This window comes from Prionailurus viverrinus, chromosome A3, assembly GCF_022837055.1.
Source record: "Prionailurus viverrinus isolate Anna chromosome A3, UM_Priviv_1.0, whole genome shotgun sequence".
NCBI lineage: Eukaryota > Metazoa > Chordata > Mammalia > Carnivora > Felidae > Prionailurus > Prionailurus viverrinus.
The window spans coordinates 68,053,746-68,175,641 of NC_062563.1; the positions used below are offsets into that span (position 1 = coordinate 68,053,746).

Below are 121,896 nucleotides of genomic sequence, written 5' to 3' on the forward strand. Positions count from 1 at the left end.
GTTTCTGAGATGGCAGTTTATGTTTAAACGATTGAAAATTCCATTATATTACAAGCCAGAAAAATATACTTACAATATTTAATTCTGCCGCTTGGTGGTGTCATGGAAAACTAATAATAATGATTTAAAAGGATTGTTCTGAAAGTTTGCTGGACTTGGCCATTAGCAAATTAAAAAACACATTTTTTTTTTAAAGTTTGTAATCCTCTTATACATTGCAATGGCTAAAAAATTCATATAGACTCAGTCTTTCACTATAAAATCCCAGGTTTACTGGTAGCCGAACAAGAAACCAGGATGGCACAAATAGTTTTTTTAATCATGGAAATTTTCAAGTATCCTAAAATGCCAATATAACTAAGATCTCTGTATCTACTACATAATGTTAGCATCCTGTCATATTTACTTAAAAAAAATTAAAGTTTATGCTCCTTTGTTCTCCTGTTTCATTTCCTTTTCTCTTTTTCTCACTAGAGGTGACCGACCACTATCCAGAATTTGATGTGTATCAGCCCAGTTCTTGTTTTCCTATTTTTCCTACATTTCACGTGTTCATGCACAATACAAATGTTTTCTATTTTTAAACGTATCTTTTCATGTTACAGTATAATGCAATTTGCTAACACAGTATTTGGTCATGTTGACATACAGATTTATACAGACATAAACAGATCTAGGTCATTAGTTTTAACTGCTGTGTAGTAATTCATGACACTTATTTATTCCTCTATCAATTAACATTTTAATATTGCAATAAATGCAATGCCTAGAACAATATCGAATATATACTAGATCCTCCATTAGATCAATGGAGGCAAGCTTTTAATTAAAGAAAAGCGGCAAAAATACCTCACGCAGACTATTTTTTGCTTCAGTTCTCCAGTTATTTGTCGTTATCATCCACCCTATCTGCAGGAATGGCTGGGGTCATTCCCTAAAATTTCCTAATGCCTTTTTACCCAATTCACTGAAAAAGACTCTGATGTGGTGTGATCATGGGGACGGGGTGAGCGGATACAGTGGGTAGAGAGTGTTCACAAAGAAACTTCAATGTCAAAATATAAGCCAATGGTTTGTCTGGGCTGGAACAGGAGAGGGTGGCCGCAGCAAGCGTTTTAAGTCTGGGGGAGGTCTGACAGTTTACAATGCAAAGCATGTCTGGTGCTACCATGTCCGGATAAGGAGATAAAGGAACATAAAGGTCTTTCTCTCCAAGTACGTTCTGAAAGCTATAACCATCAAACGCCACACGGTTGCCATGAGAACCAGCAGGGGGAGGGGGGAGAGAAGATCCGCCAGAATTCTTGATGCACTTAGAATGTTTCTTCTTCCGGTCCTTTGCTCTTGGCAACCACCGCCTCTCTCCTCGGTCCCCCGCCCATTCTGTGGGCTCCCGTCATTCTCTTCCTTTTTTGATTCTTTCCTTCTCCATTCTAGGTCGCCATCTTGGGCCATGCGACAAGATGGCGCCCCCTGGTCGTAGAGGCAGAGCCCTGGCGCGCCAGCGAGCCTGCGCACGCACGTGCTCAGGCGCTGGAGGGTGGGGCGGGGACGCCCAGACGCTGCCCCGCCCCCCAGCAGTCGCCCCGCCCCTGGTCCCCATCCGCCTTCCTCCCACCCGGCGAACCCGGAAGTGGAGGAGGAGGCGCGGCGGCGGTGGCCGAACGGGCAGGCGCTGGCGGAGCCCAACTGGGGAGCGTGTCTGGGTTGGGGGCGGGGGGCGGGGCTGAGCGGCCTGGGCAGCCAGGCCCGGACGGGGCGGGGGAGGCCATGGCCTCCGCAGAGTTGCAGGGGAAGTACCAGAAGCTGGCTCAGGAGTACTCGAAGGTATCCATCGTGGGCGGGGAGTAGGGGGTCCCCGGCCCTGCGGCCTCGGGTTGCCTTGGCAGCTACTCGTCGGGACGGAGGGGAACGGCGAAGGGGACACGCTCGCTTGCCCCTCCTCTCCTCTGGCTTCTCTGTCCACCATTACCATGCCTCCACCTGCAGCTCCCAGGAGATGGGGCCGGGCCGCGTCTCGGTCCGTGTGCGTTTCTGCGGGAAGGAGCAGGAGTTTGATTCTTGCTTCTCACCAAACTAGCGGGCTTGGGACTGGGGTGTCAGATTCCTGGCTTCTGCCTTTGGAGCTAGTCGGGAGGGGAAGGGAAGGGTAAGGACCAACCCCTCCACTGCTGCTTCCTCAATCTTCCCAGCCCAGTGATGGGAAAGATCAAGCTTTCTTCCTTCTCACAGAGATGAGATGAAGATAAAAGAGATTTATGTGTCCCCACTCAATTCGGGAGGGTGAAAAGAGCCATTCGTGTAAACTGTCTCACTGGGGATGGGTGGTTACGAATGTATTCAGTGCATTGGCAAGATGTTGTCTGGAGATGATTTTGAAAGCTTGAGTGCTAGGGCTGTGTCCTTTTCTCTTTCTTTTCCCTCGGTCACCTGGAGTGGGGCAGAGTACCCGGGTGCTCAATACATGCTGAATTAAGCAAACTAGGGACCTGCCCCTTTGTCGTATTTATGGCACCCGTCTTTAAATGATGGAACCCTTTCCTTGGAAAAGGGTGGTGCTGCTTCTAAGGTGTTGCTGCCCTAAGAATATTCTAATGAAGTTATAAAAGAATCTCACATCTTCAGAAATTGATTTAGCATTCATTAAGCTTAGTTTTCTGTGACCTTTTATCATGGGGGCAATGGGAAGACTTAGCCCCCTGTTTACAATTTGGAGAAACGGACGCATTATATCCTTAGGATTTCATTTAACAAATCCTCAGCAAGGTGAAATGAAATATTGTTTGAAAAATAAAAGCTGTGCCTAAACATACACACCTCTTTTCACCATCAAATGGGAGTCTTTTGAGATATGATACTTATTCATTGATGCTACCTCGGGCAAAACTTCTTGCATTTCCATTTGAATTGGTCTTAAGAGCCTGTAGCACAATGTCAGTGATGGCAAGTTTTCAACCTTTGAGGGAATATTTTCTTGTTTGAAAGGGTCAGAAGTTGTTTGAAACATCCATATGATGAAGAAGGTCAGTGAAGAAGGGTACTCAAACTTGGCTCTACTATTTGTGGGTGAAAATGTTTTATGAATATAAAGGGGACTGATTTTCTTCTCCAGGGAGTAAACAATCTCAGAAGACAATTCCAGATGGCAAAAGAGAGTTCTAAAAATGTCTTAAGCAGTGACTGCATTGCCGAAATAATTACATAGCCTCCCCAAAGTATTACGAACTTGGAAGATTTTATTTGTTTGGATATAGATGCTCTTTCATTTAACAGACATTTATTATGTGCTTTCTGTGAATGGCCTGCCATGGTCTGTTGAGTGAGGCAGAGTTCCAGTTTAAGGAGCACCCTTTAATAGGATGTTCCAACATTGTACATCCTTATGATACAGTATGACAAGTGTTGGTTCAGTGGGAGCACAGAAGAGATGGAGGGTAAGGGTTGAAGAAGTTAACTGGGAAGTAGGGAAGAGGGAGGGTTGGTAGCATCCCAGGCAAAGGGAAAGGGCTATGTTTGCAGACACAAAAGCACATTAAGATACATGGCAAGACTGGTGAAATATAGTTGGAGAGTTAATTTGGACCTGATCATAAAGGGTTGTGGATGTTAAATATGTTTGAACTTTATCTTTTGAGTAATGTCAAAGGTTTTTAATCAGGGTAATGATGTTACTTTTAGGAGGGGAACTGGTAACTATGTGGAGGATGAATTGAAAGGGAAATATTGGTGAAAAGAAGACCAGACTGTAGGCTGTTGGAATAGTTTTGAGGAGTGTAATACAGGCTTGAATCAAACTAGTGACTGTTGAGGTGGAGAGGAGGACCTAGATTTAGGAATTATGATTAAAGTACCTTTTCACTTAGCTTTTTTTTAGTGCTTTGTTGGTACATAGCACTAAATTTATGAAGAATGTAGAGTGTAGGAGGCACTCATCGTGGTCTCATTGATTCTGTGGGATGTGGTGAGTGAGGGGAGACTGAGAGTTGACCCTGCTGTTCTGAGGTGAGGGGATATGACTGCTACTGACGGATGCCACTGGCAGGAAGTTGAGGCAGTTTGGAGTAAAGGGGTGTATTAAAGGTTAGATGCAATTATAGAATTTTAAGGTCGGCAGGCACATTAAAGTTCTCTTGTTCACATAGGAGCTTGAGCTGTTGGAGTAACTGCTGAAAATTTCTAGTGGAGATGGACTGGCTAAAAGTCAGGACAATGGCCAGAGCTTATGGAATAGTTCCTATGAAGACAATAGTTGAACTGCAAGAGTTAATCAGGGTGGAACACTTTAGGTAGACTCTTTGGGGAACATGAGTGGGAAGCATGTGAAAGGAGGGGATGCTAAGGAGACTCTAAGGACGTCTGCCAGACTTGAGGTTATTTATCTCCCCAATTAGGCTAGACCATTTTTCATCTTTTTAATTGCAATGTGATGGAAATTTCAGAACGTAAGAGAACAGAGGTTGGTCAAAAGATTGCATGTGTTTTTATTCTCTGTCAATTCTAGTGCCAAGCAATTCCTAGGTAAGATCTATGCCACCTTCAGCTCTGAGCCTGTGGAAGGGGCTTTCTGCCTTTTATTACCTTCTCTGGTGCAGACATTGTGGGCTAATGTTGAAATCCAGTTATGTCTTTTTCCTTATTTAGGATACGAAGACAAAAGATTTCCTCATAAACAGTAGAAGGAGGCTACAAAGCAAGAGAGCAAGCATGATCCCTAAACCAAGGACATTTGCAGAATCTCTTTGTTTTGATTTAATGCAGGTCTCAGCCTGTTTTCCAGGAAGGGGCCCATTTCTTTCTGGGAACTGCGGTCATGTATTTTTCCCTCCCAAGAAGGAAAAAAATGGTCTGAGGAGCTCCCATTAAGGAAACTGAAAGTTTAGTTAGATAAAAGATGGACCATGGGAGGCCAAAGCAGATGAGAATTTCTGAGGCTGATTGCTAAAATATTGAGTGTTAATGGAAAGGGCAGTGAATGTAGAGATTAAGACCCTAGTTGTTTGGGCAATTAGGAGGTTATTGGAGGCTTTTGAAATTTCAGGTTTAATAAAGTTCAGGGGAGGGAAAAGGTGTAGGTAACCGAATTTTAGAGGTTTATGGAGTTAATTGGTAAGAGATACAAGCTACTTCTTTAAGATGTGAGGGAAAGCTAATCAAGGCCTCAGTTACTACATTGTAGATTAAGAATCAAAGATCATTTCTTACATGGTGTCTCTTCCACAGCTTGGTCTGCTGCTGCTTTTTTTTTTTTTTTTTAATGTTTTATTATTTATTTTTGAGAGAGAGACAGTGTGCTAGCAGGGGAGGGGCAGAGAGAGAGGGAGACACAGAATCCGAAGCAGGCTCCAGGCTCCGAACCGTCAACACAGAGCCCTATGTGGGGCTCAAACTCACGAATCATGAGATCATGACCTGAGCTAAAGTCGGATGCTTAACTGACTGAGTCACCCAGGCGCCCCATTCTTCTTTTTTTTTTTTTTTTAAGTTTATTTATTTATTTTGAGAGAGAGATTTAGAGTGTAAGCAGGGGATGGGCAGAGAGAGAGCATGGGAGAGAGAGAATCCCAAGCAGGCTCCACACTGTCAGTGCAGAGCCCAACTCGAGACTTGAACTCATGAGCTGTGAGATCATGACCTGAGCTAAAATCAGGAGTTGGACAATTAACTGAGTGAGCCACCCAGGTGCCCTGGCCTGGTCTGCTTCTGATGCTCAGGTATACCTCATAGAGAAGAGAGGCTTAGAGCACTGAGTCCTGGCTCTGTTGGTTTCAGCCTGCTTTCTTTGTAGGAGCTCCTGTATCCCTGCCTGGCATCATGTTATGTGTATAAGCATGGTTTCAAGTTCTGGTTTCTCAATGTATGTTTCACTCTGGGTTAGTGTCTTTCCAAGTGTGGCCCCAGCATCATCAGCGTCTGGGAATGAGTTAGAATTATAAATTCTCAGGTCCACCTGGGACTTACTGAATCTAAAACTGGTGGTTAAACCCAGCAATCTGTGGGTAAAAACCTGTGCAATGATATTGATGCACACCAAAGTTTGAGAACCATTGCTCAAGGAATGGTATCAGTATTAGCTCTTCCTCAGTTAATCTTTTTGAAGTTCTTTTTGAGGCAGTAAAAACCATTGGGAAAGTCAGACATCCATGATTTCTCTTAACAGTTTACTTTGCAGTTGGTGCTACTTTTAGTTATGAAAGAGATTGCCTTTGGGAGCTTTTTAGATTTACACTCTTAGGAAAGAGCTATTCATATTGGTGAAGGGTCAGTTTTGATTTGGCATGTTTGGTTGGAGCTTGGTGGAACCTGATTAATTGCCCCTTGCTGTAAGAGAAATCAACTCAGGAGCTGGATTAAAAATGAGTATATTTGGATTAAAATCTAGTATCAGTTTTATTTTTTTGTTTTTGTTTTTTGCCCTCATGTGTAGGGTTCACTAGTGAAGTTTGACTGGAAAATAGCATTGTTCAGTGCTATCTAATGGAACTTTCTATAAGAATGAAATGTTCTGTATTTATGCTGTCCAGTAGGGTAACCGCTAGCCATATGGGGCTATTAAACATTTTCAATGTGGCTAGTACAACTAAGAAACAGAATGTTAGGTTTTATTTATTTATTATTACTTTTTTAAGTATTTATTTTGAGGGAGAGAGGTAGAATCCCAAGCAGGCTCTGTGCTGTCAGCTCAGAGCCTGATGTGGAGCTTGATCTCACAAACCATCGTGAGACCTGAGCTAATATTAAGAGTTGGATACCTGAGGGGCGCCTGGGTGGCGCAGTCGGTTAAGCATCCGACTTCAGCCAGGTCACGATCTCGTGGTCCGGGAGTTCGAGCCCCGCGTCGGGCTCTGGGCTGATGGCTCAGAGCCTGGAGCCTGTTTCCAATTCTGTGTCTCCCTCTCTCTCTGCCCCTCCCCCGTTCATGCTCTATCTCTCTCTGTCCCAAAAATAAATAAACGTTGAAAAAAAAAATTTAAAAAAAAAAAAAAAAAAAAAAGAGTTGGATACCTGAGCCACCCAGGTGCCCTGAAAGAGAGAATCATAAGCAGACTCCACACTCAGTGCAGAGCCCAACGTGGTACTCAATCCTGAGACCCTGGGATCGTGACCTAAGCTGAATTCAAGAGTTGGATGCTTAACCAGCTAAGCCACTGAGGTGCCCCTGTTAGATTTTATTTAAATTCAATTAGGCACATGTGGCTTTTGGCCACCCTGTGAGAAAGTGCTAGTTTAACCCCTAGATGAGTGCATCACAAACACAGAATGTCTCTGACTCACCTGAAGACCTTGTTGAACTCCAGATTCTGATTCAGTAGGTCTGGGGCGGGGCCTAAGAATCTGCTCCCAAGTGATGCTATTGTAACTGTCTGCAGACCACATTTTGAATAGTAAGGCCTTAGAAAAGCCAGGGGTGTCTTACTCTTCCTCTTTAGTCCAACTGATTTACTTTTCTAGTCACTGGTGAGGCAGCTAGATCGCAGGATTTAGGGGTGGGATTTGTTCTAATGAGTTTCCTTTCATAGGAGCAGGAGCAGAAGGGTTCCATTTGAGGGCAAGTCTGAGAGAAGAAGGTTTTTTTCCTGCCTCAGTGACAATAACTCCAGCCACCACTACCTGGTATTGTATAGCCTACAGGTATTTTATCCCCTTCCAAGGGGGAAGAACAAGTAAGTAGGTAGACCAAGTGAGATTGCCAGCACTTTGGAATACTTAAAATGTTGGGACTGGAAGGAATTTTAGGGATCATCCAGACCAAAGATTCTGAAGCTGGGATCTGCAGGTGACTTCAGTATTTTGAAGTTTTGAATCCAGGCTTTGGTGAGGCTTAGGGATGGGCTTAGGGTTGTATGTTGCAACATTACATTGTAATGAAGGGCAGCTATATGTTTATTAGTTTGTTTTATAGGGTTGTAAAACATGTAAAATGTCAAAATGTTCCTGGTATGAAATAATTAAGTGATTCTAACACAGGAGATTGTTGAGGATTAGATGAGAAAATGTGTATGTGTGATTCATCTCTCTTTCCCCACAAACTCTTCCAACAGTTTGTTCTTGGACATAGTAAATCCCTAACCTTGGGCCAGGTATCCTATCCCAGATTGTCAAAGTGGCAGGAGAGAGATCATAGTTGACTTACTACCACTTTCTCTCTCTCTCTCTCTAGAGAAATAGCTTTGTGATAAGCTTGACTGAAGCTGGGCTGTTCCAGAACCAGAGTTACATAGAGTAGTCTGCATAGTGGTGTTTAGGGAGTTAGGCTCAGGGCTTTTGAGGATTCTTGGTGTCCAGTAGGACCATATGGTTGAAGTCATTTGGAGAATTGTCAGAGACGTACTGTTAAAATAAGGACAGCTTTATAGATGTATAATGTATTACATTCAAACACCTTTTGTATACAGTATTTAATTTGATTAATTAACTAAAAATTGATGGATTGCCTTCTCTATCAATGGTATTGATCTTTCATTGTAGGCAGGAAATACAGGGAAGCATGCTGTAGTCTACCATGAATGATAGTTTGGTGACACTTGGGAGATGAGTACAGAAGTTAAACATAAATTAGTAAATGTAAAATTTACTACTTTAAAAAGTAAAATTAAAACTGAGCAGTTTAATAAGAGATGTCATTGCCATCTTTTGGCTATGTGGGTTTGAGAGTATTTATTGAGTTCTGTTACCTAGGTAGCACATATCCAAGAGTGTGTTGATACTGCTGCACAAGGAAAATACTACATGATGGAAGTCAATATTAAAGTCATACCTCTTTTTTCTGAACTTCTAGTGCAGGGGTGCCCCAACTTTTTCTGTACAGAGACTAATGGTAACTATATAAGGCTTAGGGCCATACATTTTCTGTTGCAACTACTCGTCCCTGTCATTGTAGCTCAAAAGTAACCCATAGACAATACACAAATGATTGTGTTTCTGTTCCAGTAAAACTTTAAATTAGGTAGCAGGCCAGTATGGCCCACAGGCCTTAGTTTGCCAATCCTTCTTGTAAGGAAGTGAAGTTCTAGTAAGTCCTGCTAGTTATCTTTCATTGAGCCTTTTAAGTTGTAAGCTCTTTGCAGACCACTTCTTTCCACCATATCATTTAGCACAATGCCTTATACCAGGCAAGCTTTCATAAATGTTATCTGTTATCCTTCTGATTCATTCTAGTAATAAGAGTTCTGTTTTGGGGCTCTTGGGTGGCTCAGTCGGTTAAATATCTGACTTTGGCTCATGTTGTGATCTCATGATTTGTGGGTTCGAGCCCCATGTCGGGCTCTGTGCTGACGACTCAGAGCCTGCAGCCTGCTTCAGATTCTGCGTCTCCGTCTCTCTCTGCCCCTGCCCTGCTTGCAGTCCCTCAAAAATAAGTAAACATTAAAAAAAAAAATTTTCTGTTTCCATTTGTGGGGACTTTTAAGATTTAGAAAGTGTTTTCATGTAAGTTTCTTTTTCTGGTTCTCACAACAACGTCAGAAGAAAGAAGATAGGGTAGCTGTATTCACCCATGTTATAGACCATTTAACTGAGATTCAGAATGGTTAAGTGAATTTTTCAAGTTTGTATTGTCTACTGATTGGCAGAGCAAGATTTGGGCCTTCTTTCTGTCGTGGTAGTGAACTGTATCTTTAACTTTCTAAAAATAGAAAAGCTTATTTTTTTAAATCTGCATTTTGCTCAAGCTGTTGAATATCCTGTAGTATTCCTGCTTTTCTTCTTGAATTCTTAGCTAAATTTTCTAATGAGTTTCACATACTCAGTTTAAGATTTAGTATTCAGATATTCCTTTTTTTTTTTTTTTTTGGCGCAGAGAAGGGTCATTTCTGTTCTCAGGAGACAGATCTGAGTTATGTAGAAGCAGATTTTTTTTAAGCGCACAGATAAAATCATCCCATGCGTTCTTTTTCTCAGAGAAAGTCTTCCATTGTCTCCCTACTGTACCGTTAGATTATTAGTCTGTAAACCTTTTGCTTTGGCTACATTGGCCTTGTGTATTTATATCTACATGCTCAGCATTATCCTTGCTGAGAACTTTCTGTTTACTATAGAAGGAGATTTTGTCTTTTAAAACCCTGTAAGTGGTGGTTATATAGAGGTATACATAAGGAAAATTCATTTAGCTGCATAATTCTTGATTGGTTTGCTTTATTTAAAATACAGTTGGGGGCACCCAGGTGGCTCAGTTGGTTAAGCGCCTGACTTCAGCTCAGGTTATGATCTCATGGTCTGTGAGTTCAAGCTCCACATTTGAGTTGTGCTGACAGCTCAGAGCCTGGAGCCTGCCTCAGATTCTGTTTCCCTCTCTCTCTGCCCCTCCCCTGTTTGCACTCTGTCTCTCTCTCAAAAATAAACAAACATTAAAAAAATAAAAAAAAAATAAAACAGTTATACTTCAATTAAAAAAATAAAGCCAAGTCCTACCTCTTCAGAGACTCCCCCAACTTCTCCTGCCTACTTTTCTCATTTATATGTAGCTTTAGAAAATGGTAACCAATATTGTCTAATGGCATCATGATTCTGGAGTAAAAACTGCTGGGGTCTGAATCTCAGCATTGCTACTTAACTTCTCTGTACTTCAGTTTGCTCATCTGTAAAATGGGCATAATTATAGTACCTACTTCATAAGGTTGTAAGGATTAATGAAGTGATACATGTAAAGCATTTAGGACAGTGCCTGGTATATAATGAACTTTCAGATGTTAGCTGCTATTACTGACTTCTGGATTGAGTCTGCTTCTTAGTTGCTTTCATATACTACCTTAGCTGATGCCTTATTGCAGGAGTACCTATTGTGGGTGATGATATTTGCATGACTAATATTAGGCACAGTATCCTGCTGGGCATGTTTAATGCCCTACACTTTGATTTTCTGTAGGGTTTCATAAGTAGTCCGAATGTATGTATTTTACAAATGAATGTGTGCCAGAGGTTCAAGGAAAATGGCATACACAGTACCCTATTATTTATTGTATTACTTTCTATTAGTTTTAATATTAGTTTATTGTATTAATACTTAGTTTATTGTGTTTGTTGTTTTTTTTTTTTTAAAGAAATGACTTGGTTTTATAGAAAGAACCATGTACTGGGTGGAAGTCAAGAGAACTGGATTTTAGTCTCGATTTTGCCACTGATTGGTATTACATCATTGGGCAGCTCAGCCTCTGTGCCTTATCTGAGGAAATGACAGAATGATGATATCTACTATCCTCTTCTGGGAAAATATTTCTATTTTCATATATATGTGGGAAGATAGTTACTCAGTGTAATGATCCTGTGAAGTGATGGTAAATGATTTCCTTGCTATTACTTTATATTAAAAATTAATTATTGCTTCCTCTGTTTTCAGCTTCGGGCTCAGAATCAGGTCCTGAAAAAAGGTGTTGTGGATGAACAAGCGAATTCTGCTGCTTTAAAGGTAAGAAACCTGTTTCATATTTGTACTGTGAGCGTAAGTCATTGTTGGGCGATACTCAATGCAAGGAATTCAGCTGGTTTTCTGGTAAGGTCTCAACAATGGCACTGATTCACTAGGGATAGGAGAAGGTAATATAGTTTTTTGTATTTAACTTTCCTACTTGCTTAGGTAATGAACGTGATGCACTTTGATTTCCTTGCTAAAAAGTATAAAAAAGTATCATTTGACTTTATCTCATGCTTTCCCTTATACCTCATGGCCACTCTTTAGCTAAATTTATCTGAATTAATGGGGCTTCTTATATGTCTTCATCACTAGATAGCACTCTGAGGGGGTCTGTGTCCTATTCACATTTATATGCCCAGCATTCAGCAGATGGTTGTCCCCTAATAAATGGATTTGAAAGTGTGAACCATTTAGTCCATTGATCTTGCTTTTGGGTTGAGGTGTTTCATAGTAATAACCTCTGTAAATCAGGTTACTCTGAGTGATACATTTTATCATCAGCATCTTTGTTCACTGAGGGGAGAAATATAATAGGAGATGAAGGAATTTGTTTCTGCCTCATTCTAGTAGGCATGTCATAAATATTGCTTAGTGATATATATTTTTTAATTTTTTAATGTTTATTTATTTTTGAGAGAGATAGGGAGACAGAGTGCGAGCAGGGGAGGGGCAGAGAGAGAGGGAGACACAGAATCTGAAGCAGGCTCCAGGCTCTGAGCTGTCAGCACAGAGCCTGATATGGGCTTGAACTCACAGATTGCAGGATCATGACCTGAGCCAAAGTTGGATGCTCAACCAACTGAGCCACCCTGGGGCCCCTGATTAGTGATATTTTTAATTGAATAAATTAATTCTAGAATATAGATTTCTTCATGGCCTGTTTCAGTTAAATATACTGTCTATGTCATTCTTCACTCCCTTGCCTGATTTTTAGACAAAAGGTAATTAGGATTCCCTTTACTCTTATTTCTTCCTGGAGTAGCCTCCAACCAGTGACGTATCCTGGGTGGTTCCACGTGGGTAACCCAGAAATATGTACTTTTACTTATAGTGTTGGACCCTACTCTAGAGAATTCTGCCTTGAGAGTGCCCCGTCCTCAGGTGCTGTTGACTTAGTGCTGAGGCAGCTCAGAACACCGTACCCTTACTTCCGAAGCTGTCTGCGCCCAAGCCAAGATTAGTAAGCATGCGCTTTATAGTTAGGATTTGTTAGTCAAGTTATTATTTTGCCTAAATCATTGAAGAAGTGATCATTACCTCTCTTAAAGGTGTTTATTTATTTATTTATTTTAGGTTTTTAAATTTATTTTGAGAGAGAGAGAGTGCAGCAAAGAGAGAGGGAGAAGGAGAGAGAATTCCAAGCAGGATGTGCCCATCAGTAAGGACCCTGATGTGGGGCTCAGACTCATGAACCACGAGATCATGACCTGAGCCGGAGTAAGACGCTTAAATGACTGAGCCACCCAGGCTGCCTCTCTCTTAATGATGTTTAAAACTGGGGAAGATATTTCCTGGAGTGTCTTAATAGCCCACTCTGGCATATGACAGCATCCCATTGCTGGTTGTTTGGTTAACTCTACGATGGTGGCAGTGGTGGCGACATTGGTGATGGTGACTATTGAACTCTCACTGTGTAACAGGCATTGTGCCAAGCACATTACATCTGCTCTGTCAGTTAGTCTTCACGCAACTCTGTGAAGGCAGATAACATTATCATCATCTCCCATTGCAGAAACTAGGGTGTACAGAGAGGTTGAAATAGCTGTCTTTTGAAATTGATGATTGGTTAATGGAGTTGAAGCATTAGTCAGAGGTGATTAATTGTAAGGATGTAAAGAAATAACTGTTTTACTATTCATTGTAGTGGTCATTATAGTTATAGTAAGAATGGCAATTTGCTGGTTTGCTCAATGGGAATATTAGGATGTCTTCTGTTACAGCATGCTTTTGATAATATTGGGTTTGCCTCTTCAGTGAGTTGTTAGATACTGTCAGCATTCCTTGATTTGGATTTCTTTAATTTGAAATATATGATAATTTGGATATGGGCAGGTCTATGTTTACCATTAAACTGCAAGCAAAAATTAAGGGCTTACTGAGTAAGGGGCGCTTGGCTGGATCAGTTAGTAGAGCATACATACAGTCAGGAGTTCCATATCGTGATCATAGGGTCATGAGTTTGAGCCCCACATGGAGCATAGTTTACCTAAAAAAATAATTAAGGGCTTACTAACAATCAATAGAAAAGAAAAATTGTTTCTCTACTTAATGGAAACATTATTCTATCGCTCTGGCTGCTCTCAACATGCAAATAATGTCAGTAGGTTGCAGATACCAGACTTTGGTTTCTAGGTTGCTGTTGCAGTATACTTATATTAGTTTATCATTGAGCTTGACCTCATCTTAGCATTGCAGTGGTTTTTCAGTGAAAGTAATAAACCTACACATCTTGAAATATGCAGTAGTATTTGGTCATCTGTGTTCGATAACCAGTGAACACAAAGTTGTCAGAATGTCATAAGTAAAGTTAGTGAGAATAATATTTTTTTAAAAATAGAGTGAAGCTAAGTATTTCCCTAGCTTTCCATTTTCTTACCCCATTATAGTATAAACAGTTCAGAATGGGCAGCGAAATATATGTTGTTTAAAATACAGATTTTGTTTCTATTTTCACTTAAAACTTTAAAGTAATTGATGTAGGGCAAACAGCATCTAAAAATATTCTCATGTTAGGATAATACTGATTTTTGACCTGAGAAATCACAGTGTCTTGGAAAGACTTCATTTTGGCTGACTTAAATTCAGGACGGATTTATGGGGAAAAAAATGAATGCAAATAAATTGCTTCCCATTCTTACTGAAGGGCGTCATCAGTGAGTATGAAGTTCTCTCTCACATTTCAAGTTTATAAAATTGTAGCCTCAGGCTTTGTGCCTCCTCACTGCCAGACACATATGCAACAACATTATGGAACAACATACAGTTGTAGGTATTTTACTTTAAGTTGATGACTGTCTGTTACTTCAATATATACGCTTTATTTTTATTTTTATTTTTATTTTTTTTTTTTTTTTTTTAAATTTTTTTTTTTTCAACGTTTATTTATTTTTGGGACAGAGAGAGACAGAGCATGAAGGGGGGAGGGGCAGAGAGAGAGGGAGACACAGAATCGGAAACAGGCTCCAGGCTCTGAGCCATCAGCCCAGAGCCTGACGCGGGGCTCGAACTCACGGACCGCGAGATCATGACCTGGCTGAAGTCGGACGCTTAACCGACTGCGCCACCCAGGCGCCCCTATTTTTATTTTTAAATTTACTCGGTTTGGCCAAAAAAAGTGATTTTGTCACCAAATAGCTGAAAACATGGAACCGGCATGATAAACATACAACGTGAATTCCCTACAGCAAGAGGTTTTAATATTTTAGTGAAACAAAAATAATTTCATTATCTCTAAACCTTAAGGTGAAATTATAAGGAATGGTCTGTTTTCACATGGATGTAGGAACAACTGAAAATGAAGGATCAGTCATTGAGAAAACTGCAGCAAGAAATGGACAGTTTGACATTTCGAAATCTGCAGCTTGCCAAGAGGGTAGAACTACTTCAAGATGAATTGGCTGTAAGTGAACCCCGAGGCAAGAAAAACAAGGTAGGTCAAATACAAGCAAGTTAGTGAGACCTTGTCTGCGAGGTACAGACATCTACAGGCCATCTGGGTTTTAACAGAACACCTCATGTCCACTTTCCCTAATTTTCCATTATTATGGCTGGATGTCGGGTCAAGGAAGCAGACATTTGCTGTTTATATATATATTTATGTATATACTGGTCAAATTTACTGCTTTCAGTTACACTAAGTCGCTATTAACTCAAGGTAGGGCAAATCAAATGTGAGACTGTGTTAAAGTGTAACAGCTCATGTGAAAGTAGCAGTCGAAATACTCATTCCTTATGCTTATAAGTTTGCTGCAGATATTTCTTAGTATTTATTCTTAGGAGGCCAATTTAGGATTCTTGTGTGGTTATGTAAAAGTAAACTTTTTCCATTATGGTTTGTGTAGTGAGACAAGATTCTCATTGCCATGAGATGGGTGGTCTGGTACTTTGGAGCACTCTGTGACTAAGAAGTTGCATTTTTTTTGAAGAGTTGGGGCTAGTGATTGAATCTTTAAGTCTTGTGTGTATGTAGAGCGGCACCTGGCAAATGTATGGCTTGAGGCAGTAAGAGTAGAAGGATGGGAGGGAAGAAGAAGGCACACAGCAACTCTGAAGCAGTGTGGTGTGGAGGGAAGGGCACAGGCTTTGGAGTTAAGCCCATGCTTGAATTCTTCATCTGTCATTTTAGTCTTGCAACCTCAGTTTTCTTATCAGCAAAATGGGGATGGTACTCTCAGGTTTGTTGAGTAGTAAATGGGATTCTGTAAAGGTGGCTAGAACTGTTTTTGCCATATGATAGGCAATCAACAGAATTATACGTTAGTACCTTTCCATACACATTTCCTCTACATGAAAGAATTCTCTAGAGTGGTAATTTTCAAATAAATGGAGAACAGAAAGAGTGTAAGCAGCTATCTATTAGAATCACTTGGGAAATTTTGCCAAAATACGCATGCTCTGGAGATTCCTTGGGGAAGGAACAACCATATGTTGGTTGTTCAAACAGCCTCCCCAGGTTGGCGAGATCCCCTCCCAGGGATGTTTTCGCAGAAGTTTGGGTGTAACAATTCTGAATTAATGTTAATTAAAGCTTTCCAACTTGGGAAGCATTGTGACCCAGAATATGTCATTCGGCAGTCTTGCTTTGTGCGGCTCTTGTGTCCCAACATAATGGATATTTAATGTTTTATTTTTAATAAAGCTATTCCATTTTCAAAGGGCTTTCCAGTCATTGGCTCACATTGGATCAGTAAGTAACTTCATTTTAAGTGAGGAGTGAGGGCACAAGAAAGGCAGAGAAGGGTGGTGACTGATGTCTGAACACAGTTTCATTGTTAGGCTATCCCTGGAATAGTCTCAGCTCTTGTATTCCATGAAAACAAATGTTCATTATTGGCTTTCTTAAATAGTGCTATTCTTCTATGTAGAAAAAGTTAATATTAGTAAAAAAGGGAAAGGAAGGTGTTTTTGAGCTTTTTCCCTCCGTTTATTTATAATAGCTTTATTTTATATGGTTTTATATTTTTTTTAAAAATTAGATATTTATGTGAAATTTTGTATGAATTTGTCCTTGTGAATGCTGATTTATTACAATTTCTTAAAGGAGTTTAACAACTCAGACTCATGCAATTATTAAAACTGTCATTTCCCAAACCAAAAGATCAACTCGAAATGATGTTTTGTAGCATGTTTTTATTGCTAGCTTTCTGGGCCTGCTATGTCTCCCAATAGAACCACTCCCGGACTGATCTGCAAAGAATAGTGAACCTTATCTGTTCTTTATTCCCTTTATCTCCTTTTTAAGCTCTTATGCTTGTTTCAATATTTGCAGTTCCTAGGAAAAGTTAAGTGATGGATTGTATACCTTTTGCAGGATTGTTTGAGAATGGTGCACACATAGAAGAGACAAGCTACTAAGGTGATAGAGAATCTATGTACCTTAGGATGTTTCTCTAAAGGATGAAAGTTATGTGGACATAATTTATTCTTTCCATCAGAAAAGTGGAGAATCTTCTTCTCAGTTGAGTCAAGAGCAGAAGAGTGTCTTTGATGAAGATCTACAAAAGAAGATAGAAGAGAATGAACGGTTACATATACAAGTGAGAAAATCTTTCTGTTTTTCCAATGACTTAAAGATGGGTCGTATGATGGGGCGCCTGGTTGGCTCAGTCAGTTGAGCGTCTGACTTTGGCTCAGGTCATGATCTCACGGCCTGTGGGTTCGAGCCCCGCGTCTGATTCTGCGCTGACAGCTCGGAGCCTGGGGCCTGCTTCGGATTCTGCATCTCCCTCTCTCTTTGCCCCTCCCTTACTCACACCCTGTCTCTCTCTCTCTCTCTTTCTCTCTCTCTCTCTCTCTCTCTCTCAAAATAAACATAATTAAAGAAAAAGATGGCTCATATGATCTGGAATGTGGAAAAACCAATGCAGGACAGCACAGAGTGTTTTGTGTATGTATTTTAATGTCTCCTGTGGTTGTTACGTATATATGTCACTGTCATTCATTCGCTTCTTAAATCTCTTTCATATCTTAATCTGATGTGTGCTTTGAAGTACGCATTTATTTAAAGGACAGCAGAATAACTTTATAACTTGACAGTACAGTACTAAGCACTGTTCATTTTAGCTAGAAAATGATGAGATGGATCATTTAGATGAGGGCTTATCAAAAAGAAGTGTTTGTTTTAAGTTATTACCATTTAGTTGGTTTGTATCTGTTCACCTGTTGGTCTGTAAGGTCTGTTAGGGTACACACCATGTCATTTTTTATGCCTTTCTCCACGACACGGTCTCTCTCTGTCATGGCAGGCACTCATATATTTATGGAATGTTGAATAATCAGTGTTTGCCTCCCAACATTCAGCGTATTTTAAGAGTCATACTGTAATATATCCAGCTGTGCCTCCTGAATTTTTTGTGAAATGGTGAGCATAGTGAAATGGTGGAAAATAAATATGCGTTTATTGCGGTCTTTTTGCAAATGTTAACAAAATGAGCTTTTGATCTTATTAAGGAAAGGAGTTTTACCTGTTTTAGGAATAGCAGCTATTTGAATTTGGATTTTTTAATTGTGGAAGTTAGCGTAGCAGAAAAGTTATACCCTGGTCAGTTGAATTCTCTCTGTGTGCCAGAAGTTGTTTGAAAGAAATCCATGAGATTGAGAGGGAGGAGGTATAGGCTTTGGCATGGATCTCCTGTGTTCACATCTCGTTTCTACATTTGACAAGTTATGTAGACCCTTGAAGCTTTGGTTTCCGCAAGTGTAAAGGAGAGATAACAGCACTACCCCTGACCTACTGTGAGGATCTTGTGAGATCATGCCTGTGCGGGGTTTTTTTTTTTTTTTTTTTAATTTTTTTTTTTCAACGTTTTTTGATTTATTTTTGGGACAGAGAGAGACAGAGCATGAACGGGGGAGGGGCAGAGAGAGAGGGAGACACAGAATCGGAAACAGGCTCCAGGCTCTGAGCCATCAGCCCAGAGCCCGACGCGGGGCTCGAACCCACGGACCGCGAGATCGTGACCTGGCTGAAGTCGGACGCTTAACCGACTGCGCCACCCAGGCGCCCCTGTGCGGGTTTTGCATAGTGAGCATATGCAATGGGTGGAAATTGCTCCATGAATAGTCACTGCTGTTATTTTCCTCTTCATTTGTACATATTAGGATATCGTGAAAATATAAAAATGATCTTTTTTGTTCAGTTTTTTGAAGCTGATGAGCAGCACAAGCATGTGGAAGCAGAGCTGAGGAGTCGACTGGCCACCCTGGAGATGGAGGCGGCCCAGCACCAAGCCGTGGTTGATGGCTTGACGCGGAAGTACATGGAAACGATTGAGAAACTGCAGAATGACAAGGCCAAACTAGAAGTAAGCCCCACTGTTGGTGAGAGCACATTAAGAGATAGTCAAGACTCTTGTAAATCTGTGCACTTGACGGAACGCAGAGTTAGTCATTCAAGGGGAGGCGCTTGCCTGCAGTGTCCCCTAAGTGTGCTCTCATCTATAGCCTGAGCCATCTGCTTTTCTTTTTCTTCTAAAATTCAGGTAAAATCTCAGACTCTAGAAAAGGAGGCCAAGGAATGTCGGCTTCGAACAGAAGAATGGTATGTGGAAACGTGAATTCCAAGGGGCCCTGAAGTAAGAATCAGAAGACCTGAGTTTTGGTTTAGCAACTCTTTTCTCTCAATTTTCTCACATTTGAAGTGAGCTGGGAATAGGCCATCTCCGGGGTCCTCCTCAGTTCTGTTCTCTCCGGGGCCTTATGCACTCTCGGTGGAGTGGCTTGTGCATTAGTCCTCAGCCTGTGCAGATGTTTGCTGCCCTGGCCGATCGCGTTCTGGGGCTCCTGTACTGAGGACTGGGTGCTTTCTGTTTCAGACTGCGCTGAAGAGAGAGCCTTCTGATAACCCCAGGGAGGAAAACTGACTCCTTATCACTATGCCAACCTTTTAATGGTACATTTTGAATAAAAGAGAGGTTATATGATCTAATTTGGAGATACCTAAATCTTAAAATTTGATGAAGTGATGGGTGGTAAAAGCATACTCCAGTATTTATTTGATGAATGACATAATATTTTAGGTTTTTACAGAATCAGTCAACGTGTATTTCTTCAATTTAGTTGCATTGGTGGAATTATATGCATGGTTTAGATGTATACCTATACTCATAATTGAATCAAAACCAGAGAAATTATCAGATTTTGAGCCCAAGGGGAAGACGAATCTGATAGAATACTTAAAAAAGAACTTTACTGTAATACTTGAACAAACATTTATGTGCCATAAAGAGAAAATTTGTGATTTTGAAATGGCTCTAAGATTACTTTGCACTTGGGGAAATAAACTGATAAGATTGTATTAGATACTGGGACTATGATAAATTCTGACAGTCTTCAACGTCATTCAACAGAAGTCTCAAGGGCTTCAGAATTGAGGCTTAGTATTTTTCTTATCTTCATCTTTTTTTTTTTTTTTAATTTTTTTTTCAACGTTTATTTATTTTTTTGGGACAGAGAGAGACAGAGCATGAACGGGGGAGGGGCAGAGAGAGAGGGAGACACAGAATCGGAAACAGGCTCCAGGCTCTGAGCCATCAGCCCAGAGCCCGACGCGGGGCTCGAACTCCCGGACCGCGAGATCGTGACCTGGCTGAAGTCGGACACTTAACCGACTGCGCCACCCAGGCGCCCCATCTTATCTTCATCTTTTAATAACTGTCTACCACCAAGCATTTCCCAGTGTCAGGCACAATTCTCTGAAAACCTGATACCAGCTGTTGTGGTAACAAGGAAGTGAGGATCCACTGTCTAACTGGCAATAATGTGGTTTTGTATTTTTTTTTTTCTTTCAGTCAATTACAGTTAAAGAACCTTCATGAAGATTTGTCAGGTAGATTAGAGGAGTCCTTATCAATCATCAGTGAAAAAGTACCTTTTAATGATACAAGTAGGTATTAATGTACAGTTTTTCTTTATGTGCAACTTTGAACCTGTCTATAGTAATGAACTAATTAAAATCATTTTTAATCTATGTGGCAAAAAACTTCATTGGCTCAACACAAGATTGCTTTCTTTTTGTTTTTTTTGATCAGCTTTGGCCCTCATGTTTCATAGGGAGACTGACTCTAAAGTTGGCCTTCTTGGAAAAACCTCAAATCCACATTTTTTAATTGCACATATTTAGCATATCCCAAGGTAAAAACCATCCTACACATAAAATACCTGAAAATTTGTATAAGAAAAGTTGCTCGTGGTGGGGGGAGTGGGGGAAGGGCAGTGGGCGATGGATCTTCTCAGCCTCGTATCTCCTGCTCAGTGATACAGAGCTGAGTTGAGTAAGTCCTGCTTCCTCTTCATCCTGAGAATGGTCTGGTAATTTACATAGCCATATCAAGAAAAATAACTTTTTTAAAAAAAGAAAATCAACTTACATGTATAATAGGTACCAATTTTGTAACATTTAGATAATTAAATCAGAACCTTGAAAACGAAGAATCTATTTTATTTAATTGCTTGGGATTTTGAAGCCTATATTCAATTAAGTACAGATTTCCCTTCTTACAATTACATGATTGAAATTTTTTACTTCCCCTAAATTTTTCTTCTGGAAGAACTAAGAAAAGAGGAAACAAAAGACACCAAAAAACCCCAGCAGTTTGATCTAACACTAAAATCAGCGTATGTCATTATTATATCAGAAACCTAAGGTCCTCTGAAAACAACACCTGTTTCTAGTTTCTACATTAATGTGAATAGTGCTAGCATACTTTGATCCCCTAGACTTGAAATCTTGGTATTTCATTTTCCCTTTAATCCTTGTATCAATTTGTCATCAGGTTCTAATAATTTCCTTCTGGATCTCTTTTTAAAAATTTTTCCAATACTAGTTGTCACCCTACCTACTTTAGATCCTTACCATGTCACTGTGGGTTACTTCTTTGAGTTCTGAAATATTTAGAGATCATTTGCTGAGTGCCTAGGTGGGTAGGGAGCACAAGGGATACAAAAATCTCTAAGAAATCTCAGGGTACCCTGAAGGAACTTGTAGTTCAGAAGGGGAGAGATAATGTATAGAAATGTCTAGAAGTGTCTAGAAATGTATAGAAAAGACTCTTGGGGTTTCCGAGGAAGGACAGATTACTGCTAGAGGGTTGTTTGGGGAAGTCTTTTGGAGGAAGTGTGTTTTGAACTGGGCCTGAGTAGGTTTTTTTTGGGCTGAAATGCAGGAGAACCAGCCAGGGGATTGAGTGGAGTGTAGTATGTGGGACAAAAGGTGCCATCACAGTCTGATGAGCAGTAATTAGTTAAGTGTGACTGGGAGGTGGGGGCAGTTACGGGTGAGTTCTGAAAGGCTGAGAGGGGCCGGACCCAAGGAGTTGGGACGTAATTCACGAGACAGTGGAGGTGTTTAAGCTTTTGAATGTCACAGTGAGATCTGTGGTCTCACAGAGTTGGTCTGGCAAGGGTGTAGACTACCCTGGAATGGGCAAGGGGCCAAGACTACTGTGATGCTAGTCTTGGTGTCCTGTTATGGAGGCTGGGGCCTGAGTTGTCAGGGTGATAGATGCAGGCAGGCAGGGGAGTGTGAAGAAGCAGTGTGGGGGAAAGATGTGGCACTGTTGACAGAAATCAAAGAGGCAGGTGAGAGGCAGGTTTATGGAGGAGGGGGGTGGCGAGCTTAACTTTGTTGTTTAATATTCTGGCAGATCAGCGTATGTCTAGCTGTCTATTGGTGTATGCATTTCTAATAAAAGCCCAGACCTCGGAGAGAGACTGAAGTTGACCCTGGGGGGATGAATGGGCTTTGAGAATGTTGGGAATGAGGGGTATAAAGTGCAGAGAGGCCCGTGTAGTACCCTTGAAGAGCTGTGATCAGGAAGGAGAGAGGCTGGAGTGGAGATGATGGCGAACTGGGGAAATGTGGTGCCATGGGAGGTGGGGAAGGGAGTGTTCAGCCCGGTGGTGCTGGGCAGCAGTTCTAAGTTGTAGCATTGCTGCAGGGAGCTCAGAGAGGGTGATGGACAGTAAAGGTAGGGAGCTCAGAGAGGGTGATGGACAGTAAAGGCAGGGAGCTCAGAGAGGGTGATGGACAGTAAAGGCAGGGAGCTCAGAGAGGGTGATGGACAGTAAAGGCAGCTGCTTTGGTGACTTGGAGAGGAATGTTTTTACACAGGATAGAGGTGGATACCAGACAGCTGGCAGAGGGTTAGAGGTGAATGGGTGCTGAGGAAATAGGCAGACATGAGGAAGACATGCTGTTCTTTGAGCAGGGGGAATGAAGGAGATGGAAAAGGTTGGGAGTAAAAGAGAAGGCGTTGTATGCAGGGGATGGGTAAGGGCAGAGGACTCAGTATGATAGAGGTAAAGGGGAACAAGTTACTATGGGGATAGAGTTTAAAAAGCTGCAACAAATGCTTTTTTTGAAGGTAATTTTGAAGAAGTAGGGAGGAGAGGGGGTGGTTGATGGACGAGGCCGTGAGGAGTCAGAAGGAGCTATTGCTGGGGACCCAGGGGGAGGGTTGGCTGAGGACAGGATATGTGATGCCATGGACTCTGAGGTGGAGGGTAGGGAACATAGGAACCCTTTGGTCTTCGGCCCTGGTCTTCCTGGTGTGTAGGGGGAGGCCATCCCATCCGTGGGGCAGAGGATGAGACAGGGAATGGTGTTTGAGGCTTAAAATGGAAAAGGTTTGGAACAGATGCCTTGGGAAGGGACACAGCAATGAAGTCATGGATTGCAGAGTATCACTGAGGCCCCCTTAAGTTTGGTAAATTAGGTTGTCATGGACCCTGATCTCCTTTCATGTTAGCAAGAGCAGTGTTGGAAATGATGGGCCAGGCTGGGAGGGAAAACAGGCAAGGCCCCCAAGAGAACTGATAGGAAGATAGTCCAGTTGTGGATGGGAGACCAAGCCCTTGGTGGAAATGGGGCTGTAAGAGAGAACTGGATGAGGGGCGCCTGGGTGGCGCAGTCGGTTAAGCGTCCGACTTTGGCCAGGTCACGATCTTGCGGTCCGTGAGTTCGAGCCCCGCGTCAGGCTCTGGGCTGATGGCTCAGAGCCTGGAGCCTGTTTCCGATTCTGTGTCTCCCTCTCTCTCTGCCCCTCCCCCGTTCATGCTCTGTCTCTCTCTGTCCCAAAAATAAATAAACGTTGAAAAAAAAATTAAAAAAAAAAAAAAAAAGAGAACTGGATGAGAGCGGCATAGGGACTTTCTGAGTTGGATTTGGGCACCAGATCTTTCTGATTAAGGACCATGCAGAGGAGGCAGGGTTTGAGTGGCTGTAGAGATTCATAGAGATGGAGGCGGGGATTGAAGTGTGAAGCCAGGTGAAGCTAACAGAGGTTGATAACAGAGTCTGGGATAGAGATGACTATGAGAAAGATGAGGAGACCAACCCAGAAAAGTAAGCATTGAGTTGTTGGGATCAGCAGTAGCAGACCGTGGTAGACTGTCAAATATTGTACTGTCATGAAAACAGTGATATTTTTGGATGATTGGTGTGGCAGCTGTGTGCAGGGTTATTTTAGAAAGGAGCATGACTGAAGATAGCAAGAACATCATGGGCCTAAGTAATCGTGATAGGCCTCAAGTTTTGGAAATATTTCTTAGAAACAGAAACTCAGGGTTTATCTTACAGTTAAAAAAATTTGGGGGTGCTTGGCTGGATAGAGCATATGTCATTTGATCTCAGGGTCATGAGTTCACACCCCACGTTAGGCATACTTAAAAAAAATCAAAAGTTTTACTTTATCTGAGAAACAACTGATTCTATATAAACTCCATTATTCTCTTACACTATGATCATTTACAATTCTTATGTAAAGCTGATTTTGCTGCAGAGCATTTATTTTTCAGTTATGCAGCTTCTCTGTAAATGTAAAATGAATTAACATGCATCCATTTTTGTTTTGTAGAATATAGTCAGTATAACGCTCTGAACGTTCCACTCCACAATAGGAGACATCAGGTAATGATGATGTTTTTACTTTCAGCGATGTGTATGTCAGACTTTTCAGAAATAAGAATTTATCGGTTTGGGCCTCTGTTTAGTGCACTAAACCATGTGTTTAACTTTTGCTTCACTTTGTCATACATTTTTTAAAAAATTGCATAATCTGCTGTTCATTGAATTCATAAATAATACAGATTTTTGTTCTCTTTCATCTGATAACTTTAGAATGGAATTATGGGATGCAATGATTTTGTGAGTCCTACTTTTCTTGTAGGTTGGTGGACTTGTGCTTATATGGTCTAGGTTAAGTGGAGCAGGTCTATTTTCTAAAACTGGTGGCATTCTAATTAGGAGGGAATATTAAAATCCAAGTGGGAGCAAATAAATTTAAATTAAGGAATAATTATACTAGAATTTAAGTGTTTTCTCTAAAAGGGGACTTACTAAAGTTGTTTGAGAATAGTAATTGGAGAGTTGACTTTATATACTTTCCATTTAAAAGCTGAAGATGCGGGACATTGCTGGGCAGGCCCTGGCTTTTGTTCAAGATCTTGTGACGGCTCTACTGAACTTTCACACCTATACAGAACAGAGGATTCAGATTTTTCCTATTGATTCTGCCATTGACACTATATCTCCGTTGAATCAGAAGGTAAAGTTAATTCAGGATACCTTTCTTTGCCCTGAACAAGTAGGAGGACACGTTATTTCTTTTCAGACCACTACTGTGCATCAGCCAACTACCATGGAGGACATGGAAGAAAACTGTAAGTCACAGTCTTTACCCTCAAGATAAAATATGGCAAACATGGAGATTCTTAAGAAATTAAATAGTAGGGGGAAGTGTGGGTGGTAAGATCAGTAAGTGAAGTGAGGTCATCAAGGAGGGAAGATTGCTGTTGGTGGTAGTGTCTGGGAAAGCTTCTTTGGCGATTTGAATGGGCTTTGAAAAATGAGCGGGAATTGAATAGGAGGAGAGAAATAGAATGGGTGTTTTTTTTCCTCCAGAAGAGGATATAAGACATGAGCAAAGTCATGGAGTTAGAAGGCATAATGAAGTGTGTGTGTGGGGGTGGGGTGGGGGGAAGGGAGCAGTGAACAATCTGTTTTGGCAAGAGTGTCAAGTCTTTTAAGTGGAGGAATGGGAGGTCAGGTTGCACAGAAAAAAACATGGCTCCGGACTCTAGAAGGCCCCTGGGCAGGCCAAGGCCCAGACTTTTCACGTCGTATGTAGGATGGAGGACTTCAGTAGTTTTTTGACCGGGATGTGGCATAAGGAAAAGTGCATTTTATTGTTGGAAAAGTTAATTTGCTGACATTTTTCTCTTTCCTTGTTTATACTCTCTGTGTAACTTTCTTCATTGGATATGTTTAAATTAAAAAAAAAAATTTTTTTTTTAATGTTTATTTATTTTTGAGAGAGACTGAGACAGAGTGTGAGTGGGGCAGGGGCAGAGAGAGAGAGAGAGAGAGAGAGAGAGAGAGAGAGAGAGAGAGAGACACACACAGAATCTGAAGAAGGCTCCAGACTCTGAGTTGTCAGCACAGAGCCTGATGCGGGGCTCAAACCCACGAACAGCAAGATATGACCTGAGCCGAAGTCGGACGCTTAACCGACTGAGCCGCCCAGGTGCCCCTGGATATGTTTAAAAGCAAAAAAATATGTGTGGTATAGTTGACCCTTCTTGCTGGGGTATGGAGTGGGTGTGAGACTGCTTCTCTGCTTGATTTTTGGGGTATGTTCAGAGTGTGTGAAGTTTAAACAAGGAATAAGAAGAGGGCTAAGTGTTGTTCCCTTCAGTCCTTTTTTTGGGGGCCTGGCAAATTTTGTTCCTTCCTTTCCTTTTTTCTCCCCAGCTGGTTCTTTTTTTTTTTTTTTTTTTTTTAATGCTTATTTATTTTGAGAGAGAGAGAGAGAGAGAGAGAGAGAGAGAGAGAGAGAGAGAAAATCCTAAGTAGTCTCCATGCTATCAGCACAGAGCCTGCCGCAGGGCTCAAACTCACAAACCATCAGATCATGGCCTGAGCTAATTTAAGAATTAGATGCATAACCACTTAACGAACTGAGCTACCCAAGCCCTCCCACCCCTTCCCGATTCCCTGCCCATCTAGTTCTAATGAAAGGATTTACGATAGTTTGCAGGACCACCTTTTACTGAAAAGGAAAAATAAACAGTGAGTGTATTAGTTAGGTATTGCTGTGTAATAAATTACACTAAAACTTAGTCATTTAAAACGACAAACGTTTATTATCTCACACGCTTTCTGTGGGTAAGGAATCAGGAGAAAATTAGCCTGGTGGGCTTTGGCTTATGATCTTTCATGAGGTCAGTCAAGAGTCAGCTGAGGCTGTATTCATCTAGAAACTTGCCCGGGGTGGGGGATTTGCTTCCCAGGTGGCTCACTCACGTGGCTGGTGAGTTAGTGCTGGTTGTTGGCAGGAAGCCTTGGTTTCTTAATGAGAACACCTCTCCACAGGGCTGCTTGAGTGTCCTTAGGACACAGCAGTTAACTTCCCCTAGAACGAGGGATCCAAGAGAGAGCAAAGTGGAAGCCACAATGCCTATTGTGACTTAGTGTGGGTACTGAGTATCATCACTTCTACCATATCATTTTGGTCACACAGACCAACCCTGAAACAATGTGCTAGGTAGGGCACTACACAAAGCCAAGAATGGCCAAGGCCCAGATCAGTGGGGCTAGCTTGAAGGCTGGCTCCCACAGGGAGGAAATTGAGGGATTTTGCTGTAGATGTGTGCTCTTAAGTGCCCCCATAATGTGGTATTCTGAAATGAATCTGCCCCTCTTCCTACTTGGCTGATTCTTCTTCCTAGCTTGTTTTTTTGTACCATGCAGTGTTTCCAGGGATTGAATAGTGTTTATGTCCATGGATCCTGTAAGTACCTATTAGTGTAGCAAAAGCCTGGATTCTGAAGCCAGACTACTGGGGTCCCAGCCCAGTTCTGCCACTTTCTGTGTCCTCTTGGGCAATTTATTTAACCTCTCTGTGCTTCATTTTCCTGATCTTTAAAACTGAGGATAGAGTACATACCTCATAGGTATATATGTTTGAGGATTAAGTGGATAATACGTGCAGAGTACTAAGAATAGTGCCTGGGACGTAGTATGCACTCACTAATGGTTAGTTCTTGTTATCATTATGTCTTACACATAGGAAACCCTCAGGAGATGCTTGATTTTCATCAGTTTTGATCTGACACCGTATATCTACTGAAGTTCATAAAGAATTAAACTTTGGGTCTTTGAAATATGCTCTTCAGTTTCATTCACTGTGGGAAAAAGCTTTCAGATGACTTGGGTAGGGAAATAGTACTGCAGCATTTTAATGTGGTTATATTTTCTTTTACACTTCTGTAATATCAAAAAATATATTTTACTCATTACTGGTTCTTTGTGCATTATTGGAATTTTATTTTAGCTTGTTGCCGTATTAAGCCCACACAGGGAGAGTCACATTTGTTAGTCTTAACTTCCTGAAGCACTTCATTAACTTTGAAGAATTCATGTATTTCTCAATATCTTACTTTTGGTGTTTTGGCCTGTGAAAGGTTCTATGTGGTTTCCCTAATAAGTCTGTATTATTGAAAGGGATTCAGAAACCACTTGTTAAAAGATGACCAGAGTGTTTAGACTTGTTCATAGAATCATAAAGTAGACATTTAGATGTGTAAGCCTAATGTTCAACTTCACAGGTCTAAAGATTGAAGTCCAGAAAGACTGAGATGCCCAGAGCCATGTATCTATAGTTTAGGGGGGGCCAGTTGAATCACATTTCTGCATAGTGAGATCTTACATTTCTATACTTAGAAATCAACATTTGAGCCATTATACAATACTCATTATACAGTAATTGAGATATTTTGTAGGTGAAAATTAACCTTTTTGCTTTTAAGTTGTCTAAATGCCTGTAGGATGTTTTTCTGAATTGATTCTTCATACTGAATTGTTCTTAAATACTAAACATCAGTGATAGTAATGAAAGTTTTTATATCCTCATGTTGGTGAGAATTGTATTTCTGGACTTTGTTAACTCTGAACATTGTCCACAGTACAAATAAAACTGTGTCCTTAATAGACTTGTTTTTTAAAAAAGGTACAGGGGCACCTAGGTGGCTCAGTTGGTTAAGCGTCCGACTTTGGCTCAGGTCATGATCTCACTGCTTTGTGAGTTAGAGCCCCACATTGGGCTCTGTGCTGACAGCTCAGAGCCTGGAGCCTGCTTCGAATTCCGTGTCTCCCTCTCTCTCTCTGCCCCTCCCTTGTACGTGCGCTCTCTCTCTCTCTCTCTCTCTCAAAATAAATAAACATTAAAATTTTTTTTTAAAGAATGAGATACATAACCTAAAAACCTTTCATACAGTTTTGATTTTCTTTTCTTTTTTTTTAACGGAGACCCCTGTAGAGAAGCAGGTGTTTGGGGAAGGCCTGTTGGTGCTGGTTGTGATGCAGCAGCGTACCCTCTCCATTTCCACCCATGCCTGGTTGTTAATTATGTCTCCCAGGCCCCCTTTCAAGTTCCTCCTTTTGGGATGAGATGGGGACTTGGGGATTGCATTTGGAACTATTAGAGGGGAGCATATCTGTTTTGTAAAAGCCAAATTTCCCAGAAAAATTTCCCAAAAAAGTTTATTGCAACTCAGTTGAGTCCATTTACAAATCTGTTGGTATTTGTTATTTTCCCGTGATGTAACTTCCAATTCTTTCCCTTCTGTATTTAGTTCTCACAGTACCTTCATGAAAATGCGTCCTACGTCCGCCCTCTTGAGGAAGGAATGCTTCATTTATTTGAAAGTATTACTGAGGATACTGTGACTGTCCTGGTAATTTTCTTCTGTGTTTCACTTCTGGAAGTGGAGGCTCTCTTTGTCAAATAACACTATTAACCATGAAATTATTTTTCTCTTCCAGGAGACTACTGTGAAATTGAAAACTTTTTCAGAGCACTTAACCTCTTACATATGTTTTCTTAGGAAGATTCTTCCTTATCAGTTAAAAAGGTACTTAATCCTTGAGGGCAAGGAATTTGGGGAATTGTGGGATGTCACCTGACCTGTGCTGGAATTAATAAAATAGAGACAGGTATCTCTTGTGATCTGCCTGATCTTTCTGCACCATAGCCAATTTGGACTTTTACGAAAAAGGAAAATATGGCTTGAGCAGCATAAACTTATATTTAAGAAAATTTGATTGTTGTGCATCTGTTAGGGTTTTTTTGAGTAGTTCTGTACTGTGGTTACTGCTATAACCACATAACAGTATGAATCCATGTTTTCAGTGATTGTGAATCACACATTTATTGAAATAATTTCAGTTTTATCTTTTTGCTGTAAACAAAACCCCCATTTAGATGGGGGTTATAATAGTTAGCTTCTACGATTGGATCTGTAATCATTAGGTTTCTTCAAGGTGGTATTTTCTTGTTTTTATTATTGGTGATGTTTATAAGTTACAAACTAAAAATTTTGTGTATGTGCTCCACCCCTCGTAGAAGATGTCATTATGTAACCTTAAGTATTCTTTGTTAAGTATTTCTGGAAGGGAAAGTGAAAATAATCTCCGTAACTGGAAATTTGATATTGCCTTGTACATTTTGATATTTTTGGTCTAAAACTAACAAGACCTCCATCTAAATCTTTTCATCCTAAGATTTAGCCTTAAAAAAAAAAGAATACAACTGGAACACAAGAGAAACGAGAACACAGATGTATTATAATATATTGTAGAATAAACTTTAGAAAATATGTAGATAACTCATATGTAAGTAACTCACTTAGAGATTTTGAAAATATACAAGTAATTATGGTTCATAAATCCTTATAAAACTAAAGTAGTAGGTTTTACCTTTTTAAAAATGTATACTTTCATTATTTGAAACATTTAATATGTGTTAAAAGCCATTTTATTTCCTAATTAAATGTTATTTAATTCTTAATTAAAAGTTATTTCAGTAACCAAATTTTATGATTTGTTGGTATGATAGAATTTTAGGAATCAAGGAGTTAGGACTTTAATAATTATGAATTACAGTTTCATTCAGATTCTTACATCTTATGGTTCAGTATAGTTAAAGTTTTTTGAAAATTGATTCTAGAAGTTTAACACTAAATTGAATATACCTTACTGATCTGGCTTATGTTTAAGAGGAATCTGAGAACCACTGCAAAAGTGGTATTTAACTACTTGAAACACTTAGGCATTTTTATTTTACCTTAATTAATTTTTTCACTATTGAGTTTTTAGAAACACTGGATAAGACCTTTCTTGATCTTAGATTCCTATTTTTGGAATGTTGTTCCCTACCCCATCATATATTTATGTTTTTAGGCAACTTTCCATCATTGGTTTCAAAACCACTTTAATTGACAAGATGGCATGTTTTTTAGTTGTAAACGGGCTTAGTATTAAATGAAGCTGTCTGCTATAAAGTAGAAAAAGAGACATGGCAAGGTCGAGGAGGGAGATATGATTATTTTTCCTGTGATAATAACTCTTCTAGCTTTATATAAAAAACATTTTGCTTGATTACCTGAACATTTTATTTTTTAAATTTTTTTAACGTTTATTTATTTTTGAGAGAGACAGAGCACGAACAGGGGAGGGATTACCTGCACATTTTTAAAAAGTACTGTTAAGAATCCACCTGTTTTTTTAACCTTACAAATACATATACTATAAAGGTTTCTTAATGATTGACTGTCTGCTGGTTCCTGGTCAGTTCTCTTTAGGAAGTCAGTCTATGAGATATTTTTCTCCTCAAAATATTTTTGTATTCTTTTTCTTCTCTTTTCTTTTCTTTCTTTTCTTCTCTTTTCTTTTTCCTTCCTTTCCCTTCCTTTTCCTTTTCCTTTTCCTTTTCCTTTCAGCTCTGTGCCCGGTGTGGGGCTTGAACTCATGACCCCAAGATCAAGAATCACATGCTCTATCACCTGAGCCAGCCAGGCACCCCTCCTCAAAATATTTTTTTCCTCAAAATATTTTTAAGAGAAATAATTTTGTGCTGTTCTCAGAATGGAAAGACAATGGACACCTGCCTTTCTTTTTTTTTTTTTTTTATTTCCCATTTAGTCCTCTGTTACTCCTTTGACATTTGCAGCCAACAGGTATGTGTATTACGGTTTAAAAAATGGAACCTTATAAATGAGATAAATTTTTTTTTCTTTTTTGTAAAGTTTTCTCTTTGGATCTAGTTGTTTGAGAATTGAGAGGATTTATTGTAGCTATTTGAAAATCGTTAGGATGCTCACTTTTGAAAAATCTGCTCATTCCTAGTTTAGAAGAAGAATGTGAATCTTCTCTTTGCACATCTGCGTTGAGAGCCAGGAATCTAGAGCTGTCTCAGGACATGAGAAAAATGACAGCTGTGTTTGAGAAGCTGCAGACTTACGTCGGTCTTCTCGCCTTGCCAAGTATGTTTGTTTGTTGCTCATGGTTCAACCTGAAGAACTGAGAGTACAAGAAGCTGGAGAAGGAGATGTTTAGTTTGTTTGAGCAGGAAGAATGCAGAATCTAGAGTCAGAAAAACTTGAACTCAAGTCCCCCAGCCCCTTACACGTATGGTCTTGGGCAACTTGCTTTATCTCTCTGTACCTGTCTTCCCATTTAAAAATGGAGGTAAAATGATTTTTAAGTTAAATTAAGAATGTACAGAATCAGGCATTGAAGACATGCATTAAATATTAATTTCCTTTCTCACCATCTTCTTTTTAAAAAAAAAATTTTTTTTTAATGTTTATTTATTTTTGAGAGACTGAGAGAGAGCACGGGCAGGGGAGGGGCAGAGAGAGAGGGAGACACAGAATCCAAAACAGGCTCCAGACTCTGAGCTGTCAGTACAGAGCCTAACGCGGGGCTCAAACCCATGAACCATGAGATCATGACCTGAGCCGAAGTCGGACACCCAACTGCCTGAGCCACCCAGGCACCCCTCACAATCCTCTTTTTTAAATGCAGAGGGGCAAAGCATAAGAATTTGTAGCAACTTTCCAACAAGTAGAATAGGAGGGGGGGGGAGGTTTAGAAGTAAAAATATCACTTGTTTCCCTTTCGTCTAATTTGAGGAGAATATTTTCAGGTAATTGAATGGATCTCAGTTTAAGCGATGTTTTAAGAATGACATGATTTTTCTGGAACTGTGATTTGTTTTTTTTTGTAACAGCTTTAATGTGATATAATTTACATACCATACAGTTTACCCATTTAAAGTATAACATTCAGTGGTTTTTAGTATATTCACAAATATATGCACCATCATATATCAAAGTTAATTTTAAAATATTTTCATCACTTTAAGCAGAAACCCTGTATACTTTAGCTATCACCTTCTTTTTCCCCTGTTCCACCCCTCCTTGGCTTTAAGCAACTACTAACGTACTTTCTGCTCATAAGTTTGCCTATTCTGAACACTTTGTATAAACAGAATCATATAACATGGTTTTTTGTGACTGCTTTTTTTTCACTCAGTGTAATTTTCTCAAGATTCACCCAACAGGAAGCATGTATCAATAATCTATTCCTTTTTGTTACAGAGTACCCTCCCATTGTAGAGATATACCACATTTTATTTACCTATCAGTTGATGCTTTCTATTGTTTTCCACCTTTTGGCTGTTATGAATAGTGATACTATAGATATTTGTGAACAGTGTTTGAGTGGACTAGCTTTCATTTCTGTTGGGTATATACCTAGGAGTGGAATTGCTGGGTCATATGGTAACGACTATACTTAACTGTTGGAAGAACTGCCATACTGTTTTGCAAGGTGGCTTCCCACCAGCAGGGTTCTGATTTCTCCACATCCTTACCAATACTTGTTATTATCTGGCTTTTTGATTTTAGCCATCCTAGTGTTATTATTCAACTTTCTGAGGTGGTGTCTCATTGCTCTTTTGATTTGTATTTCCCTGATGTCTAATGAGGTCAAGCATCTTTTCATGTCCTTATTGGCCATTTGTGTGTCTTCTTTGGAAATAGATTTATTCAGATCTTTTCTCCATTTTTCAATTAGGTTGTCTTTTTATTATTGAGTTGTAAGTGTTATTTTATTTTTATTATTTTTATAAACAATTTTTTTTTAATTATTTTTTTTTTGAGAGAGAGAGAGCTAGAGAGAGAGCAAGCATGAGCTGGGGAGAGGCAGAGAAGAAGACACAGAATCTGAAGCAGGCTCCAGGCTCTAAACTGTCAGCACGGGGCTTGAACTCATGAACTGCGAGATCATGACCTGAGCTGAAGTTGGACGCTTAACTGACTGAGCCACCCAGGAGCCCTGTTTTTAAAATTTTTTTTTAATGTTCATTAATTTTTGAAAGAAAGAGAGACAGAACATGAATATGGGAGGGGCAGAGAGAGAGGGAGACATAGAATCTGAAGCAGGCTCCAGGCTGAGCTGTCAGCTTAGAGTCCGATGTGGGGCTCAAATCCATAAGCCAAGAGATCATGACCTGAGCCAAAGTCAGATGCGTAATTGATGGAGCCACCCAGGTACCCCTGTAAGTGTTCTTTATATACTCTAGATACAAATTCCTTTTTGGATATATGATTGGTAATATTTTCTTCCATTTTGTGGGCTTTCTTTTCACTTTTTTTATGCTGTCCATTGAAGCACAAAAGTTTTTTAATTTACATGAAATCAATTTATTTTTATTTTATTGTTTGTGCTTTTGGTGTCTAAGAATCCATGGTCAAATATGAGGTCATAAAGACTTACCCCTATGTTTTCTTCTAAGAATTTTATAGTTTTAGCTTTCATGTTTAGGTCCTTGATCCATTTTGAGTTAATTTTTTTATGTGTTGTGAGGTGTATATCTAGTTGTCTCAGCGCCATTTATTGAAAAGACTTTTTTCCCTATTGAATGACCTTGGCACACTTGTTAAGAATCAGTTGATCATAGGTTTATGGATTTAATTCTAGACTCTCAGGTTTATTCCATTAATCTATATATGTGTCAGTCCTATGCCAATACTATACTGTCTTGATGACTGTTGCTTTTGGGTAAGTTTTGAGATCAGGAAGTGAGAGTCCTAGTTTGTTCTTTGTCAAGATTATTTGAGTATTCTTTCTTTTTTTTTATGTTTATTGATTTATTTTGAGAGAGGGGGAGGGAGAGAGAAAGAGAGAATGTGAGTGAGAGTGAAGGAGGAGCAGAGGGAGAGGAAGGGAGAGAATCCCAAGCAGGCTCTGCACTGTCAACGTGGAGTCCAACACAGGTTTTGAACCCACAAACCATGGGATCATGACCTGAGCCGAAACCAAAGAGCTGGAGGAGCGACTGAGCCACCCAGGCACGTCTGTTTGACTATTCTTGTTCCCTTGTAATTTCATGTAAATTTTAGAATCAGCTTGTCAGTTTCTACAAAGAAGTCAGCTGGGATTCTGACAGGGTTTGCACTGAATCTGTAGATCAGTCTGGGGAGTTTTGTGGGTTGAATTGTCTCCCCAAAGTACGTGAAATTCTACTCTGGTATCTGTGTATACAACTTTATTTGGAAATAGGATCTCTGCAGATGTAATCAAGGTAAGATGAGGTCTTACTAGTTTAGGGAGAGCCCTGTCAGTCCAGTGACTACCATCCTTATAAGGAGAGATTTGGAGACATATAGAGACACAGGAGAGACTCAGGGAGGCCATATGAAGACCAAGGCAGGGATTGGGAGTTAATCCTGCCATAAGCCAAGGAACATGTGGGCCAACAGAAGCAGGGAGAGGCAAGGAACTATTCTCTGGAGCCTTCAGAAGAAGTGTGGCCCTGTTAGCACAGCTTTGATTTCAGACTTCTGGCTTCCAGAACTGTAAGAGCGCTGTTTTCTGTGGTTTTAAACCACTCCCTTTGTAGCACTTTGTTACGGCAGCCCTGGGAAACTCACACAGGGAGTATTGCCATCTTAATAATGTTAAGTTTTCTGGTTCATGAACATGCTGTATTTTTGCATCTAGACAGACCTTCTTAAATTTTATTTTGTAGTTTTTCAGAGTAATCACCCTGATTACTTGTTGTTTCTCAGGGGGTTTAGCCATGGGCAGGCCCACAGTCGCCCTGGGTAACAGTGGTTTTGTCAGGACCCTTTCCCAGTTTTGTTCCTTCTTTTTTTTTTTTTTAAATTTTTCTTTAATGTTTAATTTAGAGAGAGAGAGAGAGAGAGGAGGAGGAGCAGAGAGAGAGGGAGGTGCAGAATCCTAAGCAGGCTCCAGGCTCTGAGCTGTCCACACAGAGCCCAACGTGGGGCTTGAGCTCACAAACTGCCAGATCATGACCTGAGCCAAAGCCGGATGCCCAACCAACTGAGCCACCCAGGCGCCCCTGTTCCTTCTTTTTTTAAAAGTTTATTTTGAGAGAGAGAGAGAGAGCGCGCGCACGAGCGCTAGTGGGGGAGGAGCAGAGAGAAGGTGAGAAAGAGAATCCTAAGCAGACTGTGCACTATTGGCATGGAGTGCGATGTGGGGCTCCAGCACAGGGACCGTGAGATCATGAACTGAGCCCATATCAGGAGTCTGATGCTTAGCCCACTGAGACACCCAGGTGCCCCTCCTGTTTTGTTTCTTAATCACGTGAAGGATAAACTCCACTGATTGCTGACTGGCTGCTGTCTTGTTTTCAACAATGCCTTTGGGGCATAAATTGCTTCACAGATGATCCAGTTAAATTTGGGCTTTTTTTTTCTTTTAAGTTTATTTTGTGTGTGTGTGTGTGTGTGTGTGTGTGTGTGTGTGTGTGTGTGTGTGTGAGAGAGAGAGAGAGAGAGAGAGAGCGCGCGCGCACACGCATGAGAGCATCTGCACCTGTGCGCACGGAAGGGGCAGAGAGAGAGGTAGGGAGAATCCCAAGCAGGCTCCATGCTGTGAACTCAGAGGGCCTGTGGAACTGCTCATGCTGTCATGCCAGAAGTGGAGCTCTGATATTTGAATAATGGTGTTTTTAGTGATGTTCAACTAATAATCATGTATAGGGAAAGGAGAAATTGAGAAATGTGTCCTGAAGTTACAAGGTGAAAATTCAACTTTTATTTCAAGAAGAATCATAAAATATGTAATCCTACTTAACAATGTAATTTTGGTTCTTAACCATTAAAAATATTTGTGGATGTGGGTAATGCAGATGAGTTGGATGTATATTTATCACTCTTCTATCTGAATGTGTTTGCAAAGACTTCAGGAGCCATTATTTCCAACATATCACAAGCCATCTTTATTTTCTCTCTTCCCCAGAGTAGAGGAAGCAGGTGAGCTCTCAGGTTTTTAGGGGAAGTCTTCTGGGAAAATGCTTAGGCTTGTGATTTTGGTTTCCTAGGTACAGAGCCAGATGGACTCCTTCGGACGAACTATAGTTCTGTCTTAACAAATGTTGGTGCTGCTCTGCATGGATTTCATGATGTCATGAAAGGTGAGGTTTGGAAAGAACATAAATAAGCTGAAAACCTTCATCTCATTTTCTCAGATCTGCCCAAATGAGATTAAACCAATACCACCAAGGCTAATAGACCCCAGAAAAAGGCTTAGTAGCATTTGGCTTATGTTGAAGTGTGCAGCTCACTGCCTTCTGTTTTTTCCATCTGCTTCATTTCAGAAGGTAAACACAGTGCTGAAGAGAAACCCTTGTGCACAGTACTTTGGCCAAAAATACATTGCACTGATTTAAGGCAGGTGTGTGAATTTTATCAAGCCAGACATGCTATTCAGAGGCATTTAGCAAAATACTTTGCACTTGTTAGAGCCCAAGCGTGAAGGAGTTGAGGAATCCAGGGTTTAAAGTTCCAAGAAAGAATGTACTCACTTTCCACCATCCTGTGCATTTTTAAGTTTAAAGTGCCCATTTTAATTCCCTCCTCTCTCTCTCCCTCTCTGTCTCTGCCCGTCACTCACTTGCACCCACTCTCTCTCTCTCAAAAAAATAAAATGAAATAAAGTACCCATTTTAAGGCCTGTTTTCTTCAGGGGAGACTTAAGGAGTGGAGGTCTGGTTTTAAGCTTTGATTAGTTTTTAATTGCTATGTACAAGGAATATAGTCGGCTGAAGGACATTTCATATGCTGCTTAGCTAACTGTGATCCTGAGTCGACTTTTCAATCTGTGGGTCTGCATGGCTTCTAGGTTTTTTTCTTCTTTTCCCTTTGAAGAGAGTTGGGGTAGGAGAAGGAGGAAAGGGCAGAAGCAATTATTGGAAATAGCCCAGATGAATAATAGCCTAGATTATTCATTGTGGTATTTAGGTAACAATTAGGGACCAATTACTAGTTTCACAGAAAATAATTTTAAAACCTTAAGACTGTTGGAAAGCATGTACAAGATGGGTGTATTCAGGCTCTCTTGTAGGTTGGCATGTAACCTCCAGCACTGGGAATCATTCAGTCTTAGTGTCAGCAGTATTAGCTACACTGTCTTACCGTTCAGTATGGAGAATATACCTTTCTGTGGCTCGTCTCCAATTATAAGGAATTTAAAAAATCACTGTACTTCTAGGGCTAGCCATGGCTGTAGGAATCACAGCTTGAATAGACAGTCTTGGTGGCAGATGACAAGAGTCAGCCCAAACCCAGCAGAACTAGTCTGCTGTGTAGAGGACCTAAGGGCATGGTGCCTTTTTCCTGTGCAGCTTTTGGTTTGGTAAGTTAAAACCTAGCTATGGTCCTCTCTTCTAGGACTTTAGTTAACCCAGAGCTAGGCCATTGAAACCATAGGTAGCTGTTGCTACAGTTTTTGGTTTTAGTTTCTAAATTTTGCTATGCTGATATTATTTGTTCTTGCTAGCAGTTTCTCCAGCATTCCTATAAAGAATGGGTGAGAGCAGTGGAGGGTTGCTATCCAATAAGAGGGGTCTTAAAGCTTCCTTTACATTAAAAAAAAAAATCTCGATTTTATTTATATTTCTATTTTAATTAATCTATAATATACAGAGTTTTATACAGATGCTTTCTTTTTTTAAGATTTTTTTTTTAAGTAATCTCTGGACCCAGCATGGGGCTCCAACCTACAACCCCGAGATCAAGACTCAGATGCTCCATCAACTGAGCCAGCCAGACACCCCTATTCAGATGCTTTTATTCAAACATTATGTAAGATTAAGACACCAAGTGGTCCAAATGTAAGAATGTTACTGTTTGTTATTTGGGACATGAGCTAATGGAACTTATGGATCAGAGGCACCCTCCACCCTGAACCCCCTTAGTTCCTCCACTTGTTTCTGTCCTTGAAAACATAACGTAAAGAGAGAATATTGGGAAACATGAAGGGTGGTTGGCAAGATTATGGGGTCCTGTTACTAGGTTTACAGTTTAAATCTGTCTTTTTACTTAACTTGTAAGACTGGTGGGTATCTCTCATGGAAACTCAGAGTGAATATCAACTGGCATTAACAGAAGAAGCTTTATGTTTCAGAGAACTCTCATTTCAAGCCTCTTCCCTTCCTGCTTTGCCCTGAATAATTGCTTGATCTAAGTTAGAAGGCAGGCAGGTGTCATTATAAAAAGAGAGCTAGAGATATATTAAAATGTCTGTCCTAATGGATTTAAAATAGGAGTGAATTAATCTTTTAACAAGTGAATTCTGAGGGAGAATTGTTATTTTTTTAAAGTTTATTTTATTTTATTTTTTTTGAGAGAGAGAGCGTGAGCACAAAAGGGGAGGGGGGTGGAGAGAATCTCAAGCAGGCTCTGCACTATTAGCTCAGAGCCTGATGTGGGGCTTGAACTCATGAACTGTGAGATCATGACCTGAGCTGAAATCAAGAGTTGGATGCTTAACTGATTGAGCTACCTAGGCTCCCTGAGAATTGTTGATTTTTAGTCTTAGGTCTAAAGCAGGTAGACTCATAGGAAACATAAGAGAAAAATAAATCTCTGGGCTTAGGTTGCATGATTTCTTTGTTCTTTTTGGATTTAAAATTTAATGTCAAGGAACACCCTAAATAATTGAAATATTTCGACTTGATAAAGAGTACACAATTTGATTAGGAGAATTACTGTTGTCAAACTGCAGTGGCACAGGTCCAGTAGAAGCCATGTAAGTATTCATAGTATTATATGACTTTCATTAAGTATCCCAGTCACCTGCTGATCACCTAAGATTACTGCCAGCCAAGTTATATCATAGTTTTGTGTACTTCTAGCAAAATTGTGACCAAACCTTTCTGTGGTGTGTAGAGAGAAAATGTCTGTGTTAGGGGCTAGCAAGTTCAGTATATAAGAGTGTTCAGTGTTCAAATCAAAAAAATTTTTTTAATGTTTATTTTAGAGAGAGAGAGCGAGCGCGTGCATGTGAGCAAGTGGGGGGAGGGGCAGAGAGAGAGGGAGACACAGAATCCGAAGCAGGCTCCAGGTTCCAAGCTCTCAGTACAGAGCCCAGTGCGGGGCTTGAACTTATGAACTGTGAGATCATGACCTGAGCTGAAGTTAATGCCCAACTGACTAAGCCACCTAGGTGCCGCCAGTCGAATTTTTATTCACTTGGGTATCTTATGAATATATAGAGGATAATCATTTATTTTTGAAAACGTAAGTATAATAGTAATATACTAATTAGTTGAGTCTTTTGCTGTGGCAACTGTAATGTAAGGTGTTAACAACAGGGAAAACTGGCTAAAAGGTATACAGAAAAGTCTCTGTAACTTTTCTGTGACTCTAAAACTAAAAGTTTACATATATGTGCATATATGTATATTAAATATATAACTAAAACAATTCCCCAGTTTAAAAATTTTAGTAAAAATAATTCTATTCATAAAACAGTGATTTTGTGTTAAAATACCATGATCATATCAGGTTAAATCTCAAAAACCATTTCTTTCTAGTCTTATTTCTTTTCAATTATCCATAATCTAGGATTAACTAGACTTCTTGATTCTGAATAAATGCAGTTCTCTGCATACACACCTATTATAAGAATTAATTTTCATATTTTGTGATTTCTTTTTAGCTTTGTTGGTAGGGATAATTAGTGCTGTTGTACCTGAAGTATTCTAAAAAATTCAGAGGAGAATGAATTGTAAATACTTTATTATTTAAAAATATAATTACCCTTCCTTATAAATCAGTGTTGTCTTAAGATTCTCCCATTATCCCTTATTTCCAGGACAAAATCATTCTTTCTCAGAGACCCAGAAAACCCCAACCTTAAGTCATTTGGCCGGTTTCACCTACTGCAATTTCTCCTCATGCTTTTTATATTTAAGTCTCTCCTGTGCTTTTCTAACCACAGGCCTTTGTTGTAATATTCTGGGACTGGAGGCAGTAGCACGTGAAGCCATACACTGGAGGATTCAGTCCCAGTTTGGTTGTGAAGATCCTTGTCAGTGTTTGTTAGGGTGTGTACTGGCAGACTGACTAAGGTCCAGTAAGGATTGCAGGAGATTGTGTTGGTCATTCTCTTCCAGCCTCATGGTTAGCTTATATAAGTACAAGATGAATTCTCATTTGTGCCTGCCAGACTATTAAAACAGCGTTTTTAACTGGTAAATACTGGTCAGGGTCATTTACTCAACACTAGAATAAGAGCAAACACTCGAAAGAGGGAGAATCAGACCCTTAAGCTGGTGACTATAATAGAGACATCAGGATGGTGTTAAGAGACCCTCACTTGGCTCTATTCTTTCCACATGGATTTGTGACCTAGTTGATACTCAGGACAATCCCGATATATTTGGGACCATTTTTTGGTCATATTTACTGTGTAAATCTCTAAAAGCAGATATGAGAGTGAACGGGCTGGTTATCTGTATGCAACTTGTGTATGGATGGTAATAGTTTTCATTTGATTGCTTTTATAGATATTTCTAAACATTACAATCAGAAAGCTACAATAGAGCATGAACTTCCAACAGCAACACAGAAGCTCATTACAACTAATGACTGTATCCTGTCCTCAGTAGTAGCATTAACAAATGGAGCAGGAAAGGTAAGTTTTCTCTGGTTTATATTGACATTAAATTTAATTCTTAAGTAAGCTCCTTTTTTTTCCTTCCTTAAATGACATAGGAAAATTAATCTGTAAAAGAAGTTTGGAATATCAGACTTTTTTGTAAAATAAAGTTGTCTCCCTTTTCCTTCTCACTGCCCAGTATTTAAAGCAATAGGAGAGTGACTAGCATTCGTGATGAGTAAGTAGATCACTCACAGTTTATTTTTTAGTGAGATATTTGGTGATCAGTATACATCTTTGTATATATCAAATGTCTGCTGTATAGAAATTGGGAAATTACATAAAAAGAAAAACGAACCAATAAAACCTTCATTAATATTTTGGTTTTTTTCCTTCCTGGTTTTTTGTTTTTTGATAACACTTGTCCTAATGCTACCTCTGTGGTTTTGTTTCTTAACAAGAACTTTTAAGGTGACTTTGAACCTATGTCTTTTCATTGAACCATTAATATTAGATAATAATTATTTGGGTCATTAAGCACTTAATTATTATGATAAACTGGCCAAAATGCATTTTCTCTAAAAATTCTGTCTTGGATATTCTGGCTTCAGCAGCTGTCACATTGTCAGTATGTGTTCATGTGGCTGTCATCAGCACCTTTACTGATTCATATTTCTCTGGGAACTACCCATATATGTGTAACCAAAAGGACTGTATTCAGAACTATCTTAGCCCATTTGTTTCTGTGGATGCAACCTAATTTCTCAAGGAAATGTTAATTTCTGCCTGTGTTTATATACCATTATTTTTCTGACAGGTTACCCATAACAGGAACACATTTTTTTCAGGTAATTAAGTTAACCAGAAGTGATCATCGATCATATTACATGTTCAGTGTCCTCTTTCTCATCTTTCCCCGACTCAGACTGGTCTTTGTGACACTTTGCAGTGCTTGGGGCCATAATTAGAGGGTGTTATCTTTGGGTTCTGTCAGCGCACAGATCTGTGCCTCCAGGGTTCCTCAGCCAGAAGACCATCCCAGCTGTACCCTCTTGATCGCTTGCATCTACAGGCATGCTGAAGCTTTCTGAAGATAATTCTGACCTTGATTTAATTAAGAAAAATTCTGGAAGAAGAGAATGTTAGCACTTTAGAGGCGTTTCTGCAGTTTCTAACTTTTATGAAAATTCTGAAATATTAAATACCTTTATATAAGCTAATTTTAGATTTGCTTTACCTGAAACCTTAAAATGTCTCAAGGGAAGGTATCTGATTGTGAAAAATTGTGCAATTTTTATAAGTTTTTTTTAAAGTTTATTTATTATGAGAGAGAGAGACGGAAAGAGAGAGACAGGGGGAGGGAGAGAGAGCGATAGAGGATCCCAAGCAGGCCCCGCACTGTCAGTGTAGAGCCCGACGCAGGGCATGAACTAAAAAACCACGAGATCATGACCTGAGCCAAAATCAAGAGTCAGACGCTTAACCAACTGAGCCACCCAGGCACCCCTAAAAATGGTTTTTAACTGAAGTAAGTATCTGAACTAATGTTAGTTGGTAGCAGCTTAATATCTAGCTAATGTGATTTGATTAAACTAAATTTTATGGTATATAATTTTTAAAAGCCCAGTAGGAAAATGTAACATATGCATATTGAAGAACATTTAGAAAATGTACAAATACTAGAAAGAGGAAAGAATGTAAACCTCACCATATATTGCTATGACCTAAAATGCAAATCCTGGATATATGATTATCCATGTCATTTACAAGGAATGTAAAGCTCAAGACTTTTAGAATCCTTTATTTTCTTGAATACTACCTAGTGTAGAATTTCATTTGACATAGTAAAATACTAATGAAAAATAAAATCTTTCAGACCATTAGTGATTGCTTGCTTACTTTCTGGCCAATTTTTGCCAAGGTGTAGGATACTTTGTTCCATAAGTCACTTCTTATTTATCAAAATAGGATATTCTTTAATGTATCCAGCACTTTAATTTTTTTGGCTAATAACCTTCTCAGACATTTTTATTTATATCACCATTTCATACAACACTATAAATTCAAAGTCATGGCTCAGTCATGGGTCTTCGTGCCTGCTTCCACAGTCTTTATTATATTTGTAGATCATAAATTGAGATTTACAGAATTAAATTTAAGTAGAATTATCATATTCAAGATGCTGTGTCCTGTCTCATGTTCAATTGGAAACATTCAAAGTTAAAATACAAATGGAATATATAAATCCAAACATGCATATTTTGAGACTAGTGGCAGAAATTAATGAGGTAAATGGCCCATGAACATCATCCCCAGAATAAACCCGAATCAGTCTTGGTTTTCAGAAAGAATAGAAATTGTCTAGGTTAAGACATGTCAGAAGTCTGGTCTCAATCTTTATACTGGTATTGTCTTTCTATTACAAATCATTGCCCTAGGAATTCTTCCCAAGTAAATAAATGTGGGCTTTTGGCAGGTGTTGAAATTTCATTTCCATTCCGGCACCTTTAACTTTGCTTCGAAAACTATTAGGTCTATATTTTAGATACATGATTGGAAAACAAAATCTATTTTCTTGTCACACTTGATTTAGATTGCATCTTTCTTCAGCAACAATGTGGACTACTTCATTGCTTCTCTGAGCTACGGGCCTAAGGCAGCGAGTGGCTTCATTAGTCCTCTTTCAGCTGAGTGCATGCTGCAATACAAGAAAAAAGCTGCCGCCTATATGAAGGCTCTGAGAAAGGTTTGTGAGCTCCTGTTAAATTAACCTCAGAGGAAAAATCAGGAATCATTCCAGAGAAGGGCAAGAGTTTTTCCACATTTCGTTTTGTTTAGATTTTACACAGTTGGGGGCACAGGTGGTTGGTGAGTATTGGGGGAGGTCTTTGGGGAGGAGAAGGTGACAGAGACCCAAACCTCAATTAATGTGTGATCTATGCATAGGCCATGTTGAACTCATGTCCCCAAATGTCTAGAATGAGGCAGCCAGGCAGCCAATAAATATCAAACTTCAGAAATCTCAAACTTGTAGAAATAGAAAAAAATTGAAATACATTTATAATTTTTTCCTGAATATAAGAATACAAGGTCATTGCCAGCAGAAATCAGAAGGTGTAACAGTGCATAAAGAAGAAGAAAATTACGCACCAATTCCCACCCCCCAGAGGTAGCTACCCTTAATTTTGTTGGAGTATATCTGTATCCAAAAAACTTTAGTGCATGTGTGTACACACTCACACAAGGAAACACATACATGTATGTGCTATAAAAAGCAAAGTGTATCTGGATACATACCCTTCTATTTCATTTTACTTTTTTATTTCAATTTTTTATTTAAATTCTAGTTAGGATATATGGTAAAATTGGTTTCAGGTGTAGAATTTAGTGATTCATCACTTATATTTAACACCCAGTGCTCATCACAAGTGCCCTCCTTAATGTCCTAACCCTAACCCAATTAGCCCATCCCCTGCCTACCTCCCCTCATCACTTCTCAGTTCTCTGTAGTTGAAGAGTGTCTTATAGTTTGCCTCCCTCTCTCTCTCTCTCTTTTTTCCCCCTTCTCCTATGTTCATCTGTTTTGTTTCTTAAATTTCACATATGAGTGAAATCATATGGTATTTGTCTTTCTCTCACTGGCTTATTTTGCTTAGCAGAATATGTTCTTGCTCAATCTGCATTGTTGGAATGGCAAGATTTCATTCTTTTGGATGGCTGATAGTCCATTGACATACACTGTTTTAGAATATTGTTTTTGTGGATATAAAAACTGTGATTTTTAATACATCAAATAATACTTTCTATAAGTATAAATTGTTATCATTTTAATACCTCTATAGTATTAAATCTATAGTATTTCATTCTGTGTGTGATAATTTAATTCACTAATCCATTGCTCATGGATATTTAGGTTGTTTCCTATTTTTCACTGTTATATGCGGAGAAACAGTAGATATTCTTGCACATGCAACTCTAATTTTGTGCATTTTTTACCTTTTTCCTCCTTATTTTTTTTTACTTTTAGGTACAAATAATGCCTAAACATATTCTTATATTACATTAGAACATTACATGTATAGTCCCTAATTCCACTCTCTCTCCAGAGGTCACTATAGCTATCAGTTTGGTGTATAACCTTCCAGAATCTTGAAGCATTTATATGCATCTGTATAAACTTATAGACAATATACAATGTATAGAATTTTTCTGTTTTCAACCGAAATGCCTGTTTCATTGTGCAACTTGATTTTTTCTTTTTTTAAACTTTTTAAGTTTCATTTATTTATTTTAAATGTTTTATTTATTTTGAGAAAGAGTGTGAGTGGGGGAGGGACAGAGAGAGAGAGGGAGAGAGAGAATCCCAAGCAGGCTGTGTACTGTTAGAGCAGAGCCCATTGTGGGGCTCACTCTCACAAACTGAACCGTGAGATCCATGACCTGAGTTGAAAGCAAGAGTTGGACACTTAACCAACTGAGCCACCCAGGTGCCTTGATTTTTTTCATTTAAAGTGTCTTAGATGTGCCTGACTGGCTCAGTTTGAAGCGTGGGAGATTCTTGATCTCAGGGTCATGAGTTTGAGCCCCACATTGTGTATACAGATTATTTTAAAAAATTAATTAATTAAAAAAATGTTTTATTAGGTGTATAGAATTGTTGAATCACCATATTGTACATCTGAAACTAACATTGTTCTTCAACTATGTATTTAAAAAAATGTTTTTTAATGTTTTATTTATTTTTAAGAGAGAGAGAGAGCGTGCATGAGCAAGTGGGGGGAGGCGCAGAGGGAGAGGGAGACCCAGAATCAGAAGCATGCTCCAGGCTCTGAGCTGTCAGCACAGAGCCCGATGCAGGGCTCGAACTCACAAACTGTGAGATCATGACCTGAGCCGAAGTCGGATGCTTAACCAACTGAGCCACCCAGGCGCCTGCATCAACTATACTTAAAAAAAATGAAGAAACAAAGAAAAATTAAAAACAAATAAAATGTTTTAGAGACCTGTCTGTATCATTACATATGGTGGCTACTATATTCTTTTTAAATACAGCATAGAATCTTACAATATGTATGTTTTGTGGCTCATTTAGATATTCCTTATTGGTGGGCATTTAGGTTCATTCCAGTTTTTTACTGTTACAATAATACTGTAAGTGATAGCTTTGTAAATGCCTCCTTGGGCACATGTGTGGAATATTGAGTAGTGGAATGTTCTGAATCATGTGGCTTGCACATTTTACATTTTAATATGTGTTGCAAATTGTCCTTAAGAGTAGCTGTACTGTTTTATGTTTCTAGCATTGTATAAGGCTACCAGTCTCTCTTTGTGTAATTATTTTAATTATGTCTTTAAGATTAATTTCCCAAAATGGAATTGCTGGTTCAAAGCCTGTGAATCTTTCAAATTTTGACACATTTTTCCAGACTACACTTCAGGAAGATTGTCTATTTATAGTTTATCAGCAGAAGTATAAATTTAACCCATAAATTTAATATTAATTAGACAAGAAGCTTCTTATTTTAATTTGCATTTCTTTGCTTATTGAAGTAGTATGTCTTTTCATAAAGTTATTGTTTGTATTTATTCTGTCAATTCTCTGTTCATCGTTGATCTATTTTTAGATAAATGTTCCTAATTAGGGTTGAAAGAGCTCCCTATATAGTAAGAACTTTAATCCTGTGCCTGTGTTAGAAGTATTTTTTCTCCAGTTTGCTGTAGTATTTTTTCAAAATAGAAGTTTTAATTTTTATATCTTTAAACCAATCTTTTTCTTTATGGTGGTGATTCTTGGCCAGGGGTACTTTTCAAGATTACAGAAATGATCACCTACATTTTCTTCCATTACTTTCATGGTCTAAATTTTTAGATTGAATTCTTTAATCCATCTTGGAGTCATTCTGATAGAGGTATGAAAAAGGGATCTAAATAGTTATTTTTCTAGATTATTACCTGGTTATCCTTGTGGCTTTTATCCAGTCTGTCCTTTCTCTATTGACTTAAAAAAAAAAACCCAGCATTTATCACATAATATGTTTTTGTGTATGCTTTTGTCTGTTTCTAGATATTCTGTTCTCTTCCTTTATCTGTCTATTCATGTGTTTGTTTTGGAAAGTTTTATTGGGGGGTTTAATTGACAAAAAAAAAAACTGCATATATTTCAAGCATACAATTTGATAGGTTTTGACATATGTTTACATCCTTAAAAGCACAGTCAAGACAATGCCCCTTAGTGATCTTTATTTCTGCCTCTCTGACAATCTGCTTTAAAAAAAAAAAAAGTTGAGATGTCATTGACATACAATATTATATTAGTTACAGGTGTACAACATAGTGATTCAACACTTATATACATTACAGAGTGATCACCAAGATAAGTGTAGCTACCATCTGTCACCATACAAAGTTGTTACTTACTATTTATACTCCTATGCTGTGCATCCTGTGCTGTATCTTATTTATTTTATAACTGGAAGTTTGCATCTTTTAATCCCCTTTCTCTATTTTGCCCATGCTCTCACCCCCCACCCCTCCCCAATCTGGCAACCACCTGATTGATTTCTGTATCTGAGTCTGTTTCTGTTTTTTTTTTTTTTCTTTAATTTGTTTTGTAGATTTCACATAGAAGTGAAATCATATGGTATTTGGTATAGGTCCATATGCTTTTAGTTAGTGTAGATTATAACTGGAATGACAAGTCCCTCTTCATTATTTTTCTTTAAAAAAGGTCCCTGTGACATCATTAAAAGGAAATAGTGAATGTTGGCATATGTCTGAATTTATTGTTGAACCCCATTTAACATTCTTTCTGTGTACATAGGATTCAGGAATGATATGATCTTTTCCTTTAATTCTTCTGCTGCCTTTTCCATAGCCCCTCTTGGAGTCTGTGCCTTACGAAGAAGCTCTGGCAAACCGCCGGGTCCTTCTCAGCTCTACTGAAAGTCGAGAAGGCCTTGCACAACAGGTATGGTGCCTCATGCTACTTGTTAAAGGAGCATAAATGTTAAATCCCCTGGAGAAGGCTTTTAACACAGAACAATATAAAAGACTTCATAAGTGAACATGTAAAATTAATTGTTTAACATGTGCTAAAATGCACCATAAGCATAATTCATTGAAGAACATTTGTTGATACTCTATTTTTATTTTATTATTTTTTAATGTTTTTATTTATTTTTGAGACCAAGAGAGAGCAGGAGCAGGGGAGGGGCGGAGAGAGAGGGAGACACAAAATCCGAAGCAGACTTCAGGCTCTGAGCTGTCAGCACTGAGCCACCCAGGCGCCCCTGTTGATACTCTAAATAAGTCATCTTGATTCAGTTGGTGTTATAATTGCCACTCAGGTAATATCAACACACTTTGGCCATGGTGATTCTTTCTTTCTCTAGGCACTAGATTTAAAAGTCTGAACTAATAAGGCAAAAAAGGGGGAGGAGCTTGAGACTCCATGAGTTATTTATTTCTTAAATGATCAGGAACAAAAAATTTCCAATATTCAGTTAGTTGGTTAATTGAATTTGGGGGCTAGGTGGAGGTGGGAGGGAAGTTGGTACACACTGACACTGGTTTAGCTTTTGTCAGAGACGTACTTCAACAGCAGGCTTGCGTAAAGTTTTGGAAATACTTATTTTAAAGAGAGTGCAAATAGATTCACCTGACACATCCTTTTGTCTGCTGTCCTTTTGTCTTTTTGACATTAAATGAGCTAGGATGTTGGAAGTAAACATTTAATCCAGAGAGTCATTCCTAAAAAACAAAATTCTTGGGACAAAAATAAAATGTTGAATACTTTAAAAGTTGATTTTCAATTTCAATTTTCTTTTTACTTTATGTAAGGAAAGTAAGGCTTAAAGAAATTAAGCAGCTTTTACCCAAGGTAGCTAGTAAGTGGGAGAACTGTCTGGTTTCAGAGCTGTTGCAGCACTGCCCCCCCCTCCCCCATTGACCAGCTGTAGGCTAGTCTGATAAGCACTCTGGGTGTGACTTCCTGTCTCTCTGAAAAGAGTGAGTCTAAGATCTGCCTTCCAGGGCCTTGTAAGGATTAACTGAGCCAATGGGAGGCAGTGTAATATAGTGAAAAGAATCAGACTTGTGAGCCAGACAGCCAGACACATGGGATCCAAATCCTGGCTCTGCCATTTGCTAGCTTAGCAGGTGGTTCAGCTGCTGGGAGCTTTAGTTCTCCTCTTTGGGAAATGAGAATTGAAGGACTGTGAGGCTTTAATGGGATCCTGGCAGGAAAGTACCATGAACAGTGTCTGCTGCATGGTAATTGCTCAACCATGATAGCCGGTAAAGCATTTGGAATTCACTGTAAGATTGTTTTTATTTTCATGTAATTCTCAAGCTTTCATTTGCCCTGAGAATTAATATACTTAGACTTCTTGTTGAATGGAGTATAACATAATTTAAAAAATATATACAAATTATTAATGTATAGTTAATCCTTGAACAGCAAGAGGGCTGGGGCATTGATCCCCTTGCACAGTTGAAAATTCGTGTAAACTTTTGACTCCCCCAAAACTTAATTGCTAATTACCTATTGTTGACTGGAAGCCTTACTGATAACATAAATATCCGATGTACACATATTTTGTGTATTTTATGTATCATATACTGTATTCTTATAATAAAGTAAGCTAGAGAAAAGATGTTATTAAAATCATAAGGAAGAGAAAATACTTTTACAATATTGTATGTATTTATTGAAAAAAATCCACATATAAGTGGATCCATGTAGTTCAAACCCATGTTGTTCAAGGGCCGACTGTGTATCCCAGTGAATTTTCACAAGCAAACATACTGATGTAACTAGCATCTCAGTAAAAATTTTTAAAAAGAACACTTCTGTATGTAAAGTATTCCTTTAAGAAAAAAAATACTAGGAGTTCAGCAGCCTTCCTCATGCCCCTTTCTTGCCTTCCTCCTTGCCCCCAAAGAAAACCATCATCTTGTGTTCTAACACAATAGATTAGTGAAGAGTTCAGTAAACGAAACTTTTCATTCATTGAGATTATATAATATATATTCTTTCAGGTCTGCCTTCTCTCATTCAACATTATATTTGTAATATTCATCCGTGTTATGTGTAATTGTAATCTGTCCATTTTCATTGTTGTTTAGTATTCTACTGGGTGAATATGCATTATTCTTTTTGATTGCCTATGAATATTTGGGTAGTTGCAGGTGTTTGGCTATCATAGTGCTATTGTGAACATCCTTACCTATGTCTTCTGGTAAATGTGCATCGGGTTACATACATAGAAATAGAATTGTTGGGTCATATAGGATATGATGTCTTCAGCTTTAAAGATCCAGCCAAACAGTTTTTCAAAGTGTTTGTCCCAAATTCCAGTCCTGCTAGCACTATCTGGTAGTTCCAGTTGCTCCACAAACATGCCCACCTTTGTGTTTTCTTCTTTTTTAAAAATTTTTTTAAATGTTTTATTTATTTTTGAAAGAGAGAGAGACAGAGTATGAGCAGGGGAGGGGCAGAGAGAGAGGGAGACACAGAATCCGAAGCAGGCTCCAGGCTCTGAGCTGTCAGCACAGAGTCTGACAACAGTGCTTGAACTTGTGAACCGCGGGATTGACCTGAGCCGAAGTCGGACACTTAACTGATTGAGCCACCCAGGTGCCCCTGTATTTTCTGTCCTTTAATTTTAGTCATTTGGGTGGTTTCAAATTGCTTTGCTTTGATAATGGTGACATTGAATACCTTCTTTTTTATGTTTTTAGTCTTGTTCAGTGCCTATTCAAGTCTTTTTCCCCCCCTATTTTTCTATTGGGTTGTCTTTTTCTTACTGATTTGTAGAAGTTCTTTATATATTCTACATGTTTAGTCTTCTGTTGGATACATGCTTTGCAGATGTCTTCCATTTTGTGACTTTCCTTTTCACTCTCTTAATGATATCTTTCTTTTTTTAAAATTTTTTTATTGTTTATTATTTTTGAGAGAGAGAGAGAGACTGAGAGCAAGCAGGGGAGGGGCAGAGAGAGAGAGGGAGACAGAACTAGAAGCAGACTCCAAGCTCTGAGCGCTCAGGACAGAGCCCGACGCGGGGCTTGAACTCACAGACCACAAGATCATGACCTGATCTGTAGTCGGCCACCCAACCAACTGAGCCACCCAGGTGCCCTGATGATATCTTTCGATGAGTAAAGATTTTTAATTTTACTGTCATCCAATTTTTCAGTTTCTGGTTGTGCTTTGTGAATCTTGTTTAACAATATTTCCTTTTCTCTGTGTAACGTTCAGGCTTTTTAAATTTTATTTCTGGGAGGCAGTTTGGGTTGATGTGCTGTGAAGCCTGTCTTTAGCCACTAAGTTTTGTCTGCATCATCCTCTAAGGTGCAGAACTCTATTGCTTTTCAAGGTTCAGCAAAGTCTGGAAAAGATTTCTAAACTGGAGCAGGAAAAAGAGCATTGGATGTTGGAAGCACAGTTAGCCAAAATCAAGCTGGAGAAAGAAAACCAGCGAATTGCAGATAAGCTGAAGAGTACAAGCATCGGGCAGGGGGTTGGGCCAGCCCAGGAAAATCCCACTGGGGTGAATGCAGGGGGCCAGGAAGAAGCCTCAACCAAGGCTGTGCTGGAGCCTATTCACAGCACCAGTCTGGTAAGTGTCTCCTCCTCCTCCTCCACTCCTCCCCTCCCCCTCCCCCGCCCCCTCTTTCTTCTTCTTTAACGATAATTGGTAAGGCCTTAACCTAGTGTTTGCTGTTAACCATCTAAATTACATGTCAGTGTAAAACAGGTATTATCCATGTGTTCTAGAAAAAGCAAGGGGTAATCAGGATGGCTCCTTGAAAAAGCTATTTCATTAAATTTCCTTTGATTTTCCATGACACTTCCCCATGGTAAAGGCTGTATTCCTGGAAAAGATCAAGTAAGTCAAATTTAAGGTGATTCTGTTTTTCTATAGGTTATGTTTCTGACCAAGGGCTTGAATGTCTAACTTTCCATAGAAATGACCCCAAATACCATTAAAATTTTTTTTTAAATGTTTATTTATTTGAGAGAGAGAGAGAGAGAGAGAGAGAGAGAGAGAGAGAGACAGACACAGAATGCGAAACAGGCTCCAGGCTCTGAGCTGTCAGTGCAGAGCCCTGTGCGGGGCTCAAACTCACAAACCGTGAAATTGTGACCTGAGCGAAGTCAGACGCTTAACTGACTGAGCCACCCAGGCACCCTACAAATACCATTTTAAACCAATTTATGGTTCTTAGACAGTATAAAGCTTTACAACATATATGTAATACAGAAGCTCATCAGGTTAGTTATATTCCATGAGGCAGTATACTGCCAAGTTATCTTACAACCTTATATTTCTTGCCTTATATTTAACTGCAGTGATTCAGAAGGTGAAGAAACATCTGTCTATATTGGAGCTATTAATTACTTCAGGTAACTTCAAAGTTATGTCAAGAAAAATTTTCTAATTATAATATTCTGCCCACTGTAAGAAAAAGTTAGAAAATCTAGGAAAGGAGAAATCAGAGGGGGATAAAACCCTTATAATTAGAAATATGGCTTATTAGGTACATTTTTACAAGCCTTTCTTGAAGATCTTGAGGTGAGCCATGGTGCTTTCGTGAGACCTGTCCTAAGCACTTGATTTTACCCTTCCTGTAGCTCACTGATGCAATGGATGAGCAAGGCATGGTCCTTCTTAGATTTACCTCACATCTGATTCAGGGCATCCCTGATAGTAAAGCATACAAACCAGCTTTTATTTTCAAGATGTATATAGGCTCCATTTCATTTTAACAGTGTCAGAAACTCAGTTTATTATTATTTTTCCTAGATGTGATACTGGTATTATGATTATTTAGGAGAATATCTTAATTTTTGGAGATAAACACCAAAGTACTTAGGTATGCTAGTATATGCAATTTACTTTCAGATTGTTCAGAAAAAAAATACATATATGTATATATGTATACGTATATATACATGTATATATCTGTATACACACACACACACACAGATAAATAAAACAAATGTAGCAAAATGTTAATTATTAAATGTAGATGGTGGATATACAGACATTTCTTAAACTTTTTATCCCCAACTTCCTGTGTGTTTGAAAATTTTCATAGTAAAATATGGGGAGCAAAAAAGGATTAAAATTTTTAGAAAAGCAAAAACACATAAAACCACACTTCTCAGAGTTGTGACTTGCGTGGACACCATGCTCACAGGATGATCCTGTAGAGTGACCCTCTGATCACAGGTCTGAATCCCAGACATGAGTCCTGCACATTGCCTCTGGCTAGGAGAAGCTGACTGCTTAGAGGGTACATTCAACACACATAGCTGAATGTTGACATCTGTTCAGGGACCACCTGGGAAAGCACCTCCCCCTACTCATCTTTGGATTTCCCTTCAGAGTCTGTCTCATTGATCCGGTCACACGGTTCTCCCTCTTGGTCTGATTTCTTGTTTCTCTCCTGTCTCTTTCTCCTTTCCTATACCTGTTCCTTTGCTCGTCTCACACTTGCACTAAGCAGTAGAGTTGGTGGTGGAGGGAGTAACTGTTGGACCAGACTAGACCGGGAAGAGTGCTGATACAACAGTAGTGATTGTAGTGATCATGGGCCGGCCACAGTGCTGAGGACTTTTAGTATGTTACCTCAGTCAGTCCTCATACAGATCCTATGAGATTGTACATACTATCATGTCTCTGTTTTGTAAATGAGACTGGGGGGCAGAGAGGTGAAAAAACTCAGCTGAAGTCATACACTTGGTAAGTGATGGAACTAGGATGGAACCCAAGGTATCTGGGACCATGGCCTTGTGATCTGATTGGTGTCAGAAAATAGATCAGCTGACATCAATTCATCTGTTTACTGCTTGCCTTTCTGAAGTGCTGGGAGTTGGCAACACTGGTGTATTTGAGTCATTAATGTCGGTTGCTGAAAATTGAGGACTGTCTTTTTATTTGATTCTTCCATATGTAAGTGAGAAGGACTTCCCAGGGATGTGGGAAACGTTTAGTACTGAGCACTCTTGGGGCATGAGTGATGATGACTTTATTTGTGCTTGAGATTGGAAGTCAGTGTTATTTTAAGTAGTCTGTCCAGTTAGCATCTCTGTACATGGCCTTGATTTCTTTTGTTCGCAGATTTCTGTCTGCATCTCGCAAGGGTCTCTTTCCTCCCACCCACCTTATAAGGTGTTATCAGAATAATTTTCCTAGAGTATATTACTGATTATGCACTCTCTCGCTTTAGACTTCTGGTAGCTCTGTTATCTATAGAATATAATCCACTCATTTGTTCAAGGTGTGTGGATACCTTTTCCAGACTACCTGTCTAGCCCTGTCTTCTACATTTCCTCATACAAAGCCAAATTGAGCTCTTCCCTGATAATGTTCTCGGCATTTTTGCTTCCCTCTCTTTGTTCAAGCTATTTCTTTTGATATCTGTGTATCCATTACCCCCATCATCTCAATGCTCACATACTTTTGCCTTTCAACTCCTCTTTCCTTCTCCTTGACTTTCTTGAATTCACAATTCTGCCCATGATTTTAGGTACACTTGAGGTGCCACATTTTCCATGCACCCTAGTTGTGGGTGTTGTCTCTGATGGTCAGGATTAGAGAACCAAGACGTGACTGGCCTCCTTTCATTTTTCACAGTCAGTTTTTGTGGCTTTCACTCTAATGGAATACAATCATGGATAGACATTTGTGGAGCGCTGTGGGATCACAGAGAAAGCTGCTGGAGGGCGCGGGGAGGATGCCGCAGAAGAGGTAATATGGATGGGGTTCAGAAGTGAATAGGAGTCCAAGGCACGAGGAGAGTATTGCAGGCCAGGGACAGGGTCTCAGCACGTAACTCTCCTTCCTCCTGTGCGTGGCGATTCTTGCCAAAACCAGCCTGGAGACAGACCACAGAGATACAAGAGTGATGGTGTTTTGCCTTCCTTGACATTTCTCCTTTTCAGCCTTTCTTTTTATCCCCTTGTCTTTCCCCACCTACCCCTAGTGAACTTCACTGACTAAGCATGCAGCTCTGTGTGTCCTTTCTGTCATGTTCCCTTTGGGTGTAAAGGAGCAAGTCTGTGCCCATTTTAAAGTTAATTGATTGACTAAGGAAGCTCATCTTACAAGTCCTCAGAAGATTACTTTGGTTTAAGCACCTTGGGACTAAAAAAGTTACATCAGAAAGAAACTATTTCTAACTCTGTGGCAGTTTGGTAGTTGAATGCATATTATTTGTCATTAAAATACCTAATAGGGTAATTTGAGCATTCAGCCACCTATCAGTTCATTGTAATCAAAGATGTCAGTAACCTCAAGAAAGAAAAGGCACAGAATAATACAAATTTCTGCTTCTTGCTGGAATTAAAGAGCATTCATAGAATTTTAAGTATATATATTTTATGTATAAAGAGAATACATGTACATTGTAGATAATTTAAAACTACAGAAAATTAAAGAAGAAAAAAGTTGACATTCTCTTGAATACTCAAAGCAACTACTGTTAACATTTTTCCTGCAAAATTTCATGCCTGGTTGATACTGTGCTACATATCATTTCAAATCTTTTAAGGTAATGTGAACACATAAATATTTATCTTATTATTAGAACTCTGTATAAACTTAGTTGTTGATTGCATAGTATTCTATATAGAATATACCTTAGTTTAACCTATGATTGGACACTGGTTATAATTTGTGCTATTTTAAATAGCATCTCCTTTTGTGGATAAGGTTCTTTCTGCATCTCAGATGATGTCTTCAGGATACAGTCTCAGGGTTAGAACTATTAGGTCAAAAGACATGAATGTTTTCAAGTTTCTTGACCTTTATTGCCAAATTATTTTCTAAAAGGGCCATATCAGTTTACGCTCATCAGCATCATATGAGAACATGTTGAAATTATGTATGTTGATTTTTTTCCTTCCATTTATCTACTACCATTCCTCTGTGGGTCTGTGTGCTATAATACATTCTCAAACCGTAACCAGGGAGTCACTGGATAAGGGTGGGGAGGCAGAATATAGATGCATGCTCGTAGTTTCTCTTGCCAAATATAGTCATATTTGAATATATAAAATTAAATGATTGGCATGTTACCATAAACAGCTTTTAACTAAAAGAGAAAGACTAATTGCTACTCCTGCTTCAGTGAGTAGAAAATTATGGTTCTATTAAAAAAAAAAAGTAGTATAAAAGATTCTTTTACAGCTAGGTGGGCATGACATTCATTAGCATACACTCTGTTGATACTCTGTTCACTGTTCAGAGTAATACTCTGGAGGAAATTATTTAGAATCTGTGAAAACTGTTTATTGGTGTGATCTGTGGGTATCAGAATCCACTGAAACTGAGTTTCCAAGTTTCCTTAAGTTATTGTGCCCAAGCACATGCATTTCCACTTTGAACAATAACCTGAAATCAGTATTCATGACTATCTGCTTTTGAAATCTTAATCCACAAAAGCAACCTGGCAGTACTTTAATGTGTCTGAAATTACATTTTCTTTTTCATTAATTTAAACCTCAAATTAGTATTTATTAATGTCATAACATTGTATCAAAAGTGTATTTCTTCTTTCTCCTTTTGAACTTTCAGCAGAATGTTTGTTATTTGTATTTTCTGTTTGGAATGTTTAGTTATTATGGTCACCATAAAACTGTCTTTACCCCTCCTCGGCTACTGTTTTGGAAATAGGCCCAGAAATGATGAGTCAAAGCTCTTCTCCCTCTCTCTCTTCCCAGGCAATTTGTTGGGTTTCAGTGAAAATGACTACAGCATTTTGATAGAGGAAATAGTGATGATCATTATCCATTACTGCCTCATGATGGAAATAGTGAACACAGTTAGCTCTCTGTAGGTACAGCTTCCTTGTAGTAAAAGACTTCACAGGGTGATGATCTAGGACTGCACTCCCAGAGCACTTAAAAACAGTGTGAACTGAGAAGCGAAAATATTACAACTGTTTCAATCATTGTATTTGAAGTGAAAACAATCTGTTCTAAGGATTTTTTCCCCTTATATTCTAGATTGGGATTTTAACCAGGACATCTGACAATGAGGTAATGTGTGCTTAGCGTCATGTTTGTTAGTAAATATTTGACTGTATGTTTGTTCACAAAGTCCAGCAAAAGTCAGCTTTCTCTAATTGTTTTCTGACCATTCTAGACATTGTGGAGCCAGTGTTTTTCTCCTCCATCCATGGATCCATGTTGCTTTTCTTTCTGGTTCTATTTTAACTGTCACCAACAAATTGCAGCCTGTTTTTGTAATTGTCTCATTGAACGACTTGGCTTGGCAGTTTGACAAGGTGTGGTGCGAGCTTGGCCATCAGTTCGCTGGCATCCTGAAGGAGGCTGGAGGTGTTAGCCCTCCTAGTGGGCAGGCTGGGGAGAGGGCTTTACAGGGTCTTGACCAACAGTGTAGTGTGCTTGCCAGTTCTTCCCAGCCCTCAAGGGAGTGAACCCAAATTTGGCTTTTGAGTTTTGAAATACTGTAAAGTGTAACTTTATAAATAACCATTCAAGGAACACCGAAGTTATTCAGCTTTCTACTCAGTATGGCAAGCTGGTAAATATAGTTCAAGTAGGTTGGTAAATTCGATTTCCCTATTGGCCTTTTACTTTCGGTAATCTTGAAATTTCTCTGTGTTTTTAAACTTAAAACTCAATAACATACCATTGCTAGAGTAACTAGAGGAAATACTGGTGTGGGACAAGGCCCATAAACTGTTCAGAATAGAAATGGTTTCATTGGTTAGTGTGTTTAAGAACATTAGAGCTGTCTTAAGATAATTTGAGGGGAAAAAAGAATGTTCAGATTTTAGGGGTTCCAACAATGCTCCCTTTCCCCTGCCTTCTTCCGGTTGGAGAGGATGTAGGTGTCAGACAGGTCTGTGGCTTCTCAAGGCTGGATGGAGGGACATGACTCCAGAGGTAGAGGGCCTCCCAGTACTTCACTTATGCTCTGTTCTTTTGAAGCCACGACCTTATTGTGAGATAGGCAGGAATGCAGAATAAGAGGTATTTAGAATACACATTTACCTGGCTTGTCTGAAGTTTCTTTGAGGGGTAGGAAAACTATGATTCCCTATCCGATTTAAAATGAAAGTGTACAAAATGTTGTCCTTTTCTTTTTTCTTTTGGAGTGATGGTAATCTTTTCTGGAACTGCTTCATCTCACTGGCATTTATTTAGTTAGTTATGTGTGCTCTGTTCAGGTTCCAGATGTGGAGTCTCGTGAAGAGTTAATTAAAAATCACTACATGGCAAGGATAGTGGAGCTGACATCTCAACTGCAGCTGGCTGACAGCAAGTCAGTGCATTTTTACGCCGAGGTGAGTGGAGACTTAATTAGATTTGGGGGCTTTTTCCTCACCCTGTCAGCAATTAGGTCACTGTCCTGGTCTCCTGCTATTCATTCGAAGAGAGAAGTTCGTGTCTATGCATCCGTGTGAAGTTGGTTGGAGTTCATATTGGTCAGGCTGCATCCAACCCCACATCCTCATTTCAGTAAATAGGGACTGATTTGTCATTTCCAAATTACCGAAAGACAGTTGAGAGACTTATCAGTCACCTTTCCTATGGTCACATAACATATGTTTGGGGCATTATTGCTAGAGATTACTTGTTTTAGAGAATAATAGGCAGGTAGACGTTCACAAGTCAAGGAATTTTATGCAAAGAAATTAAAAAAATATGACTGGTTCTTTTTTTCCTGACAAGTTGTAGAAATGAGTTCCTATAAATGATAAAATGAATAAGTGATAAAATCCTATAAATGATAAAATGTGACCTTTTTTAACCTTTGATATATAATCTTTTTGTTACATTTTCTTCTTCCCTAACCAAATAACTCATTTTCTTAGGAGAATTAGAAAAACCCTATGCAAGATACTCAATAACATCCTACACCAGTTCATTAATTAGAAGGTTGAGAATGAAGCAAGAAAGTGCAGCGATAGAATGGATGTGCTCAACCTATAAGAATACCTGTAAGGTCTCTCACTTAAAACTTTACACTAAAGGTCAGTTTTAGATGTCAGACAGAGAATTATAATGCTTTAAGTTGTTAAAGAAACTGAGGGGCGCCCGGGTGGTTCAGTCGGGTAAGCGTCCAACCATTGCTCCCAGCTCAGGTCTGGATCTCAGGGTCTTCAAGCCCCACACTGGGCTCCACTCTGGGTGTGAAGCCTACTTAAAAAAATAAATAAATTGTTAAAGAAATTGGGAAAGAAAAGACAACACCCAGTACTGGGACCTGACTTTGTGATTTTCTACTGTACTACGGAGATAGAGGGGTTGATAGGAAGCCAGTTGCTAGATGTGGAGAGGGACTTTGCTTCTTTTTTTCTTGCTGGAAGAAATGATGTGCCTAGGTCCATGCTGTTTACAAACCACCATTCCACACCTCTTTGATCAGTTAATAAGAGTGACTGCTTGTTGGGCTGTAGAAAATGGGGAGCACAGTGAACTGGCTGACCTACGCTGGTGCTGCTGTGGTGCTGAGCTTCTGAGGCCATGCAACCGTGTCCTTGTTTGGATCCCTAACTGCCTTTGGAGTTAGTGTCCCAGACTGGATTGTCGTCTTTCTGAGGACCCGTGCCTTGCAAATCTCTCCCTCTTTTTCAGGTTTGGTGCCGAGCACATAGTAGATGTTTGGTTAATAAATGGTGGTTGATTTGGTGGAATTCTCTTGTGAGGAATGAAATGAGTAGCTGGGGAGTGTTGGCTGTTTCATTTCCAAGAGATTTGCTTATCTTGGGAAATGTTTTCAGCACAATGTGATAACAACAATTTTTACATTGTCCTAGTTTTTCCTCGTCTGTAAACAGGAAGTGGTGAGCACTCCGTATGACTTTACTGGAATGGTTAGTCTGAGTGATGTCGACACAGATTCAGATGTGTCTCAACAGATCCTCCTTGTCAGTCTCGCGGCCTTATCAGAAAGTTTAGTGATCCTTTGATGGCACACTGTCTTTAAACAATAGTGAGAAACAGAATTTTTCTTTTTTCTTTTTGATGAGCTCTGTCTCTGGATAGCCCAGCTTTGGTAGAACCCCAGAGAAAGCAGCTGGGATCTTCAGATTCCTACACTGATTTCATATTCCCTGTAGATTGAGCCTAATCTGTAGCCTGGGACTGTAAAGCTTTTATTGTTCCTGTAATGTGGTCTCTATAACAGAGGACTTAAAACACGAGAAAATTGCCTTAGGATTCATATTGCAAAGTCAGATGCCATTGATAACTTTTTTTTTTTTAACATATTTATTTATTTATTTATTTTTAATTTTATTTTTAATTTTTTAAAATTTACACCCAAATTAGTTAGCATATAATGCAACAATGATTTCAGGAGTAGATTCCTTAGTGCCCCTTACCCATTTAGCCCATCCCCCCTCCCACAACCCCTTCAGTAACCCTCAGTTTGTTCTCCATATTTATGAGTCCCATGTTTTGTCCCCTCCCTGTTTTTATAGTATTTTTGTTTCCCTTCCCTTATGTTGATCTCTTTTGTCTCTTAAAGTCCTCATATGAGTAAAGTCATATGATTTTTATCTTTCTCTGACTGACTAATCATTGATAACTTTTGAAATAACCACTTCTGTTCTCATCCAGTTTGAGTATAAATGAATCCTGGGTAAATGTAAAAAACTTCTTAAGGGGCGCCTGGCTGGCTCAGTTACTAGAGCATGGGACTCTTGATCTTGGGGTTGTGAGTTCAAGCCCCATATTGGGTATAGAGATTACTTAAAAATAAAGTTTTAGGGGTACCTGGGTGACTCAGTTGGTTAAGTGTCTGACTCTTGATTTCAGCTCAGGTCATGATCTCATGGGTGATGAGATCAAGCACCCCTACTCCCCTCCTGTCTGGCTCTGTGCTGACAGCATGGAGCCTGCTTGGGATTTTCTCTCTCCTTCTCTGTGTGCCCCTCCCCTGCTCATATGCACGCATGCACCCTCTCTCTCTCTTCCCCTAAATAAATAAATAAACATTTAAAAATAAATAAATTCTCAAACAACAAAAAACCCCCAACTTCTTAAGTTTTTGTAACCACTGGTTGTCAGGCTAGAGCTAGGAAAACCTTGGTGAGCTTGGGTTAGTAGATGTTTTTGCTTATTAAAGTGGTGAGAGGGACCACATCTTTCTGTGTCCTTCAGTGTGTGGTACAGGTCTAAAGTGAATTTGGTTTGGGGGAAATGCCCCCTGAGATAATGGGTGTTTTCTAATTTAACAGTGCCGAGCACTCTCTAAGAGACTGGCCTTGGCCGAAAAGTCTAAAGAGGCACTGACGGAAGAGATGAAAGTAGCTGGTCAGAACATCAGCAGACTTCAGGTGAGTTCAGAAGTGTTACCTACACAACGTTAATACGGTTTTCACTGAAAGTTCTGGGGCAGCAAAGTCAGCGTTTCCTTTCAAAAGTAGTAGCATTTGACCTTTAGACATGCATTTTTCTAACCACTTTAGTTCTAACTCATTTTAAAGTAACTTATGTCAGGCAGAAAGTTGTGTATTGCTTCTTTCTCTGACTTGATTTTCTTTTGAATAGCTTTATAGTCAGCATTTCCTTAAATGATACTTATGTACCCCCAGTCCTCCCTCCCCATTCCCCGTGCTAATCTCCGTTGTGACGGGCTGTACACTTGCTCTGTTCACATGACTCTGATTCTTCTCTTTACCATTTCATAAAACTGACCTGAACTGAAAGGTGGGGCTGCAGAATATTCCTCCTTCCTCACTGGTCTGTTTTAAAAGCCTTGTTTCCAGAAAGCCTCTGTTAAATATAAACGTGATATAGATAGAGAAAAAACACATTAGCACAGCAACACCTGCCCCCTCCTAATTTCAGATTAGTTAATCAGATTAGCTAGGAGCACAGGATTAGATATTTTCAGGGGCTGGAGCAAGCAGAGAGATGGGAAGACAAAGGTGCTTCCTCCAAGGAGGGTCCTGCCCTGAGGGCTGAGGGCCTTGAGGCTTGGGGAAAACCTGAGGAGAGTTGGAAAGACAATGTAGCCCTCTTGTTCTTTGTCACAATTTTATACCTGAGGTAGAAGGAAAGTCTTTTTGCAAAGAAATTCAAAACCTATTTTGAAGGCTGAAAAGAAGAAAAACTTTTCCCCCCATTTGTTTTAATTTTGTTAAGGCCTATGGCTTGTCCTTTATGTTAATTGATCAGATAGGTCATCTTGATAGGTTGCTTTTTTCAAATTTCTTTCATAAATGAAAAAAGCTTTGAGGTGGGTGACTAGGGGGGTTTTGATTTGTCTTTTTTCCCTCTGTTCCTTTGCCATTTAGGATGAGCTGACAACTACCAAGAGGAGTTATGAGGATCAGTTAAGTATGATGAGTGACCACCTGTGCAGCATGAACGAGACATTATCTAAACAGAGAGAAGAGATTGACACACTGAAGATGTCCAGTAAGGTAGGGAAGGGGAAGGAGGAGGTCTCTCACATACAGTATTTCATATGTAATATGAAGTATTTCATTGCTATGCATTTCAGGAGCAAAGGTTAAGAGATTTAAAGTATTTTTAAATAGTTATTCTTCACACAATTTGTCCTGTTATCCAAAAGTAAAATTCAGTTTCTTTGACTGAATTATAAGTTGAGAGGAGGTCTGACCTCTAAGGCCTCTAAGGCCTTTAATAATACTGTGTCCTTTGATTTTGGGCATTTTTGGCATTCTTCTACTGTTTTATCATTTAGGGGGACTCTTTAGGCAGGTTATGATATGAATTGTTCTTTTTTTTTTTTTTAGTGTTTATTATTTTGAGAGAGAGAGAGAGCACGTGCATGGGGGCGGGACAGAGAGAGAGAAAGAGAGAGAGCGCAGGGCAGAGAGAGAAGGACAGAGGATCTGAAGTGGGCTCTGAGCTGACAGCAGAGAGCCGATACCGGCTTGAACCTGTGAATTGTGAGATTATGACCTGAGCCAAAGTCAGAAGTTTAACCGACTGAGCCACCCATGAAACTAAAATGGTGCTGTTGAAGAGTGACCTTCTTTAGCAGATTTATTTTCATACACATCCATACAGCTAGGAATGTCTTGTCCTTTTGCAAAATTTTCTTTTGCTTTCATTTCCATAAAGCCACTGCTTGTCCAGTCTTGAGATCAACAGATATTAGTACTATCCTTATATTAAAGTGTATATCTGCATATCATGTCTCTATTGTTGTCACATAATGTATATATTCTTTTACCATGAAAGACAGCCTTTAGGAAGCCTCTCAGATACTTAGCATGTTTTGTAACTCAGACAATACTGTACCACGGCCAGGTGGGATTTACTGTCTCTAACCTGTGCTCTTTGAAATCTGCTGCTGCCTCTTACTGACCTAGCAGCCATTCCTTCTATGTGCTGCTAGCACTGGGGAGGAAATAGAAATGAACAAACTGTAGCTTTATTTAACATCAGCTAGTGGTGGTGAGGGCAGCATTCTGCTCAGTTGGTGTCTCCTTGGGAAATATATCCTGTTAGTGCATTGGCATCTGCATTATATAATACCATTTCTCGGTGTAGCCTCATGATACTGATTGGCCCCTGGCCGCTTTGGAGAAAGCAAGAGAATGTCTGTGATACTTTTCTGGGACATCTTGTGATGATGGTAACCAGACAGTGTGAGTTTGATTGTGGTTCTCCAGTTACTTTTGCTTCAGGAAACGAGCTCAGAGGTGATTGGTGGGGGTTGGTCCTTAAGTAATGCCTCCCTGTAACTCTTTTGGCCTCTTTCTTGGTGTTACAGGAGGGCAACAGCTAGCTCACAGGTTGATGGTAGAAAGCACATACATTAGTATGAATATTATGAGAAAGCCTGTTTTAGCTCCTAACATTTGGAAAGAAGTGGCAGACTTCAGGGTGCAGAAGACATTTGTTCTGAATTGAAAGGGATGAATGTTGACTACAGCAAAGTTCATTGTCCCGAAGGTAACTGTATTGCAGCTACTTTAGCAGTTAGGGAATTTTCAAGTCCTCTCTGAACTTTTTAATCTAGTCCTTAAAATACGTCCTTAATGAAATGCTGAGCTTGAGATCCTTCCTCACGTTGTAGTTTATTTTGTTAACCTTTTTTTGATCATTCTGTGATCCCTGTATTTTGCCCCTTCACCCCCACCCGCCGTTTATTAGTAATTAAGGTTGCTATAGAATTATCTTACAGCTGAGTTGACAGGGTCTCCATTGGATACCAAGTAAACATCTTGGAACCATTTTGTTTGCTATCATCTTGTTATAAATATTTGTGTTCTGCAGGCATTTCCCACATACATGACAAAAATATATTTGTAAGTAATGGTTAAGTATAGGAATTTAGTTAGAATGTATTCCTAAAAAGTGAGCTTCTCCAGAAAGAAGTTCATAAAACTGGAAAGTCCAAATGGCCGTATGTGAGGAGATGGGGAATAAGGTAAGACATCTGCCCCTGAGTTTTCAGTCAGTATCTGAGCTTCCTTTTTCAGATGATCATTTCCACTGGGGCGTTAGTTGGCACATACTCAAAATTAGCATCTATTAAGACCTTTAAAAGGTATTTATTAAGCAACAAGGAAACATGTTTAGGCTAAGAACATGTTTAGGCTGAAATCATAAACTTCCTTGTCTTTGGATCAAAATGAATTTTTGAGGTTTGGTAAATCCAAGATAGCTCTGTTTTCTTTCTTTATTGCCGATTCTTAGCCCTCAGGCAGATAGGGGTCGTGGAGATAGCTAGTGGGGGAGCTAAAAGTGATCAACTGCTTTTTGATTACTGAATAAAAGTTAGCAATGCAGGGTTACCAGCTGTACTCTGTCTTGGAAGCTAAAGTTTTCCACAGTGAACTACGGCCTTCCAGAGAGCTTGGCCTGTAAACTCTGGGTTACTTTTCTAGAAGTCTGTGTTCTTACTGTTGATATTTTTCTTTGCACAGGGAAATTCTAAAAAGAACAAGAGCCGATAGTTTACACATAGATGGTTGGCGACTTCTTTCCAAAGCTGCTACTTTTGCGTGGAGCTGCAGGACCCAGACCGCTTGTCCAGTGTCCAGTGCCCAGTGCTGGCCACCTTCAGGGAGCTGGGCTGCTTTTGGACCTAGTAAACTAGTCAGTGTTGTAAATGGCCTTGAAACATTTAAAGTATATTTGTAACCAGTAATGCAAATACAGAATTTGATGTTGACAGTACAATGGACAACAATGTATGTATCATGGATATCGTAGGTTTCCTTATGCTGTTTTTACTGTGCACTTTTTAAAATTAGGTTTTAATTTCAGTATGTAAGAACAACAAATATTTTGTATATTTTCAAACTCAATTATATGGTAATCGATTTGGTATCTATGGAATAGATCTATGTTTCTGGATAAAATGCTTAAATTGTCAAACTGTCCTTCCTTCTTGCTATAATTGAAAGCAGTCTCCAGATTCTTTTTGAAGACTTATTCGTATTTTTTCTCTCTCTCTCTCTCTCTCTCAGAGGGAGTGGGTCTTGCAAACTTCAGATCTTGTGGGTTTATTATCATTGTCTTATTATCACAGCTCTTCAGTACCTTCTCTGTGTTGGAATAATAGCTTAAGGAAATTGATGTCAATAAATTCGTACTTATGTCAAACTTTCAGGCTATGAAAATTTGATGAAGGAAACCAAAACCTATGAAAGTATGTCTTACAAAATGTACAGAATCCTGACTTAGATATAACCTTTCTAATTCCCCAAATTGAACAATTGTCTGGTTTATCCCTTATTAATGCTTTGCGTTTTACCTTAACAGTACCTGTAACCATACTTCAGGCTCTCCTTGGTTTATGTCATCAACATTGTATCATTCCGGTATAAACCTCTGGTATGTCTCCAGCACTCTCTAAATATATTCTCCTTTTACCTGAGCTGCTTGCTCAAGCCCACTGCACCCCATGTCCAAGCCCCCAGATTAGTTCAGCTGTTCCTGAAGCCCCTCCTCCCTGCCTCCCTGCCTGCTGCATCTCCTTTGGGCCTCCTCTCTAGCCACCTTCCAAAATGCCTTATTCTGGTTTAGCTGAGAGTTCATCACCAGTTTCCCTCTGTGCTCAGCACAAAGGCCACCTCCTTGACCTCCGCCCCATGGCCTTTGCTGCCTGCTGTAGAGAGAGAGACCCAGGGCTCACAGTAATGACTTGTTTGGATCCTGCCTTGGGGACCTCTGAGTGAATCAGTTCAGTCCCATTCTGCCCTGCCTGTCCAGGCACGGGCCCCTTACCCCTTTCTGTTTTCTGTGACCTCATTTCCAGGTCTCTAACAGCTAAGCCAGCTGTTTTCACTGCAACTGCGCCTAGGCCCCCAAGCACTGTGGGAAAGAGATCAAATAACCATTCTGATTAGCTCCCTCATAAACTTAGGCTTCCCAGCTTCTGCCAGGCCTTCAATGCTCTGTGACAGACCTTATGGCATTTCTAGTCTATTTCTATTCCTCCTTTGGAGGGTTTGGGATAGAGAAGTCCTTCTAGGGACTGCCTTTTTCCTCTGCTCACCACTGCAGCCTACCTCTCAAAGGACTTATCTCTTCTGTGTAAACCTCTCAGGGAAGGCCTGAGTGCCATGGGAAGTGCAAAGTGAGAGGTAATTCTAGTTTAGGCACAGAATTGGGAATTAGATGGTTACCTGAAGTCCATGTAGGAGTGAAACTAAAAAGAAAAAAAAGGGGGGGGGGGAAGGTCTTTAATCATGCACTGCTTCCTGGGGAAGACCGAGTTCTCAGAAATGAAATGACATATATCCTACTTTCTCCTGATTATGTACTGCACGCTCACTGTTGAAAATTTGGAAGCAAGAAAGAGTATCAAGAGTGCGCATCTCTCGGTAGAGATTCAGGTATTAACATTTTTGTTTCTTCCTGCCCTTTTTTCATGCATATGTGAAAATGTATGTTTTTAATCAAAATTGGGATTGTAAGAAATTCCAAGTGAAGAGAAAAAGGCTCTTTAATAAGAAGGGGCTGGTGGTTGGTTAGTCGGCTGCATAACTCAAGGGGGCACTGTTCACACGAGTAGCCCCTGGCTAGAAGACCCGCAGGCACAGCTGGAGAAACTGACAAAGGGCATGTGCCTTGTTGTATCATTTTAAATAGCACCCCTCATTATGTTGTAAGCAACACTGTTCATCTTTCAAGCAGATTAAACTGGATTCTCTACTGCTTTTGGTAAGAAACTCTCAGTGAAACTAACATAATTTTTAATAACATGACCACTTTCCAAACTCATTATCTGTTTAAACAAAACATAAAACAAAAACTCAGCCACACTGTTTCTGAACAAAAATGTGAGTAAAAATAAAAATGAGGAACCAGTTAGCTGGGAGAGCCACCAAAACAGGGAGCAAAAATATTCTTTCCGAATGTCTATGAATTAAAGCCTTCTTTATAATAAAAATCCTTAAACAGAAAAAACATGCGGTTTATAGTTTTGTTTTATGCAGCATTAAACCTGGGAGTCGCTTCTAGCTCTTAAAAGTCTTCAAACTCCTGTGTCACTTTAACATATGAAGAGAGCAACTTGGTTGCTGATGGCTATTAAATAATCTAATCTGGCAGAGCCACACTGACAAGGAAGTATCTGTTCTGTGATAGAGAAGGAAGCTGCTTTTCTCTGCTAAGGGCCATGTCCTCACACACCATGGTGATAAATGGAAAGCTTGTCAGTAGATGGTTGCCTGTGCCTTACATTTTTAAGCAGTTTAGTAATTAGCTCCAAATTAGGAAATTAACTGGCAATCAAAGCATTAGAGCAGGAAAACCCATTATAGCTCTTCCCAGTCTTTGAAAGAAGAGGCTCTAGAACATCAGAGTAACTTTTCATACAGAGAGGATTAGAAGAATTGACTCCTGGTGGAAACAGGCTGGGGGCTATTGTCTCATTTGTGGGTGGAAACAGGCTGGGGGCTATTGTCTCATTTGTGGGTGTAGGAGGCTCAAAAGGTGCCTCCCCCACCTGGAACCTTTGTGTTTGTTTTACCAGGAGCTTTAATCCGAACTCAACCCCACTCCTCCCTAAACACCAGTGGAATAGCTGAGTGGTGACATACCATAGCTCCAAGAATAGAAACTCCACAGTTCAGTTAACTAACGAAGAACAATCACTAACATCTTGCTCAGATGCTAAGGAATATTCTCTCTCTCCTCAGCTTTCGTTTATATCTTCAGGACACCTCTTCTGTTGTGTTCAACTATCTACATACCGTGTGCAATCATCATCATGTGTGCAGTCTCCCTGAGCAGCTACAGATGCTGGGAGGCAGGAACCATTCGTGCCTAGCCCAGTGTTTTGTAGCAGGTGGTCAAAATACTAATTGGATACATTTTAGGAAGCCGGCCAAAGAACTGGCCAACTGTAGCCCAAGCCCCACACCTAAGAGTGTCCCATCCCCAGGATAAAGGATAGCCAATCTCAGGCCATTCTGAAATAAGTGATCATCCCCGTAACTATCACTGATTTTGACACGTTCAGTGAGGATGTGTTTATCTCTGGAAATTTCTATCCAAAGAGTATTCAGGTTTCCTCATGGAGAAAGTTGTTTAAAAATAGTGTGTTCTTCAAACATCAGGCTTGAATGCAATCACGTAGGTAAAATAGTGGTTATTTCCCCCTGTTTAATCTTCACTTTTATTGAAGCCATCTTCTGGCTAATATTTTTTTTGAATATAGTTTTCCAAAAGCCCTCCTCCTATCTTCAATGAATGTTGTAAATAGTGACTTGTAAAGTTTTTAGAGAAGAATGTTTTTATCAAGCATTGAGGGCTAAGCTTGTCCTAAATCTGAAGTCCTTACTTTTCCCAACCACGTCCCCTTCGGGCATATCTGCAAACTGGTTTGAGTTTATATTAATTGATCCTGACTGCTTCATCTGATTTGAGTTTCGAGGAATTCCAAGTTAATCTACTAGGTCATATGTACAGACACTTTGGGGAGCCTTTGTTAAACAGCTTGGAAGTTTTAAATGATTTCCGTGGAAAAGCTGCTAGGAAAAGAAAAAATAAAAAGGAGAATGAGCTAGTCTGAAGGTCTACTTATTATAGAGCAAGGGAAAGAAAAGGAAGTGGAGTAAAATGGGGTAACAGTTGGTGATAGAAGGCTGTGGTAGTTTAGCTATTGAGGCCAGACTGAGCTGTTTACCATCAGATTTTGATACAAAGGGGCACTACCAGAAAGGATTTGGAAATATGTGGTGGTGTTTCAAGAAATAAATCTGCATTCATGAAAGTGGCAACCTTTGGGGCAACGCTGAGTCACACAGAAAGGGGAGGGACAGTCCCTTGTAAAATATAAATGGTTTTCAACCAACTATATTTGGTCTTTAGAAAATTATGGGCCTATAGTGTCAATGTTTCCAAAGAGATTTCTTTCACTAGGTGGGCAACCTACTATTCAAAGCCACACTACTTATCCAAAGATGTAGAATTTAAAAGGTGCACTCAAAACTCTATTTAAATGCAACAATGATTGCCATTTGTCAGGTGTATTGTTTCCAGTATGAGCCGTTTCTTAAGTTGTTACCTGTGGCATTTTCTGAGATAGGCTGCTCCCACCGCCCCCCCCCCCCACCCCTAAGGCCTATTGGCTTATTCACCAGACCTAGGAAGTTCAATTTGGAGCTTTAGCCAGAATGCCCAGGGTCAAGGCGTCCTTTGCTTCCCTTCCTCTGCTTCCCTCTTCCTTTGTTCTTCTTGCTCTGCACCTCTCTCAGCTCCTTACCAGAAGGTGGACTTGGGGCCATTACCTGTCTGGTTCCACAGAAGAGTCTCTGAAAAGTTGCCTATCAGGTGACTTCCTGTTCCCTAGGCTCTCTCTTCAACCCTTCAACCCTTGACCATCACTGGGATGGTAGCCAGAGGAAATAGGGAAAAGAGGAGGACCCGGTCCCTTTTTCTATTTGTTGAGGGTATTTTAAGCCTAAAAACCACTAGAAATTTCATCTGAGAATAAAAGTATCCTAAGTAGATCCTGTGGTGTGACTTCAGGCATGCCTGTGTCCTCTCTGAATGTAGTTTCAGGATGGTTTTTGAATACAATACTGAGTATCTTTTTTTATTTCACCCAGAACTCCAAGGTCAAAAACAAGCCTACACTTGAAAGAGCATTTAAAAGAGAATCACGTTGCTATGCCAAGGCAAGGATGTATCAAGGGTATTCCCTCATTTCCTTTCTACCATCCAGGCATAGCACTTCAAGTTGACATGTTCACTAGGGTCCCCTAACTTTTCTCCTTGGGCCCAAGCTCTCCCTTGCTGGATAGTTCATCTTTCAGAATGTTAGGTCAATATTCTTCAGTTGTCATTTTGAGTTCACAAGGATTTACTAGTACCTACTGTATGCTAGGCTTTGGGGATCCAAGAGTGAATAGGACACCGCCTGGAGCAAAATATTCCTTTGCTTAAAAACATGTTTTTCCTGTTTCATGCTTTATGTTCCACCTTCCCATCCAAACATTTTCCACCTCTAAGCTTTCCAGTCTTGCCAGTATCCAAAGCACTAGACCCAGGGCCTGGAATGTCCTCTTTTCTCCCCTCAGTATCTGTTCAAACACCCCATCCTGGGGATGGGTATCCCTCCAGGATAAAAGGCACACAGGCAGATCTCCTTTCAATTCTTACTGGCTCCCAGTGAGGCAGCCCCACTTGCAAAAGAGGCTGAGCAGCCCAATGACTGACTTGCCTGGAGTCAAATCCTAGCAGGTGATGGATTAGGGACCGGAAGCCCCCTCTAACCTCTCCTGGGGAGACAAACTCCCCTTATCTCTTATGTCCTCTGCAGGCAGCACGTAGGAGGCATCTTTAAATATTTCCATCCTGCCCCATCCACACAGCTTGGCCCTTCACAAGCCATCCAGGGTCCTCCTCATAAGGACTGACTGTACCTTTCATCTTATCCTGACCAGTGCTGGTTCCACCTGAAGAGAAAAGAGGAGGCACTCAACAGAGACTTCAAAAATAATTCTTTAGTTCTCCTAATCACAAGAGAAAACCAAACAAAATAAACCAAAAAAATCTCTCAGTGGAGCAACGTGGAAAGCATGCCCACAAAGACACCCCCTCCTCCATCATCCCACCACCTAGAAATGATGACAAAGGCCCAGAAAGTGCAGGTTGGCCTCAGACCTGCCAAGGGTCCCAGCCATCTGCTTCAAGGGGCCTCACACACTCATATATACTGTAGCTCCCACACTCCCCTCCCCACCAACTTCTGCTGGAGGGAGCGTGTTCTCCCCTTCGTGGGGGCTGGAGACTCAGGGGAAGGAAGATGCGCCAGAGGGAAGAGAATGAGAATAGGACACCTGAAAAGACTTTGGGGGATCCAGGGCTGGAAAGAGAGTGGGGAGAGAAAGGGGGCCGGCAGGGTACGGAGAGGAGGTGGGGCGGGGACTGGAGTCCCCGCGCGGTGGCCGCCCCCTTCCCTCCCCGCCACTCCCGCAGGCTCCACTCCTGCTGGCTCCGGGCCCTCCCCCTCCCCCCTCCCCCCGGATCCCCTCCCCCTCCTCCTCCTCCCGCTCCTCCTCCTCCGTAGTGGATGGCGGCCGCCGGAGTCGGAGCCCCAGCGGCGTTGCGGGTGAGTGACCAGCCCCAGGGGACAGTCGGGCAGGCAAGGGGATCCTTCTCTGCAGGGTGGGGCCACACCTACTTGGCTGGGAAAGTTTGCGGGCGGGGAGCGCGCGCGCCCCCGGGTCGCGGGCATCTCCCGGGCTCTCTGGGCGCCGTGCGCGGGCGCCCCATCTCCCTCCCTCCGCCTCTGCCGCCCCCAGAGGCTTCCCGGGAGGGCCCCGACCGGGCTTCCCCTACGCACGTCGGCCCTGGGGCTGCTGGGACCTGGGTCCGGCTGTAAAGAGAAAACTCAAACAGCAAAGAAAATCCAGACACACTTTCGAGGGCGGGGGCGGGGGGCGCCTAGTAACCCGTGCGCGGTCCCGGCCTCCCCGACCTGAGTCACCCTCCCTCGGGGGCTGTGGATTCCCGCCCCCCTCCCCCCCCCCCTCCCCAGGACTCTCACCTGCCTTCTTCCTGGCTCGCGTTCTTCGTGCTGCAGCCCCTCCTCCGCCCCTTTCCGCGGGATGCTCTGGTCCCCCTGCCTCGGGCCACAGCTGGTGTCTCCGGCCGGCTGTCCCCTCCAGCTCTAGTAGGTGGTGACCCAGGACCAGCGGCCGCTGTCCCCTCCCAGCTCTAGTAGGTGGTGACCCAGGACCAGCGGCCGCTGTCCCCTCCCAGCTCTAGTAGGTGATGACCCAGGACCAGCGGCCGCAGTCGGAAGGGGCCTCCACACTTGCCCCAGCATTTCCTGCAGGAGTGACAGTGACGTTCACTGAGATTTGGTGTTGGGTCCCCTGGACTCACAAACTCTCCCTTGGTGGGTCCAAGGGGAAATTAAAATATATTCCTACTTAGGCTCTATTTAGGTTTTTACTATTTGTGTTGGTTGAACTTTTTTTTTTTTGTAGCCTTTCCTCCTATATACTTTCTTCCATTAATAATGTTACTTCATATAATTAACCTTTCTAATTCCGAAAAAAAATTAAATTAAAAAAATTTAAAAATAATAAAGAGATAAAAAGAATGCTTGCTAAAAATACTGAGCAGAACTTGATCTTTGGAAAATAAAGACTTCATTCCACACTTAACTGCTGTGGGAGATGGGAGTTCAGTGTGGCTACCCCACACTGTTAGGCCTCCCCCAGGCCAGAAGTTGTAATTTGCCTGACACAAACCGCAGTGTTTGTTGGCGTTTCCCAGACTGGCTCCCCATCTCTCTCCCAACTCCCCCGCTCCCGCTTTCTCATAAACAGTTGTGAAGACAAACGGTGGAAGGCGCTAAAATGAGTAGGACCACAAAGAAGAAAAACAGCCTTGCTTATTTTATTCCTGAGGCTGTTGCTGTAGCTTGGCTCCGATTGGGTGGAACAATGTTTAGTTCATTTGTGCGGTTTTATGTCGGTTCTCATTATGGTTGAATCAGTGTTTCCATGACAGGCTTAGTTCTCTGGGTGCTTAGAAGGAGCTCGTTAATTCTCAGATGGGTCTGGACAGATCGAGTCTGGAATTTGGAGGGATTTTGTTTTGTTTTGTTTTGTTTTAGGGTTTGATCTGGGTTGAGATGGCAAGCGTCTGCCCACTCACTCAGAACTGGAGGGAGGTGGGAGGGAGCCTGAGCTGAGGTTTGCGTCCACATGACTAAGAAGAAAACACTTCCCTGAGGGGTGAGCTGTGTGAGCAGGATCACAGGGGGTGTTGAACACTTATTGTCTTTAGGGAGAATGCTCTTCTTAAGAACTTCAGCCGTTTCTGTTTCTATAAGAACGCTAAATGTGGTTGTAACAAATGTATTAGGATCAAGCTCTGAACAACTTGTCAAAACAGGTCAAAGTGTTGAACTATTTGGAAATAAAGATTTCTTTTTTTAAGTTTATTTATTTATTTTTGAGAGGATGCGAGCTCGGGGGAGGGGCAGAGAGAGAGAGAGAGAGAGAGAGAGAGAGAGAGAATCCTCTCTGTCAGTGTGGAGCCAGATGCGGGGCTCCAACTCACAAACCAAACTCATGAACTATGAGATCATCACCAGAGGCGAAATCAAGAGTCAGATGCTTAACCGACTGAGCCACCCAGGCGCCCCTGGAAATAAAGATTTCTTAAAAAAATTTTTTCATTGGAGGGGCGCCTGGGTGGCTCAGTCGGTTTAGCGTAGGATTTTGGCTCAGGTCGTGATCTCATGGTTCATGGGTTTGAGCCCCACGTCGCGTCGCGTTGGGCTCTATGCTGACAGCTTGGAGCTAGGAGCCTGGAGCCTGCTTTGGATTCTGTGTCTCCCTCTCTCTCTGCCCCTCCACCACTCGTGCTCTGTCTCTTGCTCTCTCAAAAATAATAAACATTAAAAAAACTTTTTTTCACTGGAAATAAAGTTTAGTTTAAAAAGGATGTAAATTCATATTTCTCCACTGATGCAGTTTGATAGTTCCCCATTAGTATGAATTAGTTAGGTTTTACTGTGGTCTTAAAATGTCATTGATAAGTAAGTGTTGTTACTTTCATTCAAATAGAAAGCCTGTAAGTTTTGAACTTGTTTGGCTCTGTTGCTTAGGAAAACAATGCACGCAGATAAAAATCTTTTGTCTCTTCCTCTTCCTGAGGATTTTTAATACTGTATTTAATGCCCTAGAGGTCAGCCTTATACTGTTGGGAAAGAAATTGCCTTTCTGCCTTGTTTAGCTTCTGTGCCACCTCATGGAACCTTGAGAGGTTTGGCATCAGACACCAATGTTTGCTGTGTAGCCCAACAGGCCCCTCTGCATGATGGGGATGAATGAAGGCCAGTAAAGTGAAGGCTAAGGAGCCGGTCATCTGCATGGTAAGATGAAGCCTGCATCCCCAATTAGCTGATAGAAAGCAGCCAGTTATCATCTGGGAGGGTCCGATGAATTGGAAATACATGAAGTGTGGGGCCTGCAGAGAGGAAGAAGGGCAAGGGTTAAGAAGTAAAATAGCCCAAAGGGCTATGATGTGGCCTTTAAAAATCGTATTGTACAAGAACACTGACTTACATAGAACATGCTTAGGGTACGGTGTTAAGTTTTAAAAGCAAGTTATGAAATAGAAAGTACTATAATCTCACTATTTGAAAATACATCAAAAAAATACTGGAATTACAAACATCAAAGTGGATGGTAGGATTACAGGTGCTTTTGAGGGTTTTTTTTTGTGCTTGCCAGTATTTGTCAAGTTTTTGCAGTAGTAATAGCTAACATTTATTGAGTATAAACCACTTGCATATAGTGTTTCATTTTAAAACTCTGCGAGGTAAATACTGTTATTATTCTCATGAAACTGTTATTCTCATGAAACTAGAATCAGAGGGGTAACTTGCCAGGGCTGCATGGCCTCTGTGTACTAGAATGAGATCTTGAATTCAGGTCAGTGACCAAAGTCTGCATCTTAATCACTACTGTCTACAATCTTCCTGCCATGTATTCTACATTAAGAAAGAAAATGTAGAAAAGGAAAGGTGAAGTATTTTGTACTTTAGTAAGAACTAATGTTTTGGTTAATTGTAAAATGTCTCTGCCTCTCATCTTTTCTGTGTCTCATTGTCACTTCTCTTTGGAAGTCCTTGGGAATTGCTCCAGACTTAGCCAGAGGTAGCTCACCTTCCCAGAAGAGTCAGCTGTACCCACAAAAGGTATCTAGAATTCCTCTGAAGCTTCCCAGGCAGCCTGGAGTTCCAGGAACCCCCTGGGATTCTGGAGCAGTCCTGGTAGAAGGCAGGATTTTTAAAGTAGATCAGGCATGTTATGTTTTCAAAGCTCTGTCCACATGGGCTTTCATTGTTCTTGGCATTGTCAGGGGAGTGTGATGGCTAGGAAGATCCGGGGAAAGCTCCCAGGCTCGCTTTTGCCTATGTGTTATATGGTGTGTCAGGATAGGTAGGTCATGGATTTACCATTGAACAGGAAAGAAGAGCTTATTATGTCTTGATGCTTATTACTAAAAAGCACAGCAATAAACTATTTTTCGGAAGCCTGGCTGTGTGAGTGGTTCCATGCATTGGCAAAATGAACTGGTTTAGTGGAGGTGGAAATATTCAGCATGAGTGATTCTGGGGGTGGTTTGGGAAAAAATACCCACATCCTGTACCACAATGTACCCTCAAAAGGAGCCAGGCCCCCCAAGGTCACCTTATCCATCTTCCTCCTGGAAAATACCTAAAGATCCACAGAAACTTGGGCTTTTCTAAAAACATGGTCATTCAAATAACACACCTTTAAGTAGGAGGCTTTATCTCTTCTATTCTTCAAGGAAGAGATTCTGGAAGGCTGATACTTCTTTTTTTCTTTGTTTTTAAAGTTTATTTATTTATTTTGAGAGAGGCAGAGATAGCACGAGTGAGGGAAGGGCAGAGAGGGAGAGGGAGAGGCAGAGAATCCCAAGCAGGCTCTGCACTGTTAGCGCAGAGTCTGATGTGGGGCTTGAACTCACTAACCCATGAGATCCGACCTGAGCCAAAACCAAGAGTTGGTCACTTAACCGACTGAGCCACCCAGGTACCCCAGGAAGGCTGATGCTTCTAAAGCAACTTATTATTGGAAAAAAAAATTGTAGGAGTCAAGGACCCCTTTCCCAAATTATCACATTCAGACCAATGTCCCAGATCTTGTATCCCATTAACTATATGGGAAAGGTCTTCCTGGTCTCAGTGTGAGAAACAGTTCTTGTGAGCAACTTGGCTGTTTTGTCTTGTGGATGCTGTGAATCCTTTAACTGATGTTTCTCACTTCTTATTTGGCTAAAAAGAAGCACATAGCCAACTTAGTTGCCTACTTCTCACATGTGTGTAGGACTTTATGGCCTGTATTTTCAATAACTGATAATGTTATTTATTAGACACCTCCTATTTCCTACCTTTACTTTTCCTGTGGTCCCACTTTCCTCACCTACTTTATAGGCACATCTCCGAGATATTGCAGATTTGGTCTGGACCACTGCAGTGGAATGAATATTGCAAAAAAGTGAGTCAGATGAATTTTTTGGCTTCCCAGTGCATAAAAAAGTTATGTTTAGGGGCACCTGGGTGGCTCAGTCAGTTAAGCATCTGACTTCGGCTCAGGTCATGATCTCACGGTTTGTGGGTTCAAGCCCCTTATCGGGCTCTGTGCTGACAGCTCAGAGCCTGGAGACTGCTTCAGATTCTGTGTCTCCCTGTCTCTCTGCCCCTCCCCTGCTCACATTCTCTCTCTCTCTCTCTCTCTCTCTCTCTCTCTCAAAAATAAACATTAAAAAAAAAGTTTGTTTACACTATACTGTACTTTATTAAAGTATGCAATAATTATGTTGAGGCAAACAATGTACATACCTTAATTAAGAAAATACTTTATTGTTAAAAAATGCTAACCATCATCTGAGCTTTCAGTGCGTAGTAATCACTGATCACAATCACCATAACAAATATAATAGTAATGAAAATGTTTGAAACTGGGGCGCCTGGGTGGTTTGAAACTGGGGCGCCAGTCAGTTAAGCGTCCGACTTCAGCCAGGTCACGATCTCACGGTCCGTGAGTTCGAGCTCCGCGTCAGGCTCTGGGCTGATGGCTCAGAGCCTGGAACCTGTTTCCGATTCTGTGTCTCCCTCTCTCTCTGCCCCTCCCCCGTTCATGCTCTGTCTCTCTCTGTCCCAAAAATAAATAAACGTTGAAAAAAAAAAAAAAAAAGAAAGAAAATGTTTGAAACATTGTGAGACTTACCCAAATGTGACACAAGGACGTGATGTGAGCAAATGCTGTTGCAAAAGTACGAATAGACTTGTTCGATGCAGAGTTGCTGCAAACCCTCAATTTGTAAAAAATGCCATATCTGCAAAGTGCAATAAAATGAGGTATGCCTGTGCATTGTTTTGTTTCATCAATTCAATGCAGTTTGGAGACTGCTCCTTCAGACACCCCACTTCTTCCTTCTGAGTTCATTTTTCTTCATGTGAATGTAAGTTTAGAAGAAGTTCTTTCGTAAAAGAGCTTTGGTAAACTTGAAAGTATTCGTTTTCCTGAAAATGTCTTTATTTTGCACTTACAAAGGAGAGTTTGAGTGTAGAATTTTTGACTCACGATTATTTCCCCTGAGTACTTGGGGAGATATTGCACCATTGTCTTCTTGCGTCTGTTGCTACTCCTAAGAGTACCAAGTAACCTTGGACGAGTTACCTAATTTCTCTCAGTCTCTTTGTCTATAAAATAGATAATAATATCCACTTCAAGGATAATTGTGAAGAGATAATGTATGCAAAATATTGCCTGCCATATAAGGAAACTCAATAATTGCTAGCTTTTAGAATTACTTTTATTTATTTTTTCATAATTTCTTGGCTTTCTTAGATTTTACTAGTTCATATAAACGTTAGTTTGTCTAGTCACACGCAAAGACAAAACAACGTTGGGATTTTTATTGAACTTGCATTCACATTATATTCCAGGGAACTGATACCTTTACAATATTAGGTCTTCCTATCTGCTCCTTTTATTCAGGTGGATGGTGTTTGGTGAGTTCCCCTATCAGTGTCTTACACAACTTTTGCTGTATTAATTTCATATAGGTTTTGTTGATATTTTACATATCTTTTATTATATTTTCAAATTGGTTATTTGCTGGCCCATAGAAACATTTCTGATTTGGGGATTTTGATCCTGCACCTAGCGTCCAAGCTGACTTCTCTTGATAGTTCTAAGAGTCTGTATGTAGATATTATTGAATATTTTATGTAGACAATTACAAAACAATACTAATTTGTCTTTTCCTTTTCATTCCTTGTGACTTAGATCTTTTTCTTGTCTTATTGCATTGGGTAGACCCTTCAGTACAATGTTCAATAATAACATTGGTGGCTGACCAGCCAGCATCCTAACTCACATTTATGTTGAAAGGAAGACTTTGTGAAGCAGATGTGTTCCCTTGGGTCATGATGGTGATGTTCTATCTCTGTTGGGCATGTGTATTTACTTGTGTCTGTTATAACATTGCAGACAGATTTATACTGAATGATCGATTCTTTATATGCAGCTGGCAGCATCTCCGGGAATGTTGTTTGATATCAGCTGAGCCTGTTTATAGGAAATGTTTAAGGAAATCTATGCAAGCATATCTTTCCCGTATCTTCCCAACAAATCTATTCTTTTAAAGAACCAAATCAGCAAATGCTTTTGGCCTTCTCCCCTGGTCCTCACATCAGCCTTACGTGATAATGGAAAAGAAATGGACTTTGGAGTCCGGCAGATCTGGGTTTGATTTTAAGCTTTGCCACTAACTAGATGTGTGGCTCTATTTTAGTGTATTTGGGCTGCTGTAACAAAGTTTAACAGACAGAGTGGCATATAAACAACAAAAGTTGATTTCTCATGGTTCTGGAGACTAGCAGTCCAGAGTAAGGGTGCGGTGAGGACCCTCTTCTGAACTGCAGACAGCCATCTTCTCACTATGTACTCACACCATCGAAGGGGCAAGAGATCTGTCTACATCCTCTTCTTTTAGGGGCACTGATCTCATTCATGAGAACTCCATCCTTGTGACTCAGTTACCTCCCAAAGGCCCCATCTTCTGATACCATCACCTTGGGGGTTAGGATTTCAACATATTAATTTCAGGCGGACACAAACATTCAGACCATAACAGTGGCCTTAGGCAAGTTACTTAACATCTCTGAGGCTAAGTTTCCTTTTCTATAAAACAGTAATAACAAGACCTACCTCAATAAGTTGTTCTGAAGATTAAGTGAGATAACAAGAAATAATATGGACCAAGTGCTTGGCATATGTTAAAGCTCATAGATAGTGGTCTCCTGTTATCTCCCCTCCACTGTTCTGTCTCTTTCAAATCAGGATTGTGCTTCAGAAGGTCTAATCAGAGAGACTTGTAGGGAGAGGCCATGGGAACACCTCATAATAACTTAGGTTTTCTTGGTAATCAATGTAGATTTCTCTTGGATGAATTTCCTTAAAGCCTTGAATCACCATTTTGCTTTTGCTTTTGCTTTTGTACCAACAGCTTTTAGTTGTCCCCACAGCATGTTGATGGACATTTCTATAGAATAACTGTGTTGTTATTTGAGTGTCCTTCTTAACCACAAGTATCTCTTTGCTTTAGTAGTTGGTGTTCCTGTCCTTCTGAAGATAAAAACCCTTTATTTCATTATTGAAAATAGCATTTTAAATGCAAAGACCAGGGGGCTCCTGGGTGGCTCAGTCATTGAGAGTTGGACTTTTGATTTCAGCTCAGGTCAGATCTCATGGTTCTTGGGATCGAGCCCCATGTCAGGCTCCTTGCTTGACAGTGAGGAGACTGCTTGGGATTCTCTGTCTCTCTCTCTCTCTCTCTCTCTCTCTCTCTCTGCCACTCCTCTGCTCTCCCTCTCTCAAAATAAATAAATATACTTAAAAAAATTAAATGCAAAGACCCCAGAGAGAGTATATAAGGAGTAAATAACAAAATGACTTCTGGGATTAGGTTTTCCCAGGAGGGATTATGAAGTTCCTGAGTAATTAAAGGGTTTCATTGGGGGTGGGGAATCGACAAAGGAGAGGCAGCCATAGTGGGCAGAAGAACTGAAGGTATTCCTTGAGGGTTTCACAAGACCTAAAATCTGCCTGTTTACAACGTCATTTGTCTGGGCCCTGTGGAATCTGTACTTGGCCCAGAGCTTTTTTGCAAGTGTCTTATCAGAAATAATAATGATAGCTATGATGGCTCTTAAGTAGAGGAAAAGAGCATCATGAAAACAAAACATAATTGGAATTATGGGGATGTGCCTCCATATAAATATCTGTGGCCTGGAGCATAAAAATAACTTTTCCATTGCAGAGCTAAGCCAAGAGTTTCACAGAAGCAGCATTGAGAATCTAATTTAAAACAGCTATGGCCCAGAAATTCAGAGAAGGGACTGTCATACTGGCCTCTGTTCATCCCTTTGAAAGTTTTCTCCCCTAGCTCACTGTAATGCATATTCAGGGCAAGTTTGGAGGCACTAGAAGACAGTAATTGATGCTACAAACCTTGCTTTTGTTGGCCTCAGTTTAGTGTTAATACCAACATAGAGAAATGTTTTAATCTCACATCCTTACAACTGAGAACCTCCCCTAGTGCAGCTCTAGGCCTTTTGCTTGTTTGTGGTTCAAAGCAGAACCTCATAAATTTTGTGAAAATCCCCCTGGTGGCTGCCAGTCTAGCTTCAGTGCAAGGTGCCTCGTTGGGGTCATTGTAAGTAGTAAGGCAGCTACTTACCAGGTGCTTCTGATTTTCATAAAATTATCTTGAGGGAAAACAAGTGATCAGGCTTTCCTGGGAACTGGGTGATAATGTCAGAATCTTCCAGTCCAGAGAAAGCTCAGACTTGCCTAGATGAACATTTCCCCCTCCCTGCCCCGCCCCAAAGGCAGAAACATTTCCCCCTCCCCGCCCCGCCCCAAAGGCAGAAACTTGTTATTTTAGGGTTCCAACCTCATCCTCTTTATCATTTTTCTTTGACTATCAGCTCCCAGTGGGAATGGCTCTGTACCACACGTGATGGGGTTTGCCCAGCTTTAAACAGCCCCTGCTTGTCTGGATCTGCCTGCTTCCCGCCCACACATTCCCCTCTCCTGCCCACATGTGCCCATGCGCAGGTGCACACAGGCCTTAGTGGGCTGTGTTCTGGCATCCCGCTGCAAACTCCACCACTTGAGGCCTGCTTGTTGCCCGTCTGGCCAGAGGAGGCGCCTTCCTGGATTCTCATGAGAGCACTGTATGGGCTTCCCCAGCAGCGGGCTGCCTCCAGAGACAGGAGACCCACAGACTCTCACCGCCTGAGACAGGTGCTGGCTCCTTTCTGGGTTTCCTAGTTTGTCTGAGCTGTTCGCCTGCTATTCTTGTGAAGAAACTTTTGTGTTTGTTTTTGTTTTTATTTATTTATTTTTAATTTTTTTTTTCAACGTTTATTTATTTTTGGGACAGAGAGAGACAGAGCATGAATGGGGGAGGGGCAGAGAGAGAGGGAGACACAGAATCGGAAACAGGCTCCAGGCTCCGAGCCATCAGCCCAGAGCCTGACACGGGGCTCGAACTCACGGACCGCGAGATCGTGACCTGGCTGAAGTCGGACGCTTAACCGACTGCGCCACCCAGGCGCCCCTTGTTTTTGTTTTTAAAACACCTTTCCTCTTGGAACTTTTCCTGTTTGTCTTGTTTCTGACTCGTTGCCTTGCTTGGACTTGACTTATCCGTGCTTCTGAGACCCTGATCTTACTTTGTTTAGGACTGCTTCCTCCACCCCCACCCCCACCCCCTTTGGATGTATGTGGCTCATGCATGCAGCCACTACTTACTGAGTGGCTGCTCTGTTTGAGGCTCCTGCACATCGAGACTGGTCATGAAGCTACAGCTGAGATCAGTTTTCTGTTGCCAGCAAGTCACTGTGGAGAAAGGTGATGATGATGTGTGTCTGCAGAACTGTGGGGTACTTGCCCCCGTGCCATGAGAGAGGTACATGAAAAAGTCTCTCCTCTCTTCTCCTATTTCAGACTTAAATCAAGTGTGTGTGTAGGCAGGAGCTATCAGGTTCAGCCCTGGTTTTCTCCTGCTTTCCAACTATCGCCTCCTATCGGGTTTCCCTGCCCCTGGCCTCACTGCCTTCCTGTCCATCCTCCACTGTAAGAGCTTTCTTTCTGAAATTTTGATCTGATCCCGTTTCCTTTCTCTAAATTCTTTCACTGAATCCCGGTGCCTTTAGGATAAAATCAACTCCTTACATGACACAGAAGGGCTTCTGTACCTTACTCACCTACCTGCCTCTTTATGGCAGCACCATGTTAGGCCCTGACTCCAGCTGGGCCCCTCTGCCTGCAGAATCAGGCTCTCTTCTGTGCCTCCCCCCCACCCCCCTGCCGCCTTTGCACAAACACTCACCGCTCTCCAGTCTGCTCTGCCTGATCAATTCATATCAGCCTTCAGGATTCAGTTCATAAGCCTGCTCTTTCAGAGGCCTTTTCAGTCCTGGCAGCATCACTCCCCCACCACACGGACATACGCATACCATCCATTACGGACACATAGCCATCATTCTCACCGATCTTAACTAAGCACCATAGTAGCCTGCATTAACAAAACATTTGAGAACTGTCTGTACTAGACAGAGAATACCCTGGGGTAAGGGACTGTGACTATTTTTACTTGTACCAGTGTGTAGTATAGTGTTAAGTGTGCTCAGCTATCATTGTTGAGTGGATGTGTGCATGCATGAAAGAATTAATTAGTTCATATACACACACACTACGTGTTCACACACAACTAGATGTGGTTCCCTATGGGACGCTTACTTCAAATCTCACTGAGAATATTTCCAAAGCACTTAGTAGGTGCTTAGCGAAGGTCTGTTGAGTCAAAGAATGAATGCACATACACACAAACTATGGACAATTTACCCCAAATGTACTGAGAAGAGAGCCATAAGATAACTCCACTTCCTCTTAACTGCAGTAGAAGGAATGTGGGACTGAAAAATCAAAGATGAGAGTTCATCTTCTTGGCTGTGTTACCTGAGTGAATCCTTTTACCCCTTTGGACCTCTATTTCCTCATCTGTCAAATGAGGTATTAGAAAATACATTTAATGTCTATTGAACATTCTAGATCCAGTCTACTTTAGAAGGACTAAAGTCAAATAACCAGCTGCTTTCTACAAAGTGGCATGAATTTGAGACTCTCATTTTTTGGTCTCGTTGTGGAGATGTTCATGATAAGCAGTTAGCACTGGGCACAGCAGCAGAGCCAAGAAAAGAGATGGACCAGAGTTTGGCCAAAGGGGCAGGAGGCCAAGACCTCTTTGGAAAGCAAACACAACTAGGGGCCATGGCCAGGATGCCATGCTCTGAGCAAGGCAGGGGCAGCAGTCAGCATTCCATGGCAGCCTGAGGTCAAAGCTGGCTGGAGATGACCAGGAATGAAGCATTGGAGGGGCCTGGAGATGTGTTTCAGGGGCGTGTGCTCCTCCTGGGCAAGTCTGTGCAAAGACCCGATGCACGTCATCAAGGCCAGCTGTCTTCAGTGTTGTGAAGAATAGGCAGGTGAAAAAGTGTTTAGATTTAGCTTGTGTCCCTGCAGAGCACAAATGAAAGCCAGGAGGAGGTTAATTTGGGGTTAATAGGAGGGAGAAGAGTTTAATCGTGCCCCAGTGATAATGAGATGAACTCCTCATAAAGTGACATGGTCTCCATTAATGGAAGAGTTTATGCAGCAGCTGGTTAATTCCTCTGCAGAGATGTTGTGTTAGAGATTCCTCTCTTGTGAAGGTTGGATCAGACGATGTTTCAAGTATTTTTCTGATTCTAAGAGAGCCTTTGCTTCTCATGTCCTCCACAAATCTTGTTTAGGGACACACTTTCAGATTTTATAGCCCATCCTTCTGTGATGTGGTTTCAGCACACCCCACTATCCTGGTGACCAGCCTTTGGGAACTCTGTAGTCTTTGACTGTCCCCCTTAAAGTGGAGCACTCTGGATTAGACGTCATGTACCAGGATTCGGCCTGGCCAGCTCCTCTCTGGGGACATTACACAATTTTTGTAGGTAGTGGACCTATTAATTCCTCATCTCTCTTCTCACTCTGAGCTGGGCTATAAAAGCAAACAGCAGCGAGCCTGGGCTTCTGGTGTGTCTCAGGCCACTGCAGGTGGTAGATGGACTTCATTTCCTTCCATCCACTTTTCTCTGCTGGAGTTGAACTTCAGATGTCTCTGTGGTGGAGCTTCTAATCCAGACAGACTCTCGGGCTTGGGGGATACTAACTGTACTGGAAACTTCCATAGCATTCCATCTGGGGCTTCTCAAGTGCCTCACATTTCACCCCAGATGTCTTCTTGCTTTATTATTTGTTCCTTTCCCCCCTTTAGTTTTCTTTTCCATCTCTTCTTTCTCAACTCCAAGCCCACTGAATACTACAACATTTCTATTTGTGCAGTGTTTTTCTTTTCAGATTCTTTGCCCTCTTGGCATCCTGGTGAATAGGAATGCGGGTGGCTTGTCAGTTCCATTGTGCATATGAAGAAAAATGCCCAGAGAGGTTAAGTGATGCGCTTAATTTATTGGCAGGGCCAAAGAGGCCCGGAACCTGGTTTCCTGACTTCTGTCCCATCCCCTGTCCTGGAGCTCATACTGCATTTGCTCTTAGCACTGGAAATGCAAAGGGCAGCAAGCTTTTCTCTCTGTGTGTGGTCATTGTACCAAAAGAGTTTCCCCCGGGGGAGCAATCCCAGGCCCTTAGCGACTCTTAATCTGAGACCATATGGAAGTAAACAAGCAAGAGTAACAAAAGCAAAAGAATTTATAGTGCTTCATATTTTTCAGAGAAACTTCTGAGTTCTTCACCTTATATGATGCTCCCCAAAGCCCTTTGAGGTAGAAGAACTTGTGCAAGCCTTGTTTTGCAGGGGAAGGTCATGAGTGGAGTCCAGGTCTGAGGTCGAGGGAGGAGGCCCTGAGCTCCTGGTCCACAAATTTTCCACATGGCTGTGCTTCATGAAAACCAGGAAGAGGGTATAAGTTGTTTCCCTCTGCTATCAAAGGCAGTGGAGACCCATGGTGCAGGCCTAGACTTCTGAGTTTGGAAGTTGGCCTAAGATGTAGCTTCGTGTCATGAACTGGAGTGAGAGCTGGGCCAGGGGGCTGGGGCAGGCTTTGACCCTGGATTTCAGGCTGGTGAATATAAGACCAGATGGGAGGGCAGCTATGCAGGCTGGGAGAGTTGGTTTTTTTTTTTTTTTTTTTTTAATGTTTACTTATTTTTGAGAGAGAGAGAGAGAGTGCAAGCAGGAGAGGGGCAAGGAGAGGGGACAGAGGATCCAAAGTCAGCTCTGTGCTGACAGCAGCCCAGTGTGGGGCTCAAACTCACGAACCATGAGATCATGACCTGAGCAGAAGTCGGATGCCTAACCGACTGAGCCACCCAGGTGCCCTGAGAATTGGTTCTTAAGATATGGGTGAGAAGGGCTCGGCCTCCTGCGGAGAGAGGTGGTCTTCTAAGATCCGGTAGAGGCACTAGTGGGGATTTCCTAGTGTGAAGAGGGACTGTTCTCACCAAATGTGTCTTGTTATTGTCTTGGGTTTTTTTGCCATTTATTCAGCAAGCACCTACTGAACATAAGTAAATCTCTAACATATTTATAGTTTAGTTTTTCTTATGACGACTTCCCATATGTAAGTGTGTATCTATATATCATCTCACATATAGTTATTCTCATTAATGCACATAACCAAATCATGGGAGTACAGACTATTTTCCTTCATTTATCATTATGAAACTGAAACCCAAGGAGGGTAATTAGTTTGCTTAAAGCCCCACGATTACTTAGAAGCTGAGCCAAGTTCAAAAATCCATGTTTCTTGAACTCTTTTATTGGTACTTCTAACTGCCTTCCACATGTAAGCAGTTTCTAACCTTCAAGGTGTATGCTTTGAAGAGAAATAGAGAAAAACACCTTTGTAATTATTACTTGGGGTTTTGCTTTATCTTTAAAGGCTGGAAAACCGGAATGCAGAGTTGAAACATAACATGAGCCCTTTTTGTTAAACCCCAAGTGGGCATTGTATGGTTGTTACTCACTCTTTAAGTCAACCAGAAATGAGTCCTCTTATTAGATTTGGAATTAGCTTCTGTGCTCTGGTGCATCCTGACCTGTGTCGGGCACCTTAGTTACGTGACCAAATGGAGCAGTGCAGCAGGAAGAGAATGTTGGCTTTCCTCAGCAAAGTAGTTACCGGTGAGAGGGCAGGGGTCATGGTACAACCAACCTGGCTCCCCCTGTAGTGAAGGAAGGTCATTGTCTCAGAGCTCCCAGGGCTCAGATATGTGACTCAGCTCAGAGTTCAAGTCTCCCTTACAGCCCACCATAGCCTGTGCCAGGCCAAAGGGCCGAGCTCCTCTAACCCCTCCTGCTCCTGTAATGGACACACAGAGCTCTACTGCCCTGAGCCCTGGGAACTGAGGCTGACATGCTGAGCAGGGCTGGTGCCTAAGATACCTCATCCTGTTGGCTCAGGCTGATGCCCAGCACACCCTTCCCAAGGGGCCTCCTCTTCAGATAGAAGTCTCGCTACGCTGCCTGGGTCAGAGTGGTACTTTGGTGGAGATCCTGCACTTCCCAGGGAAGCTGTGGGTTTTTCCCCTGTCAGATTGTCCTGCTGCTGCTACCTCCCCCTTCCATTTCCAGCCAGAAGCAGCTGTTTTCCTGCATTTTCCTTGGCACAGTTCTTGCCCTATAGGGAACCTGTAGGAGACTCTGATATGACCCAGAACCTGGCTTCAATGTCACGTACATTTTTCAGTCATTCACCAAATGTTTATTGGATCTATCAGCCTGTGCCAGGGCAGGCACCCAGGCATGAACAGGGTCCTGCCAGTCCCTGTCTGGGGGTGGTGCCCAGCCTAGAATGGAGACCCCAGGAGGCAACCAGCTTGCTGTGATGAGTGCTATTGGGAATTCCAGCCTGGATTCCTTAGTCATCTACCCTGGGGGTTAGTGCCCTGGTGCTCTGTGTTTCTGCCAGACTTCCCAGCTCTTGACATCTGCCTTAGGGGCCTTGCTCTGCTGTACCAGGCCTGCATTGCCCAGTGCTCCGACTGTTTATTGCTGTAGAACAAACACTCCAAAGTGTAGAGGTTTTCATTGATGGATGAACAGACAGGCAGACTAGTGTACATATGCACTGGAATATTGTTCAGCCTCAAAAAGGAAGAAAATTCTGGCATGTATTTCAACATGGATGAACCTTGAAGACATTATACTAAGTGAGATAAGCCAGTCACAAAAGGGTAAATATCGTACAATTCCTTAGATGAGGTACTTAGAGTAGTCAGCCTCACAGAGGCAGAAAGTAGAGTGGTGGTGGCCAGGGGCTGGGGCAGGGCATCCAGAGTTAGGGTTCAGTGAGTCCAGAGTTTCAATTTGGGAAGATGGAAAGTTCTGAAGATGGATGGTAGTGATGGTTGCACAACTATGTACTTAATACCAGGACTTTACACTTGAAAGTGGCTGAAAGGGTAAATGTTATGTTTATGTGTATTTTACCACACAAAAACATGTAGAGGCTTAAAGATCACAATTTAACATGATCTCTCCTGGTCGTGTGGGTACACTGGGCTCAGCTTGGTGGTTCTGGCTTAGGGTCTCTCATATGTTCTAGTCAGATGGCAGCCAAGGCTGGAATCACTGAAAGGTAAGGTGGCTGGATGTCCAAGATGGCGCCTCAGTGTGGCTCCCCCACGTAGCCTGGGCTTCTTTTGTGGTGGCTCAGCGCTCCCACAGAGCAGGAGGGGCAGCTTCTGGGGCAGTTCAGGCCTATGCCTAGAATTGCCACAGTGTTACTTCTGCCACACTGTATTGGTGGGAACAGTGACAGGCCCACCTTCAAGGGAAGGGGAAATAGAGCTTCTCTGCTCCATGGCCTTTTAGAAGAGCATTAGGTGGGAGATACTGTTGTGACCACCATTAGAAAACTTTCATCCTGAAGCATGGTTGCAGGAGTCCTAAAGAGATTGGATAGGAACGGGTCTTCAGGGAGGCACACACTTCTCTGTATGACCTCTTTTTCAGGAGAATTCATCTTCACAGATTGGTAGAGTTTTAATCTTCATAAATTGTTAGGACTTCTTGAAACCAGTTGCTAGCAATGACTTGTTCTAACTTACAGAGACAGAATGAAGCAGAGCTGGAACAAAACCTCCTAAACACTGGCCTCCCGGCTTCCAGGCTGGGCAAACAGCTGTGGAGACCTCACCCAGAGGCACATTTTTGTGCTGTGAGCAATAGTAGAAGGTCTGGTGGAGAGAGGGGTATGGCGAGAGAGGTCCTGGGCATGTCCATGGAGGTCGGCCTGCATCTTAGAGCTGGGTGAGCCCCTTGCTGTGCTGTCTGGAGCTCATGGACATCACTGAGCAGAAATATGCACAGGCACCTGGGTGTTCTGAGAGGACACTGGGAGTTACTCATTTACATGGAGATTCAGAGTCCAGAAGAAGGAGGCCATTCAAGCACCCTGGTTGGTATGTAGAGTTAGTTAAGTTGTTATTATTTTTTAATGTTTATTTGTTTTTGAGAGAGAGAGGCATCACAAGTGGTGGGGGGGGGGGGCAGAGAGAGGGAAACACAGAATCTGAAGCAGGCTCCAGGCTCTGAGCTGTCAGCGCAGAACCCAACATAGGGCTCAAACTCATGAACTGTGAGATCATGGCCTGAGTCGAAGTCAGAGGCTCAACTGACTGAGCCACCCAGGCGCCCCATAAGATTTTTTTTTAAGTTTATATATTTATTTAAATAATCTCTACACCCAAAATAGGGCCAAACTCACAACCCTGAGTTCAAGAGTCATATGCTCTTCTGACTGAGCCAGCCAGGCACCCTGTGATGTGTAAGTTTAAATATAAGCTAATGCCCATCGCTGAGAATGTCAGTGGGCAAATCTGTTCATTTATACCTACTTACATGTTTCTTTTTGTTTTTAAATATATGTTTTTAAATGTTTATTTATTTTTGAGAGAGAGAGACAGAGCATGAGCAGGGGAGGGGCGAAGAAAGAGGGAGACACAGAATCCGAAGCAGGCTCCAGGCTCCGAGCTATCAGCACAGAGCCCAATGCGGGGCTCAAACCCACAAACTGTGAGATCATGATCTGAACCACAGTCGCTTAACTGACTGAGCCACCCAGGTGCCCCCCTACTTACACGTTTCTAATCAGACTTTGCTGTAAGTGCAAAATTCTTTGTTAAAACCTTTAGTGGCCTTCAAAATGCAATAAAGTTCACAAATACTTTGTGTGCACTCCCTGTAGCCTGAGAGGCACAAATATTATTTTTGTGTGTGATATCTGCATTTGAGACCCAAGGGCCCAAGTGAAAGGTTGATCTTGTGTACTTAGTTTGTAAATAGGACTTTCATGAGTGATTTTTAAAATCTTAGAATTGTTCAAGTTACATATTTATACATGTACATTCATTGAATTGCCGGGAATGGTGAGGATTGAAGCAAATGTGCTTTGGTTCTCTGTAAGTCAGTGGTTCCTGCCTATGTATTCAGTGATTCGGGCATTTCCAGGTGCGCTTGGTGGACTGGCCACAGATAAACCAAAATGCATTTGATGTGAGGCTTGCACACAGCCTGGATTACTTCTGATGTCTTTGTCTCTGGGGCTTGTGGTCCAGTTTGGGCAGCTACGGAGGTGAGACCTGCCGTAGCAGCAGTCAGTCAGCCTGTGCACAACTGGGTTTCATGGATGAAGCCAGGCAGGAGACAGTCCCCTATGCTCGTATTAACTGGCGTGTAACTCACATGCACAGAAACATGGGCAAGAGGGTATGGTCACTGATGCCTCATCTGCTGCCCCATGTCTCTGCCCAAGCATGTGTCCCCTCCCCAGAGAGCCTGCCTGCCTCTGAGCCAGGGCTGTCCTCTCCCAACCTCCCAGTATGCTTTAGTGCGGGAGAGTGAGCACATTCTTTCATTTGTTGTTACCTCTGGTCTTTCTTACTAGGTTATAAGCAGCTTGGGGGCAGGAATCTAGTGAGAACAGCCTCTATTTATGCACCTGCCATCTTATAGGTGTTACTTTATTTAGTGTCTCAAGAACCCTCTCTGTGTTTGCTCTAGCTACCATGTCAGAAAACCACAGCCTCTGTGGTTTAAACAACAGAAATACATTTCTCACAGTTCTGGAAGCTGGAGACCTAAGATCAAGGTGCTGGCAGGTTTGGTTTCTTCTGAGACCTCTCTCCTTGGCTGTGTCCTTACGTGGCATTTTCTCTGTGTCTTCCTCTTTGGTGTCTGTCTGTATGTCCTCACTTCTTATAGGGACACCAGTCAGATTGGCTCAGGGACTACCCTAACAGTCTCATTTTCACTGAAACAACTCTTTAGAGGCCCTTATCTAACCACAGTCACATTCTGAAGTACTAGGCATTAGGGCTGAATTGCAGGGCACAATTCAGCCCATAACAAACAGTAAAAGTTAACTATGATTATGCTTTTTTTCACACTTGGGGAATTAAAGTAACTTGCGCCTGTCACACAGCTGGTCAGTGATGCGGCCAGGATTCACACACAACTAACTTCTAAACCCTTCTTTCCCCACCACAGGAATCAGGTCATACTGGTTTCTGTTGTCTGCATGGTGTTTCACCCAGGACCCAGCACTTGGAAGACACTATTTGCTGAGTGAATGCGCAGGGGTTGGGGGTACAAGAATTTGTACCAGAACATGCGGCAGAAGAGCCCCAGCATCCAAGGATGAAGGTCCTGGGTCTCTCCCAGCATGTGATGGTCCTTAACTTCTCAGACCATTCCAATCTGAATGCAGCATGGTTAGTGTGTGGGAGGGAATCACATTCTAAAGCATTAAATATCCTTTCTGGGCCATTTAGCTGCAGCTTCTTCTGAAAACACTAAAAATAATTACATGGTAATTAAGACAAATTACTTGACCAGGTTTCATAGCAAAGTGGTAGATTTTGTCCCCCACCCCCAATATTTAAGTCCAGAGAGAGATCCTGGATCCAGAGAGTTCTTTAAACTTCCAGGACTTTCTGCTTATCTTCAGGAGGGCCCTTGGGCCTGCAGAGAAGAGGGTAAGGAGGAGATTTGCATGTTTAAGACGTGTGATCTGAGCCAGGCCCCTTCAGCTGACTTTATCCCACATCTTTTTCAAGGTTTCCTTTGAGAATGCAGAGTTGAAACCCGGGAGCCACCATCCAGTAACCACAGCGTCGTGCACCCCCGCCCAGCCCTGGGGGCCCCTGAGGAGATAATGCCCTTTCTCATTTCCTCCTCTTGAGTGCCTAGCTCTTCCCACTGGAGAGCCCACAGGAACATAAATACCAGAAGGCAGCCTTGAAAGCAGGCCTTGTTTGTTGGCCCTCGCCTGCATGAAGGCTCGAAGGCTCACTTGTCTGCCTCCTTCTCCTGGCCAGGGGTGGGCTGGATTTTTTGGAGAGTGGGAAGCCCTGGGGCCTTTTTGTGCTCCTGAGACTGGAGTGTAGGTAGGGTTTGAAAAGGGGGGCTTTTGCTAGGGCTGCCAGAAACCAGTGCACCCAAGAAACAATGCAGCCCCAGAGCTGCCCAAACCAGGAACTGGGGGCTGGGGGATTGAGGTGGCCAAGACATGGACCGCCAACCGCAGCCTCTGCCTGTGGGCCCCAGCATCTGTATTCCCTTTGCTTCCAGACTGGCAGCCTGGCCTCACCCCCACCCACTGGTGAAATTGCTCCCACCCCATCCCTACAGACCCTGTCACTAAACCCAGATGTCTCTCACCTCTGTTTTCCCTGCCCTCTGCTGCTCTTCAAGGCCTCATGAGGACATTCTTTCCTGCCTTAGGGATCCTTTCACCTCCAGGTTTTACCTTGACCTCTTGGGTGTGTCTCCCTTTCTCCCTTTTTCCCCCTCCTCCTATAAAGTGAGCAGTCCTCAGCTTTGGATGCCATGTGGCCTCCCCTGTTTTCTCCTGCATTCTGCTCTCACCTAGCCTAGAAAGAGACCCAGCTCTAGATGTGTAGCCTCTGGTTTTCTCTCCAAGTACTGTCTTGTGTTTCTAGCTCCTTGCTAGATATTTCCACTTGGATGTACCTCAGACCTGCCCCTCTTGCTGCCTCTCCTCTGGCTCTACTTTTCTAAGTGCCAGATTCCCCCTTTTCCTGTGTTTTTTTTAGATCACTTTGGTGTCCAAATGCTGGCAAGTCTTCTATATAAAAACTTTATCTGCCCTCTCTCCTGTTGTGACTACTGCCCTGGTAATCAGTGTGGTGTAGTGGAAAGGGCGTGAGATTTGGGGCTCAGACAGGGTTTGATTCTGACAGCACCTTTTTCTGGTTGTGTCACCTCAGGCACATTGCCCAACTTAAGCTTCCAATGGATTATCTACAAAGTAGACAGATGCAGAAGGGCAGATATCCTGCTTGGCATACTCAGCTCACTGGCCTTCTCAACAAGGAGCAGGGATTCTCAACCTTGGTGCTATTGACTTTTTTTTTTTTTTTTAATTTTTTGAGAGAGAGCGAGCACAAGTGGGGGAAGAGCAGAGAGAAGGAGAGACAGAATCCTAAGCAGGCTCTGCACCAATAGCACAGAGCCTATGTGGGGCTTGAACTCACAAACTATGAGATCATGACCTGAGCTGACAAGAGTTGGACACTTACCCAAATGAGCCACCCAGGTGCCCCAGTGCTATTGACATTTTAGGCCAGGTAATTTTTCGTTGTGGAAGCTGTGCTGTGCATGGTAGGATGTTAAGCAGCATCCCTGGCCCCTACCCACTCGATGTCAGTAGTACCCACTGCCCCTGGTTGTGACAACTAAATGTCCCCAAACACTGCCAAGTGTCCCCTGGGGAGTTGAGTCATGCCAGTGGAAGATCGCTGGGACACAGCCATGCTGAGTCTCCGGTATGGGTGATGAGTGTGGTCCCAGGGTTTCACCTTACAACTGTCAGCCACACGTAGAAAAGCCCTACATCATTTTTGATCAGTCTTTTTCGTGATTACTTTTGCCATGTCCAGGTGCCGTGCTGACTTGCTTAAGTTGTGCTTTTTATTTCACAGCTCAGTACACGCTGGGCTTGCATCTTGGTTTTCTCTTGCCATAGAATGGGAGAACCAGTTTAGGACTAGGCAGGAAGCCCTGGGCCCTCATCAGTGTCACCTGCGGGCCTGGCCCAGCCTGGTGCTCGGCCTGGGGCTGCTAGCAATGGTCAGTGCTGACTCAAGAACTCCTCACTTGTAAGCACTGTGCTACTATTTTTTGAGTGCCTATGATACAGCATTTTACTTGTTAATTTGGCATTAACTTATTTAGAACTTGGGAAGTAGGTGTGATTCATTTTCAGTTTATAGATGAGGACCCTGAGAATGTTAAGGAACATGTGTCAGGGATAGTAAGTAGAGGAAGTGAGATGAGAGGCCAGGTGACTTGGGTGTGAGAGTCTGTCCCCTAGACCTCCATGCTCTTCTGCCTTTGTGGGTTGAGCCCTTGCTGCGACTAGAGGGCAGGAGACCATGCACAAGGAGCTCCTCTTAATTGTGGCTCAAGAGGTCCCCATTTGCCACCTATAGGTCCTAAGGACAGAGAACAGACCTTTAGGGCAGGCAGATGGCTGGTTGAGACCATGAGTCCCAGCACTGTGTCTACCACCAAGAAGACTCTGATTGAGGTAGTTTCCTTCCTTCACACTTTGGACAAGACTTGGCTGTGGAATGTGCTGGGTGCTCACTCTTCCCTAAGAGAATAGCCCAAGGGTTCAGTGCCACTCACTAAAGGGGCAGATGAGAGGTTGGCCCTGGCCCGTAGCCCCACACGTGTTCCCTCCTGGACCCTCTGTAGTAGGAGACTGAGGAGGGTCCCAGAGGCCCGTGAAGGGAAGATGACCTTGGGCTGGGGCTTCGTGGGGTTGGGGAGAGAAAGGCTGAGGCTCCACAGTTCCAGGGGTGGAGTGTGCCCTGGGCATCATGCAGCATTCCAGAGCCTGATTCCCATAGAGGGTCTGAGACCCGGGTGGGCTCCCTGCCTTGGCCGAAGAGGCCAGGACCTGGGGTGGGAGGCTTTAGTGCTGCCAGTGAAGAGAGCTGCCAGATGCCACCCTCAATGCCAGAGGATGACCTGGGGATCAAAACTCTCATATGCTTGCTGAGGTCACAGGCAAGAGTTCACTCCAGTCATGGCCTATCTGGAAGCTCTTTGGTCTCCTGTCTGGGTAAGCAAAAGGACAGTTCTCATGTCCTTCCATGAGAACTGCTGGTGTCCCGGGGGAAGAACCTGGGGTTTGCTTGTTCTGAGAGTGATGCTGAGACTCTGCTAAACTAGAGAAGCTGTCTGGGCCTGGAGCCAATCTTCATGGTCAGAGCAGAGACGGTGGTGGCAACAGAATGAAAAGGCCAGGGCATCAGGAATTAAAGGTGGACTGTGTGTTTCCTAGCCCCAGACACTTTATTCTTAGAAGAGCATGTTCCATGAGGCTCGCTGGCTCAGTCGGTTAAGCGTCTGACTTTGGCTCAGGTCATTATCTCACAGTTTGTGGGTTCGAGCCTCATGTAGGGCTCTCTGCTGTCAGCACAGAGCCTGCTTTGGATCCTCTGTCTCTGTCTCTCTCCCTCTCCCCTGCTCTTGCTCTCTCTCTCTCAAAAGTAAATAAACCTTAAAAAAAAAAAAAAAAGAGCACATTCCAGAATGTTCTGAGGCAAACCATCCATGTGGGTCTTTGAGGATGGCTTCCTGTTATCCCATCCTGGAGCCCATAAGAAGGTTAGCTTCTGAAGGCTCTGGGAAGGAATGCCATGAAGAGAGAGACATGTAAACCCTTGCTTAACCAAGGTTTCTCAAACACATTTGACCATGGGTCTTTTCCCCAAGCCTGTTAACTTCTTTCTGTTTTGAGAGATTCCGTCTTCAAGGAGAAACCCTGAGCAGGGATTCAAGCACAAGGGACTAAGGAACAGATCACATCCTGGAGAGCAGGATAGAGGCATAGTCATGTGCCAGACAGAATGGACACCTAGTTCTAGAAAAGGATTTGTAACAAGTTGACCTGATGCTAAAGCAAACTGCAGAGTCTGGGCTTTTTCCTTTCTTCCTGACTTGAGAAAGGAAGGCTAGAATGGGAGACAGGGAAAACAGAAAGGAGAAAGACAAAGAGAAAGGAAAACTATATGTACCAAGTACCCATAACGTGGCAATTGACATATGAGGCAAATATCACCATTTCACAGATAAAGAAAGTGAGGCTCAGAGGTCTCTGCTTAGTAAATTCCATAGCATTTATGGCAGTGATATGGATGTGGTGTACATATTCCATAAAAGTGTCATGGTGAGGGGCGCCTGGGTGGCTCGGTTAGTAAAGCACCCAATTCTTGATTTCCACTCAGGTCATGATCTCATGGTTCATGAGTTTGAGCCCCACATCAGGCTCTGTGCTGACAGTGCAGAGCCTGCTTGGGATTCTCTCTCTCTCTCCCCCTCTCTCTCTGCCCCTCCCCCCATCTCAAAGTAACTAAATAAATATAAAAAAGTGTCACGGTGAGAATAACATTCTGAAATCAGAATGGCCCACCCAGCCCAAAATTTTTTCTTTGTTCACATAAAGACCGTCTCCTGGGACTAGTTAGTTTGGGTTACTATCTGTTTATACTACTCTCCAGATTTAGGAAATGAGAAGATTATAAAAACAAGGTTTAAAAAAACGGCCAGGACCCAGATTCATCCTGGAGAAGTGGAGGTTAAATCCACAGTGGCGGGGGGGGGGGGTGGGGGGGTGGGGGGGTGGGGGTGGGGAGTGGCGCTGGGGAGCTGAGCTGGAACCAGCACAGATAATATTCAAAGGCACGGGTAGGTTTTGCTGTGGGTTAGTATTTTACAAATGGTATTTCCTGTCACATAGCTGAACTAAATACCACACATGTTTGTGATTAAATATGATGGGCTGCAGAACATCTGTGGTAATAATACAGGCAGTACATGCAGCGGGCACTTCTGTGACCTAAGGTGAGGGTGTGCTCTGCAAGCGTTTTCACTTCACATAGGGTTTTTGTGTTGCCTTATGATTCATTTCTGTTTGAAAAGTTTGGTTCTCCTTTTAAAGGGAAAAATTCTACAGGAATGATATTTTAAACACTGTCTTAGCAAACCTTCATGGATGCATTTTGCACACTGGGCTGTCCTTGTCTTTGGCTTTGTTTCTGGGATACGCATCCCAGAATAGTAAGGAGGGTAACTAGATTGCAGACCTCCAACCAAACAACCACAGGGAGGCTTTGCGAACGCTGCCCCAGCCTAGCTCCAGTGTTGCAATTGAGGAATCCAGCACTGGGAGAGTCAGACAATTCCTTCTTTGGGGGGACAGCCAATGAAACCACACAGATACTGACATGAAGACATTCTTTCTCTAGATTAGGCAGCATTGTTGTGGAGCAAAAGAGGCATAGGCATAAAAGGACTAAATCCAGCCTTTTACAAAGGCAGGGGCATTGTTGAGGGTCCAGAGGTGTTGAGGCTTGAGTGAGAGTCAGCCTGACAACGACAGTCGGGTGGAGCTAATTCCAGGAGGTTACTGCTAGGCGCTTGTGATGCTTTCCTGAGCTGAACACTTCTTCAATGTCCATCCTCCCCCAGGATCTGGCAGCTACAGAAAAGCCAGATCCTAGGGACCATCTGAGAGGGTGTTGTTCTCCACAAGGGAGGATAGTCTTCAGCTGCAGATGAACAGGGATGCTGATTCAAGAGCCGAATGCGTCCAATCTGATTGTGATAATCTGCAGGAAAAGGTAGAACTTCATATTTACACTTTATTTGAATGGTTTCTGAAGAAAAGCAAAGGAAATCTGTGAAGAACAGTAGGAGTAGATCCTCCAGAGTAGGGGGCGGGGCGGGGTGGTATGGAAGGACGAGGCAGGGAGTTACATGAAGTTTGGGGAATTCAATGTATACCAAGATGGCCTGGTCCTAGAAGACAGGGTGGCACCCGAGTGTATATGTTGGGCAGCAAGTCTGAAATACTGTTCATCGCTAAGGGTGGGGTGGCTTTTTGCAGTTGAAAAGGGACAGGAAATGGGACAGGCTGAGTTATGAAAGCCAGTCTCAGAATTGACCCAAATTGCTACTGAGCTGTTGTTCTTGAGCGATCATGGGGAAAACATTCTCTGAGCTTGTCTTTCCCACAGCTTGATGTCCAAGCGGCAGATACGCGTGGTGGGCTTTGTGGAGAAATAGGCTCTTTCCAGGTGAGAATAGAATCTTTCCAATTTAGAGAATGCCTCCCTGCAGGAACTCTCCTTAGTGAAGGTGGAGTGGTGGCAAGTGCTCGGAAATGGGAATGTCCCCATTGGGAATGTCCCCAAAGGACACCAACGCCAGCAAGTCATTGGATCTCTTGGGACCTCTGGGGTGGTGGATGGTCTGGAGCATGGACTTTGGGATCTGCCTCTTTCTGGTTGGGTGACTTTAGGCAAGTAGCTTAACCTCTCTGAGCCTTATTTTACTCTTCTACAAAGTGATGTTTATTACTTAATGGGGTTGTGAGGATTAAATGCACACCCAGCCCTTAGCATACCCTAAGTACATAGCAAGTACTTGATACATGTTCGTTGAGCAGAATACCTCCAATTTCTGTCTGACTCTGAAATGCAGTGATTCTTTGAACTGAGGAGGGCAGTGTAGAGATTTACTTTATGGGAAACTGGAAAGGCGATTTAAAATTATTCAATCAAAAACGTATTGAACTGCATAGTGATGTCAGATATTTGTAGACAATGTGGAAGATGTCCTAATGAATGAGACATAATCCCTCCCTGCAAAAGCTTCAGTCTGACTCACAAACTTGATAATTATTAGCCTCAATTCTTTTTGGTGAGGTAATTATTCCATACCAGTGCTGGTTTTTCATAAGCTTATTGCAAGTAATTTGCAATATTGCTAATAATATATGAGGTGTTGCTATTTTTGAAAGATTTGCTTTTTAAAACAATTTAGAATAAATTCATTATCTCCACAATACTCTCATAAGAATTCCAGGATGATTTCTTTAGTGGCAGAAAGGGGTGGAGTCTCGGATTGTATGTAAGTGTGGACTTTCTTGTGTTTCCTATGGCCTGTGGCCTACTTTTGCTGATCCAACATTTAGAAAGGTGGGGCTAATTATTTCAGGATGTCCCTCGATATTTTGGGGGTTGTTAAACTCTGGGTACACCCAAGAGAATGTGCTAGGCTTCTGAATGCCATCTGTCATATGTGTTGAGGTAAAAGGTTGAAAACCACTGTCTACCTACATCCTTCTTGTTCCCAGTGTCAGTAGGCATGTGCACTTTTAATTTGTTCTTCAATTCAATGTATTCGGCAGTGCAAAAGAATGTCTGATAGTTTTTTTTTTATTAAAAAAATTTTTTTAAGTGTTTATTTTTGAGAGAGAGAGAGAGAGAGAGAGAGAGAGAGAGAGAGAGAGAGAGAGCATGAGCAGGGTAGGGGCAGAGAGAGAGGGAGACAGAGAATCCAAAGCAGGCTCCAGGCTCTGAGCTGTCAGCACAATGCCCAACATGGGATTCGAACCCATGAACCATTAGATCATGACCTGAGTCAAAGTCGGGTGCCCAACCAACTGAGCCATCCAGGTACCCCAAAGGATGTCTAATAGTTATAGGAGAAGCAAACACTCCCCTAGAAACCTTCAAACCTCAGAGATTGGTTTCTAGAAGCTTCCACCATAAGACATTATTCTTTCCTATCTGCACCTCATTCAGAGTCTTGGTGTCTTGTCCTATCTCTTTATTTTGTCTGGCATTGTCTTCCAGGAGTTAGCAAGATAGTCCAGATTGACTGAAAACAGACCTCTGGAAGGATTAGGGCATGTGAGGTGGGATGTAGTGCACACCTGAGGAAAAAAACACAGAAGCCAATGAGAGGAACCTTTATTTTGGAGGAAGGCAGCTGGGGACGTAGTGCCAGGGGTCCTGAGTTCCCAGTTCTGCACTAAATGGAACCTGGACTTTAGAGAAGGTGCCGCCAATGCTGTGGTCTATACTCTGGGTTGTCATAAATTAAAAAAAAAATTTTTTTTGTTTTAATATTTGTTTATCAAGAGACAGAGAGAGACAGAGCATGAGCATGGGAGGGGCAGAGAGAGGGGGAGACACAGAATCCGAAGCAGGCTCCAGGCTCTGAGCTGTCAGCACAGAGCCTGATGCGGGGCTCGAACTCACAAACTGCGAGATCATGGCCTGAGCCAAAGTCGGACACTTAACTGACTGAGCCACCCAAGCACCCCTGGGTTGTCATAAATTTAAATGAGATGTTGCCTGTGACAGGGCTCTGTAAATGGTAGGATTTAGGGTGCCCTGGGAGGATAGACACATATTGACATCCTGCCTCATTTGCAATGCAGAAAAAATCCTGAGGTTAAATAGGTGTTGCTGCTTGAGTACTTTTGGTTCCAGTGTCTTGAAGGAGATGGTGAAGTTGCAGATGACTAAGGCAGGACATATTCATGACCTCTCCACTCTGGGCTACTGCATCCCTCCCTGAGACCCAGGGGGCCTTGGACAGACCAAGGCTCTGGAAAGGATGTGGCTGTTTCCCTGCTGAAGGTGGGGGTGAGTTAGGGGAGGAAGAAGGAAAGCCTTAGATGGAATCGATTCTAGTTGTTGACTTTGGGAAAAATGACGGTGGGGGCTTTGAGACTAGAGTAGAAAGATGAGGTCATATACAAGGAAGGGGCAAAAGATGTCAGAGAGAAATGAAATGAGTGTGAAGAGGATTGATAAGGAAGGGCAGCAAGAGGGATGCGGAAGAGGAGCAAGAAGAGAATAGTGGGAAACACACCTGCACTTGACCATAGGGAGCCAGAGTCTTGGCCCCTCATTCCAGGAGCATCCAAGTCCCACCTTTTAAACAGGGACAAAGGTTTGGGCTCATATTGGGCACAACGCAGAATTCCGTTTGGTTGTATTAAACTCACATTACATTTGCTGAGTGCCTTCTATGGAAGAATCCTGCATATAGGGGAAGAGTATACTTTGCATAGATTTTTGTGTTTAAGGTAATTTTCTTGCAAGGTGTTCTCTTTAAAGTTCAAGGGTCACTTAAAAGGTCATGGAATTGATTTCTCTGGTTTATGGAAATCACTTTTTTTTGATAATATGCAAAAGCTCTGATAAAACCAGTATCACTGCTCGAAATTTTGAAGATAGCAGTGGAAAATAGATGAGGCAAAACTTTTCCTGTAGATCAGAATAAGATTCCATCCAAAGTGTACTTATTTCTTCTCTTGGTCTTCTCTTTTTCTTTCTTTTTAATAAACCCAACTAACATAAATATTTACACAATCTCTCACCCTAAAGAGAATGGAATGGGATGGGTCAGGAAACATTGCTGCTGATTTCCTGCCTCTGTGCCTCCTGGTGGTATCCCATTGAAACAGGCTGTGCCTGCTTGGAAGGGAAAGTGCTTTGTGGAACTCCAGCCCAAGGGCAGTGACAGTGAAATGCCCTCCAGAGAGAGCCAGCTGGCCTGGACTGCTGCTCTACTGTGTGTTTTTGTGCCCTCAGGAATGTGCGGATTTAGCAAATGACAACAGTGAATGTGCCCTGTCCCCAGTGGAGCCCCAGGCTTGCTCTCTCTGTGTTGGCTCTTTTCCAGGCTTGAATGATTGCACTGGTTGAGCCCTCATTATCCACAAGGGGAAGCGGGAAGGCTGGCTGGAGGGAGAAAAATACGCCTTTCTCATGGCTGTGTTCCAGCAGGTTTTGAGTTTTCATATCAGTACATCTCATGGAGTTTTTCTCTCTGTCAGTTTGGAAGTTTGGTCAAAACTCCCAGCAGTAGCTTTTTTTGCTTTTGAAAAAATTTTTTCTGCTTTTGAAAAAAATTTCGGTTGGATATCAACCACCATAGAATTATTTTAGAGTGGGAAAGGACTTACCTTAGAGATGATTCTACTCGAATCACTGAATGTCCAGAGTGGCTTTGCCCCATAGCTGGTGGGTGACAGAGCAGCACCCGGCATTCAGGGTACCCAACCCCCCAGGTCTGTGCTGTGGCCTATACAGCTCATTGCCTCTGATGCCATTAGAATGATCTCAATAGTTTATATTGTATTAGCTCAGGATGAAGTGATCTGTGCTCAAATCCTGGTTCTTTCCAAACTTAGGTATATACCCGAGAAAAATGATCACACCAAAACTTATATATAACTTACACAAAAACTTACTATTCATAATAGCTAAAAAAATAGAAATAAACCAAATGCCCATCAACTGATGAATGGATAAACAAAATGGGGACTATCTTCACAATGAAATGTTATTCAGCCACCAAAAGGAATGAAGAAGTACTGATACATGCTACAACACAGATGAACTTTGAAAATATTATGCCAAGTGAGAGAAATCAGACATAGAAGGCCGTATGTTGTAAATCCTATCTATATAGAATGTTCAGACCAGGCAAATTAAAAAAGTAGATTAGTGGTTCTCAGGACTTGGGGGTAGGGGTCGGGAGAAAGGGGAGTGACTGCTAATAGGTACAGGTATATTTTGGGGGTGATAAGAACATTCTGGAAATAGTGGTGATGGCTATACAACTCTGAATATACTAAACACTACTGAATTGTCATTTTTTTTAAAAAAGGATAAATTTTAGTGTGTGAATTGTATCTTAATAAAGTTGTTATTAAAAAAAAAATCTTAGTTCTGTCTCTTATCAGTGGGACAGCTTTAGGCAATGACTCTAAACCCATGTAATCTCAGCTATGAAATGGAAATGATATATACCTCCCAGGGTTGTTTTGATAAATTAGGTCATGAATCTCAAAATGTTTCAAACCTATAAACCTCACATATTTGGGGGGCTGTTAATAGGTTATAGGTTCATTATAAATTGGGTTTCTATCTTCTGTATTTTCTGCAACACTAGTAAGGTCTGACTACACAGTCCTCATTCATATACTTCCTGAATTGATGAAAAAGTGTTGTAGGTTTTTTTTAGTGGTAGTAAAAAATAACAAATTTTTAACAATTTGTTTACCCTCTTAACATTTTTAAGTGTATAGTTCAGTATTATTAACTATATGCACACTGTTTTACAACAAATTTCTAGAACTCTTTCATCTTGCACAACTACAACTCTGTACCCATTGAACAGCCACCCCCTTCCCCTCTCCTCGCCCCACCCCACCATTCTCCTTTCTGCTTCTATGCATTTGGTCTCTCTCCTTATCTCTCTCTCTTTTTTGCATTTGACTACTTTAGATACCTCATGTAAGTGGAATCATAGAGTATTTGCCTTTTTGTGACTGGCTTGTTTCATTTAACATAATGTTCTTAAGGTTCATTTATGTTATGGCATGTGCCAGAATTTCCTTACTTTTTAAGGCTGAATAATATTCATTGTATGTATATATACCACATTTTCTTCACCCATTCATCAGGCGATGGACATTTAGGTTGTTTCACCTCTTGGCTGTTGAGAATAATGCTGAAATGAACAGAAGAGTGCAGATATCTCTTGGAGATCCTGTTTTCAATTTTCTTGGATAAATTTACATAAGTGGGATTGCTGGCTCATATACATGGTAGTTCTATTTAAAAAATTTTGAGGGGCCTCTATGCTGTTTTCTCAATTCCCACCAACAATCCACAAGGGTTCTAATTTCTCCACATCCTTGTCAACACTTGTTATTTTATGTTTTTTGTTTAGTTTTGTTTGGTTTTATTTTGGGTTCATTTTGGTAATGGCCATCCTAACATGTATAAGGTGATATTGTGGTTTTGATTTGCATTTCCCTGGTGATTAGTGATGTTGAGCATCTTTTAATATACCTGTTGTCCATTTGTGTGTCTTCTTTGGAGAAATGTCTACTCAAGTCTGTTGCCCATTTTTAAATTGTTTGTTGTTGTTGTTGTTGTTGTTGTTATTGAGCAGTAGTTTCTTATACCTTTTGGATTGAAACCCTCATCAGATATATGGTTTGTAAATATTTTCTCCCATTCCATGGATTTTCACTCTGTTAATTGGTTCCTTTTCTATACAGAAGCTTTTTAGTTTGATGTAGTCCCACTTGTCTATTTTTGCTTTTGTTGCTTGTACTTTTGGTATCCTGTCCAAGAAATCATTGCCAAGACCAAGCTTTTCCTCTTGTTTTTTTTTAATAGGAGTTTTATAATTTCAGGTTTTATGTTTAAATCTTATGCTTTTGTTTCTTGTACTTTTGGTACCCTATCCAAGAAATCATTGCCAAGACTAATGTCATCAAGCTTTTCCTCTTTTTTTTTTTTTTTATAGGAGGTTTATAATATCAGGTCTTATGTTTAAGTCTTAACGTTTATAATCCATTTATAATTGTTTTTTGTGTATGATATAAAATAAGGGTCCAGTGTCATTTTTTTTTTTATTACATGTGAATATCTGTTTTCCCAACACAGTTTGTTGAAGAGACTATCCTTTCCTCATTGTATAATCTTGGCACCTTTGTTGAGGATCATTTGACCTTATGTGTGGGTTTATTTCTGGAATTAATATTCTGTTCCATTGGTCTCTTTATCTGCCTTTATGCCAGTACTATACTGTTTTGAGTACCATAGCTTTGTAATATGTTTCAAAGTTAGAGTGTGTAAAGCCTCCACCTTTATCTTTCCCAAGATTATTTTGGCTATTCAAAGACCTTTGAGATTCGATATGTATTTTATGATTGTTTTTTCTGTTTCTGCAAAATGTCATTTTGATAGGGATTGCACTGAATCTGTAGATTGCTTTGGGTAGTGTGGACATTTTAACAATATTAAGTCTTCCCATTTATGAATGTGAGATATCTTTTTGTTTATGTCTTCTTTAATTTCATTCAGCAACAGTACTTTGTAGTTTTTAGTGTAAAAGTCTTTTGCCCCTTTAAAAAAAAAAAACAGGGGCGCCTGCATAGCTCAGTCTGACTCTTGCTTTTGGCTCAGGTCATCGTCTTGTGGTTCATGAGTTCAAGCCCCCACATCACGCATGAAGCCTGCTTGGGATTTTCTCTCTCGACCGCCCCTTCCTCTCCCCTTCCCCGCTTGTATGTGCACATGCATGCTATCTCTCTCAAATACACTTAAAAAGAAGTCTTTTGGGGCACTTGGGTGGCTCAGTTGGTTGAGTGTTCAACTTTGGCTCAGGTCATGATCTCAAGGTTCATGAGTTCGAGCCCAGCATCAGGCTCTGTGCTGACAGTGCAGAGCCTGCAGCCTGCTTCAGATTCTGTGTCTCCTTCTCTCTCTGACCCTTCCCTGCTCATGCTCTGTCTCTGTCTCTCAAAAATAAACATTAAAAAAAAGTCTTTTGCCCTTTTTTGTTTATTTCTAAGTGTTTTATTTTTTTTTGATGCTATTGTACATGGGATTGTTTTCTTAATTTCGTTTTTGGATTGTTAATTGTATGTGTATAGAAATGCAACTTATTTTTGTTTGTTGATTTTGTATCCTGCAACTTTAATTTGTTTATCAGTTCTAACGTGTGTGTGTGTGTGTGTGTGTGTGTGTGTGTGTGTGTGTGGAATTATTAGGGCTTTCTACATATAAGGTCAGATCATCTATAAACAGACAAAATGTAACTTCTTCCTTTTTAATTTAGTTGCCTTTTATTTCTTTTTCATGCCTAATTGCTCTTGTTAAGACTTCCAGTACTGTGTGAATAGAAGTGGCAAGAGTGAGCATCCTTGCCTTGTTCCTGATTTTAGAGGAAAAGCCTTCGGTTTTTCACCATTGAGTATGCTGTTAGTTACCATGGGCTTTTCATAGATGGCCTTTATTATTATGTTAAAGTAATTTCCTTCTATTCCCAGTTTGTTGAGTGGTTTCTTATCATGAAAAGGCATTAGAGTTTGTCAGGTGCTTTTTTTGTATTTATTGAGGTGATCATGTGATATTTATCCTTTGTTCTGTTGATGTGATGTATTGCTGTGTTGATTTTCATATGTTGGAAGTATCCTTGCATCACAAGGATAAATCCCACTTGGTAATAGTGTATGATCCTTTTAATCTGCAGTTGAAGTTGATTTGCTAATATTTTGTTGAGGATTTTGCATTCATGAGGGATATTGGCCTGTAGTTTTCTTTTCTTGTAGTGTCTTTGGCTTTGGTGTCAAAGCAATGCCGGCCTCATAAAATGAGTGTGAAAGTGTTCCCTCCTCTTCAGTTTCTTGAAAGAGTTTGAGAAGGATTGGTGTTAATTCTTCTCTAAATGTTTGGTAGATTCTCCAGTGAAACCATCTGGGTCTGAGCTTTTATTTTTTGGGAGGTTTTGACTACCACTTCAGTCTCTTTACTAATTACAGATCTGGTCAGATTTCTTGTTACTTTATGATTCAGTCATTGTCGGTGTATGTTTCTAGGAATTTGTCCATTTCTTCTTGGTTATCAACATTGTTGGCATATAGTTGCTCATAATGGTCAATAATAAGATAATAAAATAATCATTTATTTTATTTCTGTGACATAAGTTTTTTTTAATTCTTTGTAATGTTTATTTGTTTTTGAGAGAGAGAGAGAGAGAAAGTGTGAGCTGGGGAGGGTCAGAGAGAGAGAGAGAGAGAGAGAGACAAAGAATCCGAAGCAGGCTCCAGGCTCTGAGCTGTCGGCAGAGTCTGATGCAGGGTCCGAACCCACAAACTGTGAGATCATAACTTGAGCCAAAGTCAGATGCTTACCCCTGAGCCACCCAGGCGCCCCTCTGTGACATAAGTTTAATGTCACATTTTTCATTTCTGGCTTTGAGGATTTTCTCTTTTTTTCTCCATCTAGCTAAAAGTTTGTCAATTTTGTTGATCTTTAAAAAAAAAACAACTCTTAGTTTTCCTTTTTTTTCTATTTTATATTCTCTACTCCATTTACTTCTGCCATAATGTTTATTCTTTCTTTTCTTCCTTTAACTTTGGGCTTAGTTTGTTTTTCTAGTTCCTTGAGCTGTAACATTAGGTTGTTTATCTGAGATCTTCTTTTTTAATAATAAACTCCACTCTTTCTATTGCTTTTGCTACATCCATAAGTTTTGGTTTGTTGTGTTTTCACTTTGCTTACCTCAAAATATTTTCTGATTTCCCTTTTGATTCTTCTTTGGCCTATTAGTTGTTCAAGAGTGTGTTGTTCAATTTCTACATTTGTGAATTTTCCAGTTTTCCTCCATCTGTTGATTTCCAGTTTCATTCTGATGTGGTCAGACAGGATATTGTGTATGATTACAGTCTTCTTAAATTTGTTAAGACTTTTTTTGTGACATAACATGTGATCTGTCCTGGAGGATGTTTTGTGTATGCTTACGAAGAACATGTATTCTTTAAAAAAAAATTGTTTTTAACGTTTATTTACTTTTGAAAGACAGAGAGAAACAGGGTGTGAGCAGGGGAGGGGCAGAGAGAGAGGGAGATACAGAATCCGAAACAGGCTCCAGGCTCTGAGCTGTCAGTAGTGCAGGGTTAGAACTCATGAACCGTTAGATCATGACCTGAGTCGAAGTTGGAAGCTCAACCAACTGAGCCACCCAGGTGACCCAAGAACATATATTCTGCTGCTGTTGTGTGGAAATGTCCACTTGGTCTGTTGTGTTGTTCAAGTCCTCTGTTTCTTTGTGGATGTTCTATCCATTATTGAAAATGGAGGATTGAAATTCTGATATTATTGTGTTGCTATTACTATCTTCAGTTTTTTAATGTTTGTTTCATATATTTGGGTGCTCTGATGTTGGCTTTATATATACTTGTAATTGTTATATCTTCCTGGTGAACGGGCCCTTTTATCATTATATATGTCCTTCATTGTCTCTTGTGACAGTTTTTGATGTAAAGTCTATTTTGTCCAATGTTAGTATGGCCACTCCTGCCTGCTCTCATTTTGTTTCTGTTTGTATAGAATATCTTTTTACATCCTTTTACTTTCAACTGAAAGTGTGTCCTTAAATCTCAAATGAGTCTCTAGTACACAGCATATGGTTAGATCTTGCATTTTTTAAAAAAATCCATTTAGCCATCAGAAGTATTACAGTTCTTAAGCATTTATTTGAACTCAGTCAATCTGTAAATCTTGTTGCTTTTATTTTTATTCTTTTGTTTTTGAACTTTTATTTGTGACAACATTTTATTTATTTGTTTGTTTATTTATTTGTTTGTTTATTTATTTATTTACTTATTTTGTAAGTAAGCTCTATGCCCAGAATCGGGGCTTGAACTCATGATCCTGAGATCAAGAGTGGCATGCTCTACTGACTCAGCCAGCCAGGTGCCCCTGGTTGTTTTTAAATCACCTATTTCTCAGAACTAAAGTAACTGGAATTTTCTCCTCCTCCTCATTTAATATTCTTATTATCTCTTTCTCCTTTAACAGACACCATATCTGATTCATTGACAAGACCACAATCTGATTCCAAAGATGTGTTCCACAAACCCAGGCAACTGGGTCACATTTGATGATGACCCTGCTTTTCAATCTTCTCAAAAGTCAAAGAATTTACCTCTGGAGAATCAAGGCATTTGTAGGCCAAATGGACTTAAGCTGAACCTCTCTGGTGCTAAGGAGTTTCCCAGTGGATCTTCCTCTGCCAGCAATACCCCCCTCTCCTCTCCCATCATAGACTTTTACTTTAGTCCAGGACCTCCAAGTAACTCTCCTCTTTCTACACCTACGAAGGACTTCCCAGGTATTCCTGGCATCCCCAAAGCAGGGACTCATATGCTTTATCCTATCCCAGAATCATCCTCAAACAGTCCACTTACAATATCAGGAGTAGGCTCTTCCTTATTGCCTAGCAAACCAACTTGTTTATCCCATGCTTCCTTACCCAGTGACCACTCATGTACACATCCAGCTCCCAAAGTGGGTCTTCTGGAAGAAGTTAGCCCTCCCCAGGCTGAAAGCCTAGGGTTTCAAAGTGATACTCCCCAGTTTCAGTATTTTCGGGAGGACTGTGCTTTTTCAAGTCCATTTTGGAAAGATGAAGGCAGTGCTTCCCAGTTCATCTTTGACCCTCCAGGAAGCAGAAAGGCTTACCCACCAAGAGACAAAGAGATGCCTATCGATCAAAAAAGCTTAAATCAGTGTTCACTCAACTATATCTGTGAGAAGCTTGAACATCTTCAATCAGCTGAGAACCAAGACTCATATGGAAATTTGTCTATGCAGTCTCTGTATGGTGAAGACACTGCCTCTTCCTTTGTTCCCCCCATGCTCTTCAGGAGTCAGCCAAAACCTGGATGGTCTTTTATGTTGAGAATTCCCGAGAAGAAGAACATGATGTCTTCCCGTCAGTGGGGACCAATTTTTCTAAAAGTCTTACCTGGAGGAATTTTGCAAATGTATTATGAGAAGGGGTTAGAAAAACCATTTAAGGAGTTACAGCTCGATCCACATTGCAGGCTTTCTGAACCAAAAGTTGAGAACTGTAGTGTGGCAGGAAAAATCCATACTGTGAAGATTGAACATGTGTCTTACACAGAAAAAAGGAAATACCATTCTAAAACAGAAGTAGTTCATGAACCAGACATCGAACAGATGCTGAAGTTGGGGTCCACAGAGTACCACGATTTCCTTGACTTCCTGACTACTGTGGAGGAGGAGCTGACAAAGCTGCCAGCTGGTTCAAAACCAAAAAAGAACTATGAGGAACAAGAAATTTCCCTAGAAATTGTGGACAACTTTTGGGGCAAAATCACTAAAGAAGAAGGAAAATTGGTTGAAAGTGCTGTCATAACTCAGATCTATTGCCTCTCTTTTGTAAATGGGAACACAGAATGCTTTTTAACCTTGAATGACCTCGAGCTGCAGAAGCGAAACGATCGCTACTTTGAAAAAGACCCAGAAAAGAAGGGGATTGATATTCTCGACTATCATTTTCATAAGTGTGTGAAAGCACAAGAATTCGGGCAATCAAGAATCATTAAGTTTGTACCGCTGGACGCCTGCCGGTTTGAACTGATGCGTTTTAAGACTTTGTATAACGGGGAGGATCTTCCCTTTTCCCTGAAGTCTGTAGTGGTTGTCCAGGGGGCGTATGTGGAGCTTCAGGCCTTTGTCAACATGGCCCCATTGGCTCAGAGATCTTCCTCTGCCAGTTCCTTGAGGTCCTGTGACAACATAATGATACACTTTCCTGTCCCATCACAGTGGATCAAGGCCCTCTGGACCATGAACCTCCAGAGGCAGAAGTCCCTGAAAGCCAAAATGAACCGCCGGGCATGTCTAGGGAGTTTACATGAACCTGAATCAGAACCTGTTATACAGGTCACTGTGGGGTCAGCAAAATATGAGAGTGCCTACCGGGCTGTGGTATGGAAGATAGACCGGCTTCCTGATAAAAATTCAAGTAAATATTTAATACCCCAAGTTGATTTTCACATGAAATAGCTTAAACGTTTTCACTTGTCTCCTTGGGTTGAAACCAGGCTGAGATAGATAACTTCAGTCCATTGAGGCCTTGCTTACATCGCCTGGTAGGAGGTGGAACATTTAGTCAAACAGCTGATTTATTTTTGTTCTCTGTGCCTATTTCTACCAGATAAGTTTACCTTAAAACAAATTTTTTAATACCATAAAAAAAATCCTAAGCTAAGATTTTGTTGTGAATGGTGGCACTGAGGGAAAATTTCTAGTTGGTCTTTTTGACATCAACCACCAACCTCAAATATTAAAAATATTGCTCACAGAGCTAAGATTCCCCAATTAACCTTTAAAGATCTCTCATCTGTGAATATACCTGAACTTTTTTTGTATTCTCAGCCAGTACCACATTCTCCTTAGTTTTTTTTTCCTTCTATTTCAAAATAAGATTGCCTTTCAGTTTTACCCAAATTGATTTCATTAGCTGAATTAATTTGGCCATATTGGCTAGTTGTTTCAGAATTAAGTAGACAACAGCCCAAGCATTAAAAATTCAGTTAATTTTTAAATTTTTTTGCCAAGAAAACAATGAATCTAGAAATTCAGAACTTTAAAAATAGAGTCCTAGCACCGCATTTATTTCAGAATAGTAACTTAGTTGTGGGTGTATATAATAGAGCAAAAAAGCAAACTTTGAAATTAAGGCTGCTCCCTGTTTTAGTCCAGTTATTTCTAGCAGAACATTGGGTTATGGAGCTAATTTGGGGGATCTGAGTTGATGTATTCACTCATTCAGTCAAACCTTTATTGAGCACATCAGGTAAACTAAGTGCCACATTGGGTGCCAGGGCTAAAGATAAATAAGATCTGATCCCTGCTTCTAAATAGTTCACAGCTGGTCTAGTCCTTCAGGGAAAATTAATTTCATTTTAGGACCCTTCAGGCTGTGGACTTCAAAAGAAGCATTTTTATTTGGGGCGGACCTATAGCAGTGTTTCTCAAACTTGGCTGTATGTTAGGATAGCCTGAGAGCTTTCAAATAATTTTCATGTTCAGGCTCTACTCCATGCCAATTAAATTGGAATGTCTGAGGGAGGGGCCTAAGCACCTGTATGTTTCTAGGGCTCCCCAGGTGAACCTGATGTGTGCCAGGGTTGAGAGACACTGCTCTGCAGGCCTTGCAGTGTTCTGGGGGAAGGAAGAGCAAGCTCCAGACTATGATGGATTTGAGGGGTAGCATGGACCATGTCTTTGGGGAGTGCAGGACCACCTTGTCTGACTTGCAGTTTGCTGGCTTAACACCTGTCTTCTGATTGTAGCTCAGGCAAGGGACAGGGCCCAGTAGGCGAGAGACACAGCCGGGTGGCTGAAGAGCCCCAGGCCCTTGTGCAAAAGGGAAGCCCCTGCGCAGTCGTCCTCCCTGACACCGCCCCCACTTCTCGGTTGATGGCAAATTCTGCTCTGCAGTGTTCTCATGACTCATATTAGTTACGGCTCTAGTCTCAAGGAACATCAAGGACAACTCAGGCTTAAGGCAGGGTGAGGTGGTGATGGGGTGGCATGGTCACAATGGATGGCTTCTAGTGGTGCCTCCTGGTCAACTCCTGTGTGATGGGAATATCTTCCGTGACACAATCCACAGAGGTGATGTTTCCTGCCTTTTATAACTTTGCTGGAGAAGCAAGTTAAAACCATTCTCAGGTTATCTTCATCCTAGGGAAACAAGTTTTGAAGTTTTGAGTGCAAAGTTCCAAATGATCTGTTCTCAAAGTCATCTGTGCTACTTTTAGATGAAAGGGGTTATAGAAATCATAATATTATTGCTTTTTGTTTTGCTAAAGGCAAAGGGAAAGAGAGGAAGGCAGGCTGGAATACTTACTGTAATCTCCTCAACCCATACATGTCTCCTGATGTCTGGGTGATAACCTGACTCCTGATTATGCCTCAGAGAGGAGCACTAGGGGCTCATCCTGCTGGCCTGTCCAGGTGGGGTCAAGAGGGACGGGGGACAGGCTCACAAAGAACCCATTCCAGCTGTTCTGCCTCAGAGCAGACACTCCTGCTAGACCCAATCAGGGCAACCATGCTTATTTTTCAAAGTGAGAACCCATAGGAATCATTTATTTGGAAGGAGAACAACATGTAAATGTTCTTGTGAAAATGATCCTGTTTATAACCTGTATTTTCCCAGAGCTAATGGTATAGTTAATTGATTCATTCACCAAGAATTTATTGAGAAGAAGACCCATTCATTCCACAAACTTCCTGTAGGTACTGGCTCTGTGCTGGGTGCTTGGGAGACAGATGCAGACATGCTTCCCACTTCCAGAAATGTAGCAGCCTAGTAGGGGAGACTGACCTGGAAGCAAGTATGAAAATACACTATGTGGAAGTGTGCTGTATGCTAGGCATGTACAAGTGTATATAGTAGGGCTTCCAGAGAAAGGAGTGATAAACTGCAGGGGACACTAGAGTTAAACCTGGTGTGGAAGAATCAGTAGGATTCTATCAGGGATAGAAAAAGCAGAATCAGACATGTAGGTGGGGGATCTTAGTTATCTTTTGGGACTGAGGCAGGAAGGACACTGTGAGCCATGCCTTGGGGTATGGAGTTTGTCAGCAGGGCTTCTGGAGTGTTTTCAGGCACTACTGTGACAGAATCATCCTTGTTTCATCCATCCTTTCTGTTTTAGGAAGTCAGGCATACAATGCAGAGGAGAAATTCAGGAGCAGATTATAGACATAGGGAGGCCTGATGAACAATGCCAGTGGCAGTGGGAGCGTCCAGAAGGAGTGAGGGATGGGTGAGAAATTCAGAGGAGGTGCCCCCATGAAAAGGACAGATTACCTGTGGGTATGGGGGACAGAAGGGGTGCAAGGAGGTTGAGGGCTCTGGCTTTGGTGAATAGGTGATCCATAGTGCCATTGGCTGAGATCACTTGGGATCCTCTCTTTACTCCTTTTAAAATCTGTTTCTTAGCCCTGGCAGCATATTAGAGTCCTTAGAATCATTAGAGCTTTAAAAATAGACCCGTATTTAGGCCCCATCCTGACCAATCAGGCTCTGTGGGAGTGAGGCCCACATACTGGTGCTTGTAAAAGGCATGCAGCCAGGGTTGAGAACCCCTGACCCTGGCACAGCTCTGCTGTGACACCTGTTCTGGTCCTCTAGGCACAGGTCCTTCCCCCCTGCTCTGTGTCCCTGGGTCTCCTTGAGTCTTTCTTGCCTACCACCCACATTTGCTAGCAGCTGAGCTCACTACGAACAGTTACAAGAGTGGATGTTCCCAGAGAGGCTGGCCTTCAGGAATTCTAGAAGACGGTCATAGCACCAGGCATTCCAGTCAATTATATGGTGATAATTCACAGAACAAATCCTTTGGGATCAAAGATGCTTTGTTCAGATCAGATCTGTGGGCCAAAAGGGGGCCTAGACAAAAGGCAGGGGGGCTGTGTCAGGTGCAGTCTAGAGGGGCAGGGAGAAGCTGGGCTGGAGCAGGACACTGGTGATCCTGTGGTCTGTCTGTCATGTGGCTTCACCATGTGGGTGGGGAGGGTAATGCAAAGACAGAGGGTGCCTGGCAATTTGCCTGTGGAGGAGAAGTGTAGAAAGAGTAAGGTTGGGGCAGAGAGGAAATCTTTATCCTAAGACAGTGCTTCTTAAACTTTTGTGTGCATGTGAATCGCTTTTAATTTGAATTATTAAAAAAAAATGTTTATTTATTTTGACAGAGAGAGAGAGAATGAGCCAGGGAGAGGCAGAGGGAGAGGGAGAATCCCAAGCAGGCTCTGAGCTCAGATCCCAATGCTGGGCCCAACCTCATGACCATGAGATCATGATCTGAGCTGAAATCAAGAGTTGGACACTTAACTGACTGAGCCACCCAGGTGCCCTGTGAATCACCTTTTTAAAATGTAGACTGATGGGGCGCCTGGGTGGCTCAGTCGGTTAAGCGTCCGACTTCAGCTCAGGTCATGATCTTGCAGTCAGTGAGTTCGAGCCCCGTGTCAGGCTCTGTGCTGACCGCTCAGAGCCTGGAGCCTGTTTCGGATTCTGTGTCTCGCTCTCTCTCTGACCCTCCCCCGTTCATGCTCTGTCTCTCTCTGTCTCAAAAATAAATAAACGTTAAAAAAATTTTTTAAATGTAGACTGAGGTCCCCTGAATCCCACACTGCTCAGGCGATACAAATGCTGCTGGCTCACGGGCCATGCAAAGAGTAGTAGATTATTTGAATGCATCTCTAGTTCTCTATACAATTTTTAAATCAATTGGGTGTTTAAAGAATAGGATCTTTTTTTTTTTAATTTTTTTTTTCAACGTTTATTTATTTTTGGGACAGAGAGAGACAGAGCATGAACGGGGGAGGGGCAGAGAGAGAGAGAGAGGGAGACACAGAATCGGAAACAGGCTCCAGGCTCTGAGCCATCAGCCCAGAGCCTGACGCGGGGCTCGAACTCACGAACCGCGAGATCGTGACCTGGGTGAAGTCGGACGCTTAACCGACTGTGCCACCCAGGCGCCCCTAAAACATTACCCTTTTTAAGCAAGTTTCTGAACAACCAGTACTATTAGAAAAAAATATTTTAAAACTGGAAACTGAAAGAGAATATATGAACTAGTCTACTAGTTTATATAATGCCTTTCCTCCTGTGAGTTTTTGAGATCAGGATTGACCTTTCCTTTTCACTTCCATGTGATTTCAAGGGAGGTGGGAAGGGCTACTGGCCTTTTACCAGCATGCCAGTGCTTAATATTCTTTTAACAAAGTGGGCAGGTCTTTGATTTCACAGCAAAGGATGGCCTGGTAGCCCCATCCTTTGTGGGGGTGGGGGTGGGGTGGGGAGGACAGATGGGAACACTGATTACTCACAGGAGGTGCAGAGAGCATAGAATTAGAAAGGGGAGTGGGAGTGGTAAGGGGGGTGCCAATTAATATATCTGTCTCTTACCTTCCCATGTTACCAATTTTTAGAGAAAGCTTGCTTGTTTTCATGCTGTCATCTGCACATTGGTTGCCCTCTCCCCACTTGTGTCATCCTCCAGCCATTCATTCCCTCCAACTCTCAACAATTCACTTCCAGATGTGAAATATTTTAGTTCAAGGACTGTATACTTAGTAGACCGAGGTGGTTTGTGATTTACCTTCCCAGTCCGAAGAAATTTGGAGAGTAACCATTACCAAAGCTCTAGAGTGCCCCCTGGTGGAAACTACTGAGATAGATAACCTGATTTCCCTCTATCTTCTATTCATTTGTTCATGAATTTGACAAATATCCTTTGAGCCTTAAATGTGCCAGACATTGTGCTAAGGACAGATATGATACCTCTTTGCACAGAGATGAAAGTCTAAAGGGGGAGTGTGTGATTAAACACTGTAGAGTATTTAGAGTTTTAAAAAGCCAGGAAAAACATGCCAGAAAACTTGAAGGGAAAAATGCTCTCCTTTATCTTTTACCAATTTTTTAGGAAAGCAGGTAGAAAAAGTTTGTTTCTAACATTTTTGGAATACTACTAGGTCTTCAATGTGAGTGATCTCGAGTGCAAAAGTTCCAAAAGAATTTTTTCCTTTAAAATGCACCTGGGCACTCAGTCGGTTAAGTGTCCAACTCTTGGTTTTGGTTCAGGTCATGATCTCACGTTTGGTAAGATCGAGCCCTGCGTCAGGCTCTTTGCTGATAGTGCAGATCCTGCTTGGGATTTCCTCTCTCCCTCTCTCTCTACCCCTCCCCTGCTCACTCACGTTCTTTCTCTCTTTCAAAAGAAACTTAAAAAAATATGACAGATTAAAAAAATAAAATGTGACTATCAAATTAGACCATCTCCAATATCATTTCCAGTCTGAAAGTATAGAATTCACAGTCCCTTCGTTATCAAAATTGTAGTAGTTAAATAAAAATAGTGGATTTATAATTGAAGAGCATTTTGCAAAGTAATCATATGCAGCCAGCACTTCTGTACAGCTATAGTATACCATGGCTCTCATGCTCCACGTGTGCCCACTGGTTTGTTTAATCCTCCAAACAATCCTGTAAGGTTCATGTTATCATCACCAACATCATAACTCCCATTAAAAAATTTTTTTTTTAACGTTCATTCATTTTTGAGAGACAGAGACAGAGCATGAGCGGGGAAGGGATAGAGAGAGGGAGACACAGAATCCAAAGCAGACTCCAGGCTCCGAGCTGTCAGCACAGAGCCCGACGCAGGGCTTGAACTCACGAACTGCAAGATCATGACCTGAGCCAAAGTCAGACGAAAACCGACTGAGACACCCAGGCACCCCTCATCACTCCCGTGTTTAGATGAGGAAACAGGCTCAGACAGACCAAGTAACTTGCCTAGGATTACAGTTATTAATTAGCAGAGTTGGGATTGGGCTGTGCACAATCTGGGTCCAGTGTTTGTGTTCTTAGCCACCGTGCCATAAAGGACCTAAGAGTGCCTGAATTAAGTTTAAATAAGTTTACTGCCTCCTTGCTGCAGACTGCAGACTAGAAAGGGTAATGGATTATGGAATCTCCCCTGGGTGTGTATGTGTGTGAATAAAGTTCTCATTTGCCTGCAGTGATCTGGGTAGCTTAGAGCACCTCAGAGGCCATGGCTGTCCTGCGCTACATGTAAGTGGTGGAGATGGCTAATGAGCAGCTGTTGGTTAATTGATTGATGACTTCTCAAGGCCTTTTACAGCCTTAGAATTCTATTAGTTTCTCTACAAGGAACAGGTTGTAAGGAGTGAAAGGCAATTTATCTTTTAAGAATTAAGTGGAATCCTTTAAACCCTTGTTTTTGTGCCTAGAGCTATATTCTGATGGAAGTGTTCTTTCTTGAGGTATGTCAGTGGTAAAGTAATTTAATCTGGCTTTTCAAATAACTGTCATCTCATACATTTATTTAAGTAAAGATCGCTGCACTGGATATGTAGGTGCTGTGGACGACACAACAGAATCACACAACTTTGTAGAGTTACTACAGTGATTGCACTGAAAATATATATATTTTTTACTCTGTGGTAACACGTGCACACACACACACATACATACATGTTACACGGCCCCACTTAAAATCGTTGCGTATATCCAATATCCCTGGGTCTGGCGCAGAGCCTGGCCTAGCAGAGGCTAGATGCTCAATACATGGCAAATGGAATTAAGTGGAAACAAATATTAGATTGAAGCACTGAAAGCAAATATGCCTATCTCTACACCATACATCCATTCCAGGCAAAGCTTTTGGAGGGTGAGCGAGAATTACCCTAGTAAAGAATAATCCATTCTACTGAAAAAAGAATTCTTGGCCTAGAGTAGTTTCCAAAATGTAATGCAATTTTTGTAAACTTTAAAAAGTTAGAAATTTTAATGATGTGATCCAATTTGGGCTGAAGTTTACCTTTGCATTGTCTATCAAGAAACAGTGGTGAGAAAATGAATAAGTTAAGAATTACTGTAAGAGCTTATTCAGTCTACTTAAGGGAAAGAGTTTTTTTTTTTTAAACACATTCCATGTATATTATAGCCAAATAATGATGCTTAATATAAATATTAGTCATATGTAATTAAAGAAACTTAATATGCTTTTAATTAAAAACACTTTAGGAGTTAATATATCATATATAGTAATGAGTTTGTACTTCTTTTTAAAATTTTTTTTTTCAACGTTTATTTATTTTTGGGACAGAGAGATACAGAGCATGAACGGGCGAGGGGCAGAGAGAGAGGGAGACACAGAATCGGAAACAGGCTCCAGGCTCTGAGCCATCAGCCCAGAGCCCGACGCGGGGCTCGAACTCACGGACCGCGAGATCGTGACCTGGCTGAAGTCGGACGCTTAACTGACTGCGCCACCCAGGCACCCCTAGTTTGTACTTCTTTTAAAGCTAGTAGTTATAAAATGCAGATAGATTTCCCCTAGTTGGTGCAAAATTGTGAATTTTGATGGTATGTTGTTTAAATGGAATTTATGCCACTTTCATTATAGTGCTAACAGAATTGTTTATTAAGGAGAGGGATGGATACTTCTTATGCTTAGGAGAAATGTTCAATGGCCATTGAAATCCTTTGATCATTTGCTTTTTTCTTCAAGGTCCTGATCATCCCCATTGCTTGTCATACAAACTAGAACTTGGATCAGACCAAGAAATTCCCTCTGATTGGTATCCATTTGCTACTGTTCAGTTTGGAATGCTTGACACCTGTGCCTCAGGGACAGAGGTCAGGTCTTTGGGTGTGGAGAGTGATTTCCAGCCACAGAAACATGTTCATCAGAGAGCTTGCTACAACATTCAGGTATATCCCAAAGCTCTTTGGTTGAAGTTGAAGCTTCTGGAGCTGTGGCCTAATTTGGCATTAGATATTTGTTTTGCCCTTTTGAGTGACTGCGTATATGTATATGTATGTGTGTTTATGTGACCTAGAAAAGAGCCCCGTCCTGGAAACCTGATGGTCACCAGTAAGCCAAGTTTCTCTCAGTTCTAGAAAATGTCAGGAGCTTGAGTACCAGTGCCACTTAATTCAGCACTCGATGAAAAACAGGGAGTTAAAAACAAATTCACATTCCAGAAGCATCTCTGTAATAAAAATTATGTTAGAATAACATTTCTCAAGATGTGTTCTATGGAAAACACATAGTGATCCAAGAGAAAAGTAAGTTGGGGAATGCTATACACTAAATTAATGCTAAGTGAAGGCTCTGAGAAGTCCTGCAATAAAGAAACTTGTTAGACTTAACTCAGTTTCTCCCAACTCATTGCTTATTGAATCTTGTCTCTATGGGCATGTACATGTGGAACACCTGTCAGTATCTTCTGGAATAGTATTCTGTGGAGCACCCTTTGGGAAATACTGAGTTATTCTACCAATGTTAAGTGTTAACCATCAGCTCTTCTGCATTTTTATGCCAGATGAGTTAAAGAGTGACATACACTTGCATCTCTTTCTTTCTTTCTTTCTTTCTTTCTTTCTTTCTTTCTTTCCTTGCACCTATTTCTAAACTTGCTTTTCCTTTTCATCTTCAAAGTTAGTAAATAATAGAGGTAACTTCTGTCACATATTTCCCCCAGTGTCTTGAAATGGTGTGATTATATAAGACATCATCAACACCAATGGGTGGGTTTATGATATACTAATAGAATTCAGGGGTTTTTCTTTATTTTGGACCATCTGTTTATAAGCCTATATGTTTGGGACCAGTGATTTTTTTTTTTCTATTGATAAAATTAATTATGGGTGAGTACCATTGTGTGCAGCCCCTTTGGGATGGAAGGACTTAGTCCCTCAGCAGCTGGGAACCGCCCTGCTGAAGAAAGCTGCCTTGGCCTGGGTCACACCCCCTTCCTGGTGGATGCAGGTGTATTAAGACCCTCTTGCCTCAGCTTGGGTTAACTCTGCAGCCCTCCTAGCTCCAGCTCACCTGGCTAGAGCCTTTATGGTGACTGCATTACAGCCTGACTTCTTTCTGTCTGCTTCCTTCCCTCCCTTTCCTCCCCCAACAGACATTGACCCCGACAGTATTCCCCAGTACACTTTCCACATGCCGGTCTCCATCTCAGAGTCTGCTTCTTGGAGAACCTGACCTGTCACACTAGGTGTATCAGTACTAGGTGTGACTGAAATGTGGGTCAAATACAATGGAGAGTTCATTGATCCCTATTTTCCTATGCATGGGTCCTTCCAGTTTCCTATTGTTTTAGAGGACAGCCCAAAATTATATAACAGAGTCCCTGCTGCTTTAATAGTATTTACTAATTGATCCACACTTGGTGACAGGCGGTTTCAAAATGTCACCTTCTATTTAATAAGTATTTGAGCAATTTCAAAGTGCCAGGTACCACTCTAGATACTGAAGACACAAAAGTGAACAAGACACAGGTCCCTGACCTCGTGAAGCATACCTTCTAGTCGGGGAACAAAACATAGTTTGTAAACAAATAAATAGTTTCACATAGTGACAGATTCTAAGAAGAGAATAAAATAGGGGACTAAGATAGAGAATGATGGAGGGCTTCCTTATCTCAGGTGGTCCAGGGGGGCCTCTCTGTGAAGCAGTAACACTTGAGATGAAATGAAAAAGATGAGGGGCAGGTGGATGGTTCTGTCCATCTGGTTTACTAGTTTGTAAAGTAGTTCATTTTAATTAGAAGATTTTGGGTGAGTTATAAATTTCAAGGGGGCCAAAGGCTCCATATATGATACTTGGGCGTATAGTTGTTCACGCATCTATCCAGGACTCTAAATGTCTTATCAGTGTATGTATTCTGTGTACTTTTCTAAACCCTATGTCTGACTTAGAAGGGAGGAGAGTTTCAGTCCTCTACAAGATCTGACCCTAGAGGGAAGGATTTGCAAAGCTCAAGAGGAGAACAGGCTGCCTCACTCGGGGCTAGCATGACACTGTGGAGGCACTGTGTGTCCAAAGGATGAGGTGGCTGCGGTCCTTGCCACATGCATGAAGTAGGACTGAACAGTGTTAGCTCTGTGTTTGTTAATGCTGCCATGTTTCGCTTTCGCATACAGGTTGAAATAGAAAAGAAGAGGATTAAAATCGATGGAGAAGACCCAGATAAAGCTGGTGACTGCGTAACTCAGTAGAAGTGGCAAGAGTAAATGATGACCCACTTTTCAAATATGCAATTGACAGAAACCATACAAAGATCTGCTCTGTGCTGTGGAAATGACTTTTTTATAGAGGGGTTCGGACAGGTCCAATGGCCTTGTTTAGAGAAGTGGAGACCTGAAAGCAAACAATCTGTATTTTATGCTTTTGATATGTTTGTGCTGCAGGAGTTTCATCTAAAATGTGTCTATAGTTTGTGTGATGTCTTTGTTTCCCATTAAAACTCAGAGTCACTGTTACTCAATGTGTTACCAGACAACCAGCTTGGCTAAAGGGTTTTGGAGTTTTTCATTACTCCGTGGCTCACTGTTTTGCACTCTGGATCACCTGGGGGCCACATTTATTATCTTCCAGTCCCGTCTCTTCTTGCTCTTCTTAGCACCTCTACTGGAGGGTGAGGCATTCAAAGGAGACATAAAGCAAAATACTCAATTTCCCTCTTGCTCATCTCTGGAATGTGGCTAGGTGTAGAATGAGGCTGAAACCACAGGCTGAAATGGAGATGTGGAAGCATCTGATTTTAAATAATTTATCTTCCTGTCCTCTTCCTACATTGGTGAGTAATCGTCGACTGTATTTGGTACCTGTCTTTCCCCACAGTGTTATCATTTTCAAAATGTATTTGTGTTCTGGTGTGTGTTGCAAAGAAGCTATTTCTGTTGATATACATATTTTAGTACAAGTCACTAAGACATATTGCCTTTTGCTTGGAGAGATTCCTTTCAGAATGGAATGGTATTGGACACTAGTTAAAATATTTATGTATATTAGAGATGAATTTTTAAAGTTCATGAATATTGTCTCCCAAAAGTACAGGCTCTAAGAATGTATTTTTGATAAAGTATTATTTGTAATTAACATAAGCCTCTCTTGAGTAGAAGTCTAAATGATATTATGATTATTTTATGCTTGTACTGCTATCATGCTATTTATGCTAATTCTGCTTAATTTAGAGTATTTTTCTTTAAAAGATGAAGAAAATGAAAGACACTAGATTATTTTACCTGAATTTTTACGAGGTGACATCTCTATTCTTCCAAGTCAGGTAAATGCTTGGTTTCTAATAAAAAACCAATAGCATCAGCAGTTCAAATTCTGTTTATAATTTTCTTTCGATATTTACAGTGAAAGGTCAGACTTAAAATCTATGAATTCCATATTCTACAGAGTTTTTTAGTCCGAAAAAACAATGCCCTCCATGTGGTATTATACACCTTCAATTTATATTGAATCTTAAATATGATTAGGAGGCATATTTCCCTATTTATCAGATTTCTTTTGAGTGAGAGCTGATGATATAATAATGTTCTTTCAAACAGCATTTATTTGTTGGCCCACAGACTTGATGTCATATGTTTTATTTAATATTGTACTACATTCATTTTAATCTGTTCAAAACAGATTAAAAACAAACACTTCTGATAATCTGTATCAATCAGCGGATTTTATTGCTCATCATTATTTTAGTTTAAAAACAGAGAATGCAAAAGTTGACTGTTAAAATGAATTGGTATACAGTGTGCATAATGTCATATGTTGGAGACTCACTGTTGATTGCATGGGAGGGGAAATTT

The 121,896-nt window shown here is 41.4% G+C and overlaps 2 protein-coding genes across 4 annotated transcripts; both read left to right on the top strand.

Annotated features, from left to right (window-relative positions):
• Positions 1–1,715: 1,715 nt before the first annotated feature.
• On the top strand, positions 1,716–67,547 carry PPP1R21 (protein phosphatase 1 regulatory subunit 21). Of its 2 annotated transcripts, XM_047852683.1 has the most exons (22): positions 1,716–1,827; positions 11,333–11,401; positions 14,910–15,056; positions 17,062–17,163; positions 18,766–18,930; positions 19,108–19,166; positions 20,416–20,510; positions 24,481–24,533; positions 25,021–25,170; positions 29,258–29,359; positions 29,448–29,536; positions 31,809–31,945; positions 36,823–36,915; positions 41,293–41,420; positions 43,978–44,130; positions 48,259–48,351; positions 51,764–52,006; positions 57,403–57,435; positions 58,593–58,709; positions 61,611–61,709; positions 62,673–62,801; positions 65,283–67,547. In XM_047852683.1, the coding sequence occupies exons 1-22, from the start codon at positions 1,771–1,773 to the stop codon at positions 65,310–65,312; spliced, it is 2,343 nt and encodes a 780-aa protein (XP_047708639.1). In that variant the 5' UTR covers positions 1,716–1,770; the 3' UTR covers positions 65,313–67,547. The 2 variants fall into 2 exon arrangements, with proteins under 2 accessions (XP_047708639.1, XP_047708640.1); XM_047852684.1 differs by lacking the exon at positions 57,403–57,435.
• Positions 67,548–71,873: 4,326 nt separating this feature from the next.
• Positions 71,874–120,561, top strand: STON1 (stonin 1). 2 transcript variants are annotated; one of them, XM_047852137.1, is made up of 4 exons: positions 71,874–71,926; positions 107,724–109,698; positions 117,794–117,996; positions 120,223–120,561. In XM_047852137.1, exons 2-4 carry the CDS (start codon positions 107,769–107,771, stop codon positions 120,295–120,297), a joined length of 2,208 nt encoding a protein of 735 aa, XP_047708093.1. In that variant the 5' UTR covers positions 71,874–71,926; positions 107,724–107,768; the 3' UTR covers positions 120,298–120,561. The 2 variants fall into 2 exon arrangements, with proteins under 2 accessions (XP_047708093.1, XP_047708092.1); XM_047852136.1 differs by lacking the exon at positions 71,874–71,926 and adding an exon at positions 81,545–81,686.
• The last annotated feature ends 1,335 nt before the right edge of the window (positions 120,562–121,896 follow it).

Bases quoted from the DNA above. Each gene is read 5' to 3' on its own strand.
- PPP1R21 (XM_047852683.1), top strand. From the start codon at position 1,771: ATGGCCTCCGCAGAGTTGCAGGGGAAGTACCAGAAGCTGGCTCAGGAG. The intron at 18,931-19,107 runs GTAAGCCCCACT...TCTAAAATTCAG, and splicing joins ATGACAAGGCCAAACTAGAA to GTAAAATCTCAGACTCTAGA. The intron at 29,537-31,808 runs GTACTTAATCCT...GCTCATTCCTAG, and splicing joins CTTCCTTATCAGTTAAAAAG to TTTAGAAGAAGAATGTGAAT.
- STON1 (XM_047852137.1), top strand. From the start codon at position 107,769: ATGTGTTCCACAAACCCAGGCAACTGGGTCACATTTGATGATGACCCT. The intron at 109,699-117,793 runs GTAAATATTTAA...TTTTTCTTCAAG, and splicing joins GCTTCCTGATAAAAATTCAA to GTCCTGATCATCCCCATTGC. The intron at 117,997-120,222 runs GTATATCCCAAA...TTTCGCATACAG, and splicing joins GAGCTTGCTACAACATTCAG to GTTGAAATAGAAAAGAAGAG.